Source organism: Hirundo rustica, chromosome 6 (genome assembly GCF_015227805.2).
Source record: "Hirundo rustica isolate bHirRus1 chromosome 6, bHirRus1.pri.v3, whole genome shotgun sequence".
In the NCBI taxonomy this organism is placed as follows: Eukaryota; Metazoa; Chordata; class Aves; order Passeriformes; family Hirundinidae; genus Hirundo; species Hirundo rustica.
In genome coordinates this window covers 43,921,647-44,039,969 of record NC_053455.1, presented here as the reverse complement: position 1 = coordinate 44,039,969, position 118,323 = coordinate 43,921,647, and the positions used below count along the sequence as shown (strand labels likewise).

The window sequence follows — 118,323 nt, the reverse complement described above, 5'->3', positions numbered from 1 at the left end:
TGCATAGCAAACACACTCTTGGGTCCACAAATATGGACTTGTGTATGGGAGAGAGCAGTAAAGAGGAGGTATATGCAGGTAAAGGAAATAGATTACTAGATTAATCTTCACCTGAATAATTGGTATAATAGAAGGTAGAAGCTCAATTATAGTTTGATCACCAGACTTTGCAATGAGCAAAAGGGAAGCAAACTTCTTAAACAAAAAGACAATGGCTTCAAGGGTCCCACCTACCCTAAACTCCTGCCATAGCACAGAGCAGATTTTCAGTAGCTGTGAATTGCAAGAGTCTTCAGAAGTGTTGCTGTTTCAAGTGTTTCTCATTTGGTTTCAAAGACAATTCCCACTATGCCAAGAGATAGCTGATAATTCTTGTGGCATAATTATTATAGACTGTGCAGTAACAACCTCTGCTACATTGGAAAATAGAGTGGAGTCAGCGAATCATTCTTTCTGACCTTGAAATTTATGAAGACAGTTGCATTGGCTCACACACAGGAGTTTTCTGTGGTTGTTGAGGTTTTTTTGTTTTTTGTTTTTTTTAAGCCTGAAAGAGTGAGTTCTGTTAGAATTGCTTGGGCTTCTCAAATACAGACCAGCTACAAGACGCTCAGTCTTCAAGTCAGTACTGCAACAGGACTACCTAGAAAGTGACACAATTTATTGATACTAAATGTCAGTAAGAAACCACAGACTGTGCCATGAATCACCTGTCCTTCAGGCCTCTGAAACTGATTTACACCCATCACTGGTAAGCCAGCCCTTGTTTTCACTGGGGGTTTTTAGTCCTCCTCACACTGTAGGCTTATAGACTAACATATCACTGGTTCTTGGAGTAGAAGCTTGCTCACCCTTGTCCCCTGTATATCTGTCTCATGGCTTCACTATGACTAGTGCTGAACTTTCTTTCTTCAGGCACGTCTCATGCTGATGGATTGTATGTTTGCTGTGTGCTTGGATATAAGAGATGAGAGGGTGGGAGAGGCTGTTCTCTGTTCCGCAGGAGGGAACTGACATTATGTATGAAAAGTGCCTCTGAAGTGGTATATGCATCACATCTACAAAAAACACTCAGATTTTTTTTTTTTCCCCCTGGGAATAGGAGTTCTGATGTGCATTTGGAACTTTGAGTCTCAGAGATTCAGAACCACTGCCCATTACAAGTTTGAGTGAATGCAGAGGACTTCTTGTGATTTTCCCCCATCCTGTTGCTTTTTCAGAAGTCCGTGGTGGATGGTAATTACATGCAGAGCATCACTGCCTTTGGTAGCGCAGATGGAGCTCCTCCGAGCTCCTCCATTTGCCTGTCACTGAATGTCATTGGTCTGTCTTTTGGCTCTTAAGTGTTCGACATCTCTCTTCCCGGAAAGCCCTGCAGCAGACTGGAGAGATGCTGCCTGCTGCACCCACAGTCCTGGTTAAATTCAGTGGTCCATCCTCAACAGTGCTATGTTAAGGAACCTTTCCTGACTGACATGCAGGAGCTGCTCTGGCCGTCACATCCCCACACCCTGAGCTATGGGAAACCCAGAACTGAGCTGGTAAGGGAACCTTTTCTGACTGTGAGTGTGGGGTGTGCAGAGAGCCAAGAGGAACACCCATGGAGCCACTCAGTGTGAAAGGGCTTTGTTCCCAGCAGTGACAGTCGGAGTGGTGGAAGTGTGACTGCCAGAGTGACTCCTGAATGGTCAGACAGGAAAGTTTCCTTATGAACTTCAGGGAAAATGAGCTGCCACCATCTAGTCATTCTCCTGGCAGAGTGTCCTGTAGTCTTTAAAATGTCTTGCTCTTTAAAATCAAAATAAATGCTGCAGTAAATGAGACTTGAGAGCATTTGCCATTCGGTCTAGCTTATTGAAATGTATGAGCTGGTGTGAACAAGACACCCACGCTTGTCAGGAACAAACAAAAACGCCCATTTTCCTAAGCTTATTTCTTTGGCTTTACCCAGTGCTTAATCTAACCCACTGTCTGCACCAACATAGCTGTCCTCCTTTGCCTGGGGGTTACAGTGTGGAGAGGAAATTGTTCAAGAGCTGGACCTCTCTCATCTTTTTTCAGTTTTTCCTGACTAATTGTCATGGTTAGCTGATTGACTTAGAGCTGGTGATGCCTTCAGAGGGCAGCAGCAGCCTCTCTCCACTCCTCCTGTGGCTTGGCAGTGCTTACAAAGGCTCAGCTCCCTATGAAATGGAGAGTGAGGGTCCATTCAGCAGCAGACACTGCTGTTTGTAGGGACTGTGGAGAGACCAGCCGAGCAGAACTAGGCCTTTGAGGAAGGGACTATTTGCTTTGCACAGATGTGTTCTTCCTACATTGCTTGTTTCGGATTGCTCTTATTGGGGGAGCCTCCAGTGGGCTTTTGAGAGTCTTAGAGGAAAGCAAACTTGTCCCTGTCTCTTACCCTCCAGGCCTGCTCTGCCTGGGACAGTGGCACTCCTTGCCTCTGTACCTGCTGCGTGCTCTGGGGTCTCTGGCTTGGGTTTTACCAGGTATTACTGCAGAAAATGTGGGTTTGGGAGGAGGAGGAGAGCAGAACCCATGGGCCAAGCCCTGAAACTCTTTCTTGCAGTGAGGGGTCCAAAACTGAACACAGGATTAGAGATATGGCTCAAAGGAACTAGGAGTTAGTACATTTCCATGGAAGAAAGGCTTACCCACACTTTTACCCTTTCTCATTTTGGTAAGGACATGTGATAGTGCAGGATGCACAGGTCTGGCTCAAAAACCTGGGGACAGTTGGATGGGACTGGGGCAATTTTCGTTAGAATTTATTTTTCTTTATATAGATACATTATTATGTATTATACATGATCTATTTATAGTATGCATTTGTATATATTTAATACAGTACATCAATATAATACTACATTTCATAATTTAAAACATTTTTATGTATATAATATTTTTTTAATTATTTTTGTATTGAGTTAGTCATCTTTATAATTACTTCATTTATCTGAGACTATTACAGCTGGACTGAGAATATACAGGAACCAGCAATAGGCAGGGGTTAGCATATGGCTCCTTTGCATTCACACCTTGGTTTCCACTGCGGCTTGAAAGCAGCCAAGGAACCAAGAAATCTACTGTGGCTGTTCATCGCTGTCCTGGGGGTTTGGTGGCCTGAACTCTCTTTTCCCAACAGCACTGACTTGCCTTTCAGGATAGTTGTTTCTACCCATATGAAATCTAAATCTCTTCAATTCCCAGAGGATCCAAAAGCACACACTGTACAGATCACCAAAATGAATTCAAAATATTCAGTCCCTTCATTTTATGTAGAAGGATGAGTACAGGCACATGCCCGCATGTGCGTGACTTTTGCATGAAGAAACTCAGGCTCAGGGAGTTGTTTCTAGGCGGTGAATCACACTGGAGGCACTTGCTTAAGCAAGTCTAAACTCCACACTGTGAAGTTTATCGCACCTGGGTGTGATACTGAAACTAGGAACACTTGTATGTGTCACTTTTCCCTGGCAGAACCTTCGCTCCTTAACACTACGTTAGCAAAGGTCAAGGTTGGAAGGATGTCTTTATTAAAGGTATTTATTAAAGGTATTTATTAAAGGTAGCAACAGAAACAAAGTTAAATCTTGGAAGGAAACAAGTCCATGCAGGCAGGAATACCAGAATGGAAAGAGGAATGCTAACTCAAGCATACTGTTGTAGGATTTAACAGGTCAAACTCCTTCACACCTTCACCTGACACCTGCTCTGTGAGCACACAGCGAGAGGTGCAGCTGCTGAAGACAGAAGGGAAATACAGCAAGTTACTAATACTGGTCTGTAGCAGGACTCAGGACTCTGCATATCTGGTGAGACAAGGAAAAGTTTGTGTAGTTGCCTTTTTTTTTTTTTTACCTTTTTTTTTTTTTTGTTTGGTTTTTTTTTTTTTTTGTTTTGTTTTTTTGGTTTTTTTTTTTTTGTTGGGTTTTTGTTTTTGTTTTGTTTTTTTCTTTTTTTTTTCTTTTGTTCCCCCGCCAGTCTGTCAATTATCAGCTAAGTTTCATGAAAACCAGGTTCTGTCTTAGAGGGCTAAGAAAATGAAACCACTTTTTGGGACAGTTTATCACAGGGCATTTAGGAAGCTATCTCTCCTGCTTCTAATCAACTGAGAGCTTGGAGGAAGGCTGCTTTATATATATATAATTTTTTTTTTTCCCCCCCCGAAATTGTGAGTGCCAAACTTCTCAAACAATGCTCTGTTTATGCCTTGTTCCCTTCACTGTTGGGTGGGATAAGTCTCTGGACAAAAGCCACCAGAAAAGACGGCCTGTGAATCCATTCTGCCTCAGGCCAACACCTGTCAAGTCTGGCCAAGTCAAATCAAACCTGCTGGTAGCTCAGTGAGAAACTCTCAGCTGGAATCTTCAGGACCAGGGGTAGATCAGGGCTTTTCCCCTGCTCCATCAGCAGGTGCCTGCTGCAATAACCTCCCCCCTGGTGTGCAGAGCAGCCAGCTCCTGGAGGCAACAAGGAGCTGACTGCAACAAAGGAGCAGCATGAAATCACTGAACTCAGGAACACTCGCTGCACAGCCTCAGAGATCAGTCAGAGCACAAACCAGAAGGAAAAGAAGGCTCACTGGTTGAGGCTGGGACTGCTGCTAATAAATTATTTTCCTGTTGCATAATCTCCTCCTCGCACACAGTTTCATGAAGTTTCCTATTCCACTGGAGAGGAAAACCCTCAGCCAAAATGCAACTTTCAGAACTGTGAAATGCAAGGGGTTGTTTCAGTGGAACAAACATGTTCAAAGAACATAATCACCAGAAGAACAAACTGCATTTGAGAGGAAAGATTATCTTCATGATGCTGTAGCTTAGTCTTTATTTGCTCTGCATTCAGCGTGCTCTAGCAAGGTAAATTATTTTTTACAGGTTTGGTTTTTTTTTTTTTTTTTTTTTGAAACATAAAGAACTGCAGTCTTTTAGAAAGGTTAAGAAGGGGTGGCAACAGATCCACCTGGGATAAAAACATGAGTGAGGAGAGACTCAAGATGTGACCACTACTTCAGAATCTTTCTGCTTCTGTGCAGAAAAGAGGAAATGAAAAAAAGAGAGGACAGGAGAAACAAGGACAGTTCTGGCTGAGGGTTGGCTTTTTTTAATGCTCTTGCAAACTGGAAAGGAATGCAAAACTAGCATGAACTCTTCACCCATTCTGAGCCCTGACAAGCTTAAAATAACTTAAGCAAGTATCTGCCTGTGTGCTCAGAGACATATACTTATCAAGGTGGTTAAGTTTAATTGTAAAAACTTAAAAAGAGCGGAAGGCCACAGCTCCCGACGTTTGGTACTTCAAGGTCACCAAGAATGTCAGGTCCTGTGAGGGTGGTGATGGCACAAGGGTTGACTCAGTCCAGTGTGGTCAAGCTCTCCCTTCCAAATGGAGTGCACAAAGGCGCAGTGGTGGCAAATTATGAGTATTGTAGTAAGTTAGCTGAGACTCCATTTTCTTCATGCAGGAAAAGCCAATTCTTTACTCACATCACTTTATACAGTTTTCCCACACCTCGTGTGCAGCACCTATTGGCTGGTAGTTTTCTTACTACTTCATTTTTTGGTCAGAAGGTGATTTGTGTGTCCGTGCTAAGTTTCAGGTTGTTTACATTTTTCCTGTATGGGCTCTCATGGAACAGATCTTACTGTTTACACAGATGCACTTATTTTTCAACCTGAGAATAGGTTGTTGTGTTAAGGAACCAAGATTGTTTTCACATAGGAACTTGCATATTGCTTAACTATACTTAGAACAGATGATAGGCTAGCTATTAATCTAACAGAGCAGGCGTGATTTTATGAGGCCTTTTATAATTCTTCTACCTGTCACAACAGATGAGGATGAGACCGGTGCCAGGGAAGTGTTTCCTTTGGTAAGTTTTTGTGCTAGCATAAAAATTTCCTATTTGAGTGGAATGACTTTTTTTTTTTTTTTTTTTTTTTTTTTTTTTTTTTTTTTTTTTTTTAAATCCAAGATGAGTAACGGGTCAGCCCTCTTACTCATTTCACCCAGACAGGTCTCAGATTCCCTCCTCACCATTTCTGGTCCATTAACCTCCCTGTGTATTTGCTGCATGTGCCAATACCACACTCAACCCTTTTCAGAGCTAATTCAGGAAGATTTGTTGACTTCTGTAAGTGCTATCTTGGAACAGGCTAAATAGTTACAGCTCGTAAATGAGAGACAGCACAGAAGAGATGAAGTTTAGCACAGGAATGGCTAAGGGAGTAAGGAATGGCAAAGGGAGTTTCTCTTTCCAGCCAGAACAACTGAGTGTTGGACTCGTGCTTTTTGGGGATGAGGAAGGTAGCAAAACAACTGGTTTGGCATTAGTTAAGGATTTTAGCTAAAACAAACCTATTTTTCTTGTGAAGTCACTGTAATCAACTGATATTTGTTCAGGAAAATATCCAGTCAGAGTATCCTGGTCCATAGCTAGTTCAACCGTATTTTTTCCAGAAATGTACAGGTACATGTACATTTGTATTTACACAAGTGTGAACATGGTCCTCTGTTGCTGCTCTTCTGCTTCTGCGTGTGGACTTTCCATTCCAGGGGCAGCTGCAAATGCCAGCTTTTCCTGCTTAGAAAAAAGGTCATTATTATTCCATCTCATCAAAAGATTTTAGTGCACTTAAAATATGGAACACTAAAAATAGATTAATGCAACAGATAACCAAAGTCTGAGCAGGCCTTCCTATCCATTACTCATGGAAACTATTAGGACCAACCTAATGGATGAAAGACAAAGTCATAATTAACTTGACATTAACAGCACATTACTGCAATACCACTAAATTTACTCAGAAGAACCTTAACATTTTGAATATCCCTCCTTGCACATGCCATTAAAAACAGATCCAGGCTGAGATAAATCAGAGATTGCAATAAAGTCTGTACTTCTCTTACTGACAGAGAAACTCCCTCTGTTTTTTTTAGCTCAGTCTCCTGCAACAAAGTTTCAGCCCATAGTTGCTTTTATGACAATAAAACAAGCAAACCGATGTGGCCAGAGAGGTGAGTGTGCAGCTTTTTTGAGAGTTACATCTTAAATAAAGGATGATTATGAGGGCGCTGAGTTTATTATCTATTACGTGAGCTGTACCTTCTAGTAATGAATTAAACTAACAATACCTTTTATAAATACCAGAAGGTTTTTATACTGAAATATATTTTTTGCGTTCTTGGTGCTGTATGATTACCAGCCACCTCTGAAACCCACAAGACAGAGAAACTACCACAGCATCAGTTGTCCTGTATCAGTTAACATTTTTGAATAGTCCTCCATATGAATAAAGATGCAACATGCAGTGCACAGTTTAATTAGTTTATTTTTTAAAGTTCTGTCAGAAACATAGCTGTGAATTAATTACAAAATATATTAAACTATCAGTCAATTTAACCAAGGGAACAGGAGTACTTTCATTTTGTTCAAATGCAAACCAATACAAACTTTTAATATGGACACAGAATAATCTTTTGCATCCATCATCAATGTATTTGGTCTGCTGCCATCTCTACATAGGAATAGAAAGGTCACCCTGATTTCATTTCATTAGCAAGTTTAGTCCCTTGATAGCAAACATGATCAGACATACATGAGACCGCTTAAAAAACAACTCTATACATCTCACATTATCTGAGCTCCCACATATACATTACATACCAACATTTTTGGCAAAATAATTCTCCCTGCCCTGCAGGGGAAGACATTCAGAGGCAAAGAGATAACACATTCATAATATATTATAATTGGGAAATTTGTGCCATAGCAGCTTTGCAAATACACATACTAAGAGTCGGTGACTTAAAACACGTTAAAGACAAGAGAAATTTGGAAGATAAAAGAAGCTAAGCCACTTTTTAAACTGCCTTGAGATCTAGTAATGCTGCAAAGCATTGAGTTACAGAACAAAGCCCCATTGCTGAAGAAGTTACACAGGACACAGGTTAATGAAAGTATTTCTTTGATTTAGAGACAACTCAATGCTGCAGACCTTTCTCCTTCCATTTAAATGGTTCTAGCAATTACACCTAAATCCACCATGGTAAAACAAGTTCTCAAAAGAAGAGATTTGAAGAAAGGGGAAAGAGGAAAATGGAACAAGTACACTAATAAATATTTAGTTAAGATTTATAATCTTTTATGACAGCAAGATTTAACTGATACTTCGCAAACTAGCTCTGACAGCCTCTCATGTAATATGCTGACAGTACAGTAATTTGACATCACTCAGAGTTCTAGCTGGAAATATAAAAATACAAACCCAGTAGAATAGCAGCAGTGAATAAAGCTTCCATATTACTGTGGCCAATACAGAATTATACATGCAGTAACCTTCTATTCCCTATTGGCTTGTGATATTGTACAATTTTAACCTGAATCATTTAAACTCTGCCACCACAGGGAGTTTCCTCCTCAGAGGCAGAAGTATGTCAGATCTAGCGGATAAGACTCAAAGCAAAAATTCCATTCAGAATGCAAATCTTCAAAAGCAAAGGAAGTGTTAATGCATTTAGTGGGTCTTGGGTATAAATGATTTGAACAGAGAATAAGGACATTTTTCTTATTGCTAGGCTTGAGGAAAGACCTGGAGCAGGAAGAAGCTCTCAAATTACAAGTGTTTTTTCTGCTTTGCCCTCCTGCCCTCCAAAAAACAAGAAGGGGAACAAAAGAGGATGGCAGTTTTTGGGCATCTTGAAAAAGACATGGATAGTAACAGCCTGAAAATGGAGAACTTGTGTACAGTGCCTTCTGTGCAGAGTGTGTCTGTGCACTGCCATGGACATCGACAGCTCTTGGTTAAGAATGGCTTGGGAATGCTCCAACTGAACACACTCCAGAACAATTCAGCTGATAGGATAAAGATATTCATTATAAAATCAACTTTGGTTTTAAAGCTGAGATCTTTCCCTATTTTCAGTAACACATGCTGACCTGTCCCCTAACGACTGGGAATACACTAAAGTCACCAACAGCTAACTGCATTTATCATTAGCCAGGAAGTTCATATTTCAGTAGTGACAATACTCCATTGAATAAAATCCCTCTTCCATCTAATAGGTTCTACTTGCACAAGAAATTTTACTCATTGGATACGATGAACAAAGTGGTAGGTTGGGCCTTGGAACTTTTACCTCTTGTGCTGGCAGGCAGAGAGTATCCTCCCAAACTACTGAAGTATAATAAGTAGTCTTTCTTTGGTCTTGTTTATATTAAGCAATGTACCCTTTCCCCACTGGTATTGCTTGGATGAGGCCGAATAGTTGGAACATGCTTCAGTATCTCTTAAGCTGCAGTGTCTCCAGTCTTTAGGCTGTTTCACTAGCTTGGATAAATAATACACATAAGCTCATGCATCGTCTAGCTCTTTCTTCAGTATCTGAACATGTACTTAGGTTATGGGGTGAACAAAAGCTTTTTCTTCCCTCATTTAAAGACAAGATTCACAACTTTATCAGCACCATGAAAGTTAAAATTTTTAGCACCAGTGAACTTCAACTGTTCAGCTTTGGCTGGTCAAAACTAACATTTACATGGCATATAATCAGTCAGTACAGAAAACAATAATACACACAGCATTAGGAACCTCATGAACCTCTGACACTGTGAATCTAGTGTTTGATAAATGAGTAACTATGGAAGCCAGATTTTCTTCCTAAAACAAACAGGATTGTAATTTTTCCTCACACTGCTGAATTAATAGGCTTTCCTTACCATCCAGATTGCTGAGCTGGCCCAGCTCCTATTGGCTAAAAGGACAGGAAATACCAAAGCAGTCGGATGCTGATACGGGCAGCTGCCCACAGAGAATTCACAGGGGATCACTTGGGTACCTCACCTACAACACTGAGAGATCACTTGAACAGATGCAGGTCACAAGTTCAGCTTTGATAAAAATTTGGGTTTCAACAACAGCAAAACAAATTCTGCATCACCCTCTCTGTTTAGTACATCCCTTTGCTCATGTGTGCACTCATAACCTGAAACATGTCCAGCACTAGGAGATCCCACCAGCACAAAGAGATTTCATTCAAATGCTAAACTTTTGTATCTCTTGATGATTGTGGTTGACATTCTGGGCTTAGAGCACACACTTACAATAAGATTTATCAAAATAAAGAGAATTTGGGAGGCACCTTCAGACCACATTACAAATGAACTCAGTTCAGAGTCATTTAGCCTTCTCCACAACACCACCTTATATCTTTTGGAAATACCAACATCAACTCTGCATCAACATGCAACTTCCCGAAGGAGGAAAGGGTCAAAGCATACCTGAACCCTTGGTGACATGAACAAAATCTTAACCCTAACTTCAAACTTCAAGAGACACATAGCCAATGCAAAATTCTAGATAAACTCTCTCAACTTTCCCAAGCTCTGTGAAAAAAACAAATGAAAAGTCCCTCATCCTTATTAATCTTTCTCCTTCCTTGCAACAGCATTTATTCCAAGGCACTGAGGTGAAAAGACTTACAGGTCTATTTGATACAACTGAAGTTTTACCAATCTGAGATGCACAAGTTCTGCAATAGGATTCTCCTGTAGGCAGTTTTGATTAGCACTTCATTTAGTTAGCTTGCTACAGAAGTAGCTTATTATTTTAAGAGAGAACCTTACCAAATATTTAAACATATGACCCCATATAGAAAAAAAAATATACCAGCAACAACCGAGTTCCATTCAGGTGAAGATCGACTGTATTGGCAACTATGATCTTTTACAAACGCAGCCTTTGTGGACAGTGAAGCACTTTTGTGATCCGTGTGGAAAAACATGAGTAAGGCTCCACTGCTCTGGTAAAGACTTGCAGGCTACATGGCTCCATCAGTACTGCGGGCCTGGAAGCCTTCTCTGCGGACACTGTTCAAGTCCAGGCGCGTTTGAACCTCGCAGCGCACCAGGAGTGTGTCGTCCTTGATGAAGGTTCTCTGTTTCAAGTTCTGCAGGTGCATGAAAGTCACATAACCAAAACCTTTCGGATTGCGGTGAATTGTCGGTCTCTGGAAGGCCAGTAGCTCTGGCTTGGCTTCCATCACCTCTTCATGGTTCTGCCTTTCTGGGCCTTCTGATTGATCCAAAATAGAAAGTCGTATGGTGCCTTGGAAAGGCCAGGGCAGGTAGCTGTCATATTCCCCTTGCATAGTGTGGACAAACAGAGAGATATAATTAGCACAGCGCTGAGCACTTGGTAACTGGATATGCAGGCGCAAGCACAGCTTGTAGCCAGGCTTCCCTGTATAGAAGCCAGGACTGTGCATCACTACAGGTCTCTCTTCTTCCTGGGCTTTCTGCAGTCCACTGAAGTTCTCAATCTTCCAGATATAAATACCATGACATTGCTCTGCCTCCAGTTCAGTAACCCTTCCCTCCAAATTTCGGATAGTACGTTTGAGTTCTGCCATGTGAGTGTTCTGAGTCTCCATTTTAGCAATGAGTTCCCTGATTTGGTGATCTTGTCTTACCAGACGACCTTCCAACTGCTGAATAGTTTCCTTGAAGTTTTCAACTTCTGGATTGCAGTCATAGGCAGCATGTGACACGTGAGAGAAGAGGGCAGGCTCAAAGTGTAGACCGTTGAGGAAGGGTACAGGATTTGCAGCAGTAACACTGATATTCTGAAAACTCTGAGCCATCATCCTCATGTGAACCTGAGTGAACTCCTGCATATGTCGTGCCAGTTCATTCCTTTGCATCTAGGATTTAAGAGATATGGCATGAGGAACATATCGAACATCTGCAATCATATTTTAAATGTGGCTCTAAAGAAAATCAAACAAGTAGTTAGTTGCTTTTGTCATGTGAGAAAAACTGCAGTCTGAATCCAGGACAAAGGTGTGACAAAATAGCACTTAACCAACTGAGAGCTCCAAATTTAAGATCACTGTTAGGAAAAACGAAAAAAGAAGTGCAAATACCAGCGGGCAAATTGCAGAATCATTTAGGTTGAAAAAGACCTTTAAGATCTTTGAGTCTTTGCTCTGCTGTGGATACAGCTGGGGTCCAACAAAAGCAGAGATATAAGGTGATTTCAACATAGAACTGTTTACCTAGGAACTTAAGATAGAACTGACATAAATGACTGCAAAATAAATCAGATACATACATTATTGTTTTTGTTGGCTTGTGACTTTGGTATGTCACAAACATATTCTTGTTAGAGTATTTATCATTAGTAATAGCATATTGTATAGTTGCATAATTCTATGTAGTGTTTAATATGGAAACCTTTGACTGTAGTGTTACAGAAGCTGCAGCATCTCCAGGAAAATGACAAAACTTAAATTCTCCAAAAAAGACTGATAACAACTTATTAAAGGCCAAGACTCACACTTCAAATGGAGACAATTTTGAGTAAAAGGCATGAAATATTTCAGGAGTACATACAGTGAGAAATAGGAACAGTATATTTCAAACTGTGCGCCTGAAAGTAAAAGCAAGATATGAAGAAATATGGAGTATTTTATACTGAAAAAATTCTTGTCAAATATTCCAAAGGCAAGCACTGTGTATTCAGTGTCACCTTCTTGTTAATGATCATTCATGATAAAAAACCTCAGGTTTTGTGGGAGTGATAATTTCCCTATGAAACCATCATTAATTATGGTGTACATTTTCAGTAACACTGTTCAACTCAAAACAAAGACATGGTGAAAGACTGTTAGTGATAAATATATTTAGAATTTTTCTGTGTTCGAAAACTGATGTGGATATGAAGGGGGAAGACCCATTTTTTAACAAGAGGTATTAAAAAACTAGAAATAAAGAGTATCTAGATTAATAATTTTATAATTTAATAAAAGTTATTTTCTTCATGGAACTCAAGGATTCTTAAGCACATTTGGCCACAACTTTGGAAGAAATGCTAGAAGCTACTTTATTGACATGAAAGCTGGGAAAACGTGAAATAATAAAAGCAAGGTCATCAGGCAAATGTTCACAGAGCTTTTAAATTTGAAAAAGCAAATTTGAAATACAATGTATCAACATGCACCGTTTCAGAATTAAGTCACCTCAAAACAAAAAACCCACAAACACAAATTACTGAGGATTTTGGGCTTGTTAATGAGACAAGAACAGGAAAACACATTACAAAAGCAACAGACAAAATCATGCACAAGGTCTGCAACTCAGAAGGTACTGATAAAAGGCTTACCTTTTCAGGACACCCAAAGGCACTGTAAAAACATGGCACTGGGGCAGTAGGACAATCATTGTCATAATGGTTAGGCATCTAAAACAAACCAGATTTGATATTACTTCTCCAGCAAGAGTATTCTCTTATCCAAAAAAGATACAGCTGGATGGATTTTGAACAGGTACCTCAAGTCAGATCAGTTTATACCTATGTAATTTCTTAAGGGAATACAGACATTTTGAACAAAAATGTTAGCTGATGATAAAAAATATACATCCCACATGTATGTACTGTAGCAATTCATTGACTTTGTTCTTACATTAGGCCTCAGAAAGCATTCAGGTTTCCTTGACAGACATAACACCTTTTATTTCTAGCCTATCCTCCAGTCAGATCATGTTCAATTCCTTCCCTTCTGAAGGACTACTTGCACATACTCATTGTGTCCCTCTTTATTATCATCTTCCTCAAAAAGTTCAAGTTACTTCAATTTTTTTTTTATGGTCCGTGTTTTCCAGATCCAGATCAGTCATCTCACTGCTCCGGATCCTCCCCATCCACCCTCCCTCAAAAGCGCAACTTCAACTGATGCCTTACGAGCCCTAAACAGAGCAAAGGATAATTCAGTGTTTCACAGGAAGAATTCCTGCTTATATAACCCCAGATGTTTGCCTTGTTTAAATATCATGATGAAGCACAAGGCTAATAGAGATCAGCAATTATTATGAATGTTTAGCGTTCTCTGTTCCCCACTTCTGCAGTTCATTATTCTACCTAACAACAGAGTTTTTCCTTTGTCATTACTAAGCTCAATCCTGCTTTTCAGAGCATTTGTGCAATTTTACAAGATCATTCTTTATTTTAACCCAAGCTATCAACATAGCTGCCATCCCATATTAAACAAATCAATATTTATCATTTTCCTGCCAATGAAGTTGTTATTGAACAGAAGAAATAATAATGGCTATTACAACAGTAAAGGACTAGCGGAATTCCAGCCAGCATCCCAGTTTGATAGTGAATTTACTTATAGCTGCTTTCCAAGTACAAAAACTCTCCCTCTCTTCCCAAGTCAAAGCCTCCTCTTGTAATGTCAGCCATAACCACTGGCAGTTGTTGGTATTTTTTCAACTCTATTCAAGATCAAAGACATGCAGCATGGCCCCTGTCAAGAAGCAGTACAGTTGAACCATGTGACGTGCAGCCAAAATCCTAAAAAAGTTTGCAAGACTGCAACTGCAAGCTGGAGCAGCATTTAAGGGAGCATCACTCCTGACTGGACATTTTCAGAGACAGGCAGGTAGTGATTTAGCAGCTAGCAGACAAACTGTATCTCTGAGTTGAATTTCTGGTTAAAGAAGCGATGCAAATACAAAACACCTGACTTGGAATAAAGAGAGGAAAAGGGAGTCTCTTACCTGCTCTCTGATGAGCACAGTGTTGCAATATTCACAATATACATTGGCAAGTGGGCAGGTTTGGTCATGAAGCTTAAGTGATCAAACAGAAAAACGAAATGGGAGAAAACATCAGTAAAGGTACCCAATTTAAGAGAGAGCTCATCACATTGATCACACATTAGATTTTTTTTTATATTCCTAATTTTGCATTTAGCTGTATGCAACTACGAAAAAAAGACAATCTCTTTACCCTGAACAGTGTGTTTTCTATTACTATTTTTCCTGGATTTATACAAGAGATTCATAAAGCTGCAGATTTTTTATTTCCTAAAGCTCTTGTGCTCCAAAGAAATCTGATTTTATCCATAAGTTTCTAAAATTCACGTTCAATTGTACTGAAACTATATGAAAGCGCTTTGTTTCTTTTTATTTGTATTGTCGGATTATATGAGGTACATTTGATTGACAATTCACAATATTAATATCCAAGGACATTTAATAGTCCTTGAGATAAAACACATCCATATAGAGATAAAGAAATGGTAACAGCAAAAGCAAAGTATTATCCTCAGTATCACCTGAGTGAAAAACACAGAGCTAGGTGAAGAGTTCAGAAATTATCTTGGTCTTGTGTGGTAGCAGATATCCCCAAAAGACTTTCTTCCAGATACACCCTCTCTCCTAATCATAAAACTGCAAATGTAAATACTGCTTTTTGTATTCTATGGGCAGTAGATGCTGACCTGTCTGATAGTAAGGTCAGAAATCAGTGGTTCTTACTCCAGTTCACAAGCCTCCTCACACCACATGGTTCCCAGTCAGTTTGTATTTAGGGACAATCTCTCCAAAGCTTTTGCCTGTTCCAGGCTCATGTCTTGAATTTGTAGTTTCTAAGCTGTGCAGCAGCACAGAAAGCTCTTCTAGACCAAAACCTTTTCGGGTTTTTGTTTGTTTGTTTTTTAAACCGCTGTTCCCTTTCCAAGCAAACCCATGTGAATGCAGGGTGACAAACCGAGACTCCTGCTAAGTACCTCTTTATCTTCATAGGCCATAGACGTGGCACAGTTTGGGCAACACACTTGACGCCTCGGACACTCTTGGGTCACGTGCTCCTTCAGATGGTTCTTTGGGAAGGTTCCTTGGCACTGTGGGCATTCCACAGTGGAAAAATCACACTGCAGCTGGTGGTCCTGCAGAAGGGCAGAAGAGGGGTTTGATACTTCAAACAAGAACTATCATCTCATCCATTTTCAAGAGAAAGCACAGTGCAAGACAGACGACTCACCACCTTTCCTTCATGCAAGGAAATCCTTATACACTTATGCTGACTCTACCAACAGCCTGGTAGTGTCCCATTACTAAGGTCAGTGTTTCATGTATTCAGAGCTTTAAGAAAACTCTCAGTAAAAATTCAGTTTTATATTTATCCTTTTAACTGCATATATTATTTTCCAAAACAATTATTTCAACTAATATATGTAGCTACTTTGAGAGACTATTAAACTGAACTATTAAGAAACTTGTGTGAAGCACAGACATAGCTGATCAAAAGACAAACATGAATGATCCTCAGCAGAAAGCTACATTAGTACAATTGTCATGCACTGTGATGTTCACTTGAGAATCACCTAACTAAAATTAAATATTCATTAAAATCCATATGTATAGCTACAGTCTTGAAAGAAAAATGCACCGAGTCAGCATAAATGAGTACCAGGAATGACCTGGTTTATTTATTATTAAATGTCATAATATTTAAATTATTTTGAATTTTTACTCATCCACGAAAACAAGGTTTCTTATTTTCAAAACTACTTCTCACCTCTAAGTGCCTGAGCTCCATCTTCATGCTGCAGCCCTTGTTGGGACACTTGACCATTAACGAAAGGATTTCCCGTTTGGCAAAGTTGTCAGGAAAAAGTTGATTTTCAAGCAGAATTTCATTGTCTACAGGACATTTGTGACCTGCATCTCTACAATGCAGAAAAGCAAGGAAAGATATTGCAATATTACCAGCAGATTTCCAAGCACTTAATTTAAAATATTTTTACACCAGCAAGGTATTAGTGGCCAAATAATAACACAGTAAGATCTTTGAAAACAATGGTAATTATGTGGCAATGACCAGAAAATATGAAATGTATTTCAGAAAAATTGAAAACAGTTTCACTGGAGGTGGCATGACTGCGGTTGCAGCACCTTTCAAATTCAAACACATTTTATTTGAACAAATGCCATGTTAAGTACTCTGGAAACAAACTTCAGGAATATGTAAAGACACTAAGAACTTACAGTCCTGTTTCTGTAAGTACTTCACATAGCTCAAACATCAAAGAATATTTCACATACTACTTCAAAACAATTACTTAAACTTTCTTAAGACCTGCTCTCATTTCTTTCTCATTTTATAAACAGCCAAGGTGATCTCAGTTAAGAAAAAAACCAAAATCATCTTTTTTTCCACAGTGACTTCATCTGTTTGGCATTACATTACACACTGCTCAGTTTGCTGGTTTTGTTATACAATCATTTGATCAGCCGGTCATCCTTCAATTTCATTATACAGCAAACAGGGTGAAAACCTCCAGGCACAAAAATTATTAGAAACTATGAAAATTACACTGGATTTGGACCCAGGTGTTGCATCTGAAGCCATTTTAACAGCAAGAAGACTGGAAGTCAGTGCTAACTGATGAAGGTTTGGAATCTGATGGAACAGGAATGCATGCAACCTGCACAAGGTAACTAACAGCCTGTTCCAGTTCATCAGGTTCTGTCTACCTGCATGTATATACAAATATCATTAGAAATAGAGTACAAAAGGGGATCACCTCCATCAAATTTTCCAGTATCAGCTCATTCTGAAAGCAGTAGGCCAACATATTGATTCACAATTAAGTAATACCGTGAAAGAGGCAAGGGGGATCAGAGCTCCTGAGTGCTAATGGAAACACCAATAAAACGGAAAAATAGATGGGGTGGAAAAATGTCAGAGAGCATTTGTGGTGCAAGGATCAAAGGCCAGATCATTGTCACTGCCTGCAAGAACAAGGGGAAGTAGAACCTAGTGGGCTGTGGAGACCAGGAAGGAATTTATGTTCTTTGTTGGAAAAGGAAATAATTGCTCAGCAACTCCATCAGCAACGCCGCTAGAGGAAGTGGAGGTAAAGCTGCAACTTCAAAAAGAGGCAGTGAACTTCCTTTCACAAGTTTTGCTTGCAGAGCAAGCTCACCACATGCCTGAGAATCACACTCCCAAACAAGCGGAAGAAAGAAAACACCTAGCTTGCCTTGTTTCAGAGCACCCTGAGCTATGACCAGTGTGATCTTTGTCACAAGCCAGAAATGTTCCCTCAGTTCACAACCTACAGGAAATTATTTTTCATGGGTATAACTTGGTTACAACACCCCGTTTAGTGGAGTATAAAGACAGCTCCAATAGGCCTGCTGATAAGACAGCAGCTTTATTTCTACAAAGAAAAGCTAATCATGAGTAAGAGCAGCCAGTAACAGATTAATTTGAAATAATGATTACCAAATCCCCAGTTTAAATAACTAGCAGATAAAGGGCAAAATAAGAATGAAATGCAATTTTCCAACATAGGAAAGTGTAGTAAGGAAAAAACAGTAACTCATTGTAGGATATTAAACAGGCTTCAAATACTACTTACATGGATTAGGACTGTGTTTAAAACACTGCTAAGATCCATCTACAGACGAAGATGTTGCTATACATTTCCTGTGACAGAACTGAGTTTATGCACCTCAGTTCTAACTTACATTACAGCAAAGATTTCCTATGCTGGAATTATTTATCACATTGCACTCTGCCACTCACAACAGTACCTGAGAAACAATGGCCATTGTACTGCTACAAAGTACAAGGAATATTCCTGTAATTTCCCTTGAGATTAAAATACAGGTATCAAGAATAAAGCCAGCATAACTGTAAGAAAAGGCTGCTCTGTGATTTTAACAAGTGAGTGGTTTAGCCAAGAAGCTGAGACAGTTGGCAGAGACTTTAACTGCAGCCATGCCAGCTGCTGGATGAACTGCCAGCACCCAAAGATTTCCCTGCTGGCCCTTGTTACCTCACAACTCTGCTTTTCCAATAAACAGAGGTTGTGGTATTTGGCAAGCTCTGCTACAAACCCTAAGTCAGCTTTGCCCTAAGATACAGGAGAATACTAGAGTGAAATTGAATTAGCTATTGCACCTGAAGTTAGTTCTTCTAAAATTTCCAGTAATGTATTTTGTTGACAGGTAACATTCATTTTGTTGACAAGTAACCTCATTTGTAGTTAGGTAGATAAGCTTCTCCTCTTTCATGACTTACAGCGCTTCAAAGCACTTCACACAGCTTTATTTAAAAAGCTGCCAAGACTTTCTGGGAGGCAAACATTTACTGTGATCAAATCTCGTCTAATCGTGTCCTTCACACTGTAAGATCAAAGAGTCCAGTTTTTAAAAGGCTTTCTAATTTTTTTTCTGGTTGCAGCCACAGCTTCTTCAACATGAACAACTACAATTGTTTAAGTCATAAGAAGCAATTACTCAAAAAATGCTTGTCCATCCTTCATCATTTAAAATCCTTAATCTCTGTGTTCACTTAAGACAGTGGGGAAATGAGGAATAAAGAGAAGCAATTTCTCTTGATCAAATGAAGGCTGTGACAATCACTTAGTGAAAAAAAACAGTGCTTAAAGAATGCAAAATATCACTTTCCATTTTCATTTTAGTTCTGTAGAAGCTTCTCAATACCTCAATCAATCTGGTACTGTAAGACAGTACATACTGCAAATCGATGCCATACTGTAGGCACTACATAATCCAAATCAATAGCTTGATCTATGGATACCAATTAAGCATGCAGTTCAGCCTTCAGAGGGGTCTGGCACTTCAAGCTGTCCTCCCTGCTTTCCAAAGCAGTCACTCAAACTCTCCTCCAAAGACAGAGTTCAGTGGGAAATGAGGGGAAACTTTTACTAGCAATGAAACATCTGAAATATTACATTGATAATCTACCATCTCAAAAAAATGCTTTTCACCTTGTTTAGTATTCACTGAGACAGGCACCACTATTCATAGATATACAGAAAGGGTATAAAAGAAGCAGAAGCTTCTGGTCATGATCTTTTCCATGGAGAAATTCTTCCTGAGAATTTAGGCAGCAGAAACTACAGAGAAGGCCACAAAACACTTTATTCAGAAAATGTAATTGCTGGCACACTATTCATTTAGTGAGCTACAAATGGTGGACGGGGAAGAAAAAGAAATGGAATAGAACTATGGACAACTGGCATGAAAAACCAATCAAGGAAGCACTGTCCATTTTACATGCTGTAAAATAAATACCAGGGAAAAACACAGCAACACTGAAGACAGTTTAATGATATTTACACAAAACTGTGCAAAGTATGGTCGAAAATGAGCCAATTCTACATACAGGTCACACAGAATTGAATATATAAATTCCTACCGAAGTGACATTTGAGCTAAGTGAGCAATTGCTAAGAAAAAAAAAAATTTGGCTTATGCTGAAAAGGAAAAATCCTACAGCATTATATCTATCAATGTAATCTAATACTCACTCACACGTGTGGGACACTGATGACTTCATTTCATGTTTAAGGCAAGTGCTCTCTACAAGGTACTTTCTGCCCTGTCTTGCTCTTTCAATTATCCATTTTTATAAGATCAGCCTGCTCTTGCCTTAGTATCTTATTCCCAGTCCCTCATATGCCACCTGGTTTCCTCTCTCAAAACTAGTTTTGTTCAAAACTAGTCCCCCATCACATTCTCTCTTCCAGCTCAAGAAGGAAGCAGCTAATTTTGAGTGAAGAATTGAAAGCATGAATTGCCTTATCTGCACCAAGAAATCAGGTTGCCTATAGTTTCCTGTGGTTATCAAGAGAAACAATCATAGGCAAAAGACAGGTAATTCTACAATCCTGAGCTGGAAATAGACGTCGTTCGGGGGATTTGTCTACCTTTCTTTTTTTTAGTTATTATGTGAATCTTAATCTATTTTTTAGATTCATAACCTGGGTAAGTTTGTAAAAACTTATTGAACTATCTAAAGCTCATAAAACTTCCAAACTTGTGACATTCTAGCCATATACAGCAGCTTTAATGAATAATAAATTTCCAGAGTTCTATTAGCACTCGCTTTTAATGCAACTTGGGCAGCTCTATTCAGTTTAGATTGACCTTAAACTGCACTGGTACACGAATTTCTTCTTAAAAGCAGCTTCCGCAATTTTTCCTTTACCTTATCGATTTGACGATGCAGCCTTTGCAGAAACGGTGGCCGCACGGCGTCTGCACCGCCTCCCGGAGAGCCATCAGGCAGATGGGACACTCGTACTTGCTTTCCAGGGGCGGGTCGAACTCCACGTCGTAGCCCTGCGTTTCCTCCGCGAAGGAGCCGGGCGGGTTGCCCGCGCCGCTGCCCACGCTGCAGCTCTCCTCCTTGGCGGCGGCGCTGCAGGCGCTGGCCATGGCCGCGCAGCAGCCGCTCTCGCCGTCCCGGGCCGCGCAGCCGCCCTCGCTGTGCAGCGAGCTCATGGCAGCCGAGCGCGGCCGCACGCCGGTGCGCTGCAACGGGGCAAAAAGACGGATCAGTCTGAAGTATTCCAGGACACTCCCTCCCAGGCAAGAACAACATTTATTTCCGACCAAAAATACTGGAACAGAGTTACAGATTTGGTTCTACTCAAAATCACTGCGGTGTTTTGGTTTTATTCCCCCCTCCGTTTTGTTTTTTTTTTTTTTTTTTTTTTTTTTTTTCTTATCTTGTGATATGTAGGCAAGGACACTGCATCCTGTCAGCATAGTTCAAACACACTCCCCCCTTTCTGTAATCTCTTCCATATGACCGATTTCTGTAAGAAGAGGAATCCTCTTTGTCCTTGCTATGTCTATTGAAGATGTTTCTTTACCCCCTCCATATTATTCACTTCCAAGACATTCAAATAGATTTTGTGTGGAAAAAATGCTGTACAGAATCATGTTTTCTTGAAGGACAACAGCTCAATTCCATTATTTGCCTTGCAGTTAGATATGTTATTTAGCATTTTCTGTATCAAGCAATTCACAATATAGATTTCAAATCGGCTTAGCTGCAGGACCACAAATAAAATACAAGTCGAAGTACCTAAACCAAGCAGCTGATGTGCTGTAAATGAAATTCAAATATACGGCACTGCTGATAACATTTTAGAACTGCCAATAGGACTTTAAATTGAGTAAGAAGCTACACATGAGATAAGGATAATAATTCCACAACTCAAAAGCTATCTACAAATTACTAGTATTCAAACAGAGCTCCTTTCCTCCTTTCCAGGCTAGCTGACAGGGAGGACAAGGGACATGATTGTAAGAACAGAAGATAAAAGTCACCTTTCCCTGAAGAGTGGTGGATGGCATACTAAAGTCTGCTTTTACAACACTCCTCCAAAGCAGGGTGAGCTCCTAGGTATGAAATGAAAAAGTGCTTGTATCCCTAGATTGCTAGTGTTTCTACACAGAATGAGGGAACCTTAAAAAAACCCCACCAAATACAAATTATAAAGACCAAGAAACCTTCTTCTCCCCCCCTCCCCTTTTTTTATTTTTTTTTTTTTTTTTTTTTTAAATGGCTACAATCATTTTCTTAGAATCCTACTGTGGTTAGTTTTCTATAAATGACATTTCTTTGAAAAACAGAGATTATCACCAGGTGCAAGGCAGTATGAGTAGTCTGATAGTTATGGAGCCAGGCATGCAAAACAAGCCAAATAAACCCGGATTTGATAATCTTTTGCACAGCAGTATAGGCAAAAGTCTCTTGCAATGTTCACCTAATGAATTCAATGTAATACCATTATGTAATTTAAAATATATTAGGGATGGAAATCCAATCAAGAGACAAATAGTAAGAACTGTTTATCTGCATCATTACTGCAGATTCTGGAGGCAGCAGAATGAATAGGATTATCTTGACCATGAACTCACAAAACTAAAAATTTTCTTGCCTACATCAGAATTGGAATATCACATCTCATTTTTAAAAAATGTTCATGGATAGGAGGAGGACATACAGGTAGTCTTATCTGGGTACTTATTTTATGACACCTTTAGATTATATCAACAGAAATAATCACACAATGCCTCAACTTGCATTTATGGGAAATATATTTTGAACATGTGCAAAACCACAGAAATGCGCTTTACGCATCTACATGATGAATGATTGGCAATACTGCCCATGATAAGACACTATGAGCAATTTTTTTCCAGCTATCCAGACCAAAAAAAGAGGCAGATCTATCTAAAGAAAAACGAACGTACCATATTTTGGTTAGATACAGTTAGAATAATCAAACTAGAACTTTTATTCTGTTGTATAAATATATGACTTTCCATCTTGTTGGGGTATACAGAGGTATGAGAAGTATCTGAAGAACAGCATTCCTGACATTTCCAGAATACCATTAAGGCCCAGAGCCTCAAAGCACAGGCTGACAGTTCTGAGTTGTACCGAACCGGCCAGCAGTGCTCACTTTCTGCAGAAATAACTCTCGAGCGGAGCTGTCTGGAACTGCACCCAAAGTGTGCTGCTCACTTCCACTCTGTTTTCCATCCCAATGTATTGTCCCTGTACATTATCTACCACAACAGGCTTTATAACTGAGGCTCCGAAACACAACAGCAATACAAACTAAACGCCAAGCATGCTCTCAGCAGCTGCTCCAGCCATAGTCCAGACATGACCAGTTTAAACCCACAAAGGCACCAGCTCCCCCAGTGACTTAGAATGGATGCAGAACAATCAATACTTAGAAAGATGCTCTGCATGACAGAGAAATTTTTTTTTTTTAGCCTGCCATCAGTAGATCTGTTCTCTCTGGAGAGGAAACCCAGCTTGTTTCCACTGTTAAACTAACGTAACTTATTTAACAACTGCTGAAGAGAATGATCAGTCTATGGGACACATTTAATGAAAAATCACAGGAACTAAATTAGGTCAATGGAGTGGGAATGTTGGTATGAAGGATATCAGAATCCACAGGCCAGCCTAGGACTGAAAAATTCACATTACTCTAAGCCACAGGGGTATATTTAGTGGGACTAAGAAAGGGAAGAGGAACGTATGTCCCTTCAGCAATGTCACAAAGGAATTCAGGAAATCTCAAGAAGAAAGATTCCGCTTTACTCAAATTCAGCTGTCACATTAATTGCAAAGAAGTGTGTGACTCTTCTCTTGGACTGTTCCTAGGAAAAAAAAATATCCCATATTATCTACAATTCTGTTCTTACAAAGAAGAAGCCAGGATCTGACTAGGTATAATCTCACTAGTTGAACACTTTGTAGATTTAAGTGCTATGCAAGCAGTGTCTCTTTGGCCATTTCAATTGTTTCTACATAAATTGCAGGTATGAATATTCAGTTTACAGAAGAAAACCTCCCGTACCAGAGTGTAATGTGCAAAGACTGAGTCACTGCAATCAGTCAACATCCTAGTTTGACACAAACCCCTTCTTATTCAGTGACACACTCCACTCCTACATGGAGCTTTTTATCTGCATCTGACCAAGTGGTTTGCAAAAAAAAAAAAAGAAGTGCAAGCATCTTTTTAAATAGGGAAATTCAGGCACAAAGGGGCAACTTAAGGTGATTAAGAACCAGATTTTAAACTTTCTTTATATTTTATCTAAGAGATAGGGTTCTTCCTACTACTCTTATCCATTTCATCTTTTCTGTGAGCAAAATCCTCCTTCCTCCACACCTATTTTAGGTGCGGGGCAAGGCACAATTTTTCCAAATCAAAATCCACAATGCTCTTACTCAGCTGTTACAATTAGCCAAGGCCTTATTACTCCACCACAATTTTAACTAATTTCTCTATACGTTTTAACTCCTGTACTAGGAATTAGACCTGTTTCTTGTGGAAGTTACTCCACCCTTTAAGACTAGAACATAGGTTTTTGGACAGAGCAGAGCAGAGCTAGGACAAAACCAATACAGAAAAGTGTACTTTGGCAGTGACAGGTATTTTCCCCTGTTAAGGTAGAGCAGACAATCTGTGAGCTTACTGTAGCAGTTTTTCACCTTCCTTTCCTGGGGAATTCAAAAAATGCTTAGGCTGGAAAAGAATGATTTTAAACCCCAAACCAGGATATATCCCAAAATTCAAATCAAGCTGCTACCTTTTCTTTTTGATTATGAAACAGGTTTCCAGGGAAATAAAAACTGAGATTCCTAAAAACTATATCAGTTTTTCTTATTGATAATAGTTGCTTTTCTTCCTCTGTGCTGAACAAAACTGAGTCAAATGCAAGTACAACAATATCTGAGTGTTAATTTATAATACCTCGTGTACACCACAGCCTTGAGAACTTACCCTTTTTTTTAAAAAAATGTTAGTCATTGAATACTTTAAACACTTTTCTAGACTGCTCTTTGTACCTTTTTTGTTTCCACAACATCCAGCTTTCAGATCCAGGAACAACAGCAATTAAGCTGGATCATTACGTGGTAATTCTTGCTTTTGCTAGAGTGACGTTTCTAAGACAGAGAAAGTCTTAAACTACATTTGGCAATGTATCTGAAATGCTCTTTTCTAGAGCTAGGAAGTGCTGCCAGACCTGCTGACTCTGGAAATAATGTGCTGTAGCTTGGGAACAGAGGTATTCAGGCCTTGGGCTGGCAAAGGTTGATTTCACTCTCTGAGGAAACAGCTGTGTTAATTGCCAACAGAAAGGAAGGTGCTTTCCATGCCAAATGGTAATGGTCAGAACTTGTTTGATCATTACCTGTGCTGCAGAAGTCTGGGAATGCCCTAAGGATGAAATTTTCATGCCCCAGAAAAGACAGTTAAAGGACAGTTAAAAGAAAAGGAGTCCCCATCCCACTCCTCCAACTTTGAACCATGACACCTTTCTTCACTAAGTAACCTGTGCTCTGTTGCTATTTACACTGCTACATTACAAAGTCATTAGGCTAATGTGAGATAGCACAGTCAGACCAGAAGAGCAAACTCGTGCAAGAGTAATGTACCTTAGGATAGACAAAAACTACGTCAAAACAGAATTTAAATTGTCCATATTTTAAATTAATGCATGCAACAAAGCTCAGTACTCTGATTTTTCAACTCCCATAGTATAATGAAGTTTAGGTAGGACTTCTATGGATTTTCAAGTGCCAAACTTCTCTAAATCAAAAATCAATCAATTAATCAATCAATCACTGGTATCAGAAAATATCTTCAGATTGCCTGTAAAATCCCATTATCGTTAAGAGTATTAGGGAGGAAGTAAAAGTAGGCATTGCATACTATTTACACTGAAATAAGAAATCATATTTTCAAGCATTTGGCAAACTGAAGGAATAATGTGCTATCAGTTGCTGTAAGAGAAAATTTTTAATATAAATCAGGAAGGGCTTAATACAATAAATTTACACATGACCTTTCCTGGAAAATTGACAATGCCTACCCATACAAATAAAGAATCAATACAGAAGACTATTCCAAATCCTTTTTCTTACTCAAAGTTCACAAATATAATTAATTTCTTTGCAGCCTGGCCAGCACACACCCAGGAGGGAAAATGCCTTTAGCACAGCATTGACAGAATAACCAGCCAAACTTTTCTCTTTTCTTCACCTGCCTTGTATGTGTATGTATAGATTTCTGGGTCGTGAGACTGACAGACCAGTGGAGTGACTTTGGATAATTTGTTTATGGAGTAATACTTGCAACACTTATTCCCAGGCACATTAATCAATGGTCTACTGATAACTGATAAGCACCATGTGTTTCCACTATGAGGTTTGTAGCTACCATCACTATGGCCTCATCCAGGCAGAACACATGAAATTATGCTAATGCCTTCTAATTAATACCTATAAAACACTTCCATTTCAAAGCTATCAAAGGGCTAGACGAGCTGAAGCAATAGGACGTTCAGGCAGAACTTGTAACTGCAAAAATGAAATTCTCTTTTCTTGTAAAAGTCTGCAAGCATGTTGCTTATTTTGTCTGAGATACAAACTTTCTTTTTTTTCCTAACAGCAGTAACCTTTAAGACATCCAAGTCTTTTGGAAAACCACCATACTCACACCATTTTAACACGTGAACTCAAAAACCTGAAAGAAGAATTTTTGTTTGAGGCAAACACAAACAACATTCCGAACTCATTAGACTATCAAGAGCTCCTGAACAGAGCAGCCCTTGGGGGGGGATTTCTGAAGCTTTCCAGGTGATTTCTCTTTATTCGTAAAGAATGCTGTCAGGCTTTAATCAGCTAAGTATTTTCATGCTTGAATGCTAGTCTTACGAGACTGGATGGTGGCACACTCACAGTTACATTCATATTTTATCCTATTTAAGTATGTCAAAGCAAACTTAATTTTAATGTGCAGTGGAAGCATACTAGACTGTATTTAAGACCAAGATATTCTATGGGTTTTTCCATAACCAAAAAACAAACCCAAGCCAAAATTCCCTGAAACCTTCTTTAGTCTATTAACTTTTAGGCAGAGTTTACTAGGAACTGTTCAGAATAACAAACACAAGGAAAGCACTGTTAATGGGAAGAACAGTACTACTGAACTCTGTCTTTGGCAGTGACTCCAGCTTCTGTTCTCCCTCTGCATACTGAGAACACATTCGGATATGCATTAATGCCCTTCTATACCCCTCAGTAGATCCACAGAGAATGTAAGATGCTGCCCTAGTGAAGACAAAGTAAATACCCATAAAGCACTTCAAAAACAGGCAGGGAGAAGTACGGCTGTGAACAAATGTGATTTCTGCACAGCAGTCTCCAGGCTACATTTAATTACCATCCACCTCTACAGGCATGAGACTTGCATGTGGCATTAGTAAAATGATCTGAGATCCTGGGAAAGCAAACAGTGAATTGAACACACATTCTGAAACAACTAAAACATTTCTCCTTTTCACTCCCACTCCACCTTACAGTTACTTTTGTTTTCTTTTTGACATGCCTTATACCCGGAATATTTTATGGCCAGTTTTCACAGTCTGGATCTAAAATATTTTATTTTTCCTTTTTAACATGTGCTTAGCTAATCTGTGCTACTGAGATACAAAAGTTACTGCTCTTGATGCAGTAAACTCATGGAAGTTCAATGCATGAAGAAAAGAACGTATGTTCACCTCAGATACTTTTTCTTTCATGCTGAAGTTCCATCAGCACAGGTACCTATTGTGTGTCCTGTCTTTCTAAAAAAAGCAGCAGTTTTCTAAGATAGAAAGCAGCAGTGCAGTGTTGCAATACTACAAAACTTAAAAAGCCATTTATGTCTTGACAAGTTCTTATTCAACAGAGCCTGACTGAGCTCCATGAATCTTCAGTCGTTGGGAAAAGCGGAAGGTCAGGTGGAATGTGCGGAAGAATTACGCTTTTAACAGCATACTTCTGTGACTTCCCCCCCCCCCCCACCCCTTCTTCAACTAGAAATAAAAGTTTTATGGCCTTTTCGTTCTACGGGAAGACAAAGCAGTTTGCTCGCAAGTATTTTAACAGTTGGTAAGCACAGTGCAAAATTCACCCAAAGCTTCAAATCAGTACTTTATTAATCACTCACAGTGGTATGTATCTAAGACACCACAAAATCCACAGAGCTGTGGGGTAGCGCTGCAGAATGTGCTCGAGGCAAACATGGGGGAATACTTTCGGCAAGCTTTAACAACTAGGTTTAAGGGATATAATTAGAACATTTTCCTCCCACCTACCGCTGAGATTTCTGTTTAAGTACGAAAAGACAGCGTGACCTATCTGAGCCAGAGGAAATTGATGGAAATTACTACTGAAGTTGTAATTTATTACTCGTGTTAATAAAGTTACCGAAAACATTAAATACTGCCAAGCTCTACTAGAAAATAAGAGCTATCGGGTTTAGAAACAGTAACCCATCTTGGAAATTACCCTTTAAGGCGTTCCCGAAGAATTTCCTGAGTGTCACTATTTCACGGTGGGAAAACCAGAGCCCAAGTTCAGCTGCTGCTCGGGACAAGCGGGAGCACAGCCCGAGAGCCCCGCGCTGCTGACGCTCCTCCCGCTGTCGGCGGGCACCCGCGGGGGCAGAGGCAGGACGCGGTCACCGCGGCCAGGTTCGCACCCGCCAGGCCTCCCAGCCCGACTGCGAGCCCCGGGCCGGCCGGCACGGCGGGGCTCAGCCGCGCTGCGCTGGCCGCGCCGCGGTTTCAATTCCGGAGCAGGGCAGGCCGGCGCGCCCAGCCCCACCAGCGCCCGGCCCCAGCGCCGGCCGCCCTCCCCGGCACCCCGGCCCGGCCGTGCGCCGAGCCCCGAGCTCGGTGGAAGGGGCCGCGCAGATAGGCGGCTCCGTTCCCCAGCCGGCAGCCCCAGCCCGGGGTAAAACCGCTCCGCGCCGGGCGCCGCCACACGCCTGCAGCGGTCCGAGTCCAGCCGGGCCCTCGCTCCCCGAGTCCGGCGTCCGGGCCCGCCGAAGCCCCCGCCCTCCCGGCCGCCCCCCGCGCCCCGCCGGACTCACCGCGACCCGCAGCCGCGCCCCGCCCGCCGCTTCCGCTTCTGCTCGGGGAAGCGCGGCGGCGGCGGCTCGGAGCGAGCGCGGCCCCGGGGCCTGCAGCGCCCTCTGCCGCCGCGGAGGGGCAGCGCCGCCGGGACGGGCGGGCTGGGCCGCGGGAGCTGCGGCGCCGCCGTCACCCGTCCGCGACACGCACTGAACTGCCACCGGGGGCTGAATCCTCCTGCCGGGGCCGTGTCCGCTCCGCGCCGCTGGTGCTCTTATGAAGAGCCATTAGGATGCGCTCCTCTCCGTCCCGAGCGCTGTTACAAACGAGGCGCTGGAAGCCGGGGCGTGGTGGGGATGGTGGTGCGCGTGCTAACGGCTTGGGAGTCGCCAAAAAGCTGTTTCTCAGTGCAACCCAAATACTTATTTAGAAACATTTTCCTCTCCCCGCCTCAGTTGTCCCCTGGGGACTCCTGCAGGCACCGAAGCGCTGCCTCCCCCAGGGCTAGCACAGAGGGGAACCCGGTGGATTGGACAGCGGAATTTTAAGGCAGTGAAATACCGGGACAGTGTAAACACAGCCTCATTCCCTTAGGAACGAACGAAAGGAATTTGGTTGGTTGCATCAAGGAGTTTTCTTGGCAAGAACCTCTGATTAACACACATTTAAATCCAACAAACTGTTCCCACTGTTTGGGGGGATGTAAGCTGGGGGGATGTTGCTGGGGGGCACAGTTTTCCAGTGATTTTCAGTGTTTCTGTCTGCATGCCATGCTCCTTGGGAGCTGGAAGTCAGTGCATTGTTCCATGGCTAGAGCACCTGTCTCCCTCTGCAGGGTGCTGCTCCCACGCCAGACCCGAATGCACACCTCTGAATGCTATGTCCAAAATACACTTACATTTTTTCGTTAGGACTTGCCAGGAAGCTAGGAGAGAGAAATAGCTGGGCCAGCAGATAGAGCTCCAAAGTACCACAATAAAGAAATAACAACATTAAGAGACATAAATAAATTGAATCTTTGCGGACCTGCTCCTGGAACCGGACAAATTTCAGGGCTTTTTCTTCTGCCAAGTGGACATACTGTATGCTGCTTTCATGGGCTGTAAAACAACGAAATTTATAATTGCATGGCTTTGTAAAAGATATCCTTAGATGGTGGGTTATATATATATGAAAAATACTATTTTTTTGTAATCTGCAAGGCGTCAAGGGCATTGATGTCCAACCTATTTTAACTGAGAAATCAAGGAACTTATCTAGAGTTTTTATTCGAAGAATAAATTAATTTTTTTATTCAGAAGGGTTTCCAAATCTGTTAGGCTTAGGCCCATTATCATATATGTGAAAAGTGCATATTATACGGCTCTACGCAAGATATTTACTGTATGTATTATGTTGTATTGATTACTAATGCTGTATTAATATTTTGATAGTATGGTAAATGTAGTTTTGTAGTTAAAATGTAGTTTTTGTCGTTAAAATAGGAATTATCTTTTAAGGGAGGAAAGGGGATACTCACAAAGAGATAGCAGCCACAGGAAAACGTAAATCTTTCAGAGAAAAAGAATTTATTACTTCCTTATCAGAAGAGACCAACTTCTCCTGCCCTGCTCAGCCCTGAAGATGCCATAGGAAAAAAGTGACACTGACCAGAGAGAATTCTTTGTTTGAATGGAATTTATGCATCATGTATGAGATGTATGAATAGTCAACAGACTATTGCTTTTAAGAGTTAATCCTCTGTTAACGGGGTCCTCTTTCAGAGCTTATTTGCCCGGAAAGGCACCCAGATTGTCTCATATTGTCCTAACCCTAATTGTTCAATTTTTTTATTACTCTCATTCTATTACTATTTTTATAAGCATTTTATTACTATTAAACTTTTAAAATTTTAAAACAAGTGATACATATTAATGGCCATGCTGTATCAGAAATGAAGGCAAAAATGTTTTTCTCCACTCGGTGGTGCCAGCTGCACAGGGAAAACATTCTCCAGTACTTGATCTGTGCAGCTCAAACTGTTCAGCAATTGTGTTTTTACGGACACAAAACACGCCCAAAGCTGTAGCAATTTGAGATCAATTAAAATCTTTAGCTGCCTGCTGTATCCCTACGAGACAGCATTTTTCCAAGCTGATTTCCTGTGTACTTGGAAGAAAACCATTTGAGTCGGTTTACATATGCTCATGTAGTTCCTTTGATAAGGAAGCTGATGCCTGTACAGTGTGGTTTTGCACGGGAACTCAGGCTCCCGGGGGGGACGGGACAGGCAGCCACCTACCCGGGTGAAGTTTTGAATAAACACCCCAGAGGGAGAGATCTGCTAAACTTCTCAAAGAGCCTCAAGTTCCTCAATCCTAACAATGCATATTGTCAGGGAACTGTGCCTGCCATTTCAAGATAAGAGAGGAAATCAGTCTGTGACTGCAGAGAGTGATTTTGATTGATATCTGGCATTACAGCTCAACCTGATTTTTTTTTTTTAAAAGGTCTCTCCAAGTGCTAGGGAGTGAATAGTAAAAATAGGTAGGTTGTTAGGAAGTTCAGGCAAAACAGCAGAGCAGTGAGCTCAGGCTCTACCCATCTAATGTACTCAGATGTCTAGAAATGCCTCAGCCATAACATCCTTGTCCCACACTTGGCCTCGAATGACATCTAGGGCTTCTGTTCTACTTTATCCTGGCACTCCCATTCAGATGTTTCTTATTGGGATTTATTTCATATTAGAGTTTTGTGTGTGTCAGAATCTGAGCAAGGATATCAATATTTGTCTCTAAAACCTTTTACTTTCCCATGCATTGCATATTCCACAAATCCTTTGTTTCCTTTCTGCATACATTACTTGCTTTGGCATGAATCTTTGCACTGGTCTGCAGGTGCTGTTAGCTTCTCAAGCTGCACAAAGACTCAGGACTAACCACTTCTCCAAGACATCATCTGACAAAAATAGCTTGAGTCAGAATGGCTGGAAAAGGACCTGGAGGTGCTGGTTGACAGTCAGCTCAAAATGAGCCAGCAGTGCCCAGATGGCCAAGGCCAATGGTATCCTGGCTGTTTCAGCAACGGCGTGGCCAGCAGAACCGGGGAAGTGATTGTTGCTCTGGGCACTGGTGAGCCTGCACCTTGAATCCTGGGTTCAGTTCTGGACCTCTCACTACGAGAAAAACATCGAAGTGCTGGGGCAATGAGACTGGTAAAAGGTCTAGGAAACAGATCTTATGAGGAGCAGCTGATGCAGATGGGGTTGTTTAGCCTGGAGAAAAAGAGGCTTAGGGGAGACCTTATTGCTCTCTACAACTGCCATCCTTTCAAGGACATTGTATCGAGGTGAGGTCAGGCTATTTCCCAAGTAACAACTGATAGGAGGAAATGGCCTCAAGTTACACCAGGAGAGGTTTAAATTGGGTATTAGGAAAAAAATTCTCCACCAGAAGGGTTGAAGAGTAATGGAACAGGCTGGCCACAGAAGTTGTTGAGTCACCATCCCAAGAGGATAATTAAAAGACACGCAGATGTGTCACTTACGGAAAAGATTTGGTGGTGGACTCGGCCATGTTAGGTTTGTGGTTAGACCTGATGATCTTAAGAGCTTTTTCCAGCCTAGAGGCTTCTATGATTCTAAGAACTGAAAGTGTTGTAAGATCAGAGTAGATAAAGGAATGTGAGTCCTCTCATCTATTTTAGCTGTAGCAAATATCAAGTACTATAACTTTTGCTGATTTTTCTTCTGGCTGACATCAGATGCTGTCAGGTAAGAGATGCATTAACCTCAAGATCCTGAGCTGCAATGTAAGCACAGTGGCCTCCCCCAGCCACTTTCTCAGGGAAAAGCATGCAAGTCAGAAACGGATTTTGAGTCTTGCAGGATCACAAAGTCTCTGGAAAAAGGGAAAGGCCTGGTTATTTATGTAGTTTTTCTGCTATTGCAAATTCCTACTTCTGGAGCGTGAACTTACATTCACATTTGAAAGGACCTAATGGATCACTAGAATTTTTGCACAGTGTTGTGTGTGGAGACTGAAAACTTTCAGGGTGCTCTTATATGACAGCATCTTTCCACTTTGAGTCAGTTTTTGAGACAGTTGCTTTGTGGAGACGAAGCATAGGTTTTCTTCTTGGGCTTTCAGGAAAAAGACTCTACTGGCCACTGTTTGTGGCCACCTGTGACCCATACCTGGCATAATACCTACAACTTACTCAGTAAGTATGTAACTAACTTTTATATTCTTGATTTGTCCTGCCTGTCCAGGGCCATCAAGACCCTAGATACACAATACCAAAGACGCAATATCCATGAAAATTAAATACTGGCATTGGAAGCATGGACATTTTGTGATCCCTATTGTCATTCACCCACACTGCAGAAGGTTGGCTGGGGAAGTGAGACATTGGCCTTCAATGAAATAGCTTTGACGTGGAACACCAGTGTGACCAAGACTAGTTCTCCTCTCAGAGAGTTAACAATGAAGAAACCAGTTATGAAACTACAAAGAAGAAAGCTAAATGCAAACTTTGTGTTAAAAAACAGTGCAGGTGCTCCTCAGAGAGAGTGTGCATACTTATCTCAGAGCCCAGGAGTCTCACACAAGACGACCTTGTTTATATGAATTTTGTGGTTAAGCCTCATAAATTGCCAGGTGCCACCTGGATTTGAGAGTTCTGTATTGTGTTCAGTTCAAATAAACTGTGGTTAGCACCAGTGTTGTACGGGGAACTCAGAGGGAGAGGGATAAGTGAGATAAACAGCACTGCAGTGTCTTTAAAAAGCAGAGGGAACACAGAGTGGGAGCATGCATGAGAGACAGCACACAAGCTTGACATTTGGAACAAACTGGGCAGACATAGCAGCAGCTCTACAAACTGACAGCAAGCTGAAGGTAGGCTAGCAGTATTAATGACAGCATCCCAGGTGCTTGCAGGACATCCCAGTGTTGATTCCTTGTCCTGGTTTAATGGGCAGGTCAGTGATTTTATATGTGCTTCTTCACTTCAGAGGTTGTTCTGTTCATTTTGGTGAGCCTTTTTATAAAGCAAAGCCTTTCCTGATGTGAACAAAAGTATCGCAGTCTTGCTTGTCTTCAGAAATGAATGAAATACTGTGATCTGGGGCAAAAAGGGATTTCTTTTCTCTTTTCAAGAGAAAAAGAGGTGATACTGAACACAGCTGTTTGAGTTGATTAAATAACCATGGCTGGAGATTCATGCCTGGGGTTCCCTCTGTAAGAATCTGAGCAGGGTGAAAAAAGATTGTTCAGCATGACCCCCAACCAGAATAAGAGAACACAGGCATATTTTGCATGAGTAGCAGGAAATATTCCTAGCACTGGGAACATTTCTTGCTCTCCCAAGAGAACTGCTGTAATCTCCACTGCCTGGGAGCTAGACAATTCAAAAGCATTTGATGAGTAGCCTGTTGGCAACAATTAACTACTGCCAAAGGTGAAGGTCTGATAACCTGAGAGGGTGTCTTTGTCATTCATTTCTTCCAGGACATGTTCAATGAAAGAGGAAAAGAAAAAAACTGCTTGAACTTTCATTTAGCATGGGTAAACCCTGTCTGATTCATTTGAGCTGGTGATTAGTAGCAAGAGTCAGGTCATGGCTTTGGAGATGAGTATGGCACTGCAGTGGCTCTTACTCAAAGGGTCAGAAGAGCAGAGAAAGTATTAAGTATTTTGCATTAAGAATACTCTGCCTGGCTGTTTCTTTACAATGACTTTGATATCATCCTGAAGAGGCATTACACATGGTTTAAGAGATTTTGAAGGTGCTGCTGGTGATGGTAAAATTACACAAAATTGCATAGGGTGTTATGTAGAAGAGAAGGATCTGTGGGCAGTATAGGGCAACTGGGTATTCAACTACTCCGCAGGTGGCAGGAACACAACTATTCAGGGGAAACGGGTTACTGCTCAGAGGATAAATTTCACCAAGTCTGTCACCAGATGCAGACAAGAAAGTGAGACAGTAGTAATTCTCTGAATACATCTGTGCACAGCTGCACCTCACAGATCTGTGAACAGCAGAAGACAAACACGCTCGTTGCCAGGCTGGATCAGCAATGGACGGCAGGGGACTGCAGTGCAGACAGAGATATTTAGGAGTACAGGCAGCTGGATGGAGCAATGTGGGCAGATGGGGACAGTGGTATGGGCAGCTAGCTCTCAGTGGGATGGAGTGAAGAGAAGCTGGGAAGAAAACAAACCTAAATTTTAGTTGCCAGGCCTAATGGATGATTTTAAAATAAAATTCAGCTCTCCAAGAAAGAGCTAATCAGACTGGTATGTCATTCTGGATGTGGAACTTAATGAATGCATGCAGTCCTTTCCCAACAGACCTTGAAGGACTGTACTGAAATAATGCTTTATTGAAAGGTTATAGATGAAATAATCTCAGAAACCCTGGGCATCATCACCTTGGACCATGACTTGGATGTATTACCTAATGAAGGACACCTTCTGAAAAGACACCAAACAGAGATTTCTAGCCAGTTATGTGGATGACTAAGTGATGATAAAATCAGTAAAAAAATCACAGCTTTGTAATTTCTAGTTCTAGTGCATTGTCTTAAGGTACAGTCTTCCTCATTTTTATTACTCACACCAACCAGGGCAGTAAAACCAAAATAAGTCAGAAAACATAACTAAATTTTCTCTATACTGTTTGTTTACCTTGTGCACTTCTCATAGCTAGGTTACTGAAAAATAGGTTAGTTTCCCTTGTTGTTTCTATGCAATTTTATTTTCTGGGTCTCATGCAGTAGCAAAAAGTGTCTGTGTTTGAAGTGAAAGTCTTGTATTTATTTTTACACACCATATTTCCATAGAAACCATATTGATATTACTTTTGGCTGCACCTATATGAAAGCTAAACTCAGGGTTGAATTTACACAGACATTTTCAGATTTCCAGTACCAGTAATCCTTGGAGAGAGATCTCAGCAAGGTACTTAAATGAACGACTAATGTACAAAGTATAAATATTCTCTCACGATCAAGTCTGAAGCCAGTATGCATTGCTGTATCCCCTTTGGAGTTCAGGGAACTGTAGTGCTTTGCAACAACAGAGGACACACTCCTCCTGCTTTAATGGAGCTACTTCTACTCAATTAAGCACATGCTAAAGTACCTTATAAAACTGGGGCCTGAATAAAGTCTACATTGGGATTGAGTGGTATGTGCTGTTGGAACGCCACCTATGAAACACTTCTGACCAGGTTCAGAAATAACAAGTAGCATGAGAGCTGTGGGTTTGCTGGTTTGGATAATATAGAATGAACACACAAAATTCTACCTTTCAGACACCTTTCAATGGAGTTCAGTTTCACATTAAAAAAATCACCGACTTTCAGAGTGCAATGCTGTTGTCTATAGTAACTTTACTTACGGTAGGCTCCATCAAGCAAAAGAAGGAAGGGGCAGATTTGGATGTTTACTACAGGACTAATAGCTTAATGTAAGGTGACCAGGCCATGCCTGATCAAATAGCCATGTGATGCCGTAGGATCAAACTCAAGATAAATTTGGGAATTCATCTCATATATTGAGTGGACAGCTTTTTCTAGGCCTGCCAGTGTAGCAGATATCTTGGATGAGTAATGACTTTCAAAGTATTTCTTAGTTAAAGTGATTAGAACTGTTCTATTGAAAACCATGGCATTATTATTAATTTTGGAAAATAGGCTAACTTACATCTTTCTGTTTCTCAGGTGATCTGGTTTCTGTAAGACTGCAGATATCAGAAGCATCACAAATGGACCTACCTGAAGAACTTCAGCATACATATACAAAATTTTCTGAATGGAAATTCAAGCTCTTTAAATTGCGATCATTTGAAAAAACACCCTCAGATGACCGCCAGCACATAAACAAAGATCAGGCAGAAGAGGCTGTTTCTTCAAACAAAGAATTGACCCTGCATAAAGATGAAGCAGTGTCAAGAGGAGAAAAGATGGAGTTAACGGGCAATAGGCATGGACTTGAGGAAGATGTCCATGCCATGAAAACACAAGACAATAGAGCTCATCAGAACAATCTGAAGCAACTCTGCCGCATCTGTGGAGTTTCATTTAAAACTGATGGTCACAAGAGAACTTACCCAGTGCACGGGCCAGTGGATGACGAAACTCTGAGGCTTCTGAGAAAGAAAGAAAAAACAGCAACCTCTTGGCCAGACCTTATTGGTAAGGTTTTCAAGATTGATGTGCGAGGGGATGTCGATACTATCCATCCCACTCGATTTTGTCACAACTGCTGGAGTATTATACACAGAAAATTCAGTAATACTCTATGTGAAGTATATTTTCCTAGGAACAGCACAATGGAGTGGCAACCCCATTCCCCAAACTGTGATGTGTGCCATACTACCAGGCGAGGAGTCAAGAGAAAAAGACAGCCCCCAAGTGTGCAACATGGCAAACGTGTCAAAACCACTGGGGAACGTACTCGGTTAAACAGAGGTGTAAAGAACCAAGCACAGATAAACAACAAAAATTTAATTAAAGAGATTGTCAATTGCAAAGATATACACCTCAGCACCAAGCTGCTTGCAATTGATTACCCAGTAGATTTCATTAAATCCATTTCTTGCCAGATTTGTGATCATATTTTGGCAGATCCAGTGGAAACAACATGCCGACACTTGTTTTGCAGAACTTGCATCCTTAAATGTATCAGGGTTATGGGCAGCTATTGCCCCTCCTGCTGGTATCCTTGCTTTCCTACTGATCTGGTTACCCCAGTGAAATCCTTCCAGAACATCCTTGATAACTTGAGTATAAGATGCCCTGTAAAAGAATGTGATGAAGAGATCTTGCATGGAAAATATGGCCAGCACCTTTCCAGCCACAAGGAGATGAAAGATAGAGAGCTCTATAGCTACATAAATAAAGGTGGCCGACCGAGGCAGCACCTCCTGTCTTTGACGAGGAGAGCTCAGAAACATCGTCTGAGGGAACTGAAACGTCAAGTCAAGACTTTTGCTGAGAAAGAAGAGGGTGGTGATATAAAGGCTGTATGCATGACTTTGTTCCTGCTAGCTTTGAGAGCAAAAAATGAACACAAACAAGCAGACGAACTGGAGGCTATAATGCAAGGGAGGGGATCTGGACTTCATCCTGCTGTATGTCTGGCCATCCGAATCAACACGTTTCTCAGCTGCAGTCAGTATCATAAAATGTATAGAACAGTAAAAGCTGTCAGTGGGAGGCAGATCTTCCAGCCTTTGCATGCTCTTCGCACTGCTGAGAAAGCCCTCCTACCAGGTTATCACCCATTTGAGTGGAAACCTCCCCTGAAAAATGTATCCACTAACACAGAAGTGGGAATTATAGATGGACTATCAGGACTGCCACTCTCAATTGATGATTACCCAGTAGACACAATTGCAAAGAGGTTCCGATATGATGCAGCCTTGGTTTGTGCCTTAAAAGACATGGAGGAGGAGATCTTGGAAGGCATGAAAGCAAAAAACCTGGATGACTATTTGAATGGCCCCTTCACTGTGGTAGTAAAAGAGTCCTGTGACGGAATGGGAGATGTCAGTGAGAAGCATGGAAGTGGGCCTACTGTCCCAGAGAAGGCTGTTCGCTTTTCCTTCACAGTCATGAACATTTCTATAGCACAAGGGAATGAAAGCAAGAGGATCTTTGAGGAAGTAAAGCCCAATTCAGAGTTGTGCTGTAAGCCCTTGTGCCTTATGCTGGCTGATGAATCAGATCATGAAACTCTGACAGCAATCCTGAGTCCCCTCATAGCAGAACGAGAGGCTATGAAGAACAGTGAACTCCTGCTTGAAATGGGAGGCATCCTGAGAACATTCAGATTTGTCTTCAGGGGTACAGGATATGATGAGAAACTCGTGCGGGAAGTGGAAGGGCTGGAGGCCTCAGGTTCCACTTACATTTGTACCCTGTGTGACGCAACCCGCTTGGAGGCATCCCAGAATCTGGTCTTCCACTCCATAACCAGGAGCCATGCTGAAAATCTGGAGCGATATGAAATATGGAGGTCCAACCCATATCATGAGTCTGTTGATGAGCTCCGTGACAGAGTGAAGGGTGTTTCAGCCAAACCTTTTATTGAGACTGTTCCCTCCATAGATGCATTGCACTGCGACATTGGAAATGCAACAGAATTCTACAGGATTTTCCAGATGGAGATTGGTGAACTTTACAAAAATCCCGACGTGTCTAAAGAGGAGAGGAAGAGGTGGCAGTTGGCTCTTGACAAACACCTCAGGAAGAAGATGAACTTGAAGCCTATGTTGAAGATGAGTGGAAATTTTGCTAGAAAGCTCATGTCCAAAGAGACTGTAGAGGCAGTGTGTGAATTAATAAAATGTGAGGAAAGGCATGAAGCCCTAAAAGAACTAATGGATCTTTATCTGAAGATGAAGCCAGTGTGGCGATCCTCATGCCCTGCCAAGGAGTGCCCAGAACTGCTGTGCCAGTATAGCTACAATTCACAGCGTTTTGCAGAACTCTTATCTACAAAGTTCAAATACAGATATGAGGGCAAGATTACAAATTATTTCCACAAAACACTTGCTCATGTTCCTGAAATCATTGAAAGAGATGGGTCCATTGGGGCCTGGGCAAGTGAAGGAAATGAGTCTGGAAACAAACTGTTTAGAAGGTTCCGAAAAATGAATGCCAGGCAGTCCAAAGTCTATGAGATGGAGGATGTCTTGAAGCACCACTGGCTATATACCTCCAAGTACCTCCAGAAGTTCATGAATGCTCATAAAACATTTAAAAGCCAAAGCTTCACCATTGATTCAGGAGATAGTTTAGGTGACTCCTTGCCACTGGAGGTCTTGGAAAACAATGATTCAGCAGAACTCTAAATGTACAGCACCTTTGGTGTTGGGTTTGTGATGGTGTCTCCCTGCAAGGAATCAGATTCTTCTCCAAACCTGTAGAGGTACCGAGAAGTCTGAAATTTACACTCCCTCTTAAGGTGCTGAGAGGAGTTCCTTTAATAAACACCGTGTGTGTTGGGCATTTCTGAGAGGCAGTACACTAGTGCATTTTCCAGTTGTTATATGTGATGAAAGCAGAAAAAAAAATTGCAAAGAAGGGTCTTTGGTTTGTTCTGGTCATATTGTTTCTAAGGGATAAAATCAAAGTAAACAAGGTTTTATAGCAAGTTTTAGTTGGGAGGGAATATGATTGTGGAGAGTTGTGACAGTTGCTGCAAAGGAGCATTGCTGTTTGTTCTGTTCGCATTTTGTTGAATATCTTGCTATTTCCTTTTTAAGAGGGCTTGATTATTTTCTTGATGGTTCTTTGGGTTTTATAAGTAAAGATTCATCAGTGAGACAGCTGGATAATTGTTTCGGGATAAAGTTCAGTTATTTTTGTAGAAAATACTTACTAAAGATGCAAACTATGTCCCATACTCTAGAAATATTATTATTTAACATATATATTGTAGTACTGCTTAGGAGCAGGTGATGGTATCATCATGCTAATTTACTGTATGAAGATATAGGAAAGGTAGCTGAAGTTTTTAAAAGACATTTTTATCATAGCTTGTTTACTCGGAAAGGCAAACTTGTACTTGTGCTCCTAAATCAGAACTTACAGTACCTTGTGGTTATCTCATTATATAAAGTACATTCAAGCTCTGCTGTGTAGCTCATTGCTTCATAAGCATTTCAGACTTGTATGGTAACTTCAGTATATAGTACAATTTTCATTAGTACAGTTTTATTGAATGAATTCCTGGCCTCACTGAAGTCACCAGTAAATCCTCACTAATACCAATAGGCGCACAGTTTCACCAAGTGACTTTAGTCACAGCAGTCCCATTTCTCAGGAGATGGTGATTACCATGATCAGATACATGCCATAGGATATTTCCCTGTAGTTCTGCTGCTGCTGTACTACAGCTGTATCTGATACCAAACTTTTTCTCAACTGGGATATACCACATGAACAGCCTCATTTTCCAAATCTGTAAAAGAGGGATAATATTTATTAACCTCAAATATAGTTGCTTATTTGATTCGTTAAAAAGCAATAAACTCTCTTGAAATTTCTGCATGTCATATTTTTCACTATTACAGCAGTGTTTAGTTGGTATTTGCCTTTCTGGAGTGATATTTAGTATATTCATAATTTGTAAAATTATGACTTTAATTCACTGACATATTCATAAAACATACGCAAACACCTGAGATGCCTCCAAATCATCCAGCCTTTCAGATCTCCATCTGCGGCTAGGGTGTTACTGTGTTTGGAGTAATGTTTCTGAAACAAGATTAAAAGCGGAAACAATCAAAGAACTGATCTAAAAGAATCCACTTTTTTTTGATTTTGATGTGGCAGAAGTTGGTTTCTGAGTGCAAGTGAACAACGGATTTAAAAGAATTAATGGTCTGAGGTTTGTTTTGTAGTACCTTGTTCACATTGTTTACTATGTCTTTAAGGGTCTGGCCTTTACCATTTATGGACAATTAAAAAGTAGAACTAAGAGCTAGTAATTAGTACAAATATTAATGTTATCCTAATTATTCCTTTCTTTTGGTTTCAACTAATTAAATCACTATTTTAAAAATAGTCTGTAGTTTAGGATTTTAGTTTAACATGATTTCTTTAAACATAATTTAACACAATGTCAAAATCTGCAGTTGGAAAGAATGTCTTTTTTTCTAAGCAGTCATGAGGGCTACAGCATTTTCTGGATGGTGTATCATGTATATCTGCACTTACTGAGTGTTCATTTCTAGATTAATTTTCTTTTATATTTCTTTAAAAATAAAGAATATAGTGTAAAAACTAGTTTTACGTAAGTATTACTCTTTACCAATAAATGCAGAACACAAATAGAGCTGTCGCCTAGGGAGTAAAAACAGTAGGTATAAAGAACGTTCTCTAGCAGCTATAGATTTGCAGATATAATTTTCATATTTGGTCAGCATGTATTTCATTATACAAATAGTTGCACAGTTTTCTCTTTTCTCTGGATGAATATTTGGGACAGCTGTTTTACCTTATGTTGTATCCTTGAGTTTGCTTGAATAAATTAGGGGTTTGTTTAACAATCTTGACTCATCTCATGGTGATTTGCACTCCATTTAAGTGGTATATAGAGTTTTCATTGCCTTTTGCACAGGAATGAATTTCAAGTAATTCAAAGTCATCCATAGCAATGCATTGTTATCGATACGCATACGTGTCATGGAGCGAGGGACCAGACTTTGTTAATTTTGCACATGTAATTTTGGTGATTCTTCCTGAAACATTGTCCAGTTCCAAACTCACTTTAACAGACTGCCGATACAACAGCAAGTGATTGGTCTCACTGTCTTCAAAAGGGCTGGGAAAGTTTGATTCTTGTACGTATGATTCCTTAAGACAAGCCTGACATCCTGGGGTAACTCATCAAAGTGAACTAAATGTGAGTGGGGACAGAGGAACACAGTGCCATGTGGCAGTATTCTTTTGTGAGATATTTTAAGCTATAAAGTCGCATTTCACACTTAACCAGCTCTGGGCAGGACAGCTGACACAGAGAGGTACTACTATTTTTTTTTTCCTTCGCTCTTTTTTTCAAACTTGAATCTAGTTTAATCTTCTATTCCCCCGTTGTTGACATCTTTCTGTAAATCAGTTGAGAATTTTGAGCTCATTAGAAGAAACACTGAGAGGGTAGGTACCTGCAAGTGAAGCTTTTGTAAACAGAGCTGAAATAACAGTGCTGCATGCACACAGCCATGCACTGGAAGGCAAACAAATCCTGACTGCAGACAGGTGCATCATTTGGTTCTGCAGCCGGTTGTTAAGCTTTCTGACTTTGAAGAGGCTTTAGAAATATGGAGAGACTTCTATTCATGGTACTCTTTCAAACCTTCACATTCTCTTTTTACATTAATAACAGGTACAAATCCTTCAGTAATTCACAGTACATAATTACCACCTTGTTCTGAAATTGTATTAACTGTAGTTTTCATACAATCATATTATGTACCTTGTTTTGTTTGGTTTTGTTTTATTCCAGGGTTTTGTATTGTGAATTGCCATGTTAAAAATTATGTGATCTATGTTAGAAGCCATGATTCTGCTATCACATGTTTTTCTTCCTCAGGAATAATTCTATTGTCTTTAAACAAGTGAGCTTTAATTTTTAGTCAGGTAGTTCAGAAACAAACTCGAGATATTTAGAGGACCCCAATTTCTGACTACACAGAGTATTTCCATTGTTTCACTGCATGGCTTCATAATTTTACTTTTTCTTACTGTATTACAGTTTCTTATTTCATTAAACCAGTTTAAAATAAAGGTCATAAATATTTAAGTTTCTGAGTTTTTATTTCTTACAGTTTTTCAACGATGCACATAATTTCCTGGTGGTAGTCTTAGTTTTCATTTAAATTGTGGATGTTTTTCACAGTTTGGCTGTTCTAATACCCAGAGGCAGATTCCAGCCATGTTCTGGAAGCCACTAAATTAACACAAATGCAGATTACTCTGTGAATCTCAGCAGTCCTTTCAGCACCCTTCCTCACAGGCAACTTTTTGACAGAACACTAAACTGATATAAAACCAGTTTTATTTAGTCTGTAAATGTCTTTGGTTCATTTACAAATACTTTCTAGATTTTATGTAAAATCAGCCTTACACTGTTATCACTATGCTAATACATTAAGTGTCTTTTGCATCAAAGTTTGGATCCTCTTTAGAGGTTAAGCCGTAAAGATTAGTTCCAATCTACCTTCCAGTCCATTATTTGTAGCTTAGCTTTATTCTACTTCAGAAAAAAATCTTTATTTCTTCCTTACAGTGATATCTACAGGTTAAGAGATTTATGTAAACCAACTGGTTTGAATGGAACTAATGACGAGCAAATTAAGCTACCTGATTTCCTGGGTAATCAGATAACCAGACATGTAATATCTGGACTTTATATCACCAACTTAGCTTTTTCATCCAACTTCAAGTAAAAAAATTGTTGGAAGAAAAAATCAGAATCCATATAAAGCAAAAACCTAAGCCTCAGACAGTTTTCTGGTAAATTAGGATGATATAACTCCCTTACTCCTAAATCTGTAATAACTGACTGAATTTTACTTTCCATGTACTCCTGTGGGGATAAGATGAATAATAATTGAGGCCTGTCATAGCTCTTCACCGTACTGCTTTAGGGGACTGAATATGGTGTAATTGTCAAGCAGCTGACCAGCTGCAACTACTAAGGTTTTCCTTAAGTGTTTATGGAGCTTTTGTACCTTTTTCATCAAGCTTAATATTGTCCATGATACAAAAAGACACATTAGAGAGGATTTAATTAAAAGCCTTTCTAGCAGCATCAGGGGAGATGTCAAGAGGTTAATTTTTAATACTCTTTCTCTGCAGATGGGCATTCTGGGCGAGTGGACAAGTAATTACCACTTCTACAAAGGAGGTTCTGCACATCTGTGGAATGGCCTCAGTGCCCTGTTCTTCCTGTACATGTTTATGCATTGAGAAACTGGAGAGCTTATAAGGTTATTGTCTTGCTTTTTTCTAAAGTAAATATGGGCTCCAGTGCCACAGTTTTTGAAGTAGAGACAATAAAATGGAGTTTGATTTTCAAAGGCTCAAGCCTTTCCCAAAAGTTAGTCTCATTTGAAATGGAATAGGGTCGGAAATCAAATACAAAGGGAGCTCTAGCCACCAATCATGAAAAAGAAGTAAGCCAATCCTTCTGTCTGTAATACATAGGGTCCAGCAGTAAATAACTTAACACATTTCTTTTCAATCTGAGTTCAATATTTTCCTTCTTCTTTGAGCTCCCACTTGCATTATTTCCATCCTTTCAAAGGTCTATTGGTGCAATGAGTCACTCTGAACTACAACACATGTTTTAGTGCTACCAGTAAAGTTTGCTGTGCTTTTCCTGTAAATTAATAAGGTACTTCAAGGTCCAAGCACCTTTCAATAGCAGTAAAATCCGTATTATCAGCTTCTCATAGAAGCTGATAATAGCAATACAGCGTTACTAAAATGTGCCTGGGAACCATGATGCTGCTTACTGTGGTTACAAAACACACAGGCCAATTGGATGGAGATACAATAGAGATTTACTTCTGCACTTAAATCTACTTCATTTTATCTGTTAATTCTAACCTGCCTGAGCAAGAAACATTTTGTATTGATTAGCTGGTTTTGAAGACAATGAATGCTTTTGAAGTACATGACTCAGGAAATTAGGTACTTTCTGCAATCTTGAATGCTATGTCAAGTGTCTTCTTTATAGGCTGAAGTTTGTAGATCTATTTATGTACAAGTCCTTTCAAATATTTTCTTTTTACTTAGAACTTCTTTTTCCTGCAGTAGCTACAGTCTCTGAGATGTGATATAATGCCGCTTGTACAGCCTTTCACTGTGAAGTTGGCACATGGTTTAACCAAGCAATTTCCCCCTCCTACTCAAATAAACTGTGGCAGTGCATGTTCTATTTTATTTGTTCTATGTAATTTATACTGAGTTTTGTATTGGTTTGTTCCAATGTATCCCCCAGTTTCGATAATGTTTCCATCCCCACATGTTTGTTATATTATCCCCGGTTATCTGTCCATCATTCCACTCCCCAACCTGTCCCTGTCAATCCCCTCTCTCTCCTCTTGGGTGCCCTTGTCTGTCACTTCGGGGCCCTTCCCTGGCTTCTGGAAAGATCCAGGGAGGGCGTTGAGTGATAGGCTGGTACCCAGGAAGTCCCCCTCCTCCCTCTTGTTATCGGTTCAATGTTCAGGAGCTAACACCCGTTGTTACACCCCCATATCCCCTGATTGGCTGACCCATTGTCACCACCCCTGGATCCTGCCCCGGTTAAAAGATCGTGCGCAGCTCTGTTCAGGGCTCTCTCTGGGCAGCAGTCGTCAGAGGCGGAGCTCCCTGCTGGTCTCCCCTCCAATAAACCATCTTTAACCCTGCACAAGAGAGTCAATCCCTTATCCATCGCCACGGTCGTGCCTCCAACGAGTCCTGTCGTCGGCGTGGGGAACCAGGGCCCCACAGGGAGGAGGTTGCTTGCCCAGCCTGCAACCCCGACCTTACTCGCGTAAGCCGCAGTGCGAGGCTGAGCTAGCCTGTGGTCAGCGCCTGCCGAGCGCGAGGGACACTGCAACAATAAACCCTACATTAAAAAAACCCAAAAGAACTCCAAAACCAAACCAACCAAACAAACAAACAAAAAAAATGCACAACAAAAAACCACAGTTCAAATATACGATACACTTATGTTATGGGCCCAATGAAGTATGACATAAAGTTTGACTGTGAATTGCTTTTTTTATAGCCACAGCGTTAAGTAAAGAACAACAGCTCAGGTAAGAGCTGGAAGGGGCCACAATGTGTGCTTGTGCTTGCCACATGCCGAGCATCTACTCTCAGCTCCTAGGGATTCAGGGAGTCACTGCAGCTGCAGGAGTCAGTTCTGGAAATTCAGAAGTGCACCCAATGTGCTGCAACCACACCACCAGTGCCTGAGCCACAAGGCTTTATCTCAGGCTAAACATCACTTCTGCTAGGCCAATGTCAAGCTTTCCCATTACAAAATATTTCCATCCTTTTATTTGTCTGCACTAGCAGACAAATTCGTCATACAGTGTGCTGTCCAAGGAACATAAGATAATGACAGTCACTGAGAGAGGTAACAGGCAAAAACTCAGACTGGGTATTGCCAAAGAATTCAAAAATTATGGGGAGCCCAGTAATTCTGGGGAGTCCTTTGTCATTGTAAAATGGCATTGTGGTAAGGGATGGAGTTTTGTTGTGTGAGTATATTGTCCCTTTTTGTTGAGATGATGAGGCTTTAATGTAGCTGTGGATTTTTTTGGTTGTGCATGATGAAGATACATTTTAATGACAATTCAGCTCTCTAAGACCTATGATTAACCTACAAAAGGGGACACTGACTATTGAATTTCACTAGTTTGAAGGGACTTTACATGAACTTACTCCTTGGAAAAACTTATAGTACTATATACTCTGAGCTTACATAAAGTAACATGGGAAGCTGGCATTGAAATCTATGAATTTATACCCATATCAGGCTGTAGAGAGGGCAATCAGGGTGATATACTTCCCCTTTAGAAGTTCAATCCAAACTCTGAGCTCCTTCAGCACATGAAAAGTTTGTAAATGGAAACACTGTACGGTTGCCTTTTCTTTGCTGTTGACTTGGGGTGGTAAAGTTTTAAGGGGAATACTGCACAGACACATCTGTGTCGACAGAAATACTGTGCTCCACACACTGTTTTGTAAAGGAGGGGCTGCTCAGGGTCTGCACATAGTGATCAAATAGCTGACAGCTGCGCCTGTCTTTCTTTTTTATTCAGGGATCCAGCATGAGAGTTGGACTGTGAATACTGAGCTATTATTGTTGGCTCACAAATGTTGAGCTACTCGTATTGATTTTCTGAAAAGATGTTTGGAGCAGCAAGAAGAATAAAAAATAAAGTCAAGAATGATTGGCTTCACAAATAGCCAATAAAAGAATCCACAAAAATCTTAGTAAACTCTTGGGCTATTCAACCTTGACAATGTCCTTTTCAATCTGAATCCAATCTTCTCCTCATGTTTTGAGCAGCCAACCGCATTTGTTTCCACGCTCACAATGCTTCACTGGCTCAATGAATCACTCTGAGCTACAGTTTGCACTTCTAAGCTTTCACACTTCTACACAGTCACCCTGGGAAAGCAGAGAAAGAAGTGGGTAGTGGAGGACCTGGAGTAAATGATAAAAGTCCTGTTCATCAGAAGGAATTTCTTCTGAAGTCAATGGGAGCTCACAGCATGGGGCAGCTTCAAGCTAGACCCCTTATCAGGCCTCATATAGACCTCCCAAGCATACATGCTGTCCTTTTGTAAACTTTAGGATTTACAGTATTTAATTTACCCATGAATACATGAAAATACACAGTCATTTTTATACTAAACTTTATTACCTTACCAAGTTTTTAAAAATACAAACACAAAGCAGTTGATGATCGCAGTAGTTTAAAAAAAAAGCAATGTAATTTTTATTGTGAGATTATGTTTCACAACTGTAGCCAAAACTGACATATAGTCATTCCATAACTCTCAAAATAATAATAAAAAAAATTATCCAGAATTAAATGCTCCATATGTAAGCTTTCCACAATGGAAGTCCCTGAAGAAAACTGACCCTCAGTATCTGAATATTTCATTATTTCTGACACAAAAGACGTAAACCACATACTTTTGTTTAAAATCAGAGTAATTATTCTCATTTTATTTAATTTCACCAACACAAAATGGGAGTAATTCAGCTATAGATTAGGTCAAATATTTCTAGAACTACTGACTAAGATAAAAAATTTAAACAGGCAATATAATGTTCTTTATGGACAGATGGTAACAGCACTGAGTACATAGAATAATGTCTTATCCTACCAGCAGTTCCATTAAACTTACTGAGGAGTAAGTTATAACTTAAAATTCAGCACACAGTTTACCAGTGTCTGGCTGTGTGTTTGCACAGTGCCCTCTAGGACGGGGTCCCTGTCTGGGTATTACAAAAATACACGTAAGAGACAGAAAAAATTAATGTGATTTGAAATTTAACAAAAACATTGAGATAAGTGAAATAAGATCTCTTCAAACACCAATAACCCACTTTGCTTCAACCATTGTTGCCTTTGTCTGTGATTTCATTTCCTCCCAGGTGAATACAAATCAGCAGTGTAAATCTATTCAAACAGTCTCCGAAGAAAGGACTTTTTAGTTGATGTTGATAACTTCATGGTCTTCTTTTTGCGCAATGGTTTCATGGGTGGCTTTTTCAGGCCCACCACCTTTTGGGGAGTTTGTAGCCCTTTATTAAGGTCAACATGCTTGTTGCAGAAGTACTTGACATTTGCTTCTGAGAGACGCAGAAGTGTGGTCTCCGAGAGATCCATACACTGCGCGTGGACCCAGTGGCCAGACCCACTAGAACATAGGATCATTGCAGGCTTGTTGAGTTCTGTCGAATAGAAAGGGACCCAGGTGTTAATGTCAATGCTGCAACTGGTACAACAGGTGATCCAGTAGCCTGTCTCTGATTCATCCTCTTCATCATCTTCATTGTAAGTATCAGCATCATCAGCATCAAAGCTATTGGCTTCAGCACTAAAACAAAACTCCTCCGAATCTTCAAGTGGAGCAGTGTCTCCAGCATCTTCACTTGACGTCTGGCTGCAAATTTGTGTTATCAATTCTTCTTCCTTATCCTCTTCTCTTTTGCACCTCAAAATGTAGAAGTAGTTTGCATCTGGGATTATTTGTTTGTTGGCCCCTGGAATGCCCAGCAAAACAGACCCTTTACCCATATCACAGCCAAACCACATTCTGCAGTGTTTAATATCTGGTGTCCACTCTGGGCTCACACTTTCAACAATCTCTATCTTACTATCTTCCATTACTATGGTGTTACACACCAGCCGTTTCTGGTTGTCTGAGTGGTAGCCACCAACAAGGACAAATTCAGCGTCACTGATCTGGGTCACTATAGCACTTGACACTGATATCCCCCCTGGCAGGATGGTGCAGGTCACAGCTGGGCTGCCCAGGGGCAGATCAATTTTTAGCTTGTACAAGTTGGGGGACCTGGTGTTATTCTGAAGTGAGTGGCCTCCCAAGATGTAGATTGTATCATCTCTGGCAATTGACACGTGGAAAGAAAGTCCATCTTGAAGCTCTGGAAGCATGTATGATGTACAGCATCCAAACTCAAAATCAATGAGAAACACGGATGGCTCACAGTCGACTACGCTGTTCCATTTCTCAGTGGTTCTTTGTGCAAGAGGAGTATACGTCCTCCCTCCAAACAGAACACTCATGCTTTTCCCCCGGCTATGAACTACATTAATTGTATGCCCATATCTAGCTTCAGGGACATCTCCACCCAGGTCTTTCTCAATGCATTGGAATGTTATTTTCTTGCTAGTTTTGCTTACTAGACTCATAAAGTAAACCTTATCAGAAAGTTCATTGTTAGGTGTTTTACCACCATGGATGATATACTGGTACTCATCAGCCCTTGCATCGCTTCTGAGCGTACAAAGAGCAGGGTAGCGGAGAGGGGGAAGGTAACACGATTCTTTAGAGAAGAAGGCAGGTTTCATTTTGAGCTCATTCTGCTTTATATCGAGGAGGAAAACACCAGTGGGGCAGGATCTCTTTGGCCATCCTTTCTGACCAAAAAAGAAAACGTGCCCATCAAAATTCAGGAGCGAGAAGCCCGGCTGAAGTAAGGATGAGTTACTGACGGTGGATACCATCTGCAGGGACATTCTGTCTGTTGACTGGGCCATACTGTGGCTGAGAAAACAAAAAACCAAAACAAACAGATCAAACATGCATTAGAACCTACCACAAACATTTAACAGAACTTGAATAAATCCCATGGTAGAAGTTCTAAATCCTATGCTCTGCAGTTCACTCTCTGAAACCCACTAAGACACGCTTTCCTGCGTCTCAAGACATGAATCAAGCACGAGGCGCGCACCGTTGCCGGGGTACGTCGGGAATTGTGCGCACCCACGGGCTGTTGGCACATGGAGCCCGCCCACGGTGCGGCCGAGGCCTGCGCTGGGGCGGCTTCCCGGGGCGGGCGCGGCCGCTCCCGCGGGCTGCTGGGGCCGGTAGTCCTCGCTGGGTGCCCGGCCCGGCCCGGCCCGGCGCCGCTTGGCTCGTCCCGGCCGTGGGGACTCGGGATCGGCTGGCTTACAGTGCCAGCGGCGGTGAGTGCGGCCGCGGGGCCGGGGCCGCTCTGCTGGAGGCGGGGTCCGGCCCCGGCGCGCCCGGGGCGGAGGGAGCAGCGCCGGAGATGCCACAAGTCGGGATTTCCCGCCCGTCTGTCGCCCCGAAGCGGCCGGCGATGCCGGGCTGGGGACTCCCGGCTGCCGCAGGCCCGGGGCCCCGAGTGCCGGAGCCTCGTCCGGCGGGGCTCGGGCTCGCCCGGGGCGGCAGGAGCCCCCGGCCCATCCCGCTCCCGGCCGGGAACCTGCCCCGGGGGGCCGCCGTCAGTGGGCGGGAGGGCGGGCGTGCGCGGAAAGTTTCGATTGCACCTTTTGTTTACAAGGAAAACGTCAGGATTTGTTGACTGCGTTTAGAAGCAGGAGGTGCCCGCTGTCTTTGCAGCCGTGCCGGGCTGGCTGGAGCGGCAGGGGCCGCGGGTGCCGGGGTGAATCTCACGCCTGTGCTGAACAGCCCAGTCGGGGTCTCGGGCTTGCGAGTCCCGCGGCCGAGGGGCTTCGGCGTGCTCGAATCCGTGGTCTTTCATCCCTGCGCTTTGCTCATGCTTTCATGAGCAGTTTTCAAGGGGTGTTTTTTACTCTTATAAACCTGTTTGTTTGAAGACTGAAAGGAGTTTATGTAATCAGCCTGGATATTGACTGCGAAAGCTTTGGAGAGCACAGACACCTTGGGGGTAAATAACTGGCAGCGTCCTTTGGTGACAGCAGACTTGTGCCCTTTAGTAAACATCCAAGTTCTCTGTCCCAGCCTTTGCGAAATCCCCAGAATTTAAAAGTGTGAACTAAATAGTAGGGAAAAAAAAAAAAAAAATCCTACATTTTAAAATGAAATTACTTCCCCCCCTTTAAATCTTTAGGATTCATATTTTCCTTTAGGATTCATATTTTCCTTGTTGCTGCCTTTCATTTTGCTGTGACAACGAAAAACAAGACACATAGGGTTTCTTTTTTAAGGAAGGATTTGGTATCTTCTAGTGACATCAAAACCTGGGGGGATCTGAACAACATAGTGTAGAGGAAGAGTCGGTGTAAAAACATGGGGACTGATGACACACTTGACTCCATCAGTTGCCATTTTGTACCATATTGCTGCACTGCTTGTCTGCAAACTGGTATGGGAATTGCTGTGCTAAAATAGGGATCTGCCGTGGAATGCTTTTCAAAGATGAGGTGTTTTCAGGCCAGAGCACACAGACAGGGTAGGCATAGCCGTTACTGAGTCTGTTTGAAAAACATGGAACGGCTGGCTGATGTTGTGGAATCATCCAAAGATCATGGTTGAGTTCTGTTCACTGTATAGCTTAATGTCTCTGCCCTGAAGGTGGTATTTTTTCCTACAATTAGATTTCTTTTTAGAAGTACTGCACTGTGGGTGAAGTTCGGTTATAAGTTAATTAAGTTAGTGAACCATTTTCTGAGCATGTCAGTATACACAGCAGGTTTTGTCCTTATTATGCATGAGGAAAGACTGAGGAAGTTATTTACCTTCAGGTGATATGCTAAACAGGAATCTGCTGCTTGTTTCTTACAAGCATTCAAAAATGGCATCATCAGAGGAGCTTGCACTGGGTTAGGTTTACTTAATTAGATGTCATATGTCTCTTCTTTCATATTGTACGGTTACTTAGCTTGTTTGGTTTTACAGGATCGTTAGAAGAGTAAAATGTCTTCTATACTGAAGATGCCATAAGAGAATTTCTGTTCTGTATGAGAAAAGTAGAATTCTTTATCTTGTACCACCCCTGTTCTTCATATGACTTTATATTTGAAGTCTAACGAGACTATTAAAAGTGGCAAACAGTTTAATTGACATATTGGTATGCTTCTTGTATTTTTACATACACTTAAAGAATCTCCAAATAGGACAGTTATTAGTGTCTGCAATGTCACAAACTCTTTCCCAAATACTGAGCAGTACTCAGTTCTGAAGAATTTACTGTCTGAAGAGTCTGCAGATACAGAGTGGAGAGAGATCAGTAAAAATTATTTGATTGATAGACACACAGAACATACTGGTTAAGAACATTTAAAACAGACATCCTTGTCATCTCATAGTATTTTTTGAACTTTACATAAGCAAACAGTTCAGTACGTAATGGAGGGAATATTTATATGAGATTTTTGGCCAGAATCAGCTCCTTAGAGCTACTGGAATTGCTTTGGCTTTCCGTGTATTTTCATGCTAATTACAGTGTGTCAATACAGTGTGGTTGCTCTTCGGCTGTGCTGACCTCCAGCTCTAACCTTCCAATACTGATTCCTTTGGGCCATGGCTCATCTAACCCTGAACAGCTTTGGGGAACCCAAAAGATCTAACCGTATAAGCAAAGAGTTTAAAGTGCTTTTTTGTGGCTTTATGCTAGAAACTGGAGTTGGATTAGCATTACAGCTAGTGCAGAGGGAAACAGACAAATGCCTTTGTTGTGGTGCTGGGGAAGAGACATTACAAGGAGTAAAGAGGAATGAGAAGAGGAGGGGGAGTTACGTAAACAATTACCAGTTATGATGACTTGAGTCATGCTTCATCATATTTGGTGTTTTTATAAAAGGTTAAGCTGTAAGGATTATACAAATAAATGAGAATTTCAGCATTATTTTTATAAGATCCCCATTTGAGAAGCAGTAGAGACCTGAGCTAGAAGCTAAGCTAACAGAAAGGAGAAAACTAATATTCTCCCCATGTTTATTTTAAAATCAAACAGTATTTTGAGCAGGTTTTTCCGGTAAGAGTTGTTTATATGGTGAAAAGAGATTATAAGGAATTCAGATTTAGATAGATGCATTGGGAGATAGTATATAGAAGGATCAAATGAAGAGAGAAGGTGTTTTTTAAAACCAGTAGCTAATGTAATTTGAAATGTGCTTACTATGGAAAGAGATCGACATAGTTACAATTTTGGGTGGTGAACAATTTCAGAAACCACATTAAGTTGTTCACAGAGAAGTACAGGATGAACAACTTTTAGAGACAGGGGATAGATAGCACTGGGTGACCTAAACAACAGATATTTTATATACCTTTGGACAGTCTTCCTTGTCTTCTAGCTTCTATGGAAGCAAGTCTCCCATTGCTTTGTGGCCTAGATCCTAGTAAATCTAGGCTTTTTGGAATGTCACTAGATGACAGTGTTTGGGCACTGAATCACTCCCAAACTGTGTTTATTATTTTTGTCCTCTTTGACCCTATGCAGAAATGGTTTGTTCACCTATGTGCTTTGCCTGTTACCCAGTTAGGCAACAAAAACATTCTAATCAGGAGAACAATGACTAATCAGTGCTGTTTAGTGTGACATCTCATATTTTTCACCATTGAAAGTATTATTCGTAATTTCACAGTAATTTGAATGCTGCAAAATAATGAATGATGAATGAGTTGATCTTACGAACTGCAGCAAACACAAAGAACCTTTTTTAGTTTATACAAAAATAAGACATTGGAGCTGTACTGATTGGACACTGAGAGAATGGAATACAGGATAACATGGAGTTTTATCTGGTAAATACCCATTGGTGACCATTAATTAGTTTGCAGTTATTTTGGTGTGAATGCAGATATCTATTATAGAATTAAATTGATTTTGCGATATTGTGGTTTTTTTTTTCTCTGACAGATCTGTCTTTTTCATTTCCAAACCAGAAAAGCATACCCCTGAAAAGCAAATGCTGTTTCCAAATTCTCCACAATCAAAATCATATCCAGACACACAGAGAAGTTTCAAGTCCTCCATAAAGAAGTTTAGGAGGAAAAATTTTATATAGTATTTCTCAAAACATTTGCTAACTGTATCAACCAAGTTTGCTTTGGGCAAAACAGTAATTTAGACATACCTGGCTGATAGCAGTTTTTTGCGTCCTCCGTAATCTTTCTGTGTAATTGGGATTCAAATGTGAGCAATGTGAGGAATCTTCTGTGACAGCACAGGAGGCTCGTGGCATGGAGAGACAGCCTGATGAAGGGGAATCTATCTGCTTAATTTGCAGATGTGCTCCTGAGAACTCGATCTACTGTGGCTAACTGGCTGTGACTGGTTTATTTTCCTTTCCTCTCTTGTCTTCAGATGGCACAACAAGAAACCCACCAGCCTCCAGAAGCTTTAACTCTTTGGTGTGGAACAAGCTCAGAGTGACAGCAGGTGCCTCTTAGGTTGTAAATATCTGCAGCATACGCTTCTTTATGGTTGAATTTTTTTACGCTGTTAAATCTAGCAATGTTGTGATCATCTTCAGAATTTTTCAGTGCTATTTTAAAACGTAATTTAAAATAAATATTGAGTTAAAAAATAATTTCAATAAGTCGTACAAGAAAACAACTCTTGCTGATTGGCATACTACTTTCCCCAGGAATGCTCTGCTGCAAGTGGGCAATGACATTGAAAGAGAGCAAAGGAAATGGCAAATGCATGCAGTTCACTGAGTGAGGGCTGACTAAAAATTCCAACTCAAAGTCCACTGAAATAATTAGAGGTGTCTTTTTGTTCTCCTTCAGTGGCCTTCTGATCAGACCTTGAAAGACTAATAAAACTTTGCACCCTTCTGTGGCATTTTTCATCAGTTTCGCAGCTTTCCTCCAACAACAAATAATGAGACGCTGGAAAGTCCACTGGGAACATATCCTTTCAACAGCTAGCAGTGCTGGGGCACAGAGGATAAGCCACTTGCATAACACAGCACAACAAATAAACAGAAAAACCTGGAAAACAATTTACTCTTCATAGCTCCCTGCTTTTGTTTTCCTGGCCCTACTTCACCCACTCCTGAGTTACAACATCTGCTGCACAGTATTTTAGAAACATCTCAACTCCCATTTGAAACTGCTGTGAGAATAGAAATAGAAGAAACTTGAAATGGAATTTGATTAGTACAGCAAAGCAAACACACCAAATGTTTGTGAAAATTGTCTTGAGACATTGAATAACTGTAATGCAGATAGGATGTCGTGATGTTTCTCATCTGAAATACAGCAGTGCTAAGGCACTGTGCCCTGTAGCATCCATATGGGCCTTTTCTGCTGAAACAAAGATAAAAGGAAACTGTAGTGCAGCATTGAATGCTGAAAAACTTCCCCTGAATTTAAGGGCATTCAGATCACATTTATTTCTACTTTCAGCAGGGCCTAAATAATACTTGATGGCTTCTTATCTAAGTGTTTGGTGTATTCTGAGCGTTGTTTGGGTCTGTGGTCCAAGATCTACTGGCAAAAAAATGCCAAAACAAATATTTAAGTGAAAAATCCAGTCCCCCATTGTGTCACTTTGATATTTTACATTCATTTTAGACTCTTTCTATCGGTTGACATGCCTTATATTTAGAAATTCTTTTTCCAGTTACTGTGGTTGAGAAAATGGAGAAATTAAAGTTTTTTGGCAGCAGCATGTCATTTTTGGATGAGGACATGGTCTGTCCAAAGTGATCTCTAACTGTCAATGACAAAGTGCTTTGGAGAAGTTGCAGCAAATAGATTCAGAATAATGTGTCTACATGGTAGGGAAATTATGTTTAAAACTGTCCTGGTCATAGCAAGAAGATCTTGGATTTCCATTATGAATTTAACTGGCAGAGAACCCACGTGAAAAGGAATAAATTGACTTTTTCCTTCACAATTTCTGTTTTAATAACATTGACAGAGATAGTATGTTTTCAGCAGATTGCTCACTGTTATGGAAATGCTTTATTTCACTTGATTTTCTTCTTCCACAATTAATTTCTTAAAGTAATATATTGTTTGCATCTTCTTCATCCCAAATCATTCCAAATTGCATTGAGATATTTCCAGGCTTTTCAGCATATTTTCTGCCAGTAAAACACAGTCATTTCTGAGCTGAGATGTAGCTGGCTTCCTGTGGGTTGCAGTAATGCACTCCAGCTCAGCAGGGAAAGGGAAGGCTGCCTTACTCATTTTGTGTAGGTTTTGCCAGCCAGAATGCAAATATGCTGGATACTTAGCCAGGACACACAGGCTGAAACCTGTAAAAAAGGGCACAGGGAATCCAGCATCCTACCATCTTCAATTTTCTGTCTCATCTAAAACTGACAGTAAACAGCATTTAACTTGTGAGGGAAAGCGCTTTATTTGGAGGGCTTATCTAAAATATCTGATTGAATCCAGCTGTGGTTTGACTGTCAGATCCTGGACAATCAGATTCCAGGGGGCAATGACTGCTGCAGTTTGGACGAAATGTTACCCTTGTCATGGGGCCTCCAGACTGTCTTTAAAGGGAGCAGTACTCTTGAAGCCATTGGAAAGTCATTAAAAAAAATTCTCAGGTACGGGACTGGCATAATAGCACTGAAATCCAACAGGATCAATATGCTTGCTTGCAATTAAAGCCCTTGGATGTATCCTTTAAAAGCTTTACGAGCTGGGCATGAGGCGCATGTTTTTGTCCATCTAAAAGTCAGCTCTCAGGTTCAGTAATGCACTCAGGCAAGCAGATGCAGCTCCCATCCGCAGGAATTGCTGATACATTAAGTGTGTGCCCTTAAGGCCTCCTGCTGAAGGCAATGGCAAACATCCAGTTGATTTTAACAGGATTAGCTGTCATAGATCACATTGAATTGCGAGATGTTGGAAGGACCCTCATCTGAAAGTTTTTGTCCTTTTTAACTTTTAGGTGTTTTTTCCTCCAGCTGGGTTGACCTGCACCTGCTTGTGGCCAGAATTTGGTGCCTTTGTGTTCACTCCTGGAGCTCTGCCTCCCCACAGGTGGTGGTAGCAGGGAGGAGGAGGGAGAAAAGTAGGGCAAGATAGTAGAGCAGGGAGGGCTTTCTTCTGCAACTGTAGATTTGCAGATGTCTAGACAAGACGGAGGCAGTTTTCTGCCGTCAGGAAAACGGATTGGCTCGAAGTGTTTTATGTCATTCTCGAGCAGGATTTCCCAGAATCATGCCTTTCGTCTGGCCTACTTTTAAAGCACCATCCTGCGATGTTTGTTAAGGCAGCAGCCACGGTCCATAGCTAGCAAGCATTTGTTAAGGGTGGGCCTGAGTTCCAGCTTTGCCTGCCTCTGTGCACCGTGGGGGCTGATGATATGCACTGCAGGCTCCAGCTCAGCGCCGTGGGTGTAGCAGTGCCCTGCTGACATCTGCTTTGGCAGTGTGGAGGAGACACAGCTTTTTGGGCCATTTCTGAGGCTGTTTCTGATGAGGCTGTGCTTTCATTGTTGCATAAGCTACTATGGCAGGCTGCCAAAAGGGCAATCCTGCATCCTTCCCTTGCTCGCACTGCACGTTCCCACTGTCCCCTTGTATGGACAATCGCAATCATACAGCTGAAAGGCAGATTGGAAAATATATCTTTAAAACAGGATATATGCATTTGCTGTGTTTACTCTCGGGTTTTGTATTTGTAGTTTATTTTGTCTGCCCAAGAGATGGACTGGAGTGTTAAACCAGGAGGTGAAGAGGAAGTGAAGGTGGTGGTGGCTTTTTTGGGAGCAGCCAGAACCTAGATAGACTTAAATTGATTCTGAGTGCATTTGTCTGCTAAAATCTCGTTCTTTTTGCAAAGCTGCTACCTCATTCTTCATTGCTGTGAGGATATTGTTAGAAGTGTAGTTACTTTGATAGCCCTATAGGGGAAAAAAAAAGGGGCATTGCCCAGTGGTAACAGAGTATAATATTTAAAAATAGTGTGTTTATGTTCAATCTGATTTTTGCAGACATAGATTATAAAATCTGGATAACAAGTGTACCTAGTGGATATTTTCCATGAACCTATGGGTGAGCTATTAAAAAACCCCATTTATTAATCAGTCTTTTTTTAAAATTGAGAATGACTTCTAGGAGACCAAATCCATAATGTGAAAACCTGACTTGAACCTATGCGAGAAATGCTAGTGAAGTTTTTTTTTTTCCCTGAAAAATTAAATTACGTAAAATTTAATTGAGTTTGTAGAGACAATTAGTTTACTGCTCTTGCCTTTAAAAAATACATAATCTTGATTTTTCTTTCTTTGCCTGTTGTATTTTAAAGGAACATAAAGCACTTAAAAATGCAACATAAACCAGGAAGTTTATATTCCACCACATTTTGTGTTATTTAATAGAATTAATCACTGTATAATTGAAATCATGCTAATACTCACTTGACCTACCTCCGTGATTCCATGCAGAGATTTCTGATTTGTCTTAAACTGCTGGGAAGAAGATTGTGTTTTGAGAAATAAAATTGATTTTGCACAATCTGCTGATGATCAGCAAGGCTTAATGAATGATTGCCTCAAGAAACCTCATTAAAGTCATTTGGATGGATGAGCGGGAGTGAAATGCAAAAAGAAGAAAACCTAGTTGCTGCTTGAATGCATCACTTACTGATATTTGACTCTAGAAGTATCCAAAGCCAGCACAAGGAAAGAATCAGATACCCTTGCTTTACTTTCCTTGACACTTCCAAGTTAGTTTTATTCCTTTGGGGAAAAAAGAAGATAAGTTTTTGATTTTAGTAGTATCCGTTCTTTAACAGAAGAATACAGTAATTTCATTCCTAGAAGTGTCATTGCATCAACTGTGTAAATTACAGAGGATATCAATCCATTACTGTGTATTTTTTAATTTTTTCAGGATAGTTTAAAGAAGTCATTGCCTTGAGGCTGTGAATTGAGTGATTACTAAAGCCTTTTACTTAGGTAGAACCTGCTGGTAAGCTCCTTAGCAAAGGTGAGAATCTTCTGGTCGGCCTGGTTTCAGCTGTTGACCTCACAAAACTTTTCTGTGACTGACATAGTGTAGTGATCATTTAAGAGAGACTCTGGAATAAAGTAGGTGGGAACCAGCAGAAAATAAAGTGGAATGAAAATGAAAAATATGAAAGCCATGATGGGTTGAGATAATTTTTTGAACACCCTTCCTATACCATCCGTTCCTAACCACATGTTCAGTTTCACAGGTAGTAGATATTCCCCACATACCATCCTCTGCATTTGCTTTTACTTAGGGCCATGCTGCAGCACCAGGCAGTTCTTGAAAATGATTGAAAAAAGGGAACAGGTAGTTCTGGCTGCCAGTGTCTCCTCTCTGTTGTCTGAGAGAGTGGCTGTTTTTTTGACAGAACCTAGGCTTTCATTAGGACCTAGCTGGTTTTTCCTCTCTGTGAGGAGATGATTCTTTAGACCTCAATAACAGCTGTGCAAAGGAATATCTGAAGTGAAGTTTCTCAAAATCTGTAGGAAGTAGAAGCTGCACAGCAGAGTAAGAATTGAGATAAATGATTTTGGTATCACCTGGTTTGGGTGCTGAATCTCAGGCTAGTGAACTGGTGACTGTGGAGCATGGCTTTCACAGACAAAGCTGTCATGCAGCTGGTTAAGGGTATGACTATGCCCCCAAATTGTATATTAATTTTCTAATTTCCTTGAGCATTTTAGAATGAATTAATCTAAGATTTGCTGTCAGCCTTCCACTAACCTATTTTTAAATAATTTAAATTCTTGGAGACTCATTTTTTTAATCTGCAGTTGGGAATAATATTTGTTTGCTCTTCCTTTTGGGGATGTTTTTATTTTGTTAGTGTTTGCAAGGGACTTGGAGATCCTAGACACTGAACTCCAAAGAAAAACAAAAAGTTACTACCTTTTTCTTGATTAGATATATTTATATTCTTTTACAGTAGCCTTACAAATCATGGCAGTATTTCAAGTCATGATTTTAATAACTTAACCATAATGAGGAATAGAAGGCACTGTTTACCTCTCAAAGCCCTGTAATATACATAAACAACTCTGAGAGTCTGGTGAGTTACATTCTCCTTGGTCAGTCCACAGAGAGTTCAATAATGGTTGGATTTTTGTAAAACATTAGAAAACTTAAACTTCAGGTCATGTGGATGGACACGTATTTTGATATAATCAGAACATTTGTCTTCCTTGGAAGCAGGCAATGCAACAAAATTAGAGTTTTGTGTTAGAAGTCATGCTTTATTTTCTTTCTGGTCTCCAAACAATTCTTTTTCAATCTTGTTTAACTTCAGTGCCAAGTTGGCAGCCTTTACGTAGTATTGTGGAAGTTTCGCTGAAAAATTAAACTTTCATTCCTAAAACCTGTTTCTTAGTGTTGTGGTAAATCAAGAGAGGAAACAGAGAAACAATGTTCAAATTCAATGCTTCAAATCAAGCACTTGGTCTGTAATGCATTCTTGCATCTTGATCAGGTTTATGTGTGCAAACTGACAGGGTGGGCTTATATGTATAAAAAATAAGTAATATGGGTAACTGTTCAGCATCGTGCAGCTGTTGACATGCATTTACACAGATTTTATGAGTTAGGGGCAAGGTTAACTTCATCAGGCTTCATTGAGGGCTGTTCAGGACCACTACTATCCATAGAGTCTGATAAGTGGTGAAGGTGGGTTGCAAAGCTGTTGCTGTGTGACTGGAGCTTCCTTCCTTCAGCTCTCAGCATTTGTTCTCTTCTCAAGAGTGTTCCTCACATTCCTGTGTGGCTGTCCAGCTCCAGCATGCTCTCCTGTCCTGTGTGCTGCCTCTGCACACACACACACACACACACACACACACACACACACACGTCATTGTGATTTAACGTGTGGTCCAAAATCAGTGTTTGTGGCTTTGATGGTACAGTGAGCGATGCACCTGGAGATCATGGATTCAGTCCAAAAGTTGAGTGTTCTTGTGTGTCCTGGTAATTAAATACAACATGCTGATGAGTGTCACTGTTTCTGCAAAGAAGGCAGGGGTTGAAAGACTGAACAACTTAAGGGAATGAACAACACCAAGAGAAACTGGCACTTCTGTGGCCCGTATTACCCAAGGTCTTAAATTTGCAGCATAAATGGTCACAATTTCTCCCTTTGTGAATTTTGGGAGAAATGTTGAGGGAAGTTCCACTGATGAGATCAGAACTTGACAAGATAAATAAAATTATGCTTTTTAATGCCCATCTATGTGAACTAGGGACTTTTCTGTTGATATGTTTTCTGCCTGCAGGTATATATAGCTCTTTCCTTTCTATTGCAGAAGCAGCCTACAGAAACAGATATACCTGTTCAACTCTCAAGGTGTGGATGATCATGGGAGAACAACTGTTAAAGAACAGCAGCATCCTTGATCAGTTTATTAATAGCCACGAGCAGTCATATGAAGAGTTTCTAAATACATTCACATATCTTTTGAAAGGTACGTAATATCCCAAATCTGCTGTTGCGTACCACAAACAGAAGAAAAGGTAAAAAGAGAAGCAATGGTATTTAGTATCGTGCTACTCACCTGCTTTGTGACTCTAGGCAAATCCCTGTGATGCTTTTGTTTTTCCACTCAGCAGTGGGAACCCTAAGGACAGCTTTCTACAGGTTGGTTCCCAGGCTGCCGTGTCTCTACAGGTGGTTAGCCATTTATGCTTGCTTTAGGGAGGCGGGGAGGACGTGCACTGTTTGGAAGGATAGATGTTCCCTGAGTACATCTTGCATTGTTTTGCTTGAGAAGTCTCCATAAAAGAAGAGCCTAAGGAAAGCACTTAATAGTGTGAGATGGCCTGAGATTAGGAGTGTGCAGTTTGGGTACTTTAACAGGTTTACTAACACTAGCCCACTGTGCTGTGCCTGTGTGTGTTCCTTCTACAAAGTGATTGCCTTCTATGATGAAACAACTACCTGGAGGGATGTTGATATTGTCTAAATTGATTTCAGCAAGGCTTTCAACACTGTCTCCCACAACATCCTCATAGGCAAACTCAGGAACTGTGGGTTGGCTGAGTGAACAGTGAGGTGGGTTGGGAACTGGCTGAGTGGCAGATCCCAGAGTGTCATGATCGGCAGCACAGGGTCTGGTTGGAGCCCTGTCACTGGTGGTGTCCCCCAGGGGTCAATACTGGACCCAGTCTTGTTTAACTAATTCATCAGTGACTTGGAGGAAGGGGCAGAAGCCTCTTCATCCAGCTCCCTGAAGACACAAACCTGGGAGGAGTGGCCCATAACCCAGAGGGTTGTGCAGCGCTTCAGAATGGCCTTGAAAGGTTGGAGAGACAGGCAGAGAGGGACCTTCAGAAATTCAAGAAGGACAAGTGCAGGGTCCTGCTCCTGGGGAAGAATAATCCCCTGCACCAGCATAGGCTGGGGGCCCAGCTCTTGGAAAGCAGCTCTGTGGAGAAGGACCTGGGGGTCCTGGTGGAAAACAAGATGTCCATGAGCCAGCAGTGGGCAAGAAGGCCAGTGAGATCCTGGGGTGCATTAGGAACAGCACTGCCAGCAGGTCGAGGGAAAGCCCTGGTGAGTGAGGCACATTTGGAGAGCTGTGTCCAGATCTGGGCTCCTCAGGACAAGAGAGACTTGGAGCTTGTGGAGTGGGTGCAGTGAACGACAACAAAGAGAACTGGGAGAGTGCAGCATCTCTCTCTTATCAGGAAAGGCTTGGCCTGTTCAGCCTCGAGAAGAGACAAATCAGGGGGAACCTTTTCCATGTCTGTGAGTATGTGACTGGAGGGTATCAGAGGATGGAGCCAGGACTTTCTCTGTGGTGCCAAGCAGTAGGACAAGAAGCAATGGGCAGAAACTGATGCACAGAAATTCCACCTGAACACGAGGAAGAACCAGTTTACTGTGTAGGTGAACAAGCACTGGAACAGATTGCCCAGAGATGTGTGGAGTGTCCCTCACTGGAGATACTCAGGATTCATCTGGAGACAACCCTGTGCCATGTGCTCTAGGGTGACCCTGCTTGAGCAGGAAGGTGGCCCACTGTGGTCACTTCCAACCTGATCCATCCTGTGCCAAGATAATAGGTAACTTGGGTAGAGGTAGCAGCAGAACATCAGACAGATGATTAGGCTGAACAGATCTCATGCTTTGCAGGTGAAATAAAAAGAGGAGCTTAACCTTGATCTGAGCATTGCTGAATGGCAGAATTCTAATTCTGTAGCTCAGGTTCACATTTTTTAACCATGTTCAGACAGCTGCCAGAAAAATCAGTGCAAGCTATGTATTACAATTTTCTTTACCACTGCTTTGCGCTAAAAGTGGTATGTCCTCATACTATTGCAGAAACACTGTATTTTTCAATTACAGCATGTGGCATGCCCCATTGATTGGTACTCAGAAGTCTGTCCTGTCCTTATCCTTCAGGCAGAACTAAGCGTCAGTCACAAGCGTTGAGCAGAAAACCAGTGGGGGAGTTGAAGCTGCCACAGAAATAATCTTGTGGCAACCTTCTGTCTCTTCTCCCTATAAAATATAGAAGAGGAAGGAGACACTGAGGGACAAGATAAGAGGATTGAAAATCTGGTTCTGGTCTTATGTATGATTGATACTCTGGGGATAGCTGCTATCATAGAAACGTGCTGCTTATCATGATGCTACTTGCAAAAAGCCTCAGCGTGCCTCTTTCACTGTCACTGTAGGCATTCACCGCTAAAATCATATAAAAGGTAGAGCTTTACCTGAATCAAATGCTTAGAAATGCAGGTTCTTAGGATGGTATGAACTGAACAGCTCAACTTCCTTTCCTCCCACTTTCATTTTCCTTTAAAAGTACCCAACGTGCTGCTTTGCATTATAAACCAATGACCTGCAAAAATTCTACTTAAAGCATAAAACGTACATTGTCATCTGATAGACTTTTGTCTGTCATAACATTGGAAGCAGAAAACACCCAGAACTAATTGGATCCCATTGATTTGGTGATTTTCACTTGTGCATGAATTTATGCTAGGTGTGCAGTTGTCATTGCAAGGATATTTTCAGCTGAAGTTTCTATGTTATTTATGAAAGTGTCTCATAAGAATATGACACCCTAGTGATTTTTGATTTTTTCTTCATATGTTAAATTTACACAGTGAAGCTGTAAAGAATGTACCTTGAGTAGAAAGACCCAAGCATCCTTGGCTGTTCTGGCCTAGCTAAAAAGAGCCTTTTGAGGCTATAAATAGCCTGGAGTGACCCCCTGTAAACACATTAGTGTTTCTGCTGAGAGTATAGTTTCATTCTTATAAATGTGGGAAACAGGATTATTGAATTTTTACATTCCTGAATTTTTACATTCAATTTGGCTTTTTAAGAATTGCTAATATCCTAATCAAGAAAATCACATTTTTAGAATGTTGTCTATTTATTGTATCTGAATGTGTGATATTACCTTTGACTACTTCTGTTCTTCCTTGTGCTATTTGAGAAGATACTCTCTTACTTCACATAGAACAAGATGTGGACTCCAAATAAGTCCTTCTAAATTCTGTGTAATTGGTTTAATGATGTGTGTTTAGTTTAACTAGCACAGAGATATATTGTAAACTCAGCTGGACCATAAAATTGTATTTTTGATATGGGATTTTAATCTTCCAGATTTTAGTATTTCTAAAAATTCCTAGTGGTTCTGTTTTTTTAAAATGTGCTTGGTGCAGTGAGCAAATTAGTTTTTAGGGTAATTGACAAGTAAATCCTGTAGTAAGACAACTACTTCACATCTATAGATATGATGGAAAATGAATAAACATACATAAATATATTTTTAAAACTCTGACCTCAGCATTTAAAACATACTGCTCCAACAGAGCATGACTTATATAGCTTAAATAAATAATATTTTAAAATTGTAGGAGTGCTTCCTCTGTAAGTGGAAGATTTTCAAAACCTTTTCCATTGATTCTGTAATGGATGGACATTTGAGGGCCAGGTTAAGATTCTAGTTAAGTCTCTTTATTTTTCCTCTTTAGAGCATCCAAAGTATGTTTTTTTGTCATAGGGATAATTTAACAAGATGAATATATAGATGAAAGGGCTGGCGAATCCATGGGAATGTAATTTAGCAATTAAAGTACGAGTCCAGAAAGATGAAATCTTTCATTCTTGCTGTAAAGTTTTGCAGTTGAAGGAGCCTCAGAAGAGCTGAATTTACAAAGAAGTGGTTGATACAGATTTCTGTAGATGTGGTCAATGAGTGGTATGTTCAGAACTACATACTTCCTAGGAAAACTTTGGACAAAATCTCATGGAAATCCATCTAACCCTGCTTTTGAAAAAATTGCCACAGAGGACAATAGCCTCTTTCAAATCTTAGGAAGAGTGTTTGAAATCTGGTGCAGAGCTCTTTGATGCTCAAAATCAGAAGGCAGCTTCTGCTCATTTTTTAAAACTCAGAGGAAGAATGGGAAATTCACTGGAGCATAAAATACCTCATTTTACCTTGTACAAAAAAAAAAAAAAACAGAGAAAAAGCCCCAAATGGCCCAAGCTTCAAAATTTTCATCTAGATGTTAAATTACTCCTCTCCCACTTGTAAAAATACAGGATTAGGGATCATTCAGCTGGATAGGAAAATGCTGCCATGAATAAAATTCTTACCTAAATCCAAGTTAGGATTTGCATTTTTTTTTTTTTTCATGGTTCTGGGTGTTTGACCACTAGGATTAAATGAATTCCATTCCTGCTGTTAATTTTGTTGTATTTCACACACCTCCCACTGCCTGGCAGTGTGTTGGAAGTCCAGGGACCTTGATTAGACCCATCTAAGCAAGCCACAGCTTGGATTAAAACTTTGTAGCATCGTTGCTGTTGTTTTGATGCTTCTGTGCTGAAGAAACTGTCAAGTGGAGGAAGTTCGGAAGCGACTGATCACTTCTGTGCTTACAGGTGGCATGCCAGAGCCGTATTCTGTGTTGTGCTCAGATTAATTTAATTCCCCAGTGAAAGCTGGGCAAGGTATTCAGTTCACAGTCCGTTTGACTGCAGCCGTCTGCTTCCTTTTTACATTAACCACATTTAGGAAAAACAACAATATTCAACTTCCTATATAAGTGTCAGCGGAGGCACTTCACAAATGTCAGTCTTCACAGCAGAAAGCGTAGCAGAGAGCTAGATAAGAAGTGACAGTAAATGCATTTTTATTTTAGAAATGGACCGGTAGGACAATGCTAACCCCAAGAGAAATTTCAGCCTATGAGTAAATTGGCCAGTAAAAGCAACTAGACAGTTCAGTAAAACTAATTAAATTAATCTGTCATCCCCAGGGAACTTAAACAGGGCATGAAATAGAGAAACAGCATCAATTTAGAGCTTTTTATTGATGTGTTGTGTTGGATCATTTGATAGAATTGGTTGGGAGACAAAATTTGCAATTTTCTATTGATCGTAAATTCAGTAGCTATCTCTTTGTAGCCTTTATTCAATACAGTATAAAATCAAATACCATACAGAGCCCCTAAATGTGGAAAATAATCCCAGACTGAGATGCAAACTTAATAGATTATTTTTGAAATAATAATAACTGATCTGTCTTATGGATATTTTTTGTCCTGGTATTTGCTCTGCAAGATACTTAATCTCAATTGTATAGACAGAAAAAAATAGGCCTAAAGAAGGGAAATTACTCATGTGCATTTGCCCAGTAGCTCAGTGGCAGCACCAGATAAATACAGAAATACTCAGACTCCTGGAAACAGCCCTTGAACAATAGTGCTTCCCTAATAGCAATTCTTTTTTCTTTTCTGTGATGTCTTTATTGCTTAACAATTTCTGAAGAGTATTTCAGATTAAAAACAAAACAAAAAAACAAACAAAATGAAACAAAACAACACAACACAAAACAAAATAAAAAACCCCAAAACAAACAAAAAGGATTTTCATTCTCTTGCATAACTGAGATTTTCTAGAACATAAAAAGGGAAATATTTAGTGATTTTGCTGTTGATGCTTTCATAGAGGTTCTGTCCTATTGTGGCATATTGGCAGTGATTGAATTCTGGTAATAAAAAAATCAGTAACACAGAGTGAATTCTGCTGTGCCTCATCACCTTGTCTAGAAAGGCATCAAAGTGCACCAAATGCAGCTATTGGCTTAATTTCATGTATTGCAGTGGGCTCTTTCCACATGTGGGAATGGCACAAAGCAAATAATGTCAGATGTCAGAACTGTGTATAGGTGACTCAACAGGACAATCAGAAACAGAAGTCGAGTGATCTCACTTCAAATTTAGTGCTGAACTCTTTGTCAAATTGGGTGCTTTTCAGTGATCAGCATCAAAATTAAATAGAAATGCCTAATTTCAAGAAAATAAGTATTTGCCTTTAAAAAAAAGTCAAGCCTTTTAGGTATGCCTTAATGTTGTGATTATAATGTCCAAATTCCAGCATTTTCAAAACTCATGGGCTTTCTGACATTTTATTTTGTTCCCACCCACTGTCAGCTTTTTTATATTTTTTGTTAAGAAAGGAATACTTTGTGTGAAGATGTCAGATGCTTTTAATTATATACAATTTGCTTGTTTCTTACAGCACTTACCTACTTGCCTATTAGTGCTGAATTATTTTAGGATGCAAGCATGCAGAAAGTCTTCAAGATTGATTCTGCCCTGATTTATTAGTACATCATATGTTCTTTTAAAGTGCTCCCAACATATGTATTTAGTATAGTTCCCTTGTGCTGAGGAGAACTTTAAGCAAATTTGGGGTTCTTTGTAAAAAAAAAAAAACCAAAAAACCCCAAAGGCTAAATACATTCTGTTTTTCCTAGCTAAGATTGAAATTATGGCTTAGTATAACCCCAGCTCAGAAAGAAGTCTGGAGTTCTTGTACATCTGTTGAAAGAAACAGGATTTTGCTTGTACAAGCTACTGAAATGAAGTGCATGTTTGCCTTGTTATTTAACTGACAGCATTAGTATTCAAATGGAGAAGGTACCCAGCAGCAACACTGCTGAGCTGTGAAAGAATCATAGGAATTTTTAAATGATTGGATGGGGTGAATGAGGAATAAACAGGAATTACTGCCCCTTTTCTAACACTGAGATAATCAAAAGCACAACAGAGACATAGATATTGATATAGATAAACACTACATAAAACCAGAACACATAGGTCCTATTAAGTACAAAGGGAGATATATTGATACAATAAAAAAACAGCTAAACTTTTGAAAATTAGGAGCTCAGTTCGTTTTATAGAAGTATAGCTGTACATTAAGCTAGAGCAGGTCTGTGAGAGTGGCTGAAATATTCTTGAGAGTAGCAGTCATTCATCTTTCCCCAGAAAGAGAACATAAAAAAGTCCTTTCCTTACTTATTTTTAAACATACTACAGTAAGTATCCAAAAATGGCAGTCAAAAGTAACTTTTAGGTTGGAATTAGTCCCACTGAAGTGACTTGTCCCAGTCCATGGAATATGTATTTGTCCTAGCTGAGAAGATAATACAGTGGAATTTCCTTAAGGAATAGGTAAATTTATATTAAAAAATCAAGCCCATATTACTGATTATAGTAAAACTTGACCTTTTTTGAAGGGAAAAAAAAAAAGCTAAGCAATACTTTGTGCTGATTATTTGTCATTTAATCAAGAAAAGATTAAAGATTAGGGGAAAAGGCTGCACCAGCTGAATTTTTGTGTTACAAATATTAATTTGCACACTGAGGTAAAAGTTTCAGGCAAGTTCTTTGCTGTAAAGGAGTTCTGCTCGCTCAGTACTACTGTGAGATCACTGCCGTCGAAATTAGCGCAGATTTTGATGGAGTAAGATTGGAATGGACCTTACAGGAATTCAGATAATTATGGGATAGAGAATTCAGATGCTGAATGTGGGCAGATATGGTACAATATCTACAAAACATTCACTGCCTTTTTGGGTGGCATCAGGAGGCTAAACCCTCAGACTCTTAAAACCAAACACGTGACGAAGTTTAGGTACGTGATTTATGCCTGAATGGCTCTTCATTTTGGACAGGCATGTAGGACTCTAATACTGAAATCCTCCAGGTACGTACTCTATGGGATAATTGCACTTCTTGTCTTGATAAGCCAGACAAACTGCATTGATTTACAGCAATTTATACATAAAAGTGCATGGAAACAGAAAGATAATCTGGTTAACATAAATCAGAATGGCTTTTTTAGGCTATGCAACTTTAAAACACTGTGTTCTGTTCTCAGCAAGACAACATACAAGAATAGGGAAGCTGCAAATTTTGGTAGGGTTACTGCAGAAAATGTGGGAGCTGCTTTGATTGAGTTAACAAAAATTAATAGAAGACTTTAAAAATTACCTTCTCAGCAAACTGGATTTTCAGCCTTGAAATTTCTTGTTTTCCTCTTGCAGCTTGTAATTTAGGGTAAATGAATGCAGCTGTGTACAATGGTTTACTTAGTTGCAAATGGTAAATACAGGTAGTTCCGGAGTATGTTACCAGCTCGTGAATATGTTATGTATTTTTATGTATAAAAATATAGTTCAGTGACAGCCTTGTTTTCTTGTTTTAAAATCGTTGCTGATGGTGTGTTTGAGGAATAGAGAAAGTGAATGAACATGACATTTGTATTTGTGGCTTCTGTTCAAGACAGTTATTATGGTACTCTGAGTATTTTTTTTATTTTTTCATTCAGGAGTCCTGCAGAAAGTCACTGTATTACTTGAATTCCAGGTTTTCCATCAAAGTATAACTTGGAAGAGATTTAAGGGATTCATAGGCTTTCTTCTGGCCCTCAGTCCAGAATTTGAGGACAAAAAGTAAATTGGAACTCAAAATAGTAGCTTTACTGCATTGGGGGGGGGGGAGGGGCAGATTTGTTGTTGTTGTTTTATAGCTAAAGGGGACTGTTTCTAAATCTCAGCAAGTTTTTGGTTTTGAAATTAATTAATCCAATTGAAAAAAGCTGGGAAGTACCTGGTAGTTTGAATTGTTTTGTCCAGTGTATTATCCCAAGCCAGGTATTGTAAGGTATATTATTGATTGCTGTGTCTAGTCTGGCTTTGAAATGCTTCAGACCATGAGAATCTTATCATTCTTCTGGGGTTACTATTTCATCTGAGATATTTAACTGACAGTAAGTTTTTCCTGATAATACAGGTAGCTCTTTTCTCTGGTTTTGTGATGTGACTCTGTTATTCTTTGAAATATGTGGGTGATCACTAGACATTCTGAAAAATTCTAGTTTAAATTGGAAGACAAAGAGAATTTTAGGCAATATAGAGGATAGGTAGCAGGAGAGAAAAAATTCTATCAAGTTGGGTATCCTTTTTGATTGAAACATGTTTCTGAAGTCTGTGCCATACTCTTAGTGACACACAATTATGATGGATACTACACTTGAGAGATTCAGATGTACTTTTCTAGAGACCTAAGTTCCATTTTTAAGATACTGACAGTGAAATGACTAAAAAGTGAGACAGAATCTGTCTGCAGATTAAGTGTATGAATCTTTGTATCATTTCAGCTTTCTTCCTCTGCTACATTTTGTTGCGTTTGTATCCCTTATTTTTGATTTTTATCACATTTTTTGAAGGCCGGTGTTCTACAACAGGATCTTGTCAGGTTGAGAGCTGTGACTGTGAATAATGAGTCAATTATCACGTAGTCAGGGGAAAGGCAGAGTGATCCTCTTGCTGGTTGGAATGCGATCCTTCCTTCTTCCCCTTCTCTTTAAAAGTAAGGATGGAAATAGTTGAAATTCAGAACACTGTCAAATACGTACACCTGCGGTGCTTGTCTTCAGATTGTACTTTCTTTAACTTTAAAGCAACTTATGTGTATTTTTTAAAATAATATTTTTAAGTTCATTACAGTTACAGCTTCAAAGGAGCCAGTTAAGTGATGCATGCATTGGGAGACTATAGGTGCCAGTAGTTGCTTTTGGCAGCTGAAGTTTGCTCTTACAGGTCCTGAGGGACTGTGCTCAAGACTGGCAACATAATATTTAAACCACCTGCCTCCCTTTAATTCATATGGCATGCCCTCATTATGCACATGGTTGCTTAGTTGATATTCTGTCCGCAGAATTGCATTTAACAACTGCTTTGGGTTGCTTAGACATTTTTCTTCTGAATTTTTCTTCACAAGCAGTCATGAATCCAATATCACATTGCAGTGCTGAATGTTTCATCAAATGTAATTTTTAATATTATCTAAGCCAATAACTTTCCAATGGTCTTAACCAGAAAAACGTTTCTGTCAAAAGTTTATGATTGATCTCTTAGGAAAAGGGATAGTGCTTCTAAGCTGTAGTCTGGGTTTGGTAAATGGCACATAAATACTCTGAAAGCACTTGATTTCTTACTAGCTCATTTAATCTATCTAGCTTTTTAGCTGTGACAATAGCTCAGGTGTCCAGAAAATATATAACCTAATAAAGCAAGTTTGTCAGCTCATATGTGCACGTAATTATAACAGCCTAATTATAACCATGTGTCATAGGTCTTTTGATGCTAAAAGTGGTATTATTTTCTTTGGCGAATTCTTTGGAGAACCTACATTTTTGCAAAGGATGATCTGAGTCATAGCCCAGAAGAATGACCACAGTGGTATACAAGAAAAGCATGGGCTAGTACAGGAATATCATGCTTACTCAGAGTCTGTTGGCTCTATGAATTATGATTCTGATCATTCCAGTGATAATTTCTTTTGGCTCTCTGTTGGTCTGGTGAGAAAGGTGTACAGCTTCCAGAATCTTTTTATCACTTCTCATACAGAAATGCTCCTGTTGTGCACAGGGAGGACACTGGCTTGGTCCTATGGCCCTGTTGGTACTTCACTGGTCTGCAGATGTTTGGCTGCATTATTTGCCAATACACATTTGCCCCAAAATACATTAATATTCTTCTGTGGCTTGTTGGTCTTTAAGATAAAACCTGCAAGTTTTTAGGATAAAGCAGGAAACCCATCCTGTTTTACTACTGAAGTAAAAAAAGATGGAAGTTTTTTGAGCTAGCCATCTAGTTCTTCCTGTAAAGTAGGGTGACAGTGAAATTATCTTTGAATAGTGGGTGACCATTTTACCAGTCAAGAATTTAAAAGAGAGTTTCATGTCTAATGCTGCTTCATTTCCATGACTTAAAAAGAGAGTATGTTGGAAAAAGTGATGGCTCATATGAATTGCTGTATCCAAATACTGTTTTAGGAAAGTACTTGCTAAAGAAGCAGGGAGAAGCAAGACATTACAGAGACCTGGGATTTAGGAATTATTTAGAGAATCCATCTGTATTCTGAGTGTTAAAACCTGTTTGCTAGATTGATATGGTGTGGTGCAGTTTGTTTTCTATGAACCCTGACTCTTGTAAGTGTGGACTTCAGGTTATGCCCAGCCTGCCAGCCCTTTCTGTGTGTCACAGTAACTGCAGCACAGAGCTGTCCCAGGGGTTTAATAATCCTTTGCTGTATGGCTCAACATAGTAACCCCAAAGGCATCATTAAACTCTCCACAAGAATTACTTCGGTGCTTATAATACATAATCATGCTTTAGAAATGCAATGCAGTGTTTCTTATTGTTGCAAAGTAAATTTTTCATACTAAACCCAAAAAGCTTTATTAAATGAGCATTCATATTTCATTAAGAACATGTGGTGTGAAGTTCATTTTAATTGATTGACCTATAGCTGCTCCGTATTTGATAATGGGAATTTTAAAACAAAAAGTACTGCATTTTTATTTTGGCTGTGATTACTTTATTTTTTGCCAGGTTGAAGGAAAAAAGCCAACTAATTAGCGTGGGTTTGGAAATCTGTACTTCCATGCTCACGGTAGTCAGCTTCTAGGTCCAGTAAGGTGTAACCTTACTGTCTTGCTTTTTGGGGTATTTCAATTCTTGGTTGATTTTATAAAGTTTTCTTCATAAAATTGCATAAGCTTTTGTAATAATGAATTCTTCAGTATTGAGGAGTTAGTGGGACTCTGCAAGTGAAGTTCAAACTGCATATTCAGTTTTATGGTGAAGTCTGGTAAAGTTTTATGGTAAAGTTTTATTTTACACATAAAATGCATATATATGTTGTACATAGAAGTTTCCATGAGAGGAAAAGTGAATGTGTAAAAAACTCAGTATTAAATCTAATTAAATACATGTTTTTCTTTTTCTTGGATAGTGAATTGTGTTATCTGATCTGGTGTGATTTTGCTTGCAGAGAAAGAGGGAAAGACAATTCAGGGAAGTAAAGTGGACTCCTTAAAAAAAAAAAGTTCTACTTCTGAATTATCGAACAGAAATAAACAGGATGGCTCACCTGAAAGAAGCAGAGAAATGTGGATGTCATTTCCAGCACGGACACCAAATGAGAATGAGGTAATGAGTTAACATTTGTCCGTGGACAGGCACCAAATTTAAACCGACGGAAATATGGAGAGATACACTGTCCAAATGTTAGAGGCTAGTGGTATTTATCCTATTTGAGGCAAATATTTAAAATACTACCTAAGTGTTAAGTGCTTAGAGAGGCACCTGCGGAGATCATGTTTGGCAGTGGCATTTGCCCTGCTGAAGAGCTGCCATAATCTGGCTAACAAATAAGGCACCCTGCAGTGAGCTAAATAATGCTTTCACCGGAGACTGCAGCTTGTGGTAGAAGTTGGCAAAAAGGAAAAAAAAATCCGGAGAGTATGGCTGCCAGCATGGACAGATTTATTTTGTTTCTTGTAGATTTTAGGAAGTAAAAAGTTCTGCATTACTGAAGCTGTGTTACTGCCTGAAGTTAACAGTGGGCAAGCCAGGGGCATTTTTGATCTTCTGAAACATTACGGATTAGGGATTTAATGTGTAGGGACAAGAAAACAACAGACATCATCTGGAAGGGAGTGAGATGGAAATCTGAGTCAACTTGTTAAGAAATTCTGCCTTCCTGCCTGAATAACAAATAATTTAGCTGTGATGTAGTCTGTACTCAAAATTTCCCTTCATTAAACTTTTATTAAAAAAGAAGTAGCAAATCCTTTTGTGAAGCACACAGAGCAAGACACTGAAGTGCTTTCAAATGATGGGCCTCCCAGGCCTCAGAGCGCAAGCTGCCGCTTTCCTCCTTGCTAAGACATGACTCTGAGGTAGAATCAAGCAAGGCTTTTAAAACAGTTACATTCTATCAGTTGACTGTGTAATAATAATGACAATTTTTTTGCCATTTTTTTCACAAGAAGTATTGTTTTCTCATTGGTATAATTTGTCTTTGTGTCCCTTACTTGAGCTGCATTGAATTGTCTTTCTGCCGCATAAAGCAATGTACTACAACTTCTGTTGTCCTTTATGTAATGGAACTTGCATAAACCTTTATGTGTGTTTTTGTTTCTAAAAAAGAAAAAGCTTCAGACATGGCTGCACATTTTTGTCATATTAGCAGTTTAAGAAACAAATACAATAATAGTAGAATGCAGCAGAAAAATTGCAGTGTAGTAGCAGGAAGAGGCCATAATGCAGTAAGTTGACCACTGTAACCTTTAAGCCTGCCCTGAGAAAGGAAAATAGGGAAAACACTGCTGTTGAAAACAGTGCTGCTATTCTAAATGCTGCTTTTTAGGCATGCTATGATTACTTGCACTGTTGTTCCAATTGATTCAGTCTGGTCCCATGTAGATTTTCAGAGAATTTCCTGTACCCGTTCTATTTTCAGGAGCATTCCAGTCACTTCTTAAAAAATCTTATATACAACATCTATAAAGCTGAGTAATGTGTTCTAGGGGACCCTTATTGAGCGGGGACAAAGTGACCTGCTGTGGTGCCTTCCAACTTTACCCATTCTGTGATTCTGTGAACTGTGTGTAAATCAGTAGGAGGTTTGATTGTGATTTTGATTCTGTTTCATGCATGTAAGTATTTCTGCCCATCTATCTACAGACAGTGATGAGTGAGAGCTCAACAGCTGGTGCCTCTGATGGAAATAATCTCAGTCTGTCTGAAAGAGCAAAGGTGAGGTTTTCTTTGATTTTCTTCAAAGTGGGGATTATAAGCAGAACCTGACTGATTTTTCCTGTATTCATTTACAAATTACTTGCAATTTGTTGATGTAGTCCTTTACCATCCATGGTAATGAGAGCAATCCAAATTTTTTTCTAATGCTAATGAGTATGTGCTTTCAAAGTGTAAAGGTTATGTAAGCCTTGATCAGACTGTTTTCCAACCAGGTTGGAAAAAATTATCTGAGAGCATCTTTACATCATGGAAACACAGAAGAAAATCCAGGGCATGTAGTCAATCCTCCATAGTAACACTATTTGCAAATAGGCTGGGAAAAACCTTTCATTCTCACCCTGTGTGTCTATTTGGAGTTATACCTGAAATGAGAAATGAGAAATGTCTTGTCTCTTGGTATGTTTTAAATAGTTCAGATTGTTCAAGGGACATTAGCCTGAGAAAACGGTACAGCAAAGCCCCAGGTGAAGTAGTAGAAAAGTAATAATTCTTCGGGTTTTTTTATTTCCTAATCAATTCACCATTAGTGTCAAAACAGAAGGATCAAGCTCTAGTTTGCCTACAGCCTGTACTCTCTTTGTGCCATATGAAATGAGCTTGGAAAATTGCATGGTAACTTATCATGCACCATTTTCCTATGAAAATATTTTACTTCTCCATCTTCCCACTAAATTCCTGAAAAAGTTATTGTACAGCTTGAGCTTCCTTCCCATCACTTAAGTTGATATGTGGCAATTTTGGCAGCAAATCTTTGACTATATCTAAAAGTATTTCCTTTGGGTTACACATTTCAAAGAAAATTTGTATGCTTTCTTGGAAAAATGCTGGGGAAAATGGAGAAGATGAAGCAGACCATTTAATGCATTTTTGCTTTGCTCTAGAGTGTACTATAAGGAATGGAATTGATATTTTTCATCTCTTTTCCAATTTGGGTTTTTATGGCAGGTGGACAATTACTTAAACTTGGAAGATGTAGACACAGATGAAGAGACATGCAGTGGTAGGTTCCCCCACTTCATATTCACCGTCATTTTCTGTCTTTGATTGCAAGTGTGTGAACATTGATTAAAAGACTGCTTCTGCCCTAAAAGAGATGATCCTCCTCATTTCTTCTATTGCTACAAAATTCCCCACATTGCCCCAATTTCCCAAACTGAAGTTCCCCACTCTAAGAGGTAATAAAATAATAAATCAAGAGGAATATTTATTGTACTTTTTCCTGGTGAGCAGGTTTTTTTTTTTTTCAAGCTTTTCTAGAAGTGCAGAGCGCTTCTTGTTAGCAACATCTCTCCATATTTATGCATTTCTATTTTGTATTGAAATTACTTTGATTACAAAAGTTGGGGTTTTTTTTTTTTTTTTTTTGTAAAGTAATGTGAGTGCTAAGAGACAGTGCTGTAAAGTGGAAATATTTAATGAAAATGCTGTCCCAGCCTATTAAAACAATTTCATCGTGGGCTTAAAATAGATTAGACTAATTCTGAATTCACAGGGAACTTCTTTAAAAATTCCAATTAGGAGCATTTTGAGTTGTGTTGAACTGTTTGTACATCTGTAATAATTTAACTCTCCCACCTCCAAAAAGTAAATGGCGCACTAATGTCTGTAGTTATTTGTCTATCATAGGTCCTTGTATGGTCTTTATTACAACCAGAACTGACAACCTTTTGGTATTTAAATTAATTTTCCTCATCTATACCTGTGACTGCGCAAGGAAAGCAAGCCACACAGATTAAGGGATTTGGCTGAAGTCACAGACAGATGCTACAGGGCTCTGATGCTTGGTTTCTTAGTTATTGGCCCTTGGATTGGTCTATCCACTCTAACAGTAAAGTTTTGAATAGTCTTTCTTTTCTTTGTGTCCTGAATTCCTGTGAAGTCCAAAGGCTTAGAGACTTCCAGTATTTAATAATATACCAATGTAAGTCAGGTTTATGGCAAATATTCTTTTTCCAACCTTTCAGAAAGGAGGTAGTAAAACAGCAGTCCCAGAGCAGGTACAGATGTCAAGGATTTATTTTGAGTGCAGTGTTCATATGTGGCCATTTTTCCCTTTGTAGGGCATTGTTCTATGTTTATGTCTGAAATTCTGGTAATATCTATTAAAAAAACCCTGGAGTTTACTGGTGGAAGTGCAAACCCACATTTCACTCATAATGAAAGTAGAAATGCCTATATCTAGTTCATCAAAGTGTTAGATATCTCTGGTTCCAAACAGGCCACAAATTGGTTGATGAGAATTTAGCCCAATGTCCAAAATAGCTCAATTAGCCCAAAATACACAGCAGAACAGTGAGGATAAAGAGCTCTGCTTAAACTTGGGGATAAGTCAGTGCATTCAGTACTGTGACGGACCTTGCCTCTCTCCAGCTTTTGTGTCATTTCTGTGTATTTGCATGTGTCCAAGAGTAAATGTTAATCACATACGTATGGAAAGCCCTGGTAAAACACGCTTCATGTGAGGCAGACTGCCTCAGTGAAAAATGAGACTGTATCAACAATGCTCACTAACTACGTCAGGCTTTTAAAATGTTGTTTGATGACATTGAAACACTGCCTAGCCAGAAATAAATTGTTCCTTCTAAATGCTGCAAGGGAAGTGCATAGCATCCAAATTTATACCTGGGAAAACCACAGCCTGGGTCTTGCTCAGTGCTTCTCTGGTGACGATAGTTTTTGAGTCAGGCTAAAAAATTTCCCCTTGACTCCTAAGTGCAGAAACTAGCACTTGCAGTTTGATAGTTGTCTTAACACGTCAAAATCCACTCTATAGCTTCATACTAAGGGAGGTGAAATCTTAGTTGTGTAGAAACCATAGCAACCAAATGCAATTTAAAATATAAAATTATGTCACTTCTATTGTTCGCAATGTTAAAGTAATCTAGAATAATATCACTAGTGAATACCTTAGTGAAAGATTAATTCTGAAGAACTCCAGTTAGTTTATAAATGAGGTAAATTGTGACACAAATTAGAGACATTCTGTTGTTGACCTTTTTAAATGCTGCCACCTTATGTCAGAACAGATGATTGATTTAAGACTTCATATTGTCAAAACAAGCTTAAAAATATCATAGCTTATTTTACCCAGTAAAAAATATCATACCTTTCTGGTAATTGCAACAAGCCTTTATCTCTCCTTGTTATTGGCAGCAGTTCGATATCTCTGTGCTTCACTTAACTTTAAAGGGCAGATCAGTTAGCTGAGTTAGCAACTGTACACTAATACAATAAATATTCACACTTAAGGGCGACTGGCTCAAAGCTGACAGTATGAGAAGCCTGATAGTGAATAGGTCTGAAAACATCCCATCTAACCAGTGCTGTTTGGCAGATGTCCTAGAAAAGTCATTCTAGTGAAGTTTTTTTGTTGTTTGTTTTTGGTCTTTTTTGTTTTGTTTGTTTGTTTGGGATTTTTGTTTTGTTTTTTGTTTCCCATTTATCTTGCAAAGTTTAGTGTCTTTTAAGATGTGAATGAATGTGACTACTTCTTACAAGTAGGAAGAGCAGCCCACAGATTTAGCCAGTATGCAAATCCATTGTAGCTGTTTTTGTTTGACAGCACTGGGCTGAGAGCTTGAAACAGGGGCAATGCTTTGCACTGTGGGACTTTGGCACAGTAAACCATGATTGGCAAAGTGAAAATGCTGCCCTAACCATAGCTTTAATGCATCATGTAGAGACAGCATGGGCACAGTGTACTGTAATCTCTCTTTCTCCCTGAATTTAATCTCTAACTGTAAGGAGCTTAAGGCAACAATAGAGATGATCAGGCTTTCTCCAGGGATGGATGGATGCTGCCTATTGCCTATCTTTTGGCAACAGGAATTTCCAGGACTGGTTACAAATTTCTTGCTGCAGGGCTTGACGAATAGCTCAGTAATAATAGGTAATATTTGAATAAAGTACCAAATATGTAAAAGAATGCCTGGAGATGTTGAGTGTGTTATTGTTTAAATACAAGGGAAGATTAAAAGAGGGCTAATTAATTGTGTGGGTGAGGCTTCATAGGCAAGGATATAATTGTTTCATCCTAATCCAGCTTGGAGCACTGAAGTACTGCAAACTTGTCTTTTCAAGGTCCCAGTTGCCTGTAACCCCGCAGAGACTGAGGAAAACCTGGTTGATTCAGTTACTTTGAAGCTGAGGCCAAGCATAACATTGATTATTTAAGTAATTCTTTTGGCAAATTATATCAACATCTGTTATTTTTCATAATCTGTGCCTCTCCGTTTATATTTTGAGCCTGTGCTTTCATCCAGAAAAGTCAGGTTGAAGTAGAGGATTCAGAGTTAAATTAAGTGAATTTTTTAAAGTAGGGGGCTCCCCCCCAGCTGGTGAATCCATTTCTTGTTCTTCTTCAGTCTCTGCAATCCATTTAACACTGCCTTGAGATGATTTCACACTAGGCAGCTCTTTGGGACTAACAGCCTGAAGCATGAGAATTAGAGGAGACTGCAAAATTTAGCTTTTAAGCTTTTTTTATCACTCTCTTCTCAACTCCCCATCAACAGCATTTTTGTGAAATGTAGTGTCTGAAAGTGGTAAAACCTGTGTCAGTGTATATATAGCTGTCAGTGTATATATAGCTGGTCATCATTTGGCTACAGTAAAGTTATAGACAAAACTTTGAACTTCCTCACTCTTGAAAGTTAAAAGCAGACTTGTGCCAGTAGATTATTTTTTTCTATACTCATAATTGATGTCTATGGTACACAATAAGCAGAAAACTCCAACTCAGCAGTGTTGACAGATTTAGTAATCACTATCTGGGATGTGGTGGGGAGGGACTAAGGAGTATTGTTCACTTTTCCAAATATGCCATCATTAAAGTATGCTGGACTTGAGTAAAATTGTCAGCTATATCATCCAGGGAGTTGATTCTTCATGGTATGAGAGGTGCATTTCAAAATGTCTTCTCAGTTTTTTTGGTATCACTGCCTATTCAGTTATCTCTATATATGGTGCTGTTGGCAGTATCCAAGGCTTTCCTGTTGCTAATTAATCACCTCCACAGAGAACATAATTACCCCCTTAATTAGGATCATCATCCAGTAGTGCTGTAGCAGCAGCCTAAACAAGCTGTGAGGTGCTGGCTAGAACTTACAATAGCCTGGAGTTCCTTTGGGTGCTCCCACTGAGAAGGAAGACTGTCAAAACTCTAATTTTTCTCTCTAAAAGGGGTTTCTTTATTAAACATTATCAGGGAAAGCAGTGTTTACCAATTAGACTTTCATATGCTGTCACACAGCCAGGATAGAGAGAGACAAAGCTCATTTCTGGCATGTCTACTGGCAAACAAAGGTTGATTACATTCTTACCGGGTGATTGAAGGGAATTTGAAACATTGTTTGCATTACTAACAAGCCTTAAAATGTGGAATTGACATTCTGAGTATGACGATCACTTCTTGGTAAAAGCAAAAATAAATTTCCTTCTGTTGTCCTAATTCTTAAGAGTTATCTTTCTGAGGCATTGCTAGGCTGTTGCATAACAGTGCTTCCTCCTTATTTTCTCTCTGCACATTGGTCTGTGGAGGGGGAGAAGCTCTTAGGGCAGAAATAATCAGTGTTTATATCAGTAGGTGATAAAATACTCTTGATGTCCAGACTTCCCTTCCTTTAGTAAGGATGGAGATTTAGGTTGCAAGTTTGAAACAATAGTGGAAGATACCATTGTCTTCAAATGAGCAATCGCATCTTCCTTCTGTCCTACAAATACTTTTGACCCAAATTATGAAAAAAGCAGCTGCAGAGCATGTGTAGACATAGCCTAGATACCTGTGGACTGTGCTGTCCTTTTCAGAACATTTTCTCATATAACTGGCTCAGAATCAGTACAGATGCTATGCTGAGAACAAGGACTGAAAGCGCTTGGATGGCTAGAGACAGATGTAAACAACCAAGAGACTGAGGGTGAAAATAAACCCCCTTATATGTTAATCACAAAACAAGAGATGAAAGTCCAGAAGTGAAATACCCAAGGGAATTAATTCAACTCTTTTTAAAAGAGCATTATACTTTGCAATTTGAAGCCCTGCTGGCTTTTAAATTGTACACAATTCCCAGAAGAAAACTAAATTAAGAATTTGAGTATGGGTTTTTTATGAAGACCTAGCTAGGAAATCTTTATTTTCAAATGCAGGGGAATGAGAGGTCCGTAACTCCACTTCTCAGGTAAAATTGTGCAGATAGAGATAAATAGACACTTCATCCGTTTCACCCTGGATCTATGTTTGCTCTTGTTGCTTCCATTAAGTAACATTTAAGCAATGCTTTGAAAATTTATTCTGAGATTACAAGATAAATGTAAATGTAGTATAAAACTGTAAAGAAACTTATGTATCAACTGAAAAAAATAGTAGGTAGATTTACATAATCCTTTGACTAAATTGCGAGACATATGGTCCCCTTAAGTTCTTTCATAAAAACATTACTGGGACATGACGGACACATCTGTGCTGTGGCAGAACTGAGACTGATTCATGTTTGAAGATATTTCTAAACCTAAGGCATATCCTTCTGATCTGTCACAGAATGCAAACCCACTGGTCCCAGTATGAATGTTTTGCTGAAGTTTGTGAAAGAAAAGTGATTCAGAAAAGCTGTTTATTTGTGAACAAATCTTGCCTATATGGAAAGGTTACATGTCACTCCATCCCAGATATGGGGAAGTCCTCTGAAGGATCTCTTTTTGGAAAGCTCAGGGAGAAACAAACATCCTCTCTTAGACAAGAGAGTCATCTGACACTGTAGTGGGGAATATTAGTAGTTCTACTGGGTATTTTTACTTAATGTTCTCTGAGAGTCATACTAAGATGCTTTGCAACGAGTCTTTACGCCCAATGTACAGGTGGTGAAGATCTAGCTGAAGAGCAATGAATGAGCCTGCTCAGCTCATCAGTGGGAGATGAGGTGTTTTATACTTCTATTGCAGACATCTCTGCTGAGGACCTTCCAACTTTGTTCTGAAAGAAAGGAATGTAATACCAGGTGCTCCCTGAGTTTAAGAGCATCTGCATCCAGATTTTAATTCAACACCCATAAAAAAGAAGAGCTACCTGTCTGTTTTCAGACAAATTTGATTTTCCTTAGTGCAGTATTACTGTCTGGATTTTAGCTCAGGACTGCGTGGATCTGTTTAATGATAGCTTATGCAACAGTAAGTACATCACACTGACTAACAAGCTACTGCCCGTGTCTGAGCACAGGATTTTACTACTACAGGATTTTAACAGGATTTTGCTGATTTATGCACAGAGTGGAAGGTTAATGTTGACTCTTTTTTATTCAGCAGGGTCATTAGTTCTCCCAGGAGAGGTGGAAGAGACAGTGACTTGCTGTACACCCTTTTTTGATAAGCCTATTCAGCCAAAGTTCAGAGCCTTGTCAGTTCCCCAGCCTTCAGACAGCAAAGCCCAAGAGGTATGAGGTCAGATGTTTTCATTCAGACTTTGGGAGTCTGTGGTATTTTTGTTTTTCGTATCGGCTTCTACTGTTATTTCCACAAGAACAGAGAGATATAGATGTTGTATATGGAACTGCTGTGAGTTAGCAAGTCATATTATTAATTTTTAAATGAATAATGAATTCTTAAATATGTTAACAATTGAAATAAACACTCTGTTTTATCTTGTATACTGCTAATACATAATCTTAGATCTTCAAAATGTATAGTTCAGGACTTCAAGTAGTATTTGGGCTTTTTAATATTTAATTTGTGTAACTCACAGAATATTCTAGTAAGTCCTTGCACTTTTAAGCCCTTAAGCAACCCTTTCTTATGTAGAATGATGGACCACTTAATTTTCCAGTGATCTCATGATCTTACGGCATACTCATTGTCTTAATATAGGAACCATTTTCTGCAGCAGAGAGGTAGTGAATGATCCCTTTTAAACATGACACTTAAAAGAAAAAAAAGAGATTTTAGAATATATTGTGGTCAGATTTAAGATCTGGTCCCTTGGAAATGAGTAGTTGCACGATGCTGCTGAGAAACTACATTGTCAGTGTCTGGTGTGGAGAGGTTTGCTTTATGGCCTCTAAGCCTTTTAATCAGACACAGTCAGTGCAAGCTTTAATTTAGAACTTCTGTCTTCCTTCAGAAATTCAGTTCTTCAACTGCAACAGAAGGTGTGAATTGCTCACAGGCTTATTTTAAGTCATTAAGCTTCCTATCCAAATAGTTGGCGTGAGCATTAACTTTTGGGGGTGTTTCTATTGCAGAGAATTCTTCACTGCTCTTTTCCCCTGCCTGATCATTGCAATAGAAGCTGAAGTTAGCTTCCAGCTAAAGTGGGCCGGTTTTGATAGTTTCATATGCTTATTGATGTTCCCATGAGACTTAAATCAAGTTTATAAATGACGCGTGACCAATGAAGGTTTGGTGTTATAGCACTGCATATGGTGCTTCCTTTCCTGGGCTTAGTTGTGTTTAGTTCCTTGCAATAAACTCTTTACTATAAGGAAGAACTCTGCTTTGGGAAAAAGTAGATGTTCTAAAATGACCTTTCAAGCTTTAATACCTACCATTCTGTGAATAAAAATACTGACTCTTTTCCCTAAGGATTGACATAATTCAAGGTTTTTGACTTTAGTTATAGCCATTGGACACAAAATAACACCCGAAAAACTAGAATGAGATTTTATAGCTTTCTTATTCCATAACTTCTGTAGAGAAGAAGGAGGGTTGTAGCAGCCTGCAGTGTTCATAAAGGACTGCATATGATTCTTTAAACTATACTTCATGAAAAATAGATAAAGATCCGACTGCATGCAAAATTCATTTCCATTTGAGGCAAATTTGGGTTATGAAAGAAACTGAGTATTATTACATTGGCTATGAGTTGCTGCATTTTTCAAGAAGAAAGACAATTTTCACAACCATTTGGTTGGTGCCAGGCTACTTAAAATGAAGGCAGTCTTTCCCCTAAATTATAAACATATTTTTGCCTTCATTTAGATAATATAACTGTGGCCTGATTTTTAGAACTGTCAAGACTGAACAGGTCCATTTTAAAGTCCCTCAGTGCTTCAAATTGTCATTGCTTTGAAAATTAAGTCTTGCATTGCTTATGGCAGGACTAGTTTAGAAAGAGAAAAAGATTTTCCCTAGAGACATTTCTGATTTAAAATAAGACTGTTCTCTGTCCATCAAAGCAAATCTTTTAGTGAAGGGCAACATAATGTGGCTGCCTGATTGGTTTTCTTAGGATATGGAAGACCATTCTGTATGAAGCATAGCAGGATGAGAAATGTCTATGCTACGGAAACACCTGTGAGGCACTTTAGGGTAAATTGTGTATCTCTTAACATATTGCTAGGGAAAGTTTAAAAAAAGAAGCTTTGCTAAGACCCAATTTATAACTTGGATAATGGTTAAAGAGCATCTTGTTTCCCTGAAAGTGTTTTTCTGTCAAAAGGTGTTAGGAAGTGGCTTAGTGAATGACATAGCAAATTATTTGTGTTGTCCGCCAGTGTTGCTTCATCTTTCTTTCTTCACTTTAGACATAAATATATTTCAGGATTTCAATACCGCCAGTAGAGCATATATGACCTCCCACAGGCCACTGCAAATTGAACCAGCATTTGTTCTGTGTTTGAAGTACATTATCACAGAACATTTCCCTCCCCTACCCAGAAATTTATTTTCTCTTTTATTTCTACTTTATATATTCTTTCATAAAAGATATTATAGTATTTTTATGTCTTAATGCCTGCTTCCTTGTGTCTTTATTCATTCTTATTTCCCTGTCTGCATACACATGAGTGCAGTTGATGCATATTTTCCATCCACTTGCTATAAACATGCATTCAGAGTGGGATTCATCTCACCTAACTTCAGCTTTAAATTTAGTTTTAGTCCTCCAGTCACCAAGAGGCAGAGATTAGCAACTGCAGAAAGTGATTAATCCCAGTTGCTGTAGGAATTTGTTGTAGGATGTAATGCATCTCCATCTATGAGCTCAGGCTTGGCTATTTTTGGCTAATTGACTACCTCAGTCTAGAAACCTAATTTTTGTATGGCTGGGATTAGGAAAGAATTCTGCCCTTCTATTCTCCTTTATTTGTCTGTAGTTTGAGCATTCATAAAGGTATTTAACATTTCTGTCATTTTATCTTAATCTGTGGCACAGCAGCATTTTTCCCCTAAAATACAACTTCCATTGAGTTCCTTTGTTTAAAGTTTTACTTATAGGCCTCAGCTGGGGTTTATTTCTGCTACGTGTTATGCATAAATGCAACAAGAACACAGAAGAACTTAAAGACAGGATTGACTAAGTCAAAGAAGATGGAAGAGTTGTATCTTCTCAGAGGCCAGTAAAGACACAGATTGAATGACTTGTCCAGAATGATGAAGCAGAAGTGGAAAATTGGCCAAGATTTATTGACTTCCAGTCCAGTGCCCCAAGCTCAAACAAACTTTTTTTCTCCCAGGTACCTCAAGATATAGTAAGCTTATATGAGATGATAGCATGCATGCCTTCCCCCCAATTCTTTTTTTTTAAAATTTATTGTTAGTGAACTAGTAAGGTTTCCCTTGAGCATGCAATGAAATCACTGGTGAGTGTACGTGCAAGCTTGACAAAATTTGGACAAGTGAATCATAGAGTGCCATAATTACACAGAAATAGAAGTTTTAGAAGGACAGAGACAAGCTGTTCAGCTAAATATAACTCCATACAGATTAATAAAAGAACTGAGTTGCCAATTATTAATAGACTTTTGAAAATGTCAACTCTAAGGTATTTATTTACAATATTACTTTGTAAAACAACCTCTAGCAAAATATTTCAGTTATTAAGATGAATATTACAATTTCCCTCCTTTAATTTGGACATGCAGGAACTTTAAATGAAAGTGATTTTTTCTTCAGAGAGTAAATCACAGAAGCAATCTTAAGCAAGCTGGCAGTTTTCTAATAGAGCAGGTTCTATTCCCAGAGAGCTCTCAAAAAGATTTCAATTAGGTGTTAAATTAGACACCTGAAATTCACATATTTCTCTCAGCTCCTTAGGCAAAAATAACAAGATAATAACTTGATCAGCTCAGAGGATTCAGTGTTCTATCGTAAAATGTCTTCCTTTTGACACGGAACAAAACTGTAGTTTGCAGTATGTAAGTTTTGGATTGCTTGTCTTCATGGAAGTTTGAAGTCAATGGCTTCTTGGGAGAAGAAGAAAAAAAAGAATCCGTAGTGCTCTGAGTATTCATTTGAGATATGAAGCACACTGATAAATACGCAGCGTGAATAAACTTTTCAAATGTGCAATGAGTGGGTAACAGAGAAGTTGTTTACAGGGTGAAGTCAGGTATGTTTTATTTTGGCATCTTATTTCAGTTAGCATTGTGGGGTCAAGTTTTGTAAACAAAAGTTTTTCCACTATTTTGCTGTGTCTGCATAAAATGTTCCTGGAATTACATGAAGGCCAAGACAAGGTCGGAGTGGATTTGTATCTACTTTCTGCAACTCTGTTGACAGAGGAAAATAGATTTGCTTTTGTAAAATCCCAATAAAGGCTTACTGTAGTTTGAACACTTAGCTCAGTTACCTCAGATGTGTGTTGTGGTTTAACCCTGGTCAGACACCGAGCCCCACAGCACTCACTTGCTCCTTGCCAGCGGGACTGGGAGGGAATCACAAAGATAAACTAGAAAACGCATGGGTTGAGATAAAGACAGTTTATTAGGGAAAGTAAAAGCCACACACACAAAGCAAAGCAGACCAAGGAGTTAATTCACTGCCTCCCATGGGCAGGCAGGTTCTCAGCCATCTCCAGGAGAGCAGGGCCCCACCACCTGTGACAGTCACTTGGGAAGATAAAGGAAATCACTCCAAACTCCCCTTCTCTCCTTCTTTCTCCCGCTCTATGCACTGATGACCTATTGTGTGCTGTGGAATCTCCCTTTGGTCACTTGGGCTCACTTGCCCTGGCTGTGTCTCCTCCCATGCACCCCCAGCCTCCTCCCCAGCATGGCAGTACCAAAAGCAGAAAAGGCCTTGGCTCTGTGTGAGCCCTGCTCAGCAATAACAAAAACATCTCTGTATTTATCAACCCTGTGTTCAAATCCAAAACACAGCCCCATACCAGCCACTGTGAAGGAAATTAACTCTACTCCAGACAAACTCAGCACAATGTTGTCAAAAATATTGTTATAATCAAAATAACTGAAAAATATTTGTGCCTTGCATTGTATTTTAGAAGAGTGCTTTGGATTTCTGCAAATGAAAGACAGGTAGTAGAAACCTGCTGCTGCTACCATTTGTTACCCAGTTGCTGGTAATCTTACTGACAAGGAATTCTACAAGGTTTTGCCTGTGGAAAAGATGAAAATGAGCATAAATATGCTGAGGAGGTCAAGGAGTTGGCTTTATCTCTAATGGGAATGAGAGCTTATGTGCAGGCTTTATCTCCTGTTAACATTTTTCAAATGAGCTATTTATAAAAGTTAATGATGGTTTACCTGAAGCAGTCCATGGACATAAGCAAGATAATCTTTGTGTGCAGAATGAATACTGTTTTCTAGACCAACTATATCGACAAAGCTTTTTCCGTTTATAAGTGCTCATGGTCTACACATCTGCATCCAGGATTATTTGGCTGCTCCAACATGTAAGCCAGATCCCTAGAAAACTGAGCAATATAGATGATTAATAAAATTACACAACCCCAGAAAAATGATTTCCTGATTATTCATGCAACATTATGGTTTATTAATAAAGGATGTAGTTACTACCCAAATGCTCTCTGCCATGTCTATAAAGTACTCAGCCACCAGAGAGGAATCCAGCTACCACTTCTCTGACTTACTGGGTGGCATTAACTGTGTCAATGCTTCTTCTTACAAAATGTCACATCAAACTGTGCAGGATGCTGTGCCTTCTAAACTGAGCAGTGATCATAGGATGCCGAGTGTTCTTCCTGCTCTTCAGCAAGTAGCACATGTATTCTTAATTTCATATACATCACTAGTCATGGGCTTCACTGAGGACTTGTCAGAAGTTTGAAAAAGTAAGCATGTGTTTAGACATTTTGCTGATTTGGTGCTGAAGTACTTAAATCTTTGAAACACATTTCTAGACAATTTATATTAACTTCTTATGGGATAGAGAACATTCCTACACAACTTTAATATGGAAGACGCATCTCCTGTGTTGCCCTGGATTTCATTTTATGCTTACCATAAACCTTACATGTTGTGACCCCCTGCAGTTTCTTATCAGCGTGGAGTCTGCCATAGTTATTTGTTTTCCTTGTTTTATTTTATAGGCAGAGTGTTTATTCTAAGATATTTCAACAAGAAGCAATGCAGAAATGCTATACAATATGTCTACAAAGACACATATTGGCAAATGCAGTAAGATTCTTATGTTCATCATTCAAGAAATGCAGACTAGCCAATTCCATGTCTCTGAGATGGTGAAAAAAATTATTGGAGTCTGAAAATTGATTATGTGTCATTTTGCCTATTGCAGGCCCTTCCTTCACTGAAGCTGTTCTGGGAAGTGTGTTACATTAGTATCAGATGCATGTACGGTGAAGCTTTATGTAATACTATCCCAAATTTTGATGATATGTAATCTGTCTTTGAAATTTAACATAGCTGCATATAACATGTCCATATCCCCACAGCCTTGCTGCTATAAGTGGCAGGAATATAATAGATGTGTACAAGGGAGGTTTTTATATTCCTTGCCTTGAGCAAAATTAGTTAATGATATTCATTCAGATACAGTACTGTACAAATGGGGCACATTAAATGGCTTAAATTAGGTCAAATCGAATAATTGAATTTATTCTTTTACTTAAAAAGAGCTTAATCAGCTGAGAGCATTAGAGTCAGAAAAATAGTTTAATTAAATATTAATTAGAAGTTTATATTTTGAGCTTCCTTATTATCACTTGCTGCAATATTATTTATGTATCTGTTTTTCTTCATTACAGCTACTGGGCGATGATGTTCAACCATTCTCACTTGATGAAGAATTTGATTATGACAATGTGGCACTGACCCCTAAGTTCTCTGAAGCTGAGCTGAAGGCCATTATAGAGTTGTCTGAAGAGAAAACAGCTACAGATGTCAAATCAGCACAAGCTGAAGACTGAGTCAAAGGTGTTCTGTGCAGGGCTGTTGGAATAACCTTTTTATGAGATGAATGTAGCTCCTAGTTGTACCCATATTTAGTGTTCATATCTGTATGGCCAGCAAATGGCATCCCTGAGATTTGTCATTCATTCTGTCTCTAGGTGCCTTAGATCCTGTACTGGCTCAGGATAGGTGTACTGGAGTGACTTCTCCATAGGAGCAAAACAAGCTGCTGGATTTCAGAATAGCATCGTGGCTACTCTTGCTTGTATCTGGTACCAACTCACTTCCTGAGTAGTACAGAGCTGGTCCTAAAGCTGCCTTTTACCTCATTCTTTCAGTAATACAATTAAGAGTTTTTTAACAGCTGACAAATAAGTCCATGAACTCTTTAAATGTATAGAGATACATGAGTAAATAAATCTGGGAACATTTTTTTTCTCTCGTGTTTTGAGTTACTTCGGTTCTGCAAAAAATAAATATTCCTGTTTCCAACAAACTTTTTGTGTTGATCAAAACTGACGTGGTACAACTCCTAAAATTAAAACAGCAACTGCTCAAACCACCCCCCACCCTCCACACAGCGGAAAAAATAGCAATCTCATCCATTAAAGAAATTGGCATTGAAAGGCTGTCAGATTTTACATTTTTTTTCGCAGGAGATGATTCCAAATAACAGCTTATAGCTTACAGTCTGCATCACTGAAATACAGCAAGCTGGAGTTGAGTAAAGGTCGGCTATATGGGTGGGAGGGAAGAGTGTGCATCTCTGACACAAGGTAGTATGTACTCTTTCTCTGAAGGGTTTGGAATCCTTTGTTTTCACCTAACTTGTAGAAGCTTTGCTGTTGAGGCCTGGTTTAACGTCACAATGCTGCATTGTATTTTTGGTCATTTTCTGGTATAACTACATTCACTGAAGTTTACTGACCAACATTTTGTCCTTGACCTCCCTCTATTATTTCTGAAGTGGGTGGTGAGCATGATGAATGTGGGAAGAGTGCTTGAGCAGACTGGCAGGGCACCAAACCATAGATTTGTTTAGAGGCTGTGGATGAATTTTTTGTGGCAGGTTATTTATAAAAGCAAAGAAAGGTCTTCTGATGTTCCAAAGGAGATTTTCTGGATTGGTGATTTTGTAAACCATAACCATGCTCCACTGAAATATGAATAGTATTGGTTTTGAGGAATGGTATTTACCTTGATTAGGGGATATGATTTAAGAGTGAGATTAAAAAACAAAAAACAAAAAACAAACAAACAAACAAACAAAAAACAAACAAAAAACCAACCAACCAAACAAACAAAAAAAACAAAAAACCAAACCAAAACAAAAAAACCCCATCAGACAAACAACAACAACAACAACAAACAGAAAAGAAGGAGCTCTCACTGAAGATAGTTAAGACACTGATACAAAATTACAAGTATGTTGTATAGAAAAACTGGTTTGTAGGGAACCTTGATGGTGGAAAGTAATGAGAATTCTTTTTTAACACCTACACTCAAAAAGATACGTGTGCTGTAGTTAAAATGCTTTTTAAAATGTAATTGGCTGTGTAGCAAATTCTGCTGTTTTTTCTGAAACTTTCTTAAAAAGTGAATTTATTTTAATTCAATAAAGTGTTTTGTTGGACCCAAGGTATTTTAAATTAACTGGTTTAGATCCAGCTGGAGTTTTCTAGTGAAACCTTAAAGTTAAAATTTTTTGAACAGATCTAATTATGAATTCCTCTTCTTCTGAAGGACACAGATAATGTGTATAAGTCAGAAGGATGAGGAGTAAGTTCTGGAAGAGCTCCATAACAAATCCAGGAGAAAGAAATGGAGAAGTGCTGTTTAATGGTAGCAAGGTCAGCCTTTGAAAGCCTCAACAGAAAAAATAAGGGAGACAACCTCATTAACATATGTGTTTGTAGCAAAGATAAAATAAGGAGCCTTCCATCTGAGGGATCTCTGTACAGAGTTTGCTATCCTGCAGATAAAGAATCAGCCATAAAGGTGAACATTTGTGGCTTTGTGTAATGGTGAATTAGGTGCTTTTTGTGTGTGGTTTTTTAGAAAGACTTGAGTCACACAAGCTAGAGATCACTCCTGTGGGAATCCTATAGCCAGTAGAGTCAATGAGAAAACTTGTCTAGGGGTTTATAATATTCTTCAGGCCACATCAGCTCTGAAATCTCTAAAGTGCATTTTCTATTCATTTCATTATCAGTTTTTCACTGTACATTAGGGATACATCCAGCCATTCAGTTCCTTCTCTCATAAGCAGACGATTCTTACCAAATGTTCAGAGTATCTATTATGCTCCATAAGTGTCATTCAGTATAGTCATTATATGGTTTCCTTTGATATAAAGAAACACTTTGCTGCAGAATACCCAACAAAATTGGAACTCTTTAGTGACATTCATCTTACACAGAGAATTGGGAATAATTCACTTACATTTACACCACTCACGAGTTAGATTTTTACTCTTTGTTAACAGGCATGAATATCACAGTGAAGATTAGGCAATACAGGCTACATTTTCTGTACAGGACATTTTAGTGGCCTACTCCTGTGGTTGTTTTTGGCTTGTACCAAATTTGATTACCTTTCACAGAGGAGGCATATTTTCCTCTTAGCCATTACCAGGTTGTCATTTTTAAGAGTATACTTTATATGCATGTTAAATTTTATACTTGCTCACGGAGTTCGTTACCTGGAATTGTTTTAGTGTTTGTGAGGTGGTTTGAAGTCTGAATAATATATATCTTTTCCTCTTGTAGCTCGTATTCTGTTTAATATTTAATATTTTCAGCAGGGTTTGGCAAGGGACATTAATCTTTTCTATTTATGGCCTTTTCTAAACATTTTTCCTGTTTTCCAAAAGAATTAAAGGCAAAACTCTCACACGGAACAGTAAACTTGGAGTGCTACTTGGGATCAACTTAGGGGCTGCTGCAGTAGGGAACAGCTTTCTCTCTACCACACTTTTGGACAAGGATTTTGAGCTGCAAAATCTCTGACACTGGGTGAACCCATGGGAAGTGAAGGCTGTGTGATGCATCTCCCCAACCCCTTTGTAGTAATGACTTCATTGATGTCTAAAGTGCAGCAGAGATATGCATCCTTGTCAGTCAGTGAGCTTATCTCTGTTGAACTTGTGGCTACCTTTGGTGTTGCCAGAAGGACATTGAGTGTTTCTCTCCGCAGTCTTGATGGATCCTCAGTTACGGGGAGGAACTGTTTTAGAAACTCTTTGAGTTTTATGAGAAGTAAATAACCCTTCCACTGGGGATGGAAACTGAAGGGTTGTTTCCTTGGCTGGATGAGGTGAAAGCTTGGTTATTGTTGATATTCAGGGTTAATGCTCACTTCTCATGACTGTAAAAGGAACAGTAATTATTTGTTGAGATAATGGTTGTGGAAGAATGAGATAAAGGCTGAAGAAATGAAAAGATATGCAGGCACATCTGACTCAGACATTGTTATGGGTATATATTTCTGTTAATGCACAGAAGTTATCCTGGTGTACACTTGTATACACACAATGCCACTGAAGGAAAATAATTTTACTATGGAGAGTACCCACCAGATAATTCGGGACCTCCTGAAGAAGATGGTGTGGAAACAAATCCCTGCTCTTATAGAAAAGACTGATATTCTGGCCTTGACTTTCTGCTGCTATAAACTGGCAGAACTCCACTGAGGCCATTTGTATTCATGCAGAGCAGACAGAAGTCTGGTATTTACAGTCATAGCTGAAAGAATATGGAGCCAAATCAATTCCTGATTTAACTTCACTGAATATATAGTTATGTATATGACCCATTATCATTACAGGAAAAGATTTAAATGAAGAGCCAATGCAAATGAAATGTAAAAAACCATCTCTTGTAACTGCTCAGATACTACACAGGTTCTTTTGGAGTTTCTGTAGTTGTGTGTGCTTAGAACATTGATTTTTGCTTTAACAAAAATATCACATATATTTTCAAGTCAGGTACAAATCATGAAACTGATTATATACATAACTACTAAAGATTCTGACCTCCTTTAAAGCACTTTTTCCCTCTGCATCTTGACAGGGGTTGGAAGTGGACTTTGCTCTATCTTGGATTTGTTTTTAAAATATCTGATGTCCTTTTTAAAAACATACACTTACAAGTGTATAGTTTTAAAGGTAGCCTCTCAGTTAGTGATGCTACTCTAAATGCAGAAGTAAAAATAGGACCAAATTCCTGGTTGCTCAGCAACTTCATTTACATCATAATGTGGGTAAACAGACATTTGGTGTACAGTGTTTGCTTGGATAGCAGGCTGATTTATATCCTGTTGTCCTCTACTTTCAGTTTTACTTGGGTGTCTAAGCAGAAGCTCAGTCCCACCGGGATATGAGTGCTCACAGCCCTGCAGGGAGACTGTGGGATGATTCAGTTATACTGACCAAAGCAGCTGAAGCAGCAGTCTTGTGCTGGGGCTCCGTGCACACTCCAGTACAGTTTAGCCAAGTGTATTCACCTCTGTTCGGCAGAGATTTGTGTTACATCAGTAGTGAATGTGCTACTGCTGAGGACGTGGCTGACAAGGGTTGGGGCAGAGATCCCTTGGGCTCCCTTCCCTTTCTGGGCTGTGCTGAGCAGGCAGCTCACTACCCTCCTTCCCAGGCTGCAGCTCAGACCGTGCCTTTCCAAACTCCTGAGTGAGGCGAGGAACCCCCTGCTCAGGGTTCTGCTGGCCTCAGGAAGCAGCTCCTTGCCCGCAGAGCCAAGCGCTGGTGCCAGCCCAGGGCATTCCCACCGTGGAGCGCTTTCTTGTGGCCAGCTGTCAGTTAGCACAGGTGGGCCCGAGGTGCCACATCTGTCCCGGGCTCCTCTCGCTGAGAGCCGGCTGCCTGTGCCCATCCTGGGCACACGCAGCTCTCCCAGGTGCTAAATGCCTGCACATCCCTTGGGAAAAGAAGGCAGACAGTTTTCTCCGTAACGGTGTTAAGTTGTAGAACATCTCAAAAGATGATGAGTTTGGTAAGTCTGCGATGGCTGGCTGTTGGAGGTGGCACCTTGTGTTTTGCTGGCAAGGTACTGTAAGCGCGCATTGCAGGTGTATGGGCTGTGAAATACCACAAATTAGACTGAAAGTGGGTTTAATGCTTTGTCTGTGACAAGTTTGTAAGAAGAAAAGCAAGCGCTAAAAGGTACTGTCGTTTTTATAGACAAGCTACATTATTTGCAATTGCAGTGCCCCACAGTTAAAATGGAAATCAATTTTAATGCCTTTTGAAAATGCAGAAATATTTATCTCATTTACAGCATTTCCAGAAAGGACAGATAATAAAATTCCCCTGATTTATGATCTATAATTTTATGTACTCTGTGGTGTCTTGTTCAGTACATCTCTCCACATAAATATTCCAAAAGAATGAGGAACGATAGATCTGAATAAGATTCCTGAATCTAACTTCACACTGAATTTCAGATTGTAGAAACTCTCCATATTCAAAGCTCTCTTTGATCTGAATATTCCCAAACTTCAGGGAAGTAGATGCTTAACGTCAAAAATCACTAACCAAACATTTCTCTAGTGACCACATAGCACTGATCTGGACTAAAAAACCCAAACCAGTAAGGGACCTGCCTATATAAAAAGAAACAGTGAAACATGAAAATTGGCATGACTGCACTCTGTATGAAGATAATGGATAAAATTACTCTAAAGATAGTAGAATTAAATGAAAAATGTTATTTTTCTGGAGAGTGAGCCATACTAAAATATTCTGTTGACTTAATTTCTGTTGAAAGCCTTTGAATGCCCAACTGAAAAACTAGTCTAATCATTTTGTAATTCATGTGGATATACAAGAGTTATATCGTGAGCCATTAAAATTAGATTAAAATTTGTGTGAGATTCTTCTTTTTGTGGTGATATTTTGTGGCAGTGCTAACACCTTAAATTAAGGCTTTAACCTCATTCTATCATATGTTATAAGGAAGTTTATCCTTCTGTGGCTGTTGTGGTTGAGGATTCTTGTGGCAGTTTCTGGAGAGCAGGTGTGCACTTGTAGCAAGTAAACTCTTAAGTTTTTTTTTACTCTGACTGCTTTTATGTCCAATGTATGAAAACTTGTAAGGTGCAATATGATATGCATATTTCTTAGAAAGAAGCAAGTGTCATTTATGATGTTGCTTATGCTCCTCAGAATAATTTAGCACAAGGACAAATTCTACTGATTACTTAAGTCTTGATTCTGCCATTTAGATTTGCTGCAGATTGTACACTTGGTGTTTGAGAGAGAAATGCTGGAGTGCATTTTTCATCCTCTTTTCCTTATTTTTGATTTTGTCTTTCCTATGTCAGTTTTGCAACTAGCTTTCCAGAAGTTGATACTACATTAATCCAATGAGCTACTTTCCTGCTGGATAAAATTTTAAAGTAAAAAAGATGGAAGGCTGGTGTGTGGGCCAGGAAGCATCAAAGCACAGTTAGCATTTCATGCTCAAGCTTAGCATTTGCAAAGCTGTCAAAACAGACAATCAGGAAAATACAAATAATGGTCATCCTATTTATTGAATGAAAATTTAATTCCAAATTGCCTTTGTTTAAATCAGCTGCTTACACTTTGTCTCCTCAGCTCACCAAGGATTCTGTTAACGAATATATTTCAAAATCCGGACTGCCAAAAATACTGACAGCCTTCATTAGCTGAACAACATTTCCCACAACAAAATTGTGATCCATTTAAGGCTCTTTGTTTTGGGTTGTGACGCATTGCCTGAATTCCACAGACTCATTCCCCATTCATGAACATCAGTGATGTAAACCGTGCAAACCCCCAATGGCCCAGTGCATATCCTTCTGCTGAGAGCAGGAAGAAGAGAGGTAGTGGGAAGAGAGGTTGGCTGAGCAGCTTGTGCTCTGGATGTGATGCTTGATATTTTGCTTTTGATTCTTTGAAATGTTTGTGTGAAAAGCTTGGTTGTCAAAAGCCAGCTGAATAACAGCCCTCCCTACTGCACCCCCAAACCCCTGTGTATGAAGGTGCTGGCAAGCACGTTAACCAAATTCAGCTGGCTACTGAATTTCAAGGCTAATAGTATTCATTATAGGGCGTGTTTTACAAGGTGCTGGCAATTGATACCATTTGCTAACTGACAGGATTGGGCTCTGCTCACAAGTGGGCAAATGAGTGTTTATCTGGCAAATGAGTGTTTATCTGGCATTGCTTGTAATCCTATACTTCCCAAAATTTAATTTTTGTAATGTATATTCTTCTGATACTTTTGACTTGCTGTCCCAGAATCAACAGATCAAGGACATCCTTCGAAGATGATGCTAAAAATACATGAGTTTGAGTACTCTGAACAGAAGTGATGAAAAAAGGGAAGTTGACAGAGCTGATTTGCTAAGATCAATTAAAAGAGATCTGGAAATACATATTGGAGAGTATGCTATAGGGACAGAGTAGTACATCAGCCAGGAGCTGGATTTCATTAATATTTTTCCTCTAAGATTACAGTACATGAGAATAAATAGTTGAGGTTTGAAGAATTTTGCTTGTTAGGATTGTTTTGTCTTGAGTTCCAATTCCTGTAATGGAAGAAAGGATGGTTCAGTTTAGTGAAGCAGTTTCAGTCTGATCGTTTTAGTTCCGGAGCATCTCTACCACTCTTGATTTGTACACAGGCTGGCAGCCCATTTGTGAAGCGTCACTGCCAGCATTTGCAAAAATGAGCAATGATATATTATTTAAATATTCTGCTTTTTTTTTTTAACAGTCTCATTGCATTACAATTGCACAGTAAGATAGGAGATTTTTTTTTTTTTTTAATGTTCTTGAAAAGGCAACTTAGATTAGAATTTGGAAGTGGAATGTTGGATCAGAACCCCATCAGGGCTTTGAGAAAACCTGTGTGTATATGTAGATCTTTGGTTCATGAGTGTATGGCTCAGCCTTGAGCTCTTTTCTGAAGTAAATGACATCTTACTTTGGAATAAGTGAAGTTATTTTTTTTCCAGTATCCAGAAGCTCTGTCAGATATATTTTGCAGGGTATGCTTCTTTTACTGTTTTCTCTCCTTGCCTTTATTGGTCTCACCTGCTGCTATACAGCAATCAATATAATACAGGGTACAGAGAACAAGCTATGGCATTGCTGCATTTTTCAACAGGAAAAGGGAATCTTTGTACTGAGAGCTGAAGAAGCTTTTGAAACCCTTTGGCTCACCATCCGTACATTTGAATAGATGCATATTGGGGTGAGCTGGTATTTTTTGTGAAGCATTTGTTCTGTCCAAATCAGGAAGGTGCTGCTGGTTGAAATAATTCAGAGCAAAACTCAGAGTCAATTTCAAAATTGTCTTTTGGTCATTACAAATTCCCCTTGATATTCACATCCCACTGCAGCTCTATCAGAATCAACACAGCAAACACATGGACACTCCCTGTCTTTTTCAGTTGGGCTCTTGTATAATGCTGCCAGTTCTCTGGGACACTTCCAGGGAGCTGCAGCTTACCATGAGACTCTCCAGAGGAGCATGGAGTTTTTATTTATTTTCTGTTCCAAAAAATTCTCCATGTAATCCTGCCTCGCCCTGCCCTCCCCATAGGAATGACTAGGGGAGAGTACCAGCATCTAGATTGATTATTACTTGTTGGTGTAACAGTGTTCAGTTTTGCTTTTCAGTTCACCTTCCCCAACCTTTTCTTTCCAGATGGAATTTTCCTCTGGTGCCAAGTACTGAGGAAAGAAAATTGTGGGTTTCTTCAACACCCCCCAACACCCCCCAACCCCCCCCCCCATCCCCCCGTCCCATATAATTAAGATTCAGAAAGATGTTTGCTGATGTATTCAGTAGGAAAAAAATATGATCACTACCTCACAGTAAAGTTTCTCTGTTATAAATGATGTTTTAAGCACTCTGGAGTTTTCTGTGTCCTCTAGGCATTTTTTTTTTTTTAAAAATTTTTTTTTTTTTTTTTAATGATTGTTGATACAATCTCTCAGAAGAAGGGGAGAAAAGAAGTACTTTGCTGGTCTACTTTCAGGTAAGCTCTAAAAGTTCAAGTAGACCAATTACACATAAAAGAGCAACAACTTTTTGTAAAGCTTCATTTGAATCCCAAAGAGGAAAAATGAGAGAAAATCAATTAACTTTCCACATGAAAAAATAGCTCATATTGCAAAGCTTTCCTTGCATAGTTTTCTGATTATGTTTGAAAGCAAATTGCCTTGATTATACCTTTGACGGGAAGGAAAGTATTTTAATTAATTTAATATATGCTATAGCAGTGCTAAATTGTATCATGGAACAATTAAGTGGGTCTACACTGATATTTTTGCCCTGTTGAAAATGGATATTGCTCACTTAGTGAGTCATGCTCTTGCTGGGTTGACGCAATTATCCATTCATCGCAGAGCATGTGACATGAAAGTTATTAGGACCTTTTCTATAGAAAGAGGCTGAATGGAGTAAACAAAAAGCCCCTTTCAGGGAAGAATCAGTGGAAGTTCAGAGCCTGTACCCCCACCAGGGGCTGAACCCAAACCCTCAAGCCCTAAGACGGCCCCTGCTTTGGGAATATTCAGACTTCAGATGTGTTTTCTATGGGTCTTGGACTGAAATGAGGAGTAGGAGTGATTGTCTGTTAGTCGTGTACTGACATGATCCTCAAACTCTTGTGCAGCTAAGAACAATTGACAGCAAATTTGTAGTAGCATCTAGAGTAGTTGCTGCACTAGCTGCTTCTGAAACCATTTTTTTCCTCAAGCTGAAAACAATTACATTTATTGTGTTTGCTGAGAATAGGATTTTTAAATGACAGTTTTAATTTAAATGTTCTAAATATGACAAGAAACAACAGATTATTGCAAATCATGCATGTTCCTATAATGATATTACATTATATTGTTGAAAGAAAATAACATTAGGAATCTTCTTGATATGTCTGTTTGATACTGGACATGTTCTTGTCTTGCTGAATGGTGCAACTGGGTCACATCACTTTCCCTGATGGATCTTGTCTGCTGGAAATGTATTTGCCTGCATCCTGCTTTTCATGCTGAGGTGGGCATGGTGGTCACGCTAGGTCTTTTCTGGTGAGCTGTAGAATCAAGAGGTGAGTAATAAAGGAAAGACTCCATCACCAGAGAATGTCTCATGAATTAACTCATAACTGTTTAAACTCAGATAAAATATTATCACAGATTTTTCTAATGTCTCAAGGCCTTAAACAATGCAAAATAAAAAGCTGTACAAAAAGAGGAACAGTACTCCCATTGGATGCTCTCTGACCTTCTGGGTTCTTAGAGAAGGGCCAGCTGATGAGGGATTTTTTTGTAAAAGGAAGCTAGTAATTACGGTTATTACGGAAAGGCTTGAGATGGAATAGGAAACTTTCTTGCAGTAATGTAAATGAGAATCTGTATTAGGAATGAATTTCAGAGGTGCAAAATTGAGCACTGTACCACAGGACAAGTAAGTTCTGATTTAGTATATTCTTCATTATTTAGAGATTTAATTTAATTAGAAGTCCTAGATTTTGTAATTAACATTTTGAATTGTGACAGAATTGGGCTGGAAAACAACAGTAAGCAGGGAGTGCTGTCAGATGCACTTTCTGGTCTTGTGTATCAATAAAAATATTTAGTGTTGATCAGAATGGCAAAGCCAGAAAGCAGAATGGCTGCACAACATGCCTAGCATTAGGTAGAGAGATGCAATTTGTCCCAGTTAATTCAGTAAAGATTCACTTCCTTGAGGATACATTTCAAATTTGCTTGTGGCTCACTGAGGGTGTCCATAGGGTGAAAGGGCCAGCTTGGTAGCTGCCCCTCCCTGGTTCCAGAAGATTTTCTGCCTGTCTTCTGGACCAACTGAAGATTGTAGCTTCAGTGACCTTGACTGTGGTGGTCAGGCTTAATTGACTGTGTGTAGTCAGTAAACGTATCCACACTGCTGGCACAGTCACATACTTGCTTTTTCCAATGGTGGCATGAATGGTTCAGTGTAGCTGTCCACCTTCCCATCAACTGAGATTATGAAACTAAAAAATCTTCTGTTTCTTCTTTGTTATTTAAATTTGTGTTTCCTACCATTGCAGATGCCATACATTTATATGCTTGTTCAGTTCTCCCATGTGAAAAATACCAAAAACATAGCGTGCCTTCACTCTACTGTAGCTTGATTTCACTAAGGTTCTATGTTTAATGCTTAGCCTTTTTCATCAAGAGGAAAGAAAATACATTCTAGCCTTATTGAAAGGCAAAGATAGATTGTTTGTGAATTCTATTAGCGCCGAGATCAGCTTCACGCTTACTCAAGACCTAGCTCCTCTGAAAAAGAGCAAGGTTGTGTCAAAGGTGATTGAAAATGTCACTGATCCTGAAAGGCAATCGTGTATGGCTAATCATTCCCAGTGTAACTAGAATGTTATTTTCATTGGATTACTCTAGGAAAGATGCTTCTTGGCAGTTTCAGCAAAAATGTTAAAGAACTATGGTATTTTTAGAAAAAAACACTCCCTCCTGATCTATTTCAGTCCTTGAATTTTCCACTTTAGCCTGGGATCATTAATTCCTAATGCAATTTGTGTGCCCCACGAGAAGAACAGACCAATAGGAGACTCCCAAGTGTGCTGCCTGCTGGCTGACTCTGTAAAGAGACTGGTGGCTAATGGGCAATGCTCCACACATAGTTTCCCTATGCCTAAATCCACAGTAAAACAAAAATTTTCGGGGGGCAAAATTACTTACTTATCCTTTTTTTTTTTTTTTTTTTTTTTTTTTTTTTTTTTTTTTTTTTTTTTTTTTTTTTTTTTCCCCTCTTAAAATAACGCAGAAAGGAGGGTAACTGTATTGACTCCATAAAACCAGTTCTCGGTGCAGAGCACACGGTGGCAATGTTGCACCGCTCCTGAGCAGCTCTCATGTGGCACTTACCCAAGCCATATTCATTTACTGTGCAATAAATAGATAGATGCAGTAGAGTGCTGATTTACCCAGGGAATATTATACTTGTACATGGTAGCACTGATTGTGTTTTCTGGTAAAATAAAGAGAAAGGTATAGTAAAAATGATTTTTCTTCCTTTCTTTTTACCACTTCTGTATTATTTGCATGCATCCTAGGCACAGAGATACAGTTTAAGTTTTGCAGAATAATGTAGCGGGTATTGGAAAAACGTGACAATTTAGTTTTGTTCCATAAACCAAGTACACCTACCTTAGAGGAGCACTTAGGATAATAAAACCCTCTACCCATCGCGCACACAGAGAAATCAGAAACTGAAGGTTCTTTGCTTTCAAAAGAAGGTTTTACTATTTAAACAAGCTAGCCAGCAACTCTCTCTTTAAAAAACATCTCTAGCCTGAACATAAGCTTTCCTAAATGTCTTTAAAGAAGTGGAAGGAAACTTTTCCTTAGCTGGAGAAATTCCAGGCACATATAAGTGTGAGTTCCTGGGTTCAGTTGCCGTGGATGGCTCTTGGCACAAACCCCTGAGAGCCTGTGTGGTTTGGCTGAACTCTTCAGTGATCACTGCAGCAGAGCAGCCAAGGATTCCTGTACCTCTGGCTTTCTTCTCTGTTCAGCCTGACAGGAGGGCCCTTCAGAGGCAGACCGAGTAGGAGGGTACTTGCATTACAAAGGCAACACTGCTGAGTATTTCAGGTCTCTGGGGCTGTTGTCTTTCATACTTGTCCTGCTTTTGGCGTGCTGTTGCAGCTCTAGCAACTCTGTTCCAAAGCCGTGGTCTTCCCTGGTGTTCCTCTGCTTCTAATGATCTCCGTGCCCTGGCAGACGAATCACTGTGGCTGTCGTGGCTAACCTGATTTCCACTCCACCAACACAAAATGAATAAGGTTGTTTTTTTTTTTTCCTTCTGTTTTTTTTTTTTTTCAGTTTTTTAGATCTAGACATGGCACCAGCCATTGTCTGGTTATTTTAATTCTCCTTAAAGAATTTGGATTCCACTCCAGATCTTGATGGCAGGAGAAATGAAGTCAGCAGGTATCCCCAGAGTATGTCCACACTGCTTTCTTGCTCTCTGAGTTGGAGAGGCCAAGGGGAAAAACAAAGCTGCAAGATGTTAAGATGCCTTCTTATTTTCAAGAAGGAAAATATAGGTTATTTCAGCTAACAAGCAATATTGTGCTTTGTTCCATTCCCCTAATTCTATCAGACACAACTGTGAACTAAAATTTAAAAAAGCAAATGTCAAAGTGTGGGAGCAAGCACTCCAAGTATGCCACACTCAACCAACTGCTTAGATTCAATTTCTGGGAGACAAGTGCATTCAAACTGGTTGGTATGTTGATTTTTGTGAGCAACACATGTTCACAAAGACCAGCAAAAACTAAATATTAGAAATTAAACAAATATTTATATCATGTTGTTGTTAAGTTTACTGTAAATAAAAACCATCTAAAACCACTGAATATGTTGACATAATTAATGCAGCAACAGCAGAGAAATGGTGTTTTTTTTCAATGTCTAAGACCTTTATTAGGTGTACATTTTCTGGATGAAGATCAAAAGCCGTAAAATTCAATGTCTTCTTTGTTTATTCGCAAGAGGAATAACTTAAGTGGTAGTGGAAAACTTAGAACGGAAACTGGCCAATATCTGCTAATCAGGATTTTGGTATGTCGTGCCTCTCCTTGCACCCATAAAACCGAGATGGAGGCCTTCAGAAATGTACTGTGGGAGGAAACCTCAGTGGCATACAGTTATTTTTCAGATGTGTAACATAGGCCATATGTTATGATCATTATTTCTAATGTCAATATTTTTTAGAAAGAGAAATAGATAAGAAGAAATGGCCCTGGTAATGAATTTTCTTGAAATGTGTCATCCTCGAATGATTCAGCCGGAGATGTAAAGGTCCCCATCCAACCTGTGCACACGAACCAGACCTGCTGCCTGTGCTGCTGACACCCTGGGCCAACTGACACAGTCCTAATCTTTCAATCCTATTACCCACTCTCTCTGTGTTGCTGGAGAATCTTCTTGCGACTTGCCATGTTCCCTGTCTCAGAAATGCTACGGTAGCTCACATACTCTGCTTATTTCATTTCATTTCTCCCTATTCAGTGTCTGCCAAGTCCCCACTTGCCCAACACCCATCAATAGTGTGTCAGGGTTGTACTACTTTGTGTGATTTTCTGTGCTCTTTACTTTACAGCCCACACTGCTGGAGATTAATAATGCAGTGAAATTTCATTAGAATCCCTTGGCCCAGCCGCCTGCAGTCACAAGGCAAAGAAATGCACCACCCTGTTTCCCTAAGAGATTCAGTTTACCTTGATCTTTCTGTTTTGGTTTTAAATTGAGTTTGAAAATGACAGAAACAAACTCAAACACTACTAGTAAGAAAATGATAAATCCCTTTTGTAAAAATTATCATCTGTCAAGTGCAGAGAAACAGCTACGCTAAACATTTGTAATTTAGAAAGAAGGATATTAAGATCCTTAAAAAAAATCTTGCTAGTTTTTGCTCATTTTCTCACGCATAAGTAAAATATCTGTTTGCTAATGCCAAACAGGTGCTAAAAGCCCAAGCATTCACCAGTTGCTCTAAAAAAATTGTGCTTTTACCACTTTGTATTAATGGCATGGTGATCTTCTGCAGCATCTTCTGCTGATCTTTTTAAAAGCCAGTACAAGTGTCATTTTTGCAGTTGAGGCCTTAAGTCCCTCAGAGTCCCAGCAAGGCTTCTTTGGTGTGCAGATTTATTTCCACTGAGCGGCCAGAAGTATTTCAGCAAGGGAAAGACGCTGAAGAGAAATGCAGTAGCTCTAGATAGTAAAGGCAGACACTGTAGAGTACTTACTGGGGGCTAGAAGGTTACAGAGATTGTGATATTTAATGCTCATCACTAATTGAGAGATGGTGTATCTTTACTCTCCTACTCTGATAATATTTTACTTGGTCAAAGTTTGATGGTAACAAGTAACAAAATCCATACTACATCATATATTTTCTCTTCTGCAGGGGCACCATATGGAAAAAGTGAGAACGCTGCATTTAAATGTTGAAATAACAGTCCTGTTTCCATGAAATGCATCATAGAAGGGATTTATTTGGTTTCAGATGTAATATAAGCTCCTTTAGAGGCAAAAACACAGAGTAGTTCAGACAGGACCATGGAAATGCAATTGTCCAGCCTGCCCAGCAACTAAGCCCAGTTTGTCCTCATAGGAAGTGACATAGGCTAGAAAATGGTTAGTGGAGACAATGGCTCTGCTATCCTGATTATCTCACTTTGTTCTTCTCCACTACCCTGCAATCACTGGTCAATCTGTTTTGTAGAAAACACTATTTGAGATTGCATTGTCTTTGCGAAACTTCCTTTTCATGTTTTATTACTTCTTAGTGGAAGCTCCTTGTTTTGGGAGGTCTGGGCATCTGCAGTGGTATAGGAGGGCGGCAAGATGCTTAAAGTGTATTCCAACATTTTCCATGCTGTTCTATGACAGATGTTTTGTCCAGTCATATTAACCTATTATCTTGAAAATAAGTTCCTATTAAAGAAAGTGCAGACCTCATTTCCCCTCCTTACTTCAAAAATGTGTTCTGTTGTGCTATTGAGGTCAGAGTAGTGAACCGGCCGTATCATGCAGTAATTTTTATCCCTTCCATAAAGGTGTTATCTTTCTGTTTGCAGTCATATAATATTTCCCAAATTGAAAATTTATTAAAAATCCTTACTGCTCAGCTTCTGACTCAATCTGTTTTGTTTCTTGCCGTTCTGGGATTAAGTGTATCTGGTTCACTTTACTGCAATCACTGGTGGTTTGTTCCTTCCCCAGAAGCCGTTATTTTGAGATTCTCAGTTCCAGGAGCAATCATACTTTTGCCCTCATGTTCACCATTTTTCATAAAATAAATATATTTCATAAGCAGTATTTCCCTTCTAGCCTGCAGCAACAAGGTTTGACATTTATATATTGCCCCACACATTCATCACATAATATTACCAGAATTTTTGTGATTAACTGATATAATTGACTTCTGAGATTAAAAAAAAAAGAAAAAAAAGAAAAAAAAAGAAAAAAAAAAGTGTGAGAATCCACAGGTTCAAAGTTTTGATTGTATTCCAAAGCTGAATCAAGAAAGGGAGGAAATAGGTCTTTGCTGAGGACAGCCATTGCTTCAGGAAAGCGAGTGTAAGAAAAGCCACTGCGTCAATAGTGGTGAGAAGCAAGGGCGTGCCAAATTTATCCCACACCTTGGCAGCATATCAGATCAGTGTATCACAGAGAATGCAGGAAAATACAAAGCAGACATCAAGGAGGTCACAGCAGGTAAGTAGCATTCTCCAACTTGGCAAGAAGTCTTCTGCCCTTAGGAAGGACTGACTCCTCTTTATTTTTTGGGCTAGACTTTCACTGCTCAAGTTTTAATCTTAGCAGTATCACTCTGTGCTTAATACACCTGCCCTGCAGATGAATTCCTGGTATCAACTTGATTCCATGGTGAAAGCTTTGAGCACCACTCCTAGCAAACACTTATAACTGACTTTGAAACCACCGGAGCATCTCTGGGCACACAACTGCAGATTTTTACAAGAGCTATATTAATTCAGCATTTTTGTGGGAATTCAACAAAGTGGGAAACAGAAACAGCAACCTTCAGACAGTGGTGCAAACACAGCATACATGAATTTAGACAGGAGAGCAGCCATTTGAACATTAAGAGTATTTCAGATCTTATTACAGCTACCATGAAAAGAAAAGGCTTTTGTTGGTGTCTGGAAGACTTTATGGCTTTGCTTGCAACTCTTGCCTTTTACCTCCGTATGCCTGAATGAAAGGGTGTCAGGATGAATGCGATTTTCCTGATTGCTTGATGACAGAACGGTTTTAAATTATCCAGAAAATAGATTTTGTTGAGTAATTTAATTTTCCATCTGGAACATGGTGTGATTCTGGAAAATTTATCTTCCTGATGAGGACAAACTCTGAGATCTCACAACTCCAGAGGGAGGATCAGTGAGGCTGGGGTAATTTGTATCTAGGGAGTGGTGTGCTATGCCTCCAGTATGAAGGGTAGGGAAAGTCTATCTAACTTTCCTCACTGCATGTATTAAGAGCTCCTTGTTTTGTTTCATATCGCGGCTGTGGTTTGCAAGGAGCGACAGACACTGCGTGAACCCCCAGCTAGTTAATTTTTCAACTACAGAACTGAACTTCAGCAAAGGGAGACAAATAAGAATACTTCAAAACCTAAAGAAACCTGTTCTTGTGTTAATAAAAGAAAACTGAACAAAGGAAGGAGTAAGACAGGTAAGATTAAGAGACTCCTTATCTCATAGCACAGTGACATTTTCTTATCCTTCATAGAATTCCTGGCCAGCTCTAGGAGTTGTGTTAGTAAACTTATATATTAAAATTCCAACTACTTGCTGATCTTTAAAATATTTCCCCTAATGCCCATTAGATTGAAAAGAAATCTTCATTATTTCTCTATTTGTGAATGGCTTCCTTCTGTCAATGTTACTTTGTGAGGCAGCAGTGGCTGAGGCACTGCTTTACCTTTATTTATGGTGGTTGGAATTACAGAGTTATACATACTACGAAGTAAGCAATAATTTATGACAAGGTGTGCAGTATGCAAAATGTCATGTAGTTTGCAGAGATTAATGCATGAGCCCAGTGCAAATACATTAACTTAACCAACTATCTGGAAAGCAAGCTTAATGAAAGAGGGAAATGAATGCAAAATATGAAGAAAAAGGCATTGTAGTGACAGAAAACACCATATAGCATATGTATTTAATATGGGGACCCTTATGAATTGATAGCTCATCTCTGAGTTAAGTACACATGTATTTGTCTTGGTAGGGACAGTTGCATAAATCAGAGCAGGGCAGTTATGCCTGACAATCAAAAAACAGCATGGGAGGCTGCGTTCAGCAAATCTTGTCTGTTCTTGTGTTAAGGGTGTCACACATCAAGGTATAGTATTTCAAAGTGAGTTTCTACTACTTTTTAAATTAAGTGTCCATATCTTATCCTGCCAAGTCCCATTTCTGCAATATGGATTAGTAGAAAAGGCAGAGCAACTCACTTTGTTTGGAGTGTCTTTGAGTCTGTGCATTCCTAATGAATTGCTGCACATTGTGATCTTTGGGAAAGGCATCCTTATCCCCTCAGACAAATAAAACCATGACCACAATTTTTTTCAGGACTTATCTGTGGTCTATCCCCAAGTCAGCTTCAAAGGACTGGAGTTTTCTTGGTTACACTCTAAACCTGGTGGGTTTTCTGTGCCAACACCAGAATTTACACTGTAAAGCTGTTGGTCAGGCATTTTCTCTGAAGTCTTCTATGTTGACAGTGCTTGCTTTACTGTTTCCTGTGATTGGCACACATGAATTTCAGCCTGTGCAGACACCAGTAACCTTAGGCTTAATGGAGGCCATCAGAATTCAAAAAAATTCCACCATCAGAAACATGGACCTGCCATCTTACTTTCTCTTCCTATAGTGCCTGACTCTGTTCTCACCCCAAGACTTCTGCTTTCAAGTGATACATCTTGTTAGGTTGCAGAAGAAGCTAGTCTGTGTATTCTCCTGGTTTCAGGCCCACGACATGCAGACTTTCACACAGGAGCAGCAAAGTTGTGAAAGAACGTGGCTTGAAGGCACAGGTTGAGAGGGAAGCATCCATTCTGGTGGATCCTCCTCCTCTGTCCTAGAAGCTGTGGCAGTCCTGCCCTGTGTGCACTGCAGGCTCTGCTGCTACAGCTTCTGAAGCTCATTACAAACTGGGTGATAAAGATGACTAGCTATGTATTTATTCCTGCAGAGTGGGCTACACTGTGAAATTTAAGAGAATATATAGAAAGTCTAACTAGGTGATTGAATGGGCCTTTCCAGCATCATGAATTTCTGTCTATAGATATATAACCATTAGGATCCTGCTTTCTGTAGGCTGAGCCATTAAATTTATGGGACTTGGCAGTCTGCAGAGGTAGCTGCCATTCTGTGAGACAGAGCATATGCTGCCTGCTGCACTGAAATGCACACTCCATTGTTCTGAAAGTCTTGGTAGTTCATATGAGTCTAAAATAACTCATATGTTGAAAACATACCGTGATTTTAGGGGCAAGGAAAAATATAATGCAGTCTTTGACTTTTCTCTGTTTGAATTTGGAGCAGAAATCATCAAACCGTAACTGGAGGAAGTGATGAAAAGTCAATAAAGGATTCCTCACAGGGCCTTCACTTACAGTTTTATTTCCACAGTTTCTATATAGAGTGAAATCTTGTGCCTAGCCATTCAAGTACAGGCGCTCTTGTCAGATAATATTCCCAAACACGCCTTATGGAGAAGACTACCACAATGGCCGTGATAAAATTAAGATGTTCTTAACTTGCATATGAAAAAATAGAAGTATTAAATCTCACTAATCACTTAGACAGTGATTGTTCATGTTTCAGGAAACAATACCATTTTAAAATTTTTCATGCCTAATTTAAAAAAAAAAAAGACAGCAAGAAATGGAAATGTTTTCTATCTTAATTCCTTATTTCAACTGATAATAGCTGGAGCTTATGACAACAGGAACTATTTTCCATGTAACTAGCAGAAAAGTAAGTGCTATATGTGGAATAGGAGGAGTGCATTATACACTGGAAATTCTATATTTTTAGCAAATCATACCTTGGAAACCATTGACTAAAATGATGTATTTCTTAGTCACTAAAAATGTGAGTGGTCTACTTTTTAATTAGCTTATTCATAATTTCCCTAGATAATTTCTTGGTTAATACGGTAAGAAAAAAAGAAGATATTCCAGTTCTTTTTTTATCATGTCATAGCACATTTCCAAAGCATGCATTGAAAAACACATGAAAAAAATCCACGTCTTCTGTTCTGTCTTTGCTTTGGAGACTTAGAGGACATTAATAAGGAACAACAGTAGCTGCTAAATTGGCTTGCACGTGGATGAACCAAAGTCACCTTGGCTCATGTCAAACACTGGGTCTGAAGTTTATAACCAGCCCCTTTTTGGACTCAAGATTCAAGGAAGTTCCTTCAGTCAAAGTAATTTATGAATTATTTTTCTCTCCTCACAAAAATTAAGAATTCTATATATCCTGCACTCACAGCTGTCACTAAGTTAATATATCTCAAAAGTTTTTGTGCTTATTAGAGAAAAAGGTCATATTCCTCTTAAATGCACTCTGAAGGCTACTTTTTGTAGGCTACCTCACTGTTAGAGAATTCATTAATTGGCTTTTTCCTAACAATGCATCCTCTCATGCCTTTTATTGTGTACGCTGACTGTTTCAATTGTATCTAATCATAATTTTCAAGCATTGTTCAAGCCACGAGGGAGGAACTGTACTGACAATAGTGCTAAGCGTTATTTGCTTCTGGCAATCTGGAGAGATTTGTTGGTTCATTTCTTTTCCCCACTGTAACCTCATGATATCCATGCTGCCTGATAGTTCTATAAAGAAGAACATCCAAAATTACCTTATTTTAGCTTTAAGTTGAGCCTGTTTACCTCATTATTTCCTTTTGCATCCTTCTCCTTGGAGTAACTCTTGACCTGTCTTTAAACTCTTTTCAGTTATTATTGTATATATTTAGAATGCAGAAGACTCTGAGGAATCTGGGAATGATACATAAAAGGACTTGAGCCATATATATTTAAGGATGAAAATCCATGACATATCTTTTATTAATTTATGTCTATTGATGTTCTGTTTGTTCAGTTTTGTCAAACAAACGTGGTACAGTGAATCGTGCCATTTTTAATTACGCTGCATCCTGACAGTTGCTTTGCTTTTCCTTTGTTTGGCTCAAGGGCTCTCCCACAACAGACTCGCTCTCAGCTGGGGATGCCATGCCCCTGCCTCAGGAGACAGTGGTGGTGGAGCAGCTGCGGCCAGGTTGCCTTCTGTGGAACACTAAATGTAACACTGGGCAGTAGGCAGGAGGAGAAAGGACCCAAAGGGAGGAATGAGGACTCCCCCAGTGCCTTGCTCCAAATCATAGTGATGGAACCACTCAGTCCTCTTGGGGACAACAAATCCTTCTGTAACCACTTGGGCAAGGTTTGCTGAAGGGACCCTGTTCTATTTTGTTTGGATGGATTTCAGTTTTCCTAGAGGCTTATAAACACCCAAAAGCCTTATATTCATCCTCAGGGGATGTTTCCTTAGCTCTCCCCTGGCACACAGATGAGCTAGGGGGAAGAGACCAATCTGGATCAAATAGCTACTCTTCATGATAAGGCTACAGGGACTTACTAATGAACCCAGCTAGGTGTGAGATATATATATGCACTAATGAGTTAAGACAGAGCTTAACAGGTGAAATTTAAAGACCCATTAGGCAATTCTAATTGGTAAATTTTGGAACAGCCTCTGGGTTTGGTTATATAGTTACACTTTTTGCTTTTGATATCCATTTGCTTCTTACATGATTTGTGAAATTATATATCATTCATAGAGGTGGCATTAACAATGAGGAAAAATGCTAGTTTCTTTTATCCCCTACTCAATAAATGCATTGTGATTTTTCCAAATTTAATTGACCAATAAATGGTATAGCTAAACTAGTTCTACTAATTTTCTGATGTATAAATTTTTGATCTTATGCTTAACTATATCCATTATAAACTGAATCATCATCTGCAATTGCATCTTTGCACTCTAGACCTGTGTAGTATTTATTCCACAATTTGTGGTTCGTTTGAATCTTGATATGTAGTTATCCACCAGTTCCTTCTGTTTCTTAAGGAATGACAGTGAAAAATACTGGAAGGGAATTTTATTTCAAGAACTTTTATTTCAATTATCTCTCTTTTGTCTGCTAGGAAAAAGGAAAATTGCTTCAGGTAAATATTTTATTACTTGATCCCTTCAAATCCTGTAAAATCAGTTATTATGAGAAATAACTATATACCTTAGTCCTTTTTGTTTCTGTTCAAATATATCCAGGGTACCAAAACTGTCTCTATTCCTTACACTTAGGTTCAGGACTTTTCTTTCATGTCATTTATCTTACAGCCAGAAATTGAGCCATATTCCTTTATTATTTTGAATAGTTCTCAAACTGATTTTGAGGGGATTGAAATATCCTATAAAGCAGCATCCACATGAAAAGAAAATTTTATGAATGACATTTCCTAGTTTTACTGCCCTTGTTTTTCCTTCCTCTTTCTTGGACTATCTATCAATGGTTCTGCTGACATGATAAAAGGTGTCAACAGATACCCCACTGTGGATAAGGCTCTGCATAAATAACTGGGCTGTATGTGAAATGTCCCTGCTCTTCCTTTCATAATCTTCTTTCCCTCCAAGCAGCAACAACAACAACAAAAAACTATGGAGCAAGCCACAGGGGATGCTGGGAGTTATGTTTTTGAAAGACTGTAGTGATAATAGAGGGAACTAGGTTTTCCATATGGATGAGGCATAAGGTATATAGGAAGGGGGTGACCTTCCCTGCAATCTCCAAACTGGAAAAAGAAAGTCAGAGCCAGAGGGGAGAAATCTTAATCTCAGAAAATCCCCTGCGAGAGTTATTTTGTGTTTATCCTGCACAAGTGGGTGGTAAAGTGTGTTAATTCACCACTCATTTGCCAGGGGATTCTTTCCTCTTCCTGGACTGAAGCCAGCTCTGCAACTAGCTAAAAATCCGCACCCTTTCAAGGACACTAAAAAACAAATATAGAGGTTCTGCTATTTTCGAAAAGGGCTCACAGCCTGCAGAAAATCTCTGATTTCAGTCTAATGTCTATCTCTGTATTTTTCTCTCCTTCCAAATGTTACAGAAACCCCTGCAAAATCTTTCTGTCTCAAAAAGAAATCAGTCAGTCATGAATAAGGACACAGAGTTTATGTCAAGTAGGTGTTAGGACATCTGGCTCCTTACATGTTTTATAATACTTTATGGTGCAATGTTCTTTCATGTAAGGGTGCAAAGGAACTGCTTGTGACATGACTTTTAAATTCTGTGATGTTCCACAGTGCATCACAATTACTGAAAAACCTTTGGCTAAATAATCAAGACCTTAGAATTTTTCATTTCATGTCTCTTGTGTGATGGTTTATCTGGTAGAACAGATGGATGTGCAAATCATGAACAGAAATGGAAATCACAAAAATTCCATTCTCACAAAGCTATTGGTGAGATACCCCAGTCCCTTAATCATCTTTGTTGCCCTCCACTGCATGTAGGAGCTCCCTGTCTCTGTTATCCTGAGGAGCCCAGAACTGGACACAGCACTCCAAATGTGCCTCATTCACCAGGGCCAAGTAGAGGGACAGGATCACCTCCTGTGAGCTGCTGTCAGTGCTATTCCTAATGCACCCCAGGATCTCATTGGCCTTCTTGCCCCACTGCTGGCTCATGGACATCTTGTTTTCCTCCAGAACCCCCAGGTCCTTCTCCACAGAGCTGCTTTCCAAGAGCTGGGCCCCCAGCCTATGCTGGTGCAGGGGATTATTCTTCCCCAGGAGCAGGACCCTGCACTTGTCCTTGAATTTCAGTCGGTTTTTCTCTGTCCATGGGTCATAAGCAATGCTGCTTATCAGACACACTCTTTTAGATGCAGTGGTGGCAGCCTGTGTTGAAGAGCCCATTTCTCACCCACAGACGACTTGGAGTAAAGCTTATTTCAAAAGGAAAAGCCTGGATTGGAGCATGCTGCATGGGCTGCGTACACAGTAACACCCACATCAACTGAGTGCCAATCCGTCCTTTTAGAAAACATAGGGTCTTATGCATTAATTACAATCGAGTCAAAGATGTCCCATTGGATTTTACTAATCAGAGGTGGTTTGTTAATCAGATTTTTCAGCAATTGTAACAGCCTTCTAGCAAAGATTTAGGAACTTAGAAAAGTATACTGTGTAACCCAGATTTGTCATTGTATTGTGTGGGAGAGGAGAAGAGAAGAGAAGAGAAGAGAGGAGAGGAGAGGAGAGGAGAGGAGAGGAGAGGAGAGAGGATCGGGACGAGGGAGCTTAAGATTCATTGAGAGATAGATACGGCTCTTTCTTGCTCTTTCTCTTCGCTAGGCTCTTCTTTCTCTCTCCTCTCCTCTCCTCCAGGATCCTCCCTCTCCCTCCCTCTCCCTCCCTCCCTCTAAGAGAGGAATGGAGTAGAGAAAGGAAGTCTCTCCTATCCTCAGACAACGGAAGAGAAAGAAAAGAGGAAGAGAAGATGACCGAGTAGCTCCCAAAGACCCTCTCCTCCCGGAAGAAGAGAGAGGAAAGGAAAGGACAAAGGATATTTGTCAGCTATTTTTTCAGTCATTGTCTCAGATCTAGGTCTAACTTAAAAAGAAGGGAATATTCACAAAAATAGGACTTTCAGTAACTGTAGTTATGGGCACAAAGCTGAATTGGGACAACTGAAATTCAGTCCTTATCCCTTTTGGAAAATAGTTACATTTGACACAGTCCGATGAAAGGCACAGTGATGTAAGGACAGATGGGTGTGAAGGCTGTGACAGAGTTGGTGAGTGGGTAGAGCAGATGGAGGGCTTCAGCAAAAAGTGTCACTGGGAAATGTCACTGATGGGTAGGGTTAGAGTGGTAACGCAATGTGCACAAAAACCAAACATGTGGGCTTTTGTGGCTTTGTCATCCAGTTTCCAGCTGATAAATTATATTTTGCACTCCTGCCCATCTCACTGTCCTGCCAAGGCCATTATGGTCCAAAGTAAGTGCATGAAAATGAGTGGTGTATAGTCTGATTCACGCTCAGCTCACTGACAGGACTGGAACTGATTAACCATTTCCACAGATTTTCTCTGAATTCATGGGCTATTCTGAGTTTGAAGGGACCCACAAGGATTGTCAAGTCCAACTCTTAGATGAATGGTCCATATGGGGATCAAACCCAAAATCCCAGTTGCTTATTAGCAGCAAGCTTTAATCAACTGAGCTAATCTCAGTGGCTAAATGTTAAGCTCCCAGACTTCAAATGAGAACAAAACATAGGAAGAGCAGCTGGAGGAGCTGAGGTTTTTAGCTTGAAGAAAAGGCAGCTCAAGGATGAACTTATCACTCTCTACAACCAGAAAGGGGTTGTAGCCATGCAGGGGTCAATCTCTTTTCTCAAATAATAAGTGGTAGAATAAGAGGAAATGGCTTCAAGTTACAGGAGGAGAGGTTTAGAACAGTTATTAGGAAAAAAAATTCTTCACTGGAAGGATGATCAGACATCGGAACAGGCTGCTGAGGGAAGTGGCTGAGTCATCATCCCTGGGGGTATTGAAAAAAACATGTAGATGTGGCACTTAAGGACATAGTGTAGAGGTGGACTTGGTGGACTTGACTGTGCTGGATAAATGGTTGGACTTGATGATCCTAAATGATTCTATGATCAAAATGATTCCATGAATGTGCCATCCCAGCAGCCTGTCAAGTAGGCTTGGAAAATGAGAGTGCAGCCCTTGTGTGGGCTGAAGAGTGTAACCCCCTGTGTTGCCTTGGACCCACACTGTAGCCAAAAAGCAGATGGGCAGTGAAATCCCACTGCCCATTCCTCTGTGATCTGGCTCTGCAGGAATGAAACTGTCTGAGGAGCACGGCAGCCTCTGTGCTGGCACCGTCTTTGTACTGTGATGTGTGACATGTACAGCCAAATGGGCACAAACATTGCCAGCCTGCAAACCTGGTCTGAGAGGGAACCTGTGACCTGCTTCTCTGAAGACATCTGTTCTCCTTCTGGTGGGAAGAACAGCTTTTTCTATATTTAATAGCAACACATAGGGAAAGTGTAGCTGTGGCAAAGATATTAAGGGAGAGAGGAAGGAAGGAAGGAAGGAAGGAAGGAAGGAAGGAAGGAAGGAAGGAAGGAAGGAAGGAAGGAAGGAAGGAAGGAAGGAAGGAAGGAAGGAAGGAAGGAAGGAAGGAAGGAAGGAAGGAAGGAAGGAAGGAAGGAAGGAAGGAAGGAAGGAAGGAAGGAAGGAAGGAAGGAAGGAAGGACATTTGCTATAGAAAATCATTAGATCTGTTGGACCTTTTCAGAAAGTAGTTAGTTTTCATGTTTTCAAACCTAATGTTAGACACTTGCCCACCTTGTATAACCTGGTGCAGTTACTGCCTGAATTTATACATGTAATAAACCCAGGCTTTGCTTCAGATAATAAAAAGTCTCTATACGGCTCAAGGAATAGTCCTAAGGCAGTGGCTAAGTCTGGTTTGTGGATGATCTGAGGGGAAGACTGGGAATGGCCCCCCCAAAAATGCAATTGGTTGTGACAATGATTAATGGCCTGGGAAAGCAGAAAATCAAACATTCTTCTGTGTTTGCCTCCAGGTGATGAAGCATTCAAAGTTAGGAGCTATGTCAACAAAAAAGCCTCTTGGTTTTCTACATAGCTTGCTTTCCCAAAAGTGGCAGTATTGGAGGTGAAGCTGGGTAGTCTGAATTGACCTGTAGAGGCTGTCTAGACATTCCGGATGCCATGGTGTAACTTGACTTCCCTTCCCATACTGTAAGTTGCAATTCCTCAATGTGCTGAGGAAGTGCTTGAATATTATGCGCAAGGAAGGTGAGACAATAAATGGAAAAAGAGATATAGCTGGGCTCAGCACTTGCCATCAGCAAATCTTGGCTGTGACTGGAAGCACCTATAAAGTCTAGAAATCAAGGAGTTCTTCAACAGATAGGAGTGAAAAAAACTCCCCTTCAATAGAGTGGCAGAGGAGATGAGAATAATTTTTAATTATAAGTTTACTTTTTCATCTGATTACTAATACAGCTTAATTTATCACAACTTCTTAGGAAAAGCAAGTGAAAAATATAATTGTGGTAAGGCATAAAAGATACTCCCTGGGTAAACAATATCGGGAAAAAAAAAAAAAAAAGAAAAGTAGTTGCTAATATGAATTGGGAGGGCAAAGCTCAAATAAGTAATTGAAGTACAAGGCAACCCTTGGAAAAACTAATGAAGTATAGAACATCTCTCTGGAAGCACAGTGGTGCTGTAAAGATTCCTGGTACTCATGGTACTCAAAATTGAGCTCTTGCGACTCTCTGGGGAATGCCTGGCTGGGGAGTTCCACCATGGAAGGAATACAAACCTACTGATGCACATGCAGTTAGAAATATGAGTTATACCACTTTGTCCCATACCTATCATAGTGTTAATTTAACAGACTGAACCTTGTATGTCACCTTAAAAGGAAGAAAGCCCTACAAAAAACTAAACAAAACAACCCAACAAAAAACCCAACTACCAAACAATGGATTTCTGCACAGGAAGGTGTCTGTGAAATGATAAATTCACTGTGAGTTTATTATTCTGTGAGACTTGCAAAATGAGCTACTGAACATGGGGCAATTTATATTATCCACCCTTGCAAAAAGCGAGGGCATGTGAGCAGTGCATTGAGACCATGCATAGAACCAGCAGAATTCATTCATACAGTACATTCATTTAGGAAGGCCGTGCATTTTTATTGCCAAGTTGATGCATTAGCTTTCCATAATGCAAATGGAACTGAACGTGTCAAGGAACACAACTGTATTTTAACAGCAGTTAGGAGATTGGTATTAATAATAGGCTCATATCCCAGGACAGATTTACTCTGTTTAATTTTGTCTGCTGCAAAGGAGAGGTTAAATCTAGATACATTATTAAGCAGACAAAGCAACTTTTTATACAGTGTTTAGAAGAGCAACATCTGTTCCTGGGAGATTTGTCATCCTGCATAGACAAACTGCATGTTTATCAAACAGCTCCTGGATCAGCCTTATTAGCTAGAGGTGGGCTTTATTTATTTATTTATTTATTTAGCTATCTATTTATTTATTTATTAAAAAAAAATAAATAGTGTTTTTAAATTTTTTTTAAATATATTTTTAAAATTTTTTAGGTTTTTTTATTATTTTTTTTTTTTTTATTTATAATAGCAGATCCTAAGAGGAAGGCAGTTTTCAATAATTCCAAACTCAAACACTTTATTTTTTCTCCTTTTCTTGCCTAAAGTGATTTTGCTTTTCTTTTTTTTTTTTTTTTTTTTTACCTTTTTCTTGTCTTTTTCAAGGTGGTAAGGAGAGGGGAGAAAGAAGCAGAAAAGGAGATGAGAAGGAAGAGTGCAAACTCAACAAAGGCCCTGTGGTTAGAGTTGTTTTCTGGGCTCAGCATCTACCTGAATGTGAGAGTACTCAGAACATTCATTTTACACAGGAGAATGAGAAAATTGAGTGCCTGGCTCTGAGGTAACATCACTTACAAACAATCTTACATCTGATCTGAAGTAGTGAAGCTGAATCAAAATTAAGTCTTTTCTGTGCCATCACATTGAATTAATATGCCCATATAGCTAAACCAAGCTTTGTGGCAGAAAGCAGGGAGCTGCCACCAGGCCAAAGTCCTGGAAGTTGGAAGAAGAGGCAGGATTCTGCTCACCATGTGCCGTGACTATCTGGATAATGCACAGATTTATAATGCAGAGTTTTGTCTAGGGTCTTCCCAAGTGCTCAGCACAGGAGTAGATACTTGAAGCAATTGTTTGGGAGAGAGGTATAATGTCTTTTCAACATATTTGTTCCTCAGATAACAGCAGTTAGTTTGTTGAGCTTGATCTTTCCCATGGCAAAATTCATTTTTATCTGTTTTTCAGATCTGAGCTGTTCATAAACTTGGAGGTCAAATTTGCTGCTCATAAGGAGGACTGTTATTTCTGAGCACACAAAGTATTTCCCATCTTCACACTGACGTGCAGGCACAGAGGAGAGACAGCTTTAGTCTAGCCTATCCTCCTCTTCTTATCTCTTTCAAGCTCATTACTATTCCTCAGCAGACAGGAGGAGCAATTCTGTATTTCTGAGTGTTTCCACAAAGCTGAAAGATGAACATTACTAGTGGCTTCATAAA

The 118,323-nt window shown here is 39.7% G+C and overlaps 4 protein-coding genes across 10 annotated transcripts; 2 read left to right on the top strand and 2 right to left on the bottom strand.

Annotated features, from left to right (window-relative positions):
• Positions 1–7,319: 7,319 nt before the first annotated feature.
• On the bottom strand, positions 7,320–28,644 carry TRAF6 (TNF receptor associated factor 6). The gene is made up of 7 exons (XM_040067132.2): positions 28,488–28,644; positions 20,820–21,145; positions 16,371–16,521; positions 15,580–15,738; positions 14,567–14,638; positions 13,167–13,244; positions 7,320–11,706 (listed from the first exon to the last, which is right to left on the bottom strand). Exons 2-7 carry the CDS (start codon positions 21,113–21,115, stop codon positions 10,825–10,827), a joined length of 1,638 nt encoding a protein of 545 aa, XP_039923066.1. The 5' UTR covers positions 21,116–21,145; positions 28,488–28,644; the 3' UTR covers positions 7,320–10,824.
• A 6,534-nt stretch (positions 28,645–35,178) lies between these two features.
• On the top strand, positions 35,179–39,897 carry RAG1 (recombination activating 1). The gene is made up of 2 exons (XM_040067567.1): positions 35,179–35,200; positions 36,761–39,897. Exons 1-2 carry the CDS (start codon positions 35,179–35,181, stop codon positions 39,895–39,897), a joined length of 3,159 nt encoding a protein of 1,052 aa, XP_039923501.1.
• An 8,695-nt stretch (positions 39,898–48,592) lies between these two features.
• Positions 48,593–50,355, bottom strand: RAG2 (recombination activating 2). Its single transcript, XM_040067984.2, has one exon. It carries the CDS (start codon positions 50,353–50,355, stop codon positions 48,751–48,753), a length of 1,605 nt encoding a protein of 534 aa, XP_039923918.1. The 3' UTR covers positions 48,593–48,750.
• Positions 50,356–50,659: 304 nt separating this feature from the next.
• IFTAP (intraflagellar transport associated protein) lies at positions 50,660–89,981 on the top strand. Of its 7 annotated transcripts, XM_058421226.1 has the most exons (9): positions 50,702–50,784; positions 54,858–54,932; positions 61,770–61,928; positions 73,621–73,778; positions 75,318–75,389; positions 76,338–76,392; positions 82,686–82,816; positions 88,872–88,927; positions 89,341–89,981. In XM_058421226.1, exons 3-9 carry the CDS (start codon positions 61,817–61,819, stop codon positions 89,405–89,407), a joined length of 651 nt encoding a protein of 216 aa, XP_058277209.1. In that variant the 5' UTR covers positions 50,702–50,784; positions 54,858–54,932; positions 61,770–61,816; the 3' UTR covers positions 89,408–89,981. The 7 variants fall into 7 exon arrangements, with proteins under 7 accessions (XP_039924617.1, XP_058277209.1, XP_039924622.1 ...); XM_040068688.2 differs by lacking the exon at positions 88,872–88,927 and having other exon boundaries at positions 50,704–50,784; positions 82,689–82,816; XM_040068687.2 differs by lacking the exon at positions 88,872–88,927 and having other exon boundaries at positions 50,706–50,784.
• The last annotated feature ends 28,342 nt before the right edge of the window (positions 89,982–118,323 follow it).

What these genes read in the sequence shown, in the direction of transcription:
- TRAF6 (XM_040067132.2), bottom strand. Translation starts at nt 21,115, where the DNA reads ATGAGCTCGCTGCACAGCGAGGGCGGCTGCGCGGCCCGGGACGGCGAG. An exon ending in TGCATCGTCAAATCGATAAG is followed by an intron (nt 16,522 to 20,819) that starts GTAAAGGAAAAA and finishes TCTGCATTGTAG; the next exon opens with AGATGCAGGTCACAAATGTC. An exon ending in TGGAGCTCAGGCACTTAGAG is followed by an intron (nt 15,739 to 16,370) that starts GTGAGAAGTAGT and finishes GCCCTTCTGCAG; the next exon opens with GACCACCAGCTGCAGTGTGA.
- RAG1 (XM_040067567.1), top strand. Translation starts at nt 35,179, where the DNA reads ATGTGGGCAGATGGGGACAGTG. An exon ending in GTGGGCAGATGGGGACAGTG is followed by an intron (nt 35,201 to 36,760) that starts GTATGGGCAGCT and finishes TCTGTTTCTCAG; the next exon opens with GTGATCTGGTTTCTGTAAGA.
- RAG2 (XM_040067984.2), bottom strand. Translation starts at nt 50,355, where the DNA reads ATGGCCCAGTCAACAGACAGAATGTCCCTGCAGATGGTATCCACCGTC.
- IFTAP (XM_040068683.1), top strand. Translation starts at nt 61,817, where the DNA reads ATGATCATGGGAGAACAACTGTTAAAGAACAGCAGCATCCTTGATCAG. An exon ending in GGACACCAAATGAGAATGAG is followed by an intron (nt 73,779 to 75,317) that starts GTAATGAGTTAA and finishes ATCTATCTACAG; the next exon opens with ACAGTGATGAGTGAGAGCTC. An exon ending in AGATGAAGAGACATGCAGTG is followed by an intron (nt 76,393 to 82,685) that starts GTAGGTTCCCCC and finishes TTTTTTATTCAG; the next exon opens with CAGGGTCATTAGTTCTCCCA.